The 144,179-nt window shown below is 40.5% G+C and overlaps 1 protein-coding gene and 1 long non-coding RNA gene across 4 annotated transcripts; one reads left to right on the top strand and one right to left on the bottom strand.

The window, feature by feature from the left end:
* Positions 1–25,270: 25,270 nt before the first annotated feature.
* PTCHD4 (patched domain containing 4) lies at positions 25,271–107,186 on the bottom strand. Of its 3 annotated transcripts, XM_066180022.1 has the most exons (4): positions 107,176–107,186; positions 106,194–106,743; positions 81,008–81,488; positions 25,271–26,904 (listed from the first exon to the last, which is right to left on the bottom strand). In XM_066180022.1, exons 2-4 carry the CDS (start codon positions 106,740–106,742, stop codon positions 25,271–25,273), a joined length of 2,664 nt encoding a protein of 887 aa, XP_066036119.1. In that variant the 5' UTR covers position 106,743; positions 107,176–107,186. The 3 variants fall into 3 exon arrangements, with proteins under 3 accessions (XP_066036119.1, XP_066036117.1, XP_066036118.1); XM_066180020.1 differs by lacking the exon at positions 107,176–107,186 and having other exon boundaries at positions 106,194–106,839; XM_066180021.1 differs by lacking the exon at positions 107,176–107,186 and having other exon boundaries at positions 106,368–106,839.
* Positions 42,370–43,762, top strand: LOC136287876 (uncharacterized). Its single transcript, XR_010720406.1, has 3 exons — positions 42,370–42,430; positions 42,749–42,885; positions 43,005–43,762. It is a non-coding gene; the product is annotated as an uncharacterized lncRNA (long non-coding RNA).
* Positions 107,187–144,179: the final 36,993 nt, after the last annotated feature.

The following is a 144,179-nucleotide window of genomic DNA, read 5'->3' as shown; positions in this document are numbered from 1 at the left end:
TTCATCAGATTATCTCTCCCCCCCTCCCACTATGTTCCCAATTACAAAAAATGTATAGTCATCAATTTTTATTTAAAAACCATAGATGTATATTGCAGCCTTTCATGACTTGAAGGGATGGTATTAATATTTGATGATTTATTAATCATTTTCTCTGGCTGAATGCCAGTAGTGGAAACACAGCAGGCTTAGATCTTAACCCATACATGGAATTTTAATGTTCTAAATTCAGCAAAACAACAACCTGCAGGGGAGCACACAGCAAACTCAATGATTGCAACACTGTCTTTTTAAAAAGAAAACTCAGAGCTTTAATCAGCATGAAAACATTGAATTGATTACACAGTAGAGCTTGCAGTTTTATATTACAGACTTGGCACTGGGGTGCTGCTAACGTGGTGCTGGTGTGCTGTGCTGCCTGTGAGATGTGGGCATGCCCATGGATCAGGATGCTCTGGGTGAATTCATATGGGATTGACACACAGAGACTTTGACTAAAGGTGCAGGACCATGACCTGGACATTTTTACAGAACTGCATCAAATGACTACTGAGCTCACCCATGCTCCGACATGCGAGGGCACTTGGAAACAGCCCAAAGTTTGTTTACATGTTTACAAAGCAACTGCTTCCCTGAAAAGAAGGACTCGAGCAGTGGAATGAAATCTCCGATGAAAAATGAATATACAGTATCTACATCGCCTTGTGTTCCTCATTAAAATGACGAACAGTTTATCATTCATATCTAATTAATAGAACAGAGTCTAAAGTCTGGGATTTTGTATCTATTTTGCATAGTCCATTTAATACCCCGTATTTTCTTGCTTGCATGATTAGAGTCTAAGAGAAACAGTTAAATAAATACACAGTCATTTACATAATGTCACAGTTTATTTAAAGCATTTTGAAGCTGAAATGATGAAAAGAGGACTAGGTAAATTACTTGGCAAACTGCACATAATTTATTACTACACTGAGCAAGTATATTGCACTGTCTAAAATAGTCACTGTTAAATTACCAACTTTTAGACACTGTCTAGATAATTTTCCATGATTTTATCCCCCCCCCTCCCCCCAGGCTACAAATATACATACAGTTTCGGAAGCCCTACTGAAAATAATTATTTCTTGTCATCCCAAGGCTGGGATCACCAATGATAGCAATGATGCAGCTCTTCTTGGTAGACACCTCATTGCTGATTCCCCTGTATGTATCCAGACCTCTTCTGAGGTGCATTTGTCAACATGTTTTCAGACTCTTCTCTCAGAGGACTTGTTCTAAAGCCCATTAGTGGTCATAAAACTACTCTTGTTTCTAGGCTTCGGTCAAGTCTCAGGATGTGCCTTATTTGATGTTTGTAGTTTTCCTGTTATTCCCTGGGAATTAGTTTGCTGATATTTGGCTATGCCCATTGTTCCAACTGTTGGCTGCCATCAGAGGAGGTTTACTCCAAAAGCAATTCCTTCAGAATTGCACTCACCTCACCTCCTCTCTGTATCTGTGCATGAACTAGAATATCTGATAATTCATCTGTGCATTAACTGGAGCCCCCAAGCTTCCTTCCTCTCCAGCAGAAAGTAGGTATTTTTAGGGCACAATTCATTTCTCCTGGTTTTTATTTTCACCTTCGTTATGACACAATGGATTGTGCCCAGGAAATGCCTGCTTCTGTCTTCTGGCCAAACATGGACTGTAGAAATGTCCCTTATTTTTGCCAGTAAAATCCCAAACTCTCCTGCTGGAGTCTTGGTTCATGCTTATATGCTTGGCTTGAAGATTTTAAAAGGAGTCATCATTTACCTGTCAACACTGATCAAGGTCAGACAAAGTTTAACTGCAGAAGCCATGAGGTTGCTTATCTCAAGCATAGTGAAAAGTCTGATTTTGAAACTTTGTGGAAAACTGCCACCTTGAAATTGCACAGAGGTTCCTAACCATGTGTTTTGCTGGAGGATGAATTTGTCTTAGTTAAGAAAACACAGTTGGATCAGAGATTCTATCAAAAAATAAAAATAGAAAGGAATTGAGTTTTCTTTTTTATTTTGGCACTAATCACCATCAAAAGAATCATCGTTATGATGTGCAGGTGGTTTGGCTAAACACATGGATGCATTTCAAGCTCTTCCACATGTTTCAAAATGCTGAAGGTTTCATAATTGCAAGCACTGTATACTAGGAAAATTTTACATATTCAAATTTTTGATGTTAATGGGACTGAAGTTTTGACTTCATTGAATTGGTGCCCAATTTCAAACATGAAATTAAGGTCAGAAGGTAACTTTGTGTAGCAAATGCAATATGGTCTTCTTTCCTAATTTCTGTCCTGAAATTCAAAAACAACAAGGAAAGGTGAAAGTGAGACAGCTCGGAAAGCATGACATTACCTCCTCTTTGTCCTGAAAATGTCATTAATAACTGGATGGATCATGGGAAAGATTTGGACTAAAAATAAAAGATTGATGCTACCCTGGCTATTATTTTAGCATCTGTTCTTGTATTACTGCTCAGTCCATCTATCTCTGTATAAAAGGCTGCATTCACTTATGTTCTAGTCAAGTTACACCAACAATTTTGAAAACTGCCTTTTCTTGTCCCCATATAAACAGATGCAAAACCCTGCAGAAGTCAAAAGGAGCATTTCCAACAGTTCCAGGAGGCTGTGGAACAATCCTCAGTGCAAGGAAGTGAAATACATGATGATGCCAAGTGTGAGCCTCTATACAAAAGGACTCAAGTCTCAAAAGCTGCCACATAACAAATCCTCTCATTACATTTTGCAGGACTCAAACGTTTGTTGTTCAACCACTCTAGTGTAGGCTGTGGCACAGCATGCAAAGAGTGTCCACACAGCTCTTCAGCAAACACCGGACACACTGCCCCTAGGAGAGCATAATCTAAATGATTTCACTAAAATGCTGGACAATTTAATGCTCACTGGCAACTAATATTGGGAAATGCTGGAGCACAGACACAGAAAGTGAGGAATTTTCACTTTGAAATGTACACGAGGCATCACCCTTTCAATGCATGTGTTGAGAAAGCAGAACTTTTTGCTGATTCATGCTGTAAATTTTCATCCTCACAAACCATAAAATAAACTATGTGTCATGAACTAGTAAAATTCATCATTTGATTACAAACAGCTTTTAAAATATACATATATATATGTATATATATACATACACATAAATTAATCATTTATTTACATTTGGCAATAAAACATGAGGTTGATCATCCATTATTTATCTCTGCAGTGGAAAAAAAGAATGGGGATGCAAAATTTCACTGAAATTTTCTTGCTTGTACTGTACAATATTTTGTTATGAACTAAAATCCCCAGACCCTCTTCTCCCTTAAATTTTGATGCAGACCAATAAGCAAAACTTCTGCACAGATGGGAAAACACATGGTACTCCTTGCCCAGGCTTTCAAGAAGAGAAGAAACAGCATCTTGCTCCTTTATTTTTGCTATCTTTTTGAGTGTTCTTTGTTGTATTTTTGTTGAGAATAAACTAATTTCACCTGCCACAAGAGAAAACCTGTGATAATTATGAAAGTAAGAAGAAGATGTGAGGGCTGAATCCTTGCTTCTTTTTGGCACAATAAATCCATTGCTCTTAAATCCAAAACTGTTACATTTTACCAATAGCGGAGCAATATCACATAAGTAAGACAGTGCAGGAATTTTCATAAGCAACTATTATCAGGATATTCTCATTGGTTTTTTGACCTAAATCTGTGTGTCTTTTTCCACCTTTCCTCCCAAGAGCTGTAGCTGCCTTGGTGCAATCTTTGAGTATTTTTGTTTCAAGATATCCTAGATATCAGAGCCCTGTGAATTCTTCCCTGTCCTTGTCCTTGGAAAGTGCTGTACTTTGTTTTCTTACAAATGGCATGAAAAGATGGGTTTTACTATTGGTTTTGACTATTTAGTAATTATTATCATTTATTATTAATTTTATTCCTAAATCCTTAAAGAGATAGATTTATAAATTATTCATTTTCATGTGTTTGAAATGGAATCAAGCATTTCAATATTTTCCATGAAAATATTACATTTTGTTTGTTGAACTTAAATTCCCCCAGTCCTTGTCCTTGGGACATAAAACTGTATTTCCCTGCCCCTGCTTCACTGTCTCCTCTAATGCTTTAGAGTTTCAGCATCCTGACTGGCTCAAAGCTGTGCTACATCTCTTTCAATGCCAACACAATTCCCATGGGATTCAATGCTCCCACGGCCCCTTTCTTAGGGAGATTTATAGATCCCCCACCTTGGCAACCCACGGGAGGAGCTATTTGGCTGCAGAACCTGACCAACACATGGTGGAGAGATAGAATTTTGTACATCAGCTCCTCACGGTACTGAAAATCATCAGCAACTGGGGTTTAACGAACTGATGCTGAGGAGTCAGCTTATGGCATGTGATTTGGGAAACCTTACCAGCTCATGGTTAACAGACTCGAGGGGGGCAGAAACTCCACTGCTCCCTTGAGAATTGACAACAGCTCAACCAAGTTTTCTCACCTTCGGCTACTTAGTTGCTTGAAATTTTTTCAAAACTTACATAGAGAAAACTTGATAGGTTTTGTTGCTGAGTGCAGTGGGATCCTAGAATGGCTTGGATTGGAAACGACACGAGCATAGACTTATCATACACAAAAACCTTAACTCTCAGCACCTCTTTACACAAAGAATTGACTTTGACCATGTGCAAATGCACACACAAAACATTTACATGCCCCTCTCAGGACAATAGATGTCCACTCCGCCAGCAGGTAAATAACTGCATCCTTCCATGAAGGAAAAAATTTTCAATGGGTACCACAGCAAACCTGCTTTGTCCAGGAGAAGTTTGTTTCAATTAGGCAGAGTATTCATGTACTTACAGCCATGCAAAAGCTTTCACACAAAGGTAACAGCATGGGCGAGGTGTAGGAGCAGAGGGATGTGCACTCTGAGGGGCACATGAATATCTTTCAGACAAGGTAGTGCCATGTGCTTCAGCACAATGCCTTACAACACCTTCAAGAAGGTGCTCATGCAGATTAACACATTAACAATGTCCTCTTATTCTGTTCTTATCTACTGTATCTCCCTTCACCTCCTCAATACACTCTTCACTGTGTTATCTTGCTTTTCACACTTTATCTCTCTCTCTCTTGAAAAGGAATTATGTTTCTAGGAACGTCAATCTGTCAGCTACTAAGATGACATAAAAAGGAATTTCTGATATGCTGTTATCTAAAGCCTCAGATCTGGCTCCTCACACACTCAAGAAATTTTGAAATCTTTTGTTTCTATTGATCTTAGAGAAATTAATGGTGTCTGGATATAATAATCCAAGTAGAATACACCACATAGCAAGTTTTCTCTCTGCCATTCCTGATGATACCATGGATTTATTTATTGTAGTATTGAGTTTCTCAGATGCATGTGGTCTGCACAGTCTCCTTATTTTTCAAAGGTGTTCATTTCGGATGTTAATTACATCAGAGATGCCAGTAAAAAGATATTCTCGACAGTGGCCCTTGGTGTAAAAACATTTTGTCTCTTCTGCCTGCTTTATCCAATTAAAAAGTTCCATTTTGCTTTGCTCTACCTAAAGTTCATTGAGTTTTGGGTCACAGTGAAAAACTTGCTCCATTTCTTGGCTTACTCAGCTAAAACGTACTCAGTGACTTGACAGTCTTTGTTCTGCTCTTATTTATGTGCTTTTCAGTTCCTGACTAAAAGCGTTCAGGTACAGCTATACCCAAACCTCCAAACAGGAAGCAGAGGTACAAACCATATGAGGGCATGGTTTTATACCAAACACCAAAAGCTATAGTGAGTGAAACCAAATCCCCAGGTCCAGATTGTGCTCACTTGGGAATGACCTAAAATGACAGAATGTGTATGAATAATTTCTCGGTTAAGAAACTCTGTCATTCCAAGGTGTAATCCAAAGATTATGGCTCATGCTGAATGCTCTCAAGTCAGCAGTGGGATCTCTGGAACAATTCCAGATGACCTGAGACACATCAGGACAGTGCTGGGCACATGCAGAACAGAGGGGAGGAGGGCAACGTGCTGCTTCAATATTAAAAACCTCTTGCCTGTAGAGGCTCTCTGCTTCATTTACAACTGTGTATTGTCCCTTGCCTCTCCTACATCCAATTTCCACAGAACTGTCCAGCACTTTTCCCAAAGTGTTTTCTTTTAGAGCACTTAAACTGTGATGTAATCAGGATTTATTTTTTGCTTGAATTTATCTTCCAGAATATAGACTTATTGTTTTTGAGGAGCTGATCATGCAAGTGGGTCAGCTTGGGGAGAGTTCTGTGCAATGTGACTGATTTCACTGAGTCTCTCTCTGGATCTAGGGAACAGAATTGAGCTTTTCCTTCCTGTTGATGAAAGTTGAGGGTTGAGACATCAAAGGGATTCTGTCAGGATTTTAGCAAAAGCTGCTTTAAGTTGACTTTACCTGCATGAATAATGGAACCTATACCTCATATTATTAAAAATGAATGACTTTTTAAAAGATTAATGCATTTTTAACGGGCTTTGGTTCCCATTTCCTTCTGCAATACACTCTTCAAAAGCAGTGAAATTTATTTGTTCTATTTCAGTTTTATTTCTAGGCAATTTCACATTTTTTAGGTTCTTCCATTAACACTAGGATGGCCAGGATATTTGATCACATCTAAGGATTTTTGAGTCCTTGATTAGATATCCCTTACTGGGTACAAAAGTGATGAAAGTACAAGCTCAGAAAAATGGGCTTCCTAAAGTTCTCCGTCTGGGGATCTCCACTAACAAGGCAATCTAAAAGATGCTGTAGAGCCAGAGTGTTCAAAGCCTTTGCAATGATAAAAGTACATTTCTACCAGATTTAAAAAAATTCCTGGGCTCTGAGCCTCAATGGGGGCCAAGCACCAGCTTTAGGAATCTCTTAAAAATTCTACCTTGTTTCCTGACTTTTGTAGACATTGGCCACCTTGGGTCATTAATGCTTTGTGGAGGCTGCTTATAATTTTGGCAGCGTTTCAAGGGGGTTTCTGTTACATTGGAAGTTTTATTTTGGTTCAGCCACATCTATTTTTAGCAAGTCAGTACATGAATCACATTTTTCATGAACCAGCTGTCAAGGGACTTCTTGTTAGATTTTATGAGCAGAAGATCCCTTACAGTTCTGTGGTCTTAAAAGAGCTATTCCTCTGGGAATTCCTCTGAAGAATTAAAAATAGAAAGTTGTCTGATTGGGAACATAAGTGCAAATTTATGCTAAGGTGATATTTATAACAGGACGGCCAAAATTATGTGGTAAAACTATTTCGAGAACTTGCTGTGTAATGTCACAATGAAGTCTTAGGGAAAAACACCATTGAATGTCAGGGATTGAAATAAATGCTTGATAAATAAGAGAATAATTAAATGCTTGAAAATGAGAGAATAATAACACAGAGAAATACACAAAATTTATATGCTACCAAGCTGTCAGTTGCTACCAACTACATTCTCTTTAAACCAAGTTTTTTCCATTACAGGGATGTCAGAAAAAGTGATGATGAGATAACCTGATTTGTATTCGATCCATGCACTAATTGATTTGAGGAAGTTTTAATGTTACAGTGCAGAAATGGATAAATTTCTATTTAGAAAGGTGTCTGTCGTCTCCGTGGCTGAATAGGGATAGAGAATTTGTGCCAGTGTAACTGCATTTTTGTGATCACGGTTATAATCTTAACTTACAGCAAAGGCTGAGACATTGCTCATAGCAGGAAAAGGGATTTCAGCGAATGACTAATTATTTTGCTCCGTGGATGTAGCACAGTACTTGGTTGGAACTGCCTGTAAATATAAAAAACATGAATTTAGCTTCATTTGAGCTCTCAGAGGTCAAACCCTGCTCTCCATTGGTTTAAAAGTCAAGGGCAGTGTGGTTGGGCATGACCATCACTGATAACAGCATTAGAACTGCTGTCTACCATTAGATCTGCTGCTGGTGCTGCCTTTCTTCGCCCCAGTCATATTTCAGAACTGTCATTAGTAAGAAATTCTTGGCTGGGAGGGTGGTGGGGCCCTGGCACAGGTTGCCCAGAGAAGCTGTGGCTGCCTCATCCCTGGAATGTTTAAGGCTGGGTTGGATGGGGCTTGGAGCAACTTGGAATAGTGGAAGGTGTCCCTGCCCAGGGCAGGGGACTGGAAATGAGCAATCTTTAAGGTCTCTTTCAACCCAAACCATTCTGTGACTCTGGGAAAAAGAAGGCTGAGCCAGGTAAATGAAATATGCAGCTCACCCCTGGAGGCAGGACCTTCACATCTCCATCCATCACAAGCCTGTGGCGTTATCCAAAGGTCCATGTGGGAAAGGGTGAGTGACTTGATGAGTTTGAAGTGCTTGAACCTCTGAGTCAAAAGGACAGGTAAGAAAGGTGTAGAAGACACCAGGGAAGTGGAGATATAAAAATGCAGACTACAGCCATAGTGGGAATATTGTTCTGAAAATGCCTGTGGGAGACTTTTGGTTTGAATCTGGAGAGAAGAGGGGACTTTCTTTGAGCCAGAGAAGCTGCTCCCTCCTGCCTGGAGGCTGTGCCTTTCACATGCCTCATTGGTGAGAGAGAGGAGGATGTTGAAGAAATAGCTGAATTCTTTATTGATTTCTCCTGTCAACAGAAATGACTGCAACCTCCAAAATATGGATAATTGCCAGAAAGAAAAAGAAAATTAAAGCTCTAAAAATAGATCTGTTCTTACCTCAATGTCTATTAATCTTTTTTTTTTTTTTTTTTTTTTTTTTTTTTTTTTTTTTTTTTTTTTCCTCAGTTGACTGGTGTTAGACATTACAAATGTAGGAGGGGAGTGAATTTTCCCTTGCCTTTTGCTGCTGCAGATTTACACATACTCCAAGGGCTGTGGACTCCTTCAGAGATGCTCTCTGTTAAGATGTACTCTGAGAAAATCATTAGGACTGCAAACTTCCAGATGCTTGTTAAGAAGAAATATTTGCATGCATCTTTGGAAGAGAATTCTGTATAACTCTGAAATTATTCTGAAAACACTGGAGCCTGGAGAGGTTTTCTAGAATAGGATTCTGTATTGCCACCATTGCACAGTTTACTGGGTAGTCCTAAAATTTTTCAGGGGTGTGTATTTCAAAGCTGTTTCTGCTACCTCTGCTGATATCTTACCTTCCCAAAATCTCATGGTGCTTTGACCAAGTATTAAAGAAAGCAGGTAAAATTTGAGCTGGTCCACACACACTCAATAACTGTCTATTTTGTCAGCTACTTAGAAGAGACTGTGATCTGCACAGCACAACAGAACAGAGAGATATGAGCCATATTTACCTTATCTGGAAACAGAAGAAATAACAGCCATATTTATATGTTCAGTCATAAGTCACAAGCTTCAAATTTGCAGTCATCACGACTCATTAATTATATCTGACATTATTTCTTCAGCAAAATCCCACCATAGATACAAATTTTCAACTCTATTTGAAATTCTGGTAAGACAGGCCACAGCATCACATGGGCTGAAAAAATGGCACTTTAACAAACAGAAACTTTTTGTCTTCTAACAAGAAGCCAAGAAGAAGTAACAGCATGGTTATGCTGTGGCAGCTTCTCTGCACCACCAAATTTAATTTTAGCTTTGAAGTTTCTTCCCCTCAACCAAGAACAAAGTAAATCCAATTTGCAACTGGTATTTATTCCTGCCTTAAGAAGGAATTAAACATCCAGCTACTTAGAGTTCACTAAAGTCTTCCCATCATGTGTGAACAAAATGAACAAAGCTCATAAGCACATGTTCTCTCCTACGGACACCAGTGGGATGGGAGCATGTGCTTGGAAGGTGTGGGTGAAAGGGAATATCTGTGCTTGCAAAGTTATTTCAGGCTGTGGATACCAGGATTAGCTGTAGAGGATCTGAGCAAAGGTACTGGTTTGATTTTGAAAATGGTACAGCTGTGCTGGTATATGTCACTCACAGGACAGCCTTGTTTCAACACAGGAGGGACGAGTTCCAGCAGGGGGCTGAGCTGACACAGCTCTGCATCTGTGCTTGCAAACTGCTCTGTCTCCTCAGCACCACAGCACTACCCAGCGTAGAAAAGCCCTCTGCAAGGCTGTAGGTTGGCACAGATTTGGAATTCAGCAAGTAAATTCCCTTGCACATCATAGGATGAGTCCAAGTAAACTATGCTTACGTCAATCAGTGAAGTTTTTCTACTTTATGCCCTGATTTTGCTATTTACAGCATTTTCAAACTTGCACCAAAAGCCGAGGGACTGCAGCTAGAGTGATAAGCAGCAAACCCATGCCCATGCAGCAAAGAGGCCTTGGACTGTTCAGAGTTACTCCAGGGAAGTGTCAGTTCTGGAAAGCCCCTGAGAACATCTGCAGGAGTCTTCACTTTCACAAAGTGATGGGGAAAAGCTGCTGTAGGCTGTGATACAGCACTGATTGCAGGCAGCAATGACGGTGTGGTGAGACTGAGCTCTTCTTGCTCCTCCAGCTCAAGGGAACCTTGAAAATCTCAAGGGAAGACTTTGCACTCCGCATCAGTGATTTTGCTTTTAAAATGCCATGGATTTGGACACAGGGGAGGAATGATGAGAGGAATATGTTGCCTTGGCTTCTTCCTTCCTGCCCGTCGGTTCTTGCATATCCAGTTCTTCCAAATCACACAGAGCAAGGGCATCTATAGCATGAAAGCAAAAGGATTGTGCCTTGGATGCTGAACCCAGTATTTTTGTATTCCTTTGGAATCATCTGGATGTTAAATGTCTCCAGTTGAAGAGTGGAAGAGATTGCAGTGGTTCTGAATGAAAATGGCCAATGTCAGCACAGTATCACACAGTGGATAACTTCCAGAATAGAGATGACCTCCTTGTCTATCATAGAGCAAGAAGGATTATGGGATTCCAATTTAATGTGCTAAAATGTCATCACAAACATGAAATTTTAAAGCCATCACTCAATAATTATAATTAGCCTATGGCAAACTGCTCTGAATACTAAAGTAACTATAAAAGGTGAAAATTGTCTTAATTAGCAAAGATGCAGAAAATGTGTGAGACTGACTCACGTCAGGGAAGGCTCCAATTAACCTGGCCCAGATTGAGATAATTAAGAGGGCAGCTCAAATTGTGTAAAGGATGAAAAACTTCTGGTGTGGTATGAGGTCTTGTATTTTTCCATCCCTGGGCCTGTTCTTCCGTGATACCTTCAGGCACATCATCTGTTTACATAAAATTGTTTCCTGAGCTGGCTGCTGAAAACCAGACCTACATCCAGCAAGCCCTGAGGACACTCTGCAAACCCTTTTGGTTATTAACTCTTTCAGTGAGTGTTATCTGTTCAGCAGGCTTTCTGCCTGGATGCCACACACACCCAATCAAGCTCTTGTTCAGCACTATTTTGGGGAAGTCTAGACCAGAAGGATTGGTAAAATTACTACCGCAGACTACAAAGCATGAAATAATTTCTTTTTTCCACCTCACGGTGAGTCTCTGCGCATTGCATTGCAGCTGAAAAACTGCTCAGCCTGGACTGATCCTACACTGAAAAACTTCTGTGGCTGCTTCTCATTGAAGAAGTGAATGGTCTTTAAACTGTCAATGCTGGTTAAACCGTCAATTGTCAAGGGAAGATTGTACCAACTCCTTGAGGTCCAGATCACAGGAATTCTGTTCTGACCTGTCCTGCCCTGCTGATCACTGTACAAACCCAGGTGCTGCAATGGGTGCTGGAGGCAAAGGTTGGTTTAGTTTTAAGAGCAATAGAAAAGTTACCACTGATAATGAGGGCAACAGGGGTTTCTGCACAAGCCATTCACTCGGGCACTTACTCGGCTTCTCATAAATATTTTGTTTGTACCCCACACTCTAAAACTCAGAAATGTCTATGTGAGCTCCAGACATATATCTGAGATACATGCTAGAAAAAGCATTAAGTAAAGGGGAAACAGAGAAAAAGCAACCAACACAACTGCATCATTCCCAAGTGAAATGTAAATTGCAGCTAGAAATACAAAAGTGGTCATGAATGAGACGGCAGAGTAAAATATGCTCAAACTTTTCCACTCTCTCATATTTCTACAGGTACCACAATCAGCCAAAATACAGGTCAGTTCTTGGCAGGTGATGAGTTCTTACAGCACCAATAATATCTCTGGAACACTCGATTTGCTATGAGAAGCTGTGCCAATCCTTTGAGCTGAGGAACATATAAATTTCTTTTGTTGCACCATGAGCTCATAGAAACTTCAATGTTCCCCATCCTTTGTCTGTCTGTGTGCTGCCAAGAAGTTGCCACCTGACTTTCACACTATTCATGAATTTCAGAGGTGCACAGGAAAGAACCAGCAGCTCAGAAAAGTTCTAAGATCCATCCATCAAAACACCACCAAAATCCAGTACTGAGAATACGAGGGAGTTGTTTGCACAATAACAGCAATGAACATGGATTTTTTTTGGAAGAACTAAAACTAAAATATCAATCTACATTAAAAAATACTTAATTGAAACTCTTATTAACTGTGATACTCTAGTAGGTCTAAAGTTATGTATTTATGCAGTTTTTTCATATTTAAATCCATGCTACTTATTTTATTTCTCACATTGAATTGATCTACTTTTGCATTTAGTTTAAAAAAAACCCCTGCAAATAAAATTAACTGGAACTAAGCTATTATTGTCTTTTTTTTTTCAACAAGAACTGGCTAAAATTCTGGAATGAGAACTGCAGTTTTCAGTGCAAATTGAGCAGACCAGAAATAAAATGCTACAGAATTCTAGAATACAGGTTAGAACAACCGTCTTTATCACTGGAGGGCAGCATAAGTACCAATATAAGCTAAAATAGCAAAACCCTAGTATTTTCAGCTGTTACTTTATATGCCAGAACAGTAATTGCTGCTTCTTTATAGTGGTCAGCTACAAACAAGAGATGCTGCAGCCAGCAGGTCTGACCTGCCCCTGACAGACAGATTTGTTGCCACTGATTTTACTTTATTGTTGTAATTTCCCAGACCCAACCCACGTTGGAGGGGAAGAGAAACTCACCGTAGTTAGACAACTTCTGGCAGTGAAATTTGTTTGCAAAACTCATATTAAACACTCCCCCCCCCCCCTAATTTTAATAGCAAATATATTTGCCAAAGCCCTCATCAAGTTATGGCTACTACCAAATTTGCAAGCAGTCTCAACCCTTTGGGATCTCTCTCTTCTAGCCCAACATAGATTAGCCTGTTTCTAGGAGCTCAGCAGGTTTAGGGCCTTGCTGGTTGAAATGAGTCTCTGTTTTATTTGCAACAAGCATAGAAAACTTGGTCAAGGTTTTCTATGTCCTTGGCAATAAGGAGGAGAAATTCAGTTCTAGGCTACATTTTCTTATTCATAACAATCTAGGGAGTTTCTAAACTATTCTTTGGAATACAGTGAAAAACCTCTTTTCCTTCTTTAGGGTACTTCTGTAACTTTGAGTCAAATCTACATCCTCCCTCATGAAAATGAAACTAGCACAGAAACAACACAAGCAGAAATGTCAGGACCTCGCTCAGGCCAGGAGAAACAGAATTACAGAATCATGGAATGGTTTGGGTGGGAGAGACCTTAAAAATCACCTAGTTCTACCCTCCCTGCCATGGGCACCTTTCACTAGACCAGGTTGCTTCAAGCCCTATCCAACCTGGCCTTGAACACTTCTGAGGCATCAGTGGCTCTCTGCTTCATTCACCTTGGCAGGTGTCAACACCTTCCCCCAAATAAAGCTGTGTTAGTTGCTATGATGTAATAGAGGAAAAATCTTTTTCCCCTTGAAATAAATCTGTTAGAAGAATAGAGGTTTTCTACTTTTTACCTGCCTAGTTAAATAAAAGAAAAATGGTTCAGTTTGGAATGGACAACTGGTGGGCATCTAGTCCAACGTCCCTCCATCAGGGTCCCTTAGAGCGAATTACTCAGGATCATGTTCAGATTACTCTGGAGTATTTCCAGAGAAGGAGATTCCAAAACCTCTCTTGGCAACCTGTTCCAGTGCCCAATCACCCTTACAGCTAAGAAGTTCTTCCTCACATTCAGGTGAAAATCGCTGTGTTGTGTTTTCTGCCTGTTTTCATTTGAAAGGAAACCCGGCACACAATTTTAGTCCAGTACGTTCCCTCTAGATGGGGTGCCACAGACCAGGACTTCAGGATGCAGACAGGCACTTGAAGGCAGACCCCAAATATTCCCATTTGCACTGCATGGAGGAATGTGAGTGAATGTGTGAATGATTTAATGTGTCCTTAGGAGATGTCTGTAGGCTCCAGGGCCTGAGGGATGCTCATGCTGGTACCTGCACTATCATGGGCAAGAGAAGAGGTAGCACAGAGGCAGGGCCAGATCTCTGAGCCTTGGGGCAGGCCTGGGTGCAGTGTGAGCAGATCTCCTTGGTCTTTCCAGAGATGGCCAAGAAATCCTGGGAAGGATTGCCCCATGCCTTTGCACTGGAAGGGCTTAAAATTCCAACTCTACCACTGTGAGAGCTGAGATCTGCCAGGGTTGTGAGGAGAGGGGAGAAGGCTGGACAAGAAAGCAAGAAGGAACTTGGTGAGAAAGGATCCACTGGCAGGAGTGTTTGGTGAGGAATGGAACTGTTTTGTGTTCTGTGGAGACCATTATGCAGCCAGCTCTGTCTGGGAAATTAAAACATTTGGTAGCATTTCACACAGCTTCAGGGCACCTGTAAATTGCCTATCTGCAGATAATCAGTGAGGGACCATATGCCAGCTCAGGGTTGCCAATTCCCTGGCTCTGATCTGCTCTTCCCAAGTCCTGAAATGCCCTGTACCTCTTGTGAGGACAGAGGTGCCAGTTCCTGGCTGCTGCCCAAGGTCTTAGCTCCACATTTGGTTTTTAAAAAATCCTGTTCATTTCCTCTAAATCTGAATGTAAGGCAACAGGCACCTGACAAACTGGTACTGTAAAACAGATTAATACTGAATATCTTTCTGTTGAAGAAAGGGGAAATTCTAGTATTTATGAGTAATGTATTTTATTGAAGATTTCAGTCTTTAAAAGACATAAGTCTTCGGTATAGAATTTCAAGCTCTGTAAAAGGCTGTTATACAAATATGGCCATGGTTGAACCTTGAAAAATGTTAACAGTTTTCAGACAAGGGAGCTTTACAAGGGAGGAAAATTAATATTGACTTATGCTGTTTATCTGTAGCATAGTGAAGTTTCCTACACCTAAGAAATCCCAGTAATTAAACATCTAATTAAATTCATACCTGTGGGCCTGATATTTCTGGGTCTGAGAAATTTTTCCTTGGGAAAAGTTAGCAGATGCTAGCAGGCTAAAATCTCTCAGACCCAAAAATATCAGGCCCACACATACAAAAAAAAAAATAGAGACAGTTAAGCAAATTCTGCAGCTTAAATGGAGGTAGAAAATCTGACTGTTATGGGAAAAAAAACCCAAACAAAAAACCCCCCAAACAAATAAAAAAAAACCCCAAAACAAAAACAAGCACTGCATTAAAAGAAGGGGCAAATGGAAATAAATAATGGGAAAAAATGACCTGTATTTTCCTTACAGAACCTGCTTAATTCAGCCCCTGTTTTAGTAACTTTGCTGCTCACAGCTGCCTTGTTTGTGCCTCTCCAGTCACTGAGCTGCCCTCATGGAGCCCTAATGGCCCACCCTAACCCCCACCAAACAAAGGGAACAGTCAAACTGGTTACTGCCCATCACCCCAAAGCTACTTCTCAGCATTTTCATTGCAGTTACAATGAACAAAGATATCTCAGAGGCATTAGCCTGACCCCATTTTATGCATGTGCCCTCAAGTTTATGAACTGGTTATCCTAGACTATTCCCCAGGTCAGGCAGCTGCTGCCAGACTTGAGCAAGGGCCCTCATCCTAAAATATCCATCTGACTTCAAGGAATTGCAGTGCATGTTTTTCTCCTTTGACTGTAGCCTGAGAGGAGTTCTAATATCTGATCTAATATCTCATTTTTGCATGTTCCTTTCCATCTGGTCATGTGCTTCCATGAAATATTGTCTACAGGCATCCCAGGGGAAGAGTTACTTTATGTTTTTCAATAGACTCTTAAATGCTTATAGAGCCTGTGTACCTACTGAATTTATGTTATCAGGCAAAGTTTATCAAAAAGTGTTGCTCTTGGAAGAAACAGAGATTAGTTACGTTGAACCTTTCTAAAGGGTTTGAGGAAATGTCTGGTTTAAGAAGTTCTGCTTCCTTTTCAGACTAGAATATCAGTTTATCCCAGTCCTCAGACTTGGAAAGACTTATGTCCATATCTTTATATGCATCCTGATGGCTCCACTGAAGCAAATGGGATTATTCACCATGTTTATGTCTTGGCAGTTGCATTTATTTTTGCACAAGTGTGGACTTGATTTCTCTTCCCAGTGTATATGAGTGTTCCTTACCAGATGCAGCCCCAGGATATGTGATTCTCCACTTCTGTCCTATTTATGTCACCATTCATATTTAATTTAATTAAAAAGCAACAGATGATGCAATGACAAATTTTACACTAGGCACAAAGCCTGCTTTTTAAATTTTTTTTGATGGAGGGTGTTATTATCTTTTTTATTGGCAAAGCTGAATTTAACTTCATTGAACAATTCCTGTCTTATTCATAATAGAGACGTATCCAGCACTTTTCTAGTGTGTCACTTGAAAGAAATTATGAATTACATGAAATGAAAAGTTTCATTTTTTCTTTTAGAAATGAGCTTTAACATCACAAGATACTGTATTCTCATTCTGAGTCAAATATCTTGCTATTTTTTCCCAGAAAAAGTCCTTGGCAAGGCTTTGTTCTTGCCTGAGTGTTGTATGACTGTAACAAATCACTAAAATGTTCCTGAGATGTCTTACATCAGGGAAATTGAAACCCTGAAAAATAGATGTGTTTGGCACGGTTTTTCTACATATTGTGAAATTGCTAGTATAATTGTAGAATCTAGTATGTTATGAGAAAAAAAGTTCTTTTCTTTTAAGGCCTTTCTTTCTGCAAAGCCCCTGTTTAACTTGAAGCACAGAGCTAAGTGCATCCTTATTTAGCTCAGTGTTTAAACACATGCTTAAATTTAAAGATGTCCCAGTCCATGAGACTTTAGAATTTAATTAAACTAAATCATTTACTTGAGTACTTTGCCAGATGAAGATCATCAGATGTAAAATACCACTCTGAACGTAGGCTGCATCGCTGCCTAACGTTATAACTTTGACAATAAATCAAGAAATGTCAGGATTGCTCTGCAGCCCCAAAGGAGAATGATGTGGGCTGATGTGGTCTGTCAGTGTCCATACTATAAAACAGTCCTGTACTCTAAAAATTGGGTGACTGTAACTAAATTGTCTGGTGGGAATTGTCCCTGGGCCATGCCAGCACCCAGACTGTGCCATGGGTTGCTGGGGAGAGAGCTGGTTTTCTGGAACGAAGCTGTGCCAGGGACTGCTCTAGATATTTAATAGCTTTGAAGATTAAATTCCAGTACCTGTGTCATTACAAAACCTGGCATCACCTGGTGTTAAAAAGATGCACCCTAAGTCCTGGACTTCAACTTTATCATACCTAGGATATAAGACTGGCTCCATGATGCTCTTCAGGAGCAGTGTGGCTCTCTGAGGTAGTGAGTAGAGAACAAATTCTTGTTCAGGGCATGATACTGTCCCTGTTTAAGCTTCCACAGCTAGATGAGCCCTCACTGAAATTCTCACACAGGTACAATAATAGCGAGGCTGACTCCTTGGCCACTCTTTGCTTTTCTACCTCATGGTGAATTCAGAATTTTGCAATGACTCCTTCTTTTTCTGTAGAGGCAAAATCACACATCCCACTAATCCTACATATTTAGTATTTGGGTCTGCATGTTGGGAATGAAGGCTTATGCCTGGGGAGGCACATACTAACCACTGCTGTCCAAATCCTGCAAAATCTCCCTTGATATAGAGCTGAAACCAATGAGATTTCCTCCAAGAGAATGTCTGCTTCTGGCAGACAGGATGTTTTTGTAGGTCAGGGATTATCTTCAATGTGATAAATGTGAGAAAATTTCAGTCCTTATTGATGAAAGAAAATAAGATCAGAGAAGTATCAAGTCAGAATTGCAAGACGTTGTAGACTCGGATTCCTCTATTCATGGAGACTTTTGCTCTATTTGATTGACATCTCTATTCAAATTTCCATGTAAAAAATGTCTATCCATGACTAAATCTAAAATATTTCATGTCCTGTTCTCAAGCAGCTTATGGAAAGAAAAGTGATGCCTCTTGTCCTTTTCAGAGGAACTCCGTGCAACATCCAACACACTGATGGGAAACTGAGAGGCAGTCTCAGAGTAGAGAGCTGCCACACTGCCTTACCCTGGGAATTTTCCCTTCTCCAGCAAAAGCTGGGCTAATCTCTTCATGATTTTGCTATGTAAGTAGGGTAGACTCTGATGTGCTGATATTGCCCACATGGTGAAGGAAATGATTATTAATCCATGTAAGGAATATTGCCCAGAGTATCCAGCAGGGTGATGCAGAGGGGTTGGAATTAAGCAGGACACTGTTGAGATACCAACTGTTTTTCTGTAGTTAAGGCTGTATCAGTATTTCCACTAGAATACTTGTTTCCAGAAGTTTGTACAATTAAGTCTAGAAAATGTGCTCTGGAAAGAAATTTGACAAAAAATTGTTCCAAGCAGGGGCAATAATTTCTTTTAGAGGGCATGATGAAATGTCCACTTATTTTTGTTGCTGAGACAGAAAAGCAGAGAAAAAAAAGACATTTCTATGATAAAAGTGTGCTGAAAAACAAATGCCTAAAGTAAAGGAATCAAAATAGAAGTTTATGAGATAAAAACCTCATAAAAATGGAAATTTAGGCTTAATTTTTTTCTGAGTTTTCTTACAGACACTTTTCTGTCTGAAGAAAGTATTTTTGCTGTTTGGGCTTTGTAATAAATTAGTTAGGTCTGTACCACAGGCTGCACTTTGAAGCATAGAAACATCTTCCATTTATTTCAACAGAGTTATGCTCTCAGAATTTTCAAAAATAAATAGGGAAATTTTGAAGAGGTTGAGAGTATATAGAGAAGAATAAAGTACAAAATAAGTTGAGCTGCAAAAAGAAGATAGCCTCAGGGAGCAGGAAAGAGAAACTCTGTTTTAATGAGGAAGCAGGAGAAAAATGAGAATAGTGTTGTGGACACACTGTTATGTCAGAGAGGAAACAAGGAGAGCTAGGAAAGATGAACTGCTTCACATTTATTTGTTTTCAACAGAGTTTTGACTGCCTGTCTGGGCAAGAAATCCAGATCCTTTTGTTTGACCTGGACCTCCATAACCCGCCTCAAATTTGTGATTAATGATGTTTTGCATGGCTATGGGTAGGATGAGCATTCAAGTTTCACATTGGATCCTTTGCTTTTAAATCATGAAGTAGGTAGAAAGAGATGGAGAAATGGCTGAGGGAAAAAAAAAAGAAAAGAAAAAAGAAAAGAAAAGAAAAGAAAAGAAAAGAAAAGAAAAGAAAAGAAAAGAAAAGAAAAGAAAAGAAAAGAAAAGAAAAGAAAAGAAAAGAAAAGAAAAGAAAAGAAAAGAAAAGAAAAGAAAAGAAAAGAAAAGAAAAGAAAAGAAAAGAAAAGAAAAGAAAAGAAAAGAAAAGAAAAGAAAAAAGATTACATTTGGGAAAAGCCCCTAGGATTAAAAGGAAAGCTTCCAGAAAATTGTTTTAGGTGACTGCCATATCAGAAGAATTTCCACCTCTCCAGTGTTGGGCAGGTGAGGTGTTGTGTGGGGCTCTGTAGTGAGAAGTGGGAATCTCTCAAAGAACACCTCTTAAAAAGTCCTTTAAAGTCTTCTTGGTCAGAGGTGTATGAGCTTGTGCCAGCCTGTGAGCTGCTGTGGTTACAAATTCCAAAGTACTCCTGGGGAAATTATGAATTCTTGCACTCAGCATGGGGTTTGTACCAGGGCTATTGCTGCTCATGAGAAGGCAGAGAGAGAACGAGTGGGGCATGAAATATCTGTACTTGCATATTTCATCTCTCACCCACACGCAGCTCTGTCAGGCACGGAAGAAGTTCTGAATCTTCTACCCAAAGGTTTGTGAAAACAAACATGGAATCCCTCTATTTCTGTCCATGGAAAACAGGCCATGGAGAGGCCCATACTGAGGTGGAACAATCTGTACTAACTTGGTTTGTGACATTGTTTATGCAAGACTATAGTGAAAAGAATCATTTTAGGTGATGGATGAGTTGCTTTCTATATCCAGTTTCCTTTCCTGTTCAAATGCCTCTTGCCTGTGTAAGACGTTATGAAAGAAGAATCAAAGCTTTATCTGTCTATAATAATTTTGTTACACGCCAAACAATGTTTCACTTGTTTTCCACTTCACCTTATTTGTCTCAGACATCCTAAGCATGTTTGTTTAAAGCCTTGTTGGAGGTGACGTTGCCTCTTTGTGAAGAACCCCTTTTCCCCAACACTACAACACGTCTCTTGCTCACTAACTGCCTAACTTTGCTTTCTTAAAGTGTTTCCTAGGAGATCAAATGGGAGCCTAAAGTACTCAAAAACCTAGTGCTGCAATGAAAAATAACTTATTAAAGTTTATAATTACCGAAAAATTAATCAGAGACTTAGCATGGTACTTGCATAAAGACAATAAGCCAAGCTCTTGTCATAGTGAAATATGGAATAACTACGTTGAAATAAATCTTAATTATGCTAGAGTTACTACTCAGTGTGACTTAATTAAGAGTAGAGTAGTGAAAGCCTTTGGGGAAAAAAAGAACGCTGATTACACAACCACTTAACTGCAAATTCTTCCTTCCCCCCGGTTCTTTTCCTTCCCATCGGAGAAAACTTCAAAACTAGAGTTGTTCAAAGAACTTGAATAGACATTAACATGTGGCAGGTTACATTCTAAATACGAATTGTTTGAAGTAAAAAGTTGAGAATGATAATCCTGAAGATAATCTGTTTAAATTATGCATGCAAAGTGCCATGCATCCATATCTACCTTGACCTTAAAAAGTGCATTGCTTTGTTAGGCAATAAATTTATGAAAGATAGAATGGTTTAAGTTGGAAGGGACCTTAAAGACCATCTAGTTCCAACCACCTACGATGGGCAGCACACTTTGCACTGGTCCAAGCCCTATCCCACCTGGTCTGGAACACAACCAGGGGTGGGGTAGCTACAGGTTCTCCGGGCAACCTGTGCCAGGGCTTCCATACTCTCACAGTAAACAATTTCTTCCTAAAATCTAATTTAAATGTACATCAAGTACCGGACTACAGAGGTGAAGACTTAACTCTAAAAAACACCAAAAAAAACCCTGAAGATTGGATTAAGGTTAAAATAGCCTACAGTGCAAAGTGTAAAGAAACAGACCTTCACTGCAGCTCCCTGAACGCAGCATGCAACTATGGCTATAGAATGTAGACAGATATATTGTTCAACGAGCACACCAACAATGTAAGAGGCTCATTTGTCATGGTATCACTTTTTATCAATAGAAGACATGCAAAGTCAAACATATCATGGCAATAAATCTGTTGACTTCAACAGAGTTATCTCAACAATGAATTCAAAGCAATATATTTTGAGGGAATGAAACCAAACCAAGCAGGAGATGCACACAGGGCTCTTGGAAGATTATCTAGACCATATATAAAATCAGCCATTAAAGGAAAATGCACGGTATTGCAGAAAATTTATGGTAACTGGGAAAAAGGTGTGTAATGAAGATCCAGTATGCAGCATGTTATCAGAGTGTCAAATTGCTTGGCATGAGCTATGTGCTTTCCTCACAGGTGCTTACGCAGCTCCAGTAAAGCTGAAAACGTGCTGTAGAAAAGGGTGAAATATACTGAAAAGAACTGAAAGAAAAATAAGCTGAAACAAGTAGAAAGAATTTTAAAAAATGGACTCTTCATTTCAAAATTATTCCAGTTTTCCTTGTTCAACAGAGACTCATGTATCTGCAGAAGTAAAGGCTGCACTGGTCTTTTTTGGTAGATGTGGAAATTGGTTGAAAAAAAATAACAAAATTACATCCATGGCAGATGTGGTTTGTTTTCTGCTTCACTTCTGCATCGACAGAGAAATAAAAATCTTCTAGTCCCTGTGTGTGATCTATATATTTGGTGCCTGTTACACAAGTGCTACTGCATATGGACGACACTGAGAGGAGTTGGTTTGACACCTCATCAAATTCGAGTTCATTTGTGTGAGCCCACCTTTAATATTGACATCTTCTGATGTCTTGGCTTACTATTCTCTGCTATGAGAATTCCAGTTTTTTTAGCAATCTGTTGTGCATAAAACTTCATAAGCAAAACATAAAATTTGGGCTGAGTTATTCCTGGGATTTATCCCTAAAATTGAAGCTTGGGAGGCATGCTTATAGTCTTTTCTCTTTCTCCTGATATTTTGTCATTTTAAGTAGGGTTAATCTTCCCAAGCCTGTATGAGACTGCATTGCTGATGTCTGTGTTTTGACCAATTTCTGGTCTTCCTTAATCACCCATGGACAGAAGTCTGCATTTTAAAAATATGATTCATTTTCTTCTAACATACAACTGTAAAATGGACCAGAAGTGTCTCTTGCTCTCTCATGGCCAAAGGAAGTTCAGATAAAAATATCTACATTGCTAATATCTGCTAATACCTGAAGTTAGATGAGACAAATCCTGGCTTTGATGGCTTTGGAAAGTGTTATTTCCCTCAACACAATGCATGACAGATATCCCTGGGATATATCTGGGCAGTAAATGAGAAGACCAGGAATTTTCGAGGTGACACCTCCAGAAGTGATAACCAAGGGTCACAGTGCTGCAACAATCCAGGTTTTGTGTAGGATTTTAGATTTCCAGGGTAGTGGAGGAAATCTAAAAAGAGCCTTGGGAAGCTTGATATTCACAATGGACTGTTCAAAATAGGATGGATATTGCACAATGTCATCACGATGCAAGTCAAGGTCAGTAAAAACTTCCCAACTAGAGACACATCCGAGCCATAACCCAACATTTAAACAACCCCTGCTTCTAAGCCTTAATGAACTGTTTAGATCTCAGTTCTGTGTCCGGCCCTTGAATATTTTGGGTCAGACCAGTAACCCTGATCAAGCTACCCCTGAAGTTTAGATCTAGATTCAAACTTTGGAAGTTTTGCCTGCCTAGAAAGTTTCTTTCTCTCTAAGACATGTTGCACTCAAAAGTTTCCTCAAACAACCAAGAGCTTTGACCACTCCTAAAACACAGAGGTCATTTTTGGCCAATGATAATTGCAAAGTACAGAAAAATATAAAGAGGTGAAATTGCATTCCTTGGAAACAGAAGCAGCTCGTGAATATTAGAACTGGCATTCAAATGGCTTTTTTTTTTTTTTCTGAACTGCAGGTGATTTTTTTTGGCCCTCCCTAACCATGAAAGAGTAGGGAGAGGTGAGACATCACACAGCAAAGAATTAACATCTTGCAGAGAGCTTTTTAGTAAAACATATGTACACACCCACGTCAGCAAACTCTGCAGGTTTGAGACTGAGTTATCAGCCACAAATAGACACGTATACACATTTTGGAAGGCAAACAGCTTCCAGATTATCTTTTAAAGGTACCCACAGGTAATACAAAATAGACATAGACACTTCATATAGTGATATCTTTACATGGTGTCCTCATGGATACTATAGGTTCAGGAAGACGTTGCTCATGGAGGTGATGCTATACCATATTCCAGGAAGTACAAAGCAAGCCCTTTTAAAATACTGAAAGGAGAGATTGACATGGCGAGTTCCAGTGCAGAACTGAGCAAACTGAAATGGCTAGATGTGTTTTCATCCCTTCCCTTGGCCTACTAAGCTGAATAGTTTACAAAGCAGAGAAAGTAATTCATAGTCCTTTACAGTACAATTTCTAGTGCCACATAGTAAAGGAGGATTTACTGCACTCTCCTGTGAAATTTCAACTGCCATAACAAAGCTTTATGTTGCAGATGATCAACACGCAAATATTTAGGAATAATAATAACAGTAAAAAAGACATTTCACCCTCCCCTCCCCTTCCCACAGGGGACCAATCTGTCTTCTTACAACTAGGGGTTGATCTGGCCCCATGCAAACCTTTACAACGTGTTTTTTTTTAGTGTGTGGCAAGTTTTTTGAACAATGCTTTGCTTAAAGAAGGGGAAATTCCCACTTCCTGCAGCATATTGCAGAGACCAGCAAACATATCCCTTGGTCCCTTGGACCAAATATATAATGATAATACTGTGCAGGTGCTCCAGAGCTGACTCAGCTGCTCCACGGTCACATTGTGCCTGTGAAATGCAATCCATCATTACGTTCAAAGCGCCTGCTTGATTAATATTCAGTATTTAATGTCAACACCGATAAATTAGGATTCAGAAGTGTTACACTGCAGGAACTACAAACAGTGCTGCAGTGACAGTGGCCTGGGTTAGTTTTGTGAGATCTGTTAATTCAAGGGGAAATTCATAATTCATAAATATGTGTATGGTATTAACTACCAGCTGTGACCTCCTGGGAAAACAGTGATACGTCACATTTAAAGGAACTAAGTGTTAGTTTTCCAAATGGCTATTATTTCTTCTCTGGTATAAATAGTACCTCTATCCCTTTGCCATCCATATTTGCAATAATGCTCTAATTGTGGTGTTATAGATATACAGGGTATACTGGATTTGGGAAGTACTTTGGCTTACATTGTTTTAAACATTTACTTCCCAAGTGCATAGGTTTCATCCTGACTAACTTGCTCAAGAAAATAAAAAATTACCATGACATTTTCAATCTCTCTTGGTCTTATAACATTTTCTCATTTGAAATATCGTTTAGTTCTCTTCCATAGAAAAATTGTTTCAAACAAATTTACCTTTTTCCCTAGTGTTTACTTAATGGTAACTCTTTTTTTCACCTTAGTTTTAGTTCTACATATGACATATTAAGCAATTCCCATTAGAGCTACAGCTTGAGACTCAGGAACACTTAATGGCCAACAGACTCTTCCCTGGTGGAGAATGAGGATTCAAAGGAAACATTTGAGATTATTTCACTTTCATTATTTTTGTTAAAAAAAAGTTTGCACCTGGAGGTGTCATGAATACCCCTTCTTGATCTTCTTTGCCTTGTCAGACTTGGCCAGCACAAGCAGCTGAGATCTTTGCTCTATTTTCCCTGCATCTCTGTGCAACGCTTTTTTAAAAAGAGAATATACTATTATTTTTTTTAAGCCTTTCAGACTGCTGTAACATGATCAGGATTCTCCTGAATCTCTATGCACTCAATCTCTTCTCGTTCCTTCCTTTTGGCCCGTTTCTTTTTCTTGTGGTGCTTTTTGGAAGGTGGGAAAAAGGTTAGAAAGACGGGCAAAATAACAAAACAGTGCAGAAGTGTGCAACTGCCGGCAAGCAGCAAGCATTTGAACAGTGTGAAGGTCAAGTTTGAAGGCACAAAGAGAAGGGGGACCAACCCAATAAGAAAGGAAGAAACGTTCTGCAAAATGGCTGTCCCATGCTCTTGGAGGGAGTTCTTTATACACTGAGTTCGGGTGTGCTCAGTAGCTAATACAAATGTATAAAGCAGGGGTGCACAGTGATCTATGGCAAAATTCAAAGTGTAGATAAGGCACAGTATAGAAATGCAATCCATGTCTACATTCCATAGGGTCATCAAGCCAAGGACACCCAGCTCTATTGAGGTGACACTGAGAATTAACCAGAAATTTCCCAGTGGGTGGATAACCAGGAAAAAAGTCAGTATTAACACCAGCAGGATGCCAAAACCAGAAATCAGGACAGGCATAGTTACTGATAAACCATAGTGGTCCATGAAAACAAAAGTAGGGTTGAACACAATGAACTTGATGCTCTGTATAAGAGAAAGTGGCCTCAGCTTCTCCAGCAATTCCACCGCTTCCCTCTGTGTGTTTTCACTAGTCCTGGCCACAAGGTACAAACGAGAAGCAATTATGTTGTTCTCATCTCCAGCTTTGGAGAAAATTATGTCATTTTTGAAGTGCTGGAACTCTGGCTTTTTTAAAAAGGAGCTCTGGAGGATGCTGATAAAGTCACTTTTGTTGGTTGCACTGATGTTACCCACTCGAAGGTATTGGTAATACTGTTCAATCCAGGACACGGTGTTGAACCCCTGGCTGAGTGTTTTTAGGTCTTCCTGCACAGTACCATTCCAGTACTCCAGAGGCTCATAGATGTAGAAGCCTATGACAGGGCTGTAGTTGCTGAAATACTTCTGCTGTATGAGGGCATAGGAGACACTTGGGGACTCACTGGCAAGAAGGTTGATGATGTTGGCTCCGTCATTAATCTGTAAGCACCCCATGAAGGAGAAGGAGGCATAGATGAGGTACAGTATCACCACAAATGGCTTGACGTAGATGTTGGTAATCCACTCATTGTAGTGCTCTCGGAGGAAATGCTGGATAAAGTGGTGCTGGTACGGGTTGGTCTCGTGGTGGGAAGTGTGCTTATGGCCATCGTTCATCATGGTCTGGAACCACACGGGTTTCCTGTCCAGGTATTCCGCTGAGGGGATTTTACAGCAGAAGATGCTGTGGTACCGGTTCTGCTCCAGCTGGCCAGCAAAGACCAGGCAGGAGCCAAAGAAAGAGAAGATGTAGAAGTAGTTCAACAGTATGGAGACACACATGTTCTGGCAGAAGACTTTCACAGCTTCGATGTTGGTGAAAGGGCTTGCCCCCATGCCGAAGGCTATGAAGTACAAGGAGCTTGTCATCGTGTAGGAGACCATGACATCTGAGTAGGCGTCTGCTACCCGGTCCTTGAATGGCAGATTCTCCCTGGTCCGGCGCCATCCTGAAAGAAGTTCGAACACTCCTTTGGTTCCATGACCTGGAATGAGGAAACAAAGTTTATATTGTGTGCATATACATAGGGGGTCCAATCATCCCCCAGGTGTGTCATCCTCCAGCAGTAAAAAAAAAAAAAAATTGTCAGCTAAATTTTGTTATGTTTTTTTCACCAGTTAAACAAATGGAAAACGCTGAAATGTCTGTCTAAATCTAAATACCACATTCACCTGCAGGTGCTTAAATTAACAGTCCCGATATTCCAAGACTCTCTATGGTCAGAAAAAAAATGGAGACACTAATTGATTTTAATGGACATTGAATTAGTTCCCAAATGGACTGCAAATACAGGAGAACATGAAGTTTGGTTCAAGTGTGGGGTTCATTCTAAAAATTCCTTTTGTCATCCTATTACATCTTTCAAGTTTTAAGGGATTCAACTTGAAACACTTAAAAATACAAGTAACATTTTCTTCAAAAGACTATAAATTAGAGGGATTATTTGAGAAATAAGTGGTTGTGACCAAGAATGGAACACCTGGGTTCTTCGTACATGATAAAGGAAAAATTATGCTGTAAATACAAATAATCAGAGTAATTTCTATCTTGATTTTCTGCCTACTGAGTGAAATTGGAACTTCTCAATGATAGAACACAAGTTTGCACACTATGAAAATTGACATGCTGGCAGTAATGATGGAAAGCAGAATATTGGCTAAGCCATTGGTCCACATTAATTGTCTAGGAAATGTATGGGTTTATTTTCTATGATTATATCTTTGTCTTTTTCTGCTATTCAGAGCTTCTCTTGGTGACAAGGAGTTCTCTTAGTTCACATGAGAGGACATTCAGAAAAGTCAGATGTGGTCAGTGTTCCGTGACAGGTTCTGACTTTGTATTCCATTCTTAAGTGTTTTAGGGGTATGATATATTAATAAACTAAAATTTAAGAGAGACTTACTTTCATTTTACTTGTCACAGTCACAGTCTAGGAAGTCTACAGCTATTAAATTTTGTGACAGAATGGTAAATTTGAAGCTGATCTTAATGGAAGACAAATAAACAAATAACAAATAAGTTATGTATCATGTATGCATATTCATCTTATGTGCATTTTGAAAAGAATATATACATACGTACACATTCATTTTTTTACCATTAGAGAATTTCAACTTGAGGGAAAATAAAAAAGCTAACATTTAAAAAAAAATTTAAAAAGCAACATTTAAAAAACCAAAGCCATTGGTTTGGCTTTCAAATAATTATTAAAACAATTAAAATCACAAATTTGAATTTGGATTAGAAAGTGTTAAGTTCTCTGCACTTTGGATCTAGCCCTGAGAAAATTCTGGCCAATGTAAGCAGACACACTATTGAGGAGAAAAAAAGTAAGAGTAGATTGCAGATGTTTCTGCCTCTGTTTGTGGGCCTTCACTCTCTGTAGGAGAAGAATTGCATGAGCCAAAGCAGGCACAAAGCAAATTTTCTCAGATCAAACCCAGAAATATGACTACAGGAGATTTGCAAATAATCAAGTGTGTGCAAGGAAAGGTCTGTTGAGTTTGTCTTTAGATTTGTTTGGATTCATACAGCTGCTAATGTTGCCCAAAGCAGACTCCTGACAGCCGTTCTAGACAGGGAAAATTACAGCATAAACTGTCAGGTTCTGTGAATGCTACCTGCTCTACTGCAGATCAGTGTCCCCAGTGAAAGATAAACATGCAGTAGTACAGAAGTCTTGCAGTTAGCAAAAAGACTGTGTGGAAATGCTGCTCTCTTATGAACAAACATCTCTGTTCAGGAGGGACTTTGAATTCCTTGGTAAGTTTAGGGTGAGTTGCTCAAATTCTCATGGCACAGCTGTCTGGCACACTGTCATTTCTGGGCCATCAAGCAGAAAGAATTGTCTCCTTCAGCTGAGTAAATCTGCAGAATCAAGTGACTTGAATGCAATTTTTATATGTTTAGGGCAAGTGTTTAAGTCTCCTGCAGAGTGTGGACCAGGCTGGCTGGTCACCACTTCAAGGGCCCATGTCTTGGCAGGTCTTAATTTATTGGTACAGACATCACAAAAACATTTAGGTTGGCAAAGACCTTTAAGATCATGGAGTCCAACCATTAATCCAGCACTGCCAAGTCCACCACTAAAATGTTGCCCTCAGTGCCACATTTACACTTCTTCTAAATGCCTTCAGGGATGATGACTCCACCACTACCCTGGGCAGTCGGTTCCAATGATTGACAACCTTTTCTATGAAGTAAATTTTCCCAAAATCCAATCTGAACCTTCCCTGGAGCAACCTGAGGCCATTTCCTCTGGTCCTATTGCTTGTTACCTGAGAGAAGAGCCCAACCCCACCTGGCCGTCCCCTCCTGCATCAGGGTGTTGTAGAGAGCGAGAAGGTCCCCCATGAACCTCTAGGCTGAACCCTCCTCATCAGACTTGTGCTCCAGACCCTTCCCCAGATCCATTCCCTTCTCTGGACACACTCCAGCAATGGAATGGGTGAAGCAATTCTCTACCAGCTCTGTCAACAATTAACAGTAATATGGACAATTCTCTCCTTATTCCAAAATCTCACTTGTATGCCCTCCTGTGATTTTATGCTCACAGTTGTACTTTGGCCATGTTTCTATTGTTATTAGTTTATAACTGTTAATATATCACATTCTCAGTGATGAATACCTGGGTACATTTAACCTTGGGTTAGCTACACACTAATTAATAGAGGGGCTTTATTGTCAAACATACGTGTGAAGAACTACACAAGAGAATGCACTAATGTGTGTGCCCAAACTTGTGATAATGTTCAAAATTAAAATACTCTAATTAAACTCAAGGCTTTTTTACAAATGGAACAAATACTCTCCTAAGGAAAATACGGAAATTTGCAGCTTCTTTGAGCATCAAACTTGGCAGTGATTTTCCTATGATTGTTATTATATAAAAGTAAAATTTCCACTTATTCCCCTTTTGCAAGCAACTTCAGTTCTATCACACAAACACAGGTATTGAGGAATACACTGCAGTAATTCCATTGTTGACACAAGAGAAAATCTTTGCCTGACTAGTTTTCCCATGTCATTACTCTGATACCAAGTTTTCCAGTCATCCTCTGTTGCTCTGCCCAGATAAGCAGGTCTATTCCCTTCTCCCAAAAAGGATAATAATCCATTTTTTTCCTGAACATTTTCTGACAGTTCTCAAGATTCAGACAACATAGTCACTCTGTAAAATTCTGTTCCTTCAGCTTCATTCCCCATGCCACAACAGCATTGACAGTGGAGTTAAGTTCACTGAGCAGTTCTAGAAAGGATCAGAAGGTCTTTGGCTCTGGGTCAAAACTGCCAAGTTTCTCTGGTACTAACATGACATGAATGAAGTACAGCAATTTTTTTATTTGCTGGACAGAAAATGGCCTATGACTACTTTAAAGGAAAGGAGACAAGAGATTTTTATTCCATCATTTGTGAGAGTTGGAGAGCAAGTAAGGTAGGCTGCAGTGAAGATGGAAATAAATAATACACTTTCTGCCTCAAATCTAAAAGAAATTAATTATGAGGAGATACTTAAAATAAGTTAGAAGAGGACAGGGGATAGAAACAAAAAGGGTGAGAGATTAAAGACCACTTGATTGAGTTAAATTCAATCAGCCTGGAGAAATGAATCAATTTAAAGTTAAGCCACAGCAATCTCTGAACAATTAGAAATCATCTCAGGGGATAAATGTAGGTGTCATGGTCCAAGAAGAATGGAAAGAAGCAGCAAAGTATCTATCTTCAAAAAGAAGGACTGGAGCACTTTATTGTAATGGGGCATGCTTTCTTCTATTGAATCGTGGAAAGTTTTGGTTCGGAAAGGACCTTTAAAATCACCTAGTTCTAGACCTTTGCTGTGCATGACATTTTAAAAAGTGGAAAAAATAGGCTGAATGCCCTGGAGAACACATCCAGCAAAAAATAGCCTGTTATTGGCACAAGAAAATAAAAGAGAAACTGAGTGAGTTGAATTTTTTCCCCCTCATAGACTGGAATGCCAGTGAGAACTCAACAACATTCAACATAAAAAAGGTATAATAAGGACAACAATCAAGTCTTTCTCATTTCTACTTGGAGAAGGAGAAGAAGCCATTGGTTACATTTAGAAAAATATCCCCAAAACCCATCAGAAAAAACCAAAGCTTTCTTTCTTTCTTTGAACTTCATTAAACTCTGGAACACACAATCTAAGGAGGTGAAAAAGTCTTCTTCATTGCAAGTATAAAGGTTAGATTAATAAACGTTATTGTAGGTGCTGGGTACATTTTGTCAGTGCTGGGAGACAGATTATATTCACATTCCTGTGGTCTCTTACTTTTGTACCATCATACCTTACTCTGTCTTGTGCTTAAGATTTTTTAAAGCATGATAAACAATCTGTCTTCAGTGTTTTCTTAACCAAAGCATACCCATTCAGCATTTAGTTGTTACTTCTGTCACAGTCAGTTGGCTTTGGATAGGAGTTTGATCTGCATTTATCACTCTTCATAATAGCCACTGATACCTGAGTCTGAAGCCATGAGGCTCTGCTGGAAGGAGAGCAGCTGGCTGCTGCCAGCTTTTGTAAACTTTCTAGGAAGGAAGATCAGGATGACTCTGCACTTTTTTTTTGCACGAAGACATAAAGAAGATTATTTGCTGCAATAGGTGATAGCAGTCAATGTGGTGATAACCTTGGTACCTACATTGTATTTCAAACAAAAAGCCTTAGAAGTGCCACAGCACAGATTACTCAGCATTTCTGCACTGAGAAATCCAAGTATTGTACTCAGTTTTCATTAACAGCCAGACATGTAACTTGTAATGTGTACAAAGGATGAGGAAACAGCTTTCTTTCAAATCATAGTGGTGGTCAGGAAGTATATTTTTACATTATAATTCTTTACTATGAGTCTAACGGAAATAAACTTTATTTTAGCTAGGGGAAAACACCTTTTTTTTCTTTTTTTTTTTTTTTTTTCCTCTGGGCAATAGGTAATTAATGTTCTAGAAAAACTTGTCTAGTTTTATCTGATAAATGCCCCATAATAGGATAGGCCATGTTCATTAGGAGCACATTGAAGGACAGAATCATGGAATCATAGAACATCTTGGGTTGAAGGGGACATTGAAGACCATTTAATTCCAACTCTATGCCATGGACAGGGACACCTTCCACTAGACCAGGTTGCTGGCTCTTTGAACTGTCTTATTCAGGTTTATTAATTTGAAAATATACCCCATTTTGGAGAGTTTAGGTTCACATCATAACTTTTTTTTACAGAGAAACAACTTTGCATCTCAACACACTGCAGTGTAGGATGCATTTATTCTTCTGCTAAATCACTATTATTAGTACCATTAATATTGGTATCCCCACTTATATTTAAAAACTGAAGCCCAGAGATTAAGCAAATTAATCACAGTCACCAAGGACTCTCTGCATCTCAGGGAGGGAAGAAGCAATAGAAAAAAATATCAAACCTCTTCTTTATGAAGAGTCAGTAAATCCTTAGGGATTTTGATGCAGAAGGCAAAGAAAATTTGAAGCTTGCTCATACTTTAGGTAGCACTAGGACATGTGTACCTTAATCCAGATCCCATTCCATAAAGGTAAATCTCAGCATAATGCAAGTGGACCCTAACCACAACACTGAGTAAAGTAATTCCCAGCTTGATTAAGCAGAAGGAAAAGATAGGGAACATTTTTTCAAACCTATGTAAAATGTAGGTAGGAAAAAATGGCTTTAATTTTACATCTCTCTAGGCACTTGTAAAGTGATTGTATTTGAATTGTTCACATGGTTGGGTTGTTGACCATTTCTTCTTTACTTAGTTTTGTCTTGGCTGTTGTTCTGCTTTAGCAGTAAATGAGAGGGTCTGATAAAGCAGCTGATGAACTAAACCACTTACTGTGATTACTGGTTTACCCTTTCTCCAGAATCTCAGCACTAGAGGTGAAGTCAGACCTCATCCTGCCAGTGAAATGCCTGGGATGGTTCAGTCTTTGGGGACAGAGGGTCTAACTGTGGCAGTGATGCACTGATGAGTGACATTCTCCAAATAGAGAAGTGTCCTTGAGCCATAGGAATTTTCAGTGGTATGACAATATTTACATCTTCTGAATGTCACAGAACTTACAGCAACTGCAGCAAAAAATGAAGCCCAGTCAAGATCTCCTGCTGAAGATCCTGCAGAAATTTTGTTTTCACTATACCTATACTTCTTTATTTCATTTGGTACATGACATTTGATGATATTTAAAAGCATTTAAACAGAGAAGTTAAATCCTTTCTAGGTCCATTCTCCTGTGAGGTGACCACATGCACAATTTCTTCTCTAACCAGATTCTGTAGAAATGCTGATAGAGGGGTTCACATCCTGCTATGCCTTTCTGTCTTGAAAAGAATTCAGGGTAGAATTCTTCTTTTAAGTAACGGATCTCTATCATAATAAATTTTCTAATTTAAAAAGCTGGGGTTTATAGAAAGAATATTTAACCAAGTGCATTGAAACCTCAGCCAGCTGAGCTGTCATCTTTAGTGACAGGGACCTCAGGGAAATCTCCAATGCTGCACAAGATTTTTCGTTATTGCTGGATTTCAGCACTTCTGATAAACATAGAAAATGCACTTAAATCCATCACAAATACCATAATCAAAGTCTGTTACATACAATAGATATTTTGATTTCCTTAAAAATATTTCTGCTAGACTGTGGCCACTTTGATATAGGCCTGAACATGTCAATATTTCCAGCTTCCAAGTTTTGGTGTATCCCCATTAGAACATGAACCTCATTTAAAATGCAGCAGTGCAGCATGGGGAACTCCTGTTAAATATATAGACTATTTCTTCATGTGTACTCTGAGTAATTGCATTTATTTCTGCGTGCATGGGCACTTCTGAAAGCCTTTTAAATAATTCGGGGAATTTCCAATGAGACCAAAACATAAAAAGCATTGGTCTCCTCACAGGCACTTCAGTGGAGCCTGGCAGGTAGCAACCCCAGACTTTTTGAGGCTGAGGAGCAGTGAGAAGAGAGGCAAACATTTGATTCTGTCTGGAGTTGGCTGTATAACTGCATTTCAGGAAAGCTCAGTATCAGCCTAACACTGCTCCCATGAAATTCTGCCAACTTCTCAACCACAGCTGCAGCTGCACACACCTGTACAAGAAGAAAATGGTGTGAGGATGTAACATTCACAGCTGTAGTTCCTCCCTTGCCTTCCAGTCTCCTAAGAAACACCAGCCTATAAATTAGAATAACACCAATCTGTGGGAAACACAGATTAAAAGTGGTGGTTCATGCTCTTTTAGTCTCCTTTCTGATATGTTCCTTCTTCAGGTAATTTGTTCTGCAGACCTTGACAGCTCCCTCATTCTACCCTTTCCAATCCACTTCAAAATAAATGTTCCAGACTACACACAGAAGCCCCAATATAAGCAAGCAAGTACGGGAACTGAGCTAAATTACACAGAGATCATTTACTTACACATCACATCCCTTTGGCACATCCTTGATCTTTCATCAGTTTCTGTCTCTCATTTTGCAGGCTCCCAAGGCAAACACTGCTATCCTTGTTTACACAGAGACCACCATAGTGGGACCTTGATCTTGATTTAAATTAAAAATAATTAATGCTAACAAGAATTTGGCAACTTTGAATTTGAATCTTATCCAGTTTTGGATCTTTCATATTGAAAAGACCTTTCCAGAGCTTCCCCATAAGCATCTCTGGGTAGAAGCCCAGAATGAGCCCTGGAGATAAGCCAAAGACCTAGCTAGCCCAGACGCAAACATGCTTCTAACTGAACTGTAATGACACCTCTTTGTATTCAAAGTTCACTTGCTACAGTTCATTTTAAGGTCGAATTTTACAATTTTTCATGCCTAGAAACTCTTCTTGTTCGAAGGAACAGAAATATTAAATAGCAACCCCTCTGTATTGAAATAGAGCTGAACATGGAGAATGTTTCAATGGATGTGATTAATAACCAGGCTGCATACCTCATTAAAGGAGATTTACGTTTCAGCTAATGTATATGGCTTGCAAATTGTACATAAAATTGGAATCCTGCTTAGTTTTCTGCTGTGCTTAGCAATGAATTAAAATGCTTTTTGCTGTTTCTCATTTAAGCCTTTTAATGAACAATGTAAGCAAGAACTGTACATATGGAAACTGCTGTTTATTGATGAGAGTTTAAGTGACATATAGAAGAAAAGATCATGAATTTAGATCAAGTCTTAAATGAATTTATTATATACTCATTTATGCTAAAAGCATAGGATGGATTTGTGACATTGATCGGAACACTTTATGACCTGGATTTGATAATCTACTAACATGCGAAAGAATAAAGTTCTAGTGAAACTTAAGGAAGGAAAATGTTTCAATCAAGTGTAGATTCTGGCATACAGCAAAAATAATCTGTATTTGAATCATTATAGAAACAACACATTTGGTCATTTTCAGCTTTCTGGCAAAGATGGAGCAATAATGGATTCTTCAAAGAAAAGCAAAGAATGGTTAAATAGTTAGCGAAATAAATAGGTGGGAAAGAATACATGTCCAAAAAATGACCAGTGCGTCTGTATGTTTGAGGGAATGAAGAGAATGTTTGAAGGGAGCGGAACAAATTTCTGGAGTTTTTGCATGAGACAAGTGTAAAATGTTGTCAGTGGTGGGACCCAATTGTGACAGGAGAAAATTTTTTACCTTTCAGTGACAAGATATATTTTTCTGCATAATCTGAAGTTTCTGAAGTCTAAGATTGCAGACATATCAAGCAATAAGCACAAAAAGTTCATTTGTCACTTTTCCCGGTCAAATTATTCATTGTAGCAACAAACATCCCCTTTCTGGAACAGATGGAAAATCACCTGGGAAAGGCTTTGTGGGGATTAATCTCCCTTTGAAAGGGATATACTCACTCTGGTCATGAATATTTTTCATACACCTCCAAAGTCTAATGGGGCACCATCTTCTCACTGTGACTGCAGAGCTGGTGCTGGGGTTAACTTGGTTTGAAACACCAGAGAGTGAATGCTGCATCCTGGTTGAAGAAGCTCATTTTCAGTCGCTACCCCAGGGACAAATTCCAGCTGAGTAAAGCAGGGCTAGCCTCTACCTTGATAGTTACCAGGTCAAATCCTGTCAAATTCCTACACTGATAATTCCTATTTGGAAATTACTCCTGCTGGTGACACTGTGGTGCAGAGCACAGCACCTCTGTTCTCCCCCTGGGCACTGAGATTTCCACCTAGACTTCTTATCTTGATGTAGCAGCACACCTTTACTGCAATGAGGAGAGAGCTTCAGAGCAAAGGGAATGAACCTATCTGCTGACAGGGTGATATTTTTAACAGTGTTGTTAGTGCAGGATTTGCTGACATTTGTTTACTTCAGAAAAGGGATGGGAAGGCAGGGCAGGAGGCGACATTGGCCTTTTGCTTCTGTTTACTGGGAGTGAAGGAAATACAGGGACTGGCTCAGCAATTTGAAAAATAGGTATTAAATCTCCCTTTCCCTCCCCCAAAAGCCCCATTCCTGCACTGCACAGGAACATAGAGGGAGGCTGCTCCACTTCCCTTGCCAAGCCTGGGACAGCATTCGGATCACTGCAGCACCAGGGCTCTGGCTCAGGCTATCCCACCAGTGGGACTGCTCAGGCTGGGAAACATCCTCACATGCTCACATCCTCACATCCTCACATCTGTCTGCTCCAGATCACAGAGAGCTGCCAAGCAGCAGATGCAGCCCCGTGGTTGCTGCCTTGCTCTGTGAAACACAAACTGAGCTGCACACGCAGCAATGCTCCAGGGGAGCAGCAGCCCTCTCCCATATTTCCCTATACATGTGTTCCTAAAAATTTAGCCAGGCTGCCAATTCAGGATGTGTAAGTTACTTATATACTATTTGTCAGACAGCAGTGACAGAGTGCTGTTGATGCAGGAATTCATTCAGAAAAGTTATAAATGATTATAAAGGTGCTCAGCATGCCTCTTCACAACCAAAAATCTTTCCTTGGACCTAAGGGTTTCCTCTCATTAGACAAGGAGTTAAAAGCAAAATGAATCAAAGAGAGAAGGAATGGCTTGTCTGATGACTGGAATAAAATCATTCTCCTTAAATTTCTTCATGCAGTTTTATTGAGAAATGAAAACTTCAAAACATATTGATGCTCTGCCTACTGCTCCACAGCTTGCAGCTACACTTGTATTAAATTGGTTCAAAACCCTGTAACACTAATATGGGCCATTCAGCAAGCTAAAAGAACTTGCATGCACTCGTGGAGGAAAATTGCATGGAAATGGTCATTAAGGTCAGAGATAACACATTTGGACACACAAGTCAATGAGCCAAGAAGCAACAGGAGCCTGGGGGAAGCCTGGGGGAGTGTTTTGGGAGACACTTGACTTAATGCTTGACCTGTTCAAATCCCCATTTTTAAAGCAGCACTTGCCATTGGTTGCTATCAGAAATAGGATGTTGAGCTAGATAAACCCTTTGGCCTGAGTCAGTCTGAATGCTTTTATGTTCCTCTGTATTCATGGGACTCACTGCATTAAAATTCAAATGCACAAGAAGCATGAATTGAAGTTGTGCAGCTCTTCAGGTCCTTAAATCTGGCTATTAAGTTTCTTTTACTTTACTAATTTTAGTATTGTAGCAATACCATTTAAAAACCTAGCTTTGAATTGATACAAACACTTGCCACTTTCACTGCCTGGTCTCAGGTCCCATTTACCCTTGGCACCTGTGCACAGCAGTGATTAAAAATTGATTATTTTGCCCTGGGATGGTATAGCAGTGCATGCATCGATTCCCTTATGCACTATATATATGAATGAATATCATGACCTTTGTGAGAGTGTTATGGGTATTACACCAGCTTTATGTCAGGGAAATTGAGGCAAAAAAAATATCTAGTTTTAATCTACCTAGCTTTAAATTGTCTAGTTTTGAACTATCAGAAGGATCCACCAGAAAGCCCATGGCATTGACCAGCCTTGCTCTTCTCATGTAGCACAGGATTTTTATTGCTATTTATGTATTCAAAACCTGATATCAATCAATTGATCAATCAACCAATCAATCAGTCTGTCCTGGGTTGAAGTATATTCTAACACCATCTTCATGAACTGTTGAAACCAGGTGAGGCAGTGCTCCCTGCCTCCTCCACTCTGGCTTATCTTCTGTTAATGGGCCCATCAGCACCTTTGCTACACAGCTCACAGATAACCCCCTCCTGGACTACCTCCTGTTAATGGGCCCATCAGGCCTTGTCACATGACTCACCATCCCATTGTGAGATGCTCCGCCCAGAGGGAGGAACCAAGCATTCCAGCCTGGATATAAGCTGAGACTCTGAACACCAGAGGGGCGCTTATCCACTGGATTACCAGAGGACCCGAGCTACCAGACCTTTCTACAGGATCACTACTTCAGGAAGACCACCTCATCTGGACTGCTTCCATCACTCCGCTCAGGTTGTATTCTGACTCTGTCAGTGGTCTTTTGTATTATTGCATCTATTTTATTTTACTTTCTTTCCTTATTTTCTATTAAATTGTATCTCTGACTTGGAGCCTCTCATTTGTTTTGCTTTCAAACCACTACACAGTCAATATATGTATATGTCTTATTTTGGAAATTCATACCTTGGATGTTGGACCAAGACACAGAAGAAGTAAACCATGCAAACTTGTAGACTTTTATTAAAATATGTTGCTTTGACTTCTGCTTTTCCTGCAAGTCTTTGTCTTCCCACATTGTTCTACAGCCTTTCCAAGAGTCAGGGCTGTCACCAATGAAGGACTCCTACTCCACACGGCTCTGATTCACTCCCTAAATCACTGACCAGAGGACTCCATGAAGAGATGGAATTAGACCTAAAAGCTCTTTCTCAGTTTTCTAGGACATGGCCTCACCTTCAAGCTACTTCTCATAAACTCTGCTGAAATGGTTGTAAATAAAGCACAAGAGGAGTTTTCGTTTCATGGCAAAACTCCCACAGCCATCTGATATGCCCAGTGTTGCCATCAAAAACATGAGTGGGTTAGCTTGAGCAGGACTTAAAAAAAAGCCTCTTCCAGTCAGCAGCATTTAGCAGCTCATTAATGTATCTGAAACCTGACCTTTAGCAGTCCATCCCAGGGGAAGAATCATTAAACTTTTCACTTAATTATTATTTTGGCTAAACTCAGCCTGAAAATTTAAGGCTAGAACTATAGTCTTGGAACAATATATGAAACACCGTTTTGTTTTGGGGAGAGTTGTTTTTGCTTGGAATACTAGGAGCAATGAGTCAGCTGGCTGTTCTCCCTTTTCCCATTATTATTTTGAATATCCAAATTTTCAGATGGGAAAAATTTTAAACATGAAAATAGTTTGAACATGTGTTCTCCTAGCACATCAAGGAGTCTGGAGAAGTAGTGCTTTCTCTGATGAATCTTTTGTTGTGCATACATCCCTATGGAGGTCATTGGAGATTCCTAATCTGCATCCATTCTAATGAATTAATTATTTCTAGGGTTAATTTTCTGTCACAGAGGCCAGCTGGTGCAATCTAAGCATGCAAACTATGGTACGCTACTGCTTTAGCCTTTAGAACAGAGTGGCCATGCACAAACCTTAATTTGCACCTGGGAATTATTTGGGAAAGTGCCATGGACAGAATAAAAGCATGCCAGGGAGCACTCAAAAAATTCAATATTGTATAGAAAGTCACAGCCCTGGCTCTGTTCTGTTTTCTAGTAAAGGCTGTGGTCAAAGTGTGACGCTGTTCTGGCACTGCAAGTACAAAAAATCACACTGATGTTGAATTTCTGAGTTTTGTTGAGGTACCATGTTTACATCTATAAACTTGAGGGGTCTATAAACTTAATCCCTTTGTGGGCATGACAGAAAACAGACTGTGCTAATTCAGTTTATCACATTTTTATAGCAATGGCTTCACTGGTTGAAAGCACCTTCAGCTGGTGGGAGGGCCAAGGGTTGCTTTCCTTTATAGGGTAATGGACACAACAATGTGTCCCTATTGCTTTAGGACCAAACCCTTTGCTGTTTTGAGCCCATCACTCCCACTTGCCTTTACTGTGTGCATTCTTTACTTTCTCTGACCATTAAAACCAGCACGGTAACAGGAACTGGGGAGATGATCTCTGCCTCTCTTTCCATCTGATAAAAAAGTCTGATTACCCCTAATAAGAAGCCCAAAACTGTGAAAGAAAAAGGGGGAATGAGGAAACTGCTGGATCAAACTACTTCAAACCCTTAGTTTTTACTGCTTTTGATACACTTTAAAATGTTGCATTGTCAGTTGTTGCAATGGGGGTAAGGCAGAGATAACCCAAACCAAGACCACAGACCCCATTTAATAGCTTGGTACATGTAACTGAGAGATGTAAAAAATCTCTAAAGAAGCAGCCTCCTAAGTTTGTTACCAAAAGAAGGTTTTGCTTGTGAAACTCAGAAGAAAGAAAATTGTAATCTATGACAGGAGCAAGGTGCCGACTCTTCCCAATGAATCACTGATCTTATGGAATGCTTAGTTTTATTACTTTTATGTCAACAGAGCTTTGTGAGAAGCACTTCACAATGTGCTCTCAGTACCCTGAATTTACTCAGAAGGTAAATGACAATAAATATAAATGAACTATATTTGTAAATCACTGCAATTTAAGTGTGGGACAGAATGCAAAGTTATGCTTTGTTTTAGAAAGAGATTTTAAGATTGCTTGCCTCCTACAGGAACCTGTATATCAATTTATTTTAGTTGATTACTTCTGAGAATGCTGCTCATTCATCCCAGCGATGACATAGCAAATTGCTCTTTCCCTTCAGTTTTAGAGAACTAAAAACGATTTTAGATATTGTCATGAGTTATCATTATAAGACTGAGCCAGAAATTTGTACTGTTTCAGTCTATATCTCTCAAGCTGATAAATGGTTGTATAATGGTGTTTTCATTCATAAGGCTCCAACTGCACAGTACAAGCTTAAAAGATTGCTAAATACAAACCAGAACACTGGCAAAATATAAAAATGTTTCAGCAAGGAATATTAAAATTCCTTTTCTTACAACAGTTTTATCTGTGGTCTGTAAAATATCCCCTGTGTGGAAAGTGGAAGGTGCCCCTGCCCATGGCAGGGGGTTGGAACTAGCTGATCTTTAAAGTCTCTCCAAACCCTTCTGTGTTTCTATGATTTTGAAATGTATTTTTTCAAGAAAAGCAGTAATGAAATCAGAAAATATTCCCATAAAATGTTCCCACAAAAAATTGCTACATAATCTGCATGTTTGTAACCTCATTTTAGATTTAACATTGTTATTTCACATGAAATGCTAATGATAAGTATCTTTTCATTTTAAATGTGAAGATGAAAGCTTCACATAGCCATGGACATGGAATTCTGCTGCTCTAGCAGCACTGCAGTCCTGTGCTGTTTTCTCAGGCAGAAATATTGCTGAGTACCTCAGCCTTCTCCAGGCCTGGTGTTACCAGTTTGCCAGTATTTTTTATCAGGGATTATGCCTTCCTTGACTGTCCTTTTCTGGCCAACATGTTTGTAGAAGCCCTTCCTGTTAGTCTTTATGTCTCTAGCCAAGTTCAGCTCAGGTGTCCCTTGGTCTTCACTCACCCCACCCTCATACAACTGAGTGTGTCCTATTATCTTTCCAGGACACCTGTCCCTGCTTCCACTGCCTGTACATTTTCTTTGTGCCTTTTAGTTTGACCCTACTCAGCCATGCTGGTTTCCTGCCTTCCTTTCCTGATTTCTTGCTCCTGGGGATTGCCAGGGCTTGTGCTCTGTGGAAGATATCTTTAAAGAGCCCCTAGCTCTGTTCTGCTTTCTAAGGACAGTTTCCTGTGGGGTTGTATGGACTAGCTCCTCAAAGAGCTGGAAGTTTATTTTCCCAAACTTCAGTGGCTTATCTTGACTCTTCACCTGACCCACATCCCCTCCATCTCTGTTTCCTCCCCTGTCTCGTCTGAGCAGCCTTTAGCCGTTGATAGCTATGCTCTGGTCATGAGATTCCCCCCACCAAGTTTCAGGAGTGGCTTCTAGGTCACAGCTTTCTGACAGCATGGTGGCTTCCAATTTCTCCATTTTATTACTTATGCTGGGTGTAGAGGCACTCATGTAGAGGCACTTCAGCACTTCATTTCCTGTAAGTGGTCTCTGGTGTACTCAGCTTACCTCAGAGCAACAAGCTGCGGGTCCTGGGTAGCACTGAATCCCTCTAACCCTGGTGTGCCATCCCACAGCTTGCCATGTGTAGGGCAGATATTATACTCCTTGCCCTTCAAACCTCTTATCTTTCTGGAAATCTACAGGTGTCTGTCTCCTTCCATTGACCCAGAGGAAGCTCAAGGAGACAGAGCTTCAGATGTCAACAACTCAGTTATGCCAGGTGGGATCAATCCAGTTGCATGTGAATAAAGACCACAATTATCTCTGAGGAATTAGCTCCTTTTGTGAGGTAGGGATCTGTACAAGATCCAAGGAGGTGGCTGGCAAAGCTGAATTTCCACATCATGAGGTGATCAAGCAGATGCTCACATTTTGGCTCGGTGTGTTGGGGTTGTCTCCATGGAGTATTCTGAGACAATATGTGCCCATATAGATGGAAAGCTGTTGTGGAATTATTACTGTTACGAGGTCTGCCTTCTGCATGCCAACAACAGCTACAAGAGATGCCCTTGCACAGTAAAGGGAGCAATATCTGATTAGCAGGGAATAAAACTGTGGCATCAGCAGATCATACAAATGTTATGGTAGCAAACTGCCAAGAAGCCTGCTGTCAATTTTCTCAGAAACAATTCTGCAGAACATTCTTCTTTGCCTTTGTCACTAACAGAACGATGATGATGGCAGATTTCATTACTTCTGGAACAGCAGACTGGGAGGTGGTGTGTCCAGGCAGACTTGTCAGCAGCCCATATAAGGCAGGATGGGTTCATATATCTCCTCTTTGTCTGTTTTCTGAGCTCTCAGGTATGAACTAAATAGAACAAGACCCAAAATGCTCATTCTCCTATACTGACCTTTTTTTTTCTCCTTTTTTTTCTTTTAGCATTGGTGTTTGACAGACTTGTCTTGGTTTTGCTTTGCAGATTTTTTTGTTCAGGTGCAATTTTCTTCTTCTTCAGGGTCCAGTCCCTAGCTGAAGGGCGCCCCCTGGCACTTGATGACTTCCCCTGATTCTTGCAGCTTGGAAGAAAACCCAATCCAGCCTTGCTGTGAATGATCTCACATCTTCTGTGACCCCTATTTTTCTCCAAGAGCAAAATAATTATTGCTGGTCAATTAGCCCAGAGCTTGCCTTAAACAGAAGGCAAACGTCTGATGGAAATCACAAGTTTTCATCCAAAGAAAGCAGGGACTTTAAGCTCTTTGACCACAGGAATGAAGAATCTAAACTAAAAAAATGAGGGTATAGAAGATACTTGAGGGTCCTGTTTAGCTTATTCTCTCAGGTTTCCTAGCCAGAGTACTTGTTCACACTTTCACACCACAAACACTATCCCTTGAAAAAGGACTTAGGAGGGACTCTAACCTGCAGAGGCACAATTTGACTTGAATACTGACTTGAAGAAGCAGGTAATCAAAATGATGCAACTGCAAATTTTTTATTGTGGTTGTATGCATCAATTTCTATCATTGTTCTTCATATCGCCTTCCCACCTACCTCTCTTTTTATATTAAAGTGAAAGAATTTCTCTAGCTTTGTTGGTAAGTATTCAGCATGGAAAGAGTGTCTTAGTCTTATTTGAGAGTAGATAACAGAACAATGAGGAATCTTGGTGGGACTTTCTTTTATCTTTGTTTCAGGACTGAATTGTTGCCATTACATCTCACTCTAGAATAACAGAATGGTTAAGGGAAAGACTTCTCAGATGGTCCAACCATTACATCAGCACTGCGATGTCTACCACTAAACTGCCTCTAACATTGCATCTACACACTTTTGTATGCTTTTGGGGATTGTGAACCCCATAATTTCCTTTGACAGCCTGTTCCAATGCCTGACAATCCTTTCAGTGAAGAAATTTTTCCTATTATCCAATCCAAACTTTCCCTGGTGAAACTTTAAGCTGTTTTCCCTTACCTTATTTCTGACCCCCACCTGGCTGCACCCTCCTGTCAGGGAGTTGTGCAGAGCCAGAAGGTTCCCCCTGAGCCTCTTTTTCCCCAGGCTGAGGCCCCTCAGCTCCCTCAGCTGTTCCTCCTCAGACTTGTGCTCTAGACCCTTCCCCAGCTCCATTCCCTTCTCTGGACACGCTCCAGGCCCTCAGTGTTCTTCTTGTCATGAGGAGTCCAAAACTGAACACAGGATTTGAGGTGTGGCCTTACCAGTGCCCAGCACAGGGCACAGTCACCGTCCTGGTCATGCTGGCCTTGCAATTGCTGTTACAAGTTGCCGTCTTGCACCATAAAGTTTGGTTTTGGTTTGCAATAAATTTACAGAGTCCAAATGCGCCAGGTAATTTTTTTTTTTTGTTTTGAAGGAACACATAATTCTTTCCTTTCCTGTTCTTAGGAGTTGGCTTTAAATGTCTAAATCAAGTGAGATGAGACAAAGCGAGAGAGCAGAGAATGTCTTATTTGAGGATTATGTCACTCCTCTGGGACTAAATCCAGTGACATCTCAAATCAATCACTGATTTAAGGAATATTGCCAGGATAGAATAACAGTGCCTGGATAGGCACTGCCTCCCCCAGAATGCTTCTGCTGCATGGTGATGAAGAGACTGTGCTGGACTGTGAACCAAGTGGGCACTAATTCTCCCAGGTAGACAGCAAATTAACCCTGGAACTGGATCTAAGCAAGTGTAGGTCCTCTTTCCATTGATCTACTGACAGGAAGGAGATAGTTTTCATCATTTGTTAATGTAGGGCTTTTTTTCATTTCCTTCTCTGCTTTTTTTCCCAAGACTCTAAAAAGGGGATTCGGGCCAAATGGAACATTTTAAGTCAGAGCCATTCTCTTTTTTTCTTCTCTTTTTCTGGCAATAAAAAAGAATGGAGGGTTCAATGCAGGTTTTTCAAACTTGAGGTGCTCCAAACTGAGCCTGAAATTTACAAATGGATGAAGAACTTCTATAGAAAATCCCTAGATGATTACATGCAAGTTGGTAGACTTCAAAAACTGAAAACAACTCCAAAGAAACATTTAGAGAACTGTGAGAAGAACCTAGACATTTTTCTGTAAGAGAATACCCTCAGTAAACTCTTCCAAATGAATTCTAGGTACTTTAGTACACACACTTCTACTCCAGCGTCTGACATGCTCAGCTTGTTTACGCCCATTTTTCAGTCCATAATGAAGTAAAAGAGGAAGGAACCAGCTCGATGGTCCCTCAGTTCCTACCACCAGCTGATTTCTCTGCAAGGCTGAACATGGAATTCTGATATTTGTTGTTTAGTCTTCTAAGGCACTGAGACAAGGACAGGCACCTGAGCTTCTTCTTTATACAAAGAAATGATTAATTGGATCTTAAAAGAGGTGTTGAGATTGTTCTCTGGGGACTTCCATTTCACATCACTAACTGTTGAGGGAGTCTAGAAGTTTAATTTTCAGGCTGATAACTCTAGGTTAGATGACATTTTAGTCACTCTTAACATTAAAGAGGTAATTAAAAATGTATGCAGACGTCTAAACTGACTGATAGACATCTAAGTAATTTCTCCTTCTACCTCAAAGACAATTTTGAAAATTCCACTATGTATGTATGTGTAGACATATTTGACAGTTTTTCCTTAGAAACTTTTGAAAATTTATTATGCTCAATTTCACAAATGTCACCTTAACAATTTTCTTGAGAATTTCTTTAAATTAAATCTGCTGAAGAAGCACTGACAGGCTATATGCAGAGAAAGATGAGTGCACCAAGCTAATTTAGTACTGAAGCATCTTTTTATCTGCTTAAAAATTTACTGCAAGCCATCCTATAATTTGCTGCAGGTTTCATGTAATGGAACGTGATTAGAAGCCCATACTGAAAAGTCCACCATGATAATTCTGAGGTGGGAAAATACATTGAACATTGTAGACATTTGTCTTATAATACCTTTAACAGAAAAGCACTAAGAGTGAGGTTTTGGGTTTCACGAATCCTAGTCAATAACTTTCATATTAAATCCTCAGGATTTTGGTTCTTTATGAGTCATTTTACTGAACAGTTCTTTTTGCTCTACATGAGGCTTTTGAATGTTGTGGGGTTTTTCTGTAAATCAAGAAATTTTGTGGTTTTTCTCTACCTCTTTGACATCAGTGTAGTTTAATCATTACAGCATTCTGAATAGCAGTGTAGATGTTGGGGAAATCAGGCTGATAACATCAGTGATTGACTGCAGCAGTTTATTATTACTTGGGAAATATTACCCATGATAGACACAGGTGTAGAACTGTGATTCAAGAAGCAGGAATGTCTCAAGGACATGAGCAATTTCTCATGATGGAAATACTTCCATCACAAGTTCTGATATGACTGTTTAGTTTTGTTCTTGCCAAGGTATGGCAATTACTGCAGAGTGTCAATTAAAAATATGACATTTTCCTGGGAAATGTGCCACACATTAAACAGAGCCATATGAACATGCAAGACATAAGAAGCACATGAAGATGGACTAATGATCTGGCATCCATTATTTATGGGAAAATGAAAATATAGGAATCACTAAAATAAATCTCCTTGTATGTCTTTACAGTCAATTTTGTGTTTCTTCATCAGGGAAGGATATCAAATTTATCTGGTGTGACCTGTTCTTGACAAATTCATGTTAACTCTTTCTTATCACTTCATTATCCTGCCGGTGTTTGCAAACTGATTGTTCAACAACCTTCCTCTCTGTCTTTGTGGCTTTCACAGCTAGGGTGGCCAGTCTATATGTTTCTGTACCCTTCTGCTTATGCTGCTATTTAAAGCTAGGTATTATGTTTCCTTAGTCCCATCCTCTGCGGCTTGCCTCCAAAAGTTCTAAGGGAATAATTGCTAAAGTTTACAAGATCATTTGAGGTAGTCTCTGAAACCCTTGGAAATAATTTTCAGCAGTCTCTGCTGGGTTGGAGACATTTTCTTACTTGGCAATGTATGGTTACACAAAATCAGGAGGGATTCCATTCAGACGCCCAATCATAGGTGTGCAGGATGGGAGTATTCAAGGTAGCCAACCATGACTCCTAGATTCTTACTCTTAGAAAATTCACACTCTTGGAAAATTGCACTGGGTTCTGAAAGTGGAATGCATTTGTGGAAAAGTGGAATACATTTGATCAGCTGAAAAGCTGTGTTTGACTGTGTTTGTTTACTAGTGATGAAATCCATTGGTGAAAATGCAGATGTTCACAAATATTTTAGATACTTTGATACATGTTTCTTCATGTCCTTTTCTTTAGGCAGCTGGAGGCTAGACAGAATATATCCCAGGGCTTCTTAAGCTGCACAAGATACCTGCAATAAGCAGCTGAATTCCAGCTTTGACCTCTGTTGATACAAGGGGAACCAAAAAAGTCTTATCTTGAATCAAGTTTAAGCAGCTGAATCAAATTCTGTCACACAAGACATACACACACCTACAGTTCCAGAGTAAAACCAATTTTCCTTTTTTTTTTTCATTTTCAAGTGTAATTTCTACTCTAATGCTACTCCTTTATAAAAAAGCTCATATTTTGCAATAATCCTACTGTATGATTAAAAATCATGGTGATGTTAGGGAAAGACAGGTGGCAACAATGCAGGTCTTGTCCATTGTTCTCCAATCTGGATTTTAATCTCCTTGGCACTCTCCTTGAAAGTCTATTTCTCCAGATTGACCAAGATATTTAGTTGTTGTTATGATTGGTGACATTCTTATTCCACTTATTCCCAGCAAGACTGGGTCTGAGTTATCAGGACACACCCCTTGCTAGACTGGACCCTTCACTGCTCAACTACCCATGTAAAATACTGTAGAACTCCAGATTTATCTTCTTCTTCACTTAAAAAATAAACTATAAATGCAGGTCCATGTTGTGATTGATTCATGTCTTATATAAAGAGATGAGAAATAAATCATATAGTCATTTTCTGTTCTTCCAGCCTGCTCTGATTTCAGTTTTTTGACAGTGATCACTTTAATGCCCATAGATAGATTGTATCTCCTATATTCATATATACTCAGGTTATCCAGCAATATTCCCCTTTATCAGCACCAGCTGTCAGTCATTCTCCCTCCCTATATTATCACCTTCCTTTGTAGCTTCCAACTATCTTCTTATATTTTATTGAAAATGGAGACAAGATAACTCAGAGATGAATCCAACATGCACCAAAGTATTTTTTTGCCTCTGTCTCTACTGAAATGTGCTGCAGGTTATTGTGGCCCAGGGTCTCAAAGCTGTGCTATGCAGTCATTTTCAGTGGGTTCCTCTCTATCATTACATTAAAAAATGCCCTGGAATGGACGCCCCAAAACTATTTGTCATTTTTCTGATTGGCAGAGAGGTTTCATCTGGGCCAAGTACCATTCTCTTAAATTGTTCCCAGGCACAGCTGATGATGTATTATAGGCCAGAAACTGTTCCCAATAGGAAATTTGGATATGGCCACACTCTTTTGAAGGCTAGGAGAATTGAAACATATGGATGTTGTCAGATAATGCCAGCTGGCTTCCAGGATAAAGAATAAACAGTGGCACAGTCTTGATAAGTGCTATGGATACAGCCATTGCTTCCAGAGATGGAAGATAAATAAAACTAAGAGAATCCAAGCTACAAATTGTTGGGTGGGTTTGGTTTTTTTTTTTGCTTCCTTGCTACATATAGATTCTACTTAGGATTTAATGGACTCTATTTTCTTCCCTGGAATTTCATGCATTTACAAAACATGTGGAGTGAGGTCATCTGAACACAGGTAACTGTGAGATGTTTAGACATTTTTTATCCATAAAAGAGAAATGCTTTCATTTCAGTCTTGTAAGGTTTCTAAATCAGGACAGATGAATTATGAGCCTACAGTGCATATTTCATCCCATTGACTACAAAGAGAACCTGCAATGACCTGCTAAGGGAACCATCTCAGACTGCTGCACTGTGTATAGCTCATCCTTTTTTTCTTCAGGCTTCTGTAAATTTCAGATTTTCAATTTTGCCTACTAAATTTTTTTTAAAGCTTTTGCTTCTCAGCAAGAGTTAGTTGACATCATAATACTGAAACCAAGACACTAAAACAGAATAAAAAAAGCTCAGGATAAGTCTGCTGTCTTTCAGGTTTTCTGTGATAATAAATTATTTATGTTGTGTAATATTTTTTTAGTCTTCATTAAAAAATTCATTTACCCAGTTGCCTTATTTCTTTCCTGTTTTTTTTCCTAGTTTGCACTTTGTATAGGAATTATGATCAATGTACATCTTATCTATTCGCCTTCAGAAGCTTCCCATTAACTTTTTACTATCTTAATGTTTTTATGTTTCAGAGCCTGCCTAACAATTTTAAGGCCTTCCCAAATTATTCTTTCCTGTAGATGAGAACCAAAGAACTATAATATAACCTTCTCCTTGGAGTAGTAAATTCAATCATGTATTAATAAACACTCACTCTCAATTCACTCCTTGCCTTTAAACTCTGGAATATTTCTCCCCTATTAGTCATCAGAGACACCCAAGCTATCTCAACTCAATTGCTTGTTCAGACTGTCAGAATAAATAATTAAGGCAGTTCAGTAATCCTGTGCTTTTTTCTCCCTGCAACTGATTGGCAGAGGTGCATTATGAATAAAAAAACCCTCTGTTTTTTCCCAAACCTTCTAAGGTGCAGAGAGACTTAACCCCCACCTATCAGTGGGCTAAGATATTCAAATACATTTGAGGTTTTGTGTTTTTCTTATATCCAATTACCTTTCCTGGGCTGGGAGTCATTTCCTCTCTGACTTGAAGGTTTAGAGAAGATGTTTGTTTTATTAATGGGGTTTGATTTCATGTTGCTGGATGGGCAAACCACAAATATCTTTGCTGATACACTACCCCTTGGCAGAATAAAAGAAAAAAAAAAAAGAAAAAGAAAAATGAACCCTTTTTCTGGGAGGCTTCAATATCCTGCAATGGATGGAGTTGTGTGTTATCCTTTAAAATAGAGGGGAAAGATGCAATTCCCATTTAATACCACACTTTCTTTCTCTAGTTCATTAATCCAATTTTCTCACCTTTTGCTCCTCCCTTGTTGGTCATGATTCTTTCTCACTGCTTGCAAATGGACTCTGTCAATTGTTTCATACAGATATCATGGTCTGGCAATGATGTCCTGTGTAACACTTACATGGGAAGCCAGACAATCCCACAGGCCCTCTCCAGTTCTCCAGCATCAGGTACTCTTCTGGAGCAGAAGCCCCATATGAAGTTTTCTCCCCATTAGGTGAAATTTCCAATTTACACTCATCAGCTTGGCGTTGAGAGTCCTGGAAAGTTTTCATTCCCAGACCTGGCACCAGGCTGAATAGTTTCAAATTGTTGAACTTTTTGGATTGTTCAACCATTGGAAACCATTCCCAGAAATAAAAGATTTCTTCCTGGAAGAGCCTACCTGGAGTTTGAGCTTCCTTGTCAGGGCTACCATGGCAGATTTGACATAGAACAGGGACTTAAGTGCTCTCCATGTGTAGATTTACTACTTAGGAAGAGGAAAATACACAAGATGAATGTGTGACAATGACTAGGGAAAGTTCCAGGAGCAGAAGCAGATAAAGTAGATAAGAAATTAATATTGACAGCAGGAGCTGTTAAATAGGAAATATAAGTAAGTGTGATTGGGTTTTTCATGTTGTCATGTTCTCTTTTATGCCACATTAAAAAGTTGTGGAGGCAAGAACTGGATCTTCTGTTCTCAAAGACTGGAATGATCCAAAGGCTCACAGGTTTGCAGAACTACCTGAACATGCTTGGAAGTCACTCTTAGCAGCATGAGAAGGCACTAGGTTCCATAAGAGGTGTCTCTTCAGTCTATGCGCTCAAGGGTGATGTTCCCCTCTGCTGCCTGCTTCTGTCCACAACTGCAGTTCAGAGAAAATTAATACATTCAGCCTTTTACACAAAAGGCAAGAAAGTTCTCCACCTCCTTCCTCCTGCATCTTGCACATCACATTCCCTAATTTATTTTCTTCCTGCAACACATTCTTAGGAAAAAAAAGCTGTCACTGCAATAGAAAGTTCTTGGTTCAAGATGGCAGTGCCCCAAGGGGAATTTTTTTCTAAAGTAGTGTATGCGTTATAATAAAAGCCGCATCTGTCTTAACTAAAATGTCTGGAAGTCAAGTTTTCAACCAGTATTCAGCAAAGCATTTCTGTCAGGTCAGCAAACATTGGCAGAGTCTTGTATATATTAGGAAGAATAAAAAAAGTAAATATAAATTGAAAAGTTTAATTCAGAAAACTCAGACTTTGCTTGATTTGTAGCCATGGAAAAGAAGAGATCAAATAATGTTTTTTTTTCTTTTTCTTTCAATCTTTCCAAAGATGAGGCGGAGATGTGAAGGAACATATTTTTTCATATTTTCTGCAAGTGTTCTTTGATCTAAACCTGAAATTTCATCTTGGAGAGGAATTTACAGCCTCTTAGAGTGGTTGTGGGCTTAAATGAGTTCAAATCAGAAAAGGTCATACATTTACTAGAGGAGCTGGTATCTGAGAGAAGCAGAGGTGACAATGGACTTCCTGCCAATACCAAGGTACAAATCCTGTATGCCTGGTGTCACATGAGGCAAGGAAACCTTTGTGGCCTCTCCTGTGCTTTTCTCTTTTCCCACTCTATTGGATCAGATTGCCAATTTTTGTTTTTAAAAGAGGAGACAGAGAAACCCTGAAGCTTTTCTCTTTCACAAATAATGCCAGTAAAACATATTGCTAGTTTTAATAAAAATGGTTTTGGAAAACACACAGATTTAATCAACTTTTTGTTTTACTGTGGGTTTCACCTACAAAACAGATCAAGCTGTATTGGGCAAGAAGGTGGAAAATGGAAACTAAAGCAGGATACCACTCATAGCAATTCATTTTTCATTCTTATGAGGTTATAGTCTTGCATGGTGAAGTGTCCTAAATTCAGAAAGAACTCAAATTACCATGAAATACCATTTTTAACAATGGACCATTACCTTTGAAAAGCCATTTGGCAGTAAATATATTTTACTAAAATATTGTCCAAAGACATATGTCAGGATTAGAGATCCATTAACATCGGTTTTTTGCAGCTTGAAGACTAAAATGTATGTTTTCTGAAGAGATTCAGATGCAGGAGAAGGAAGAAATTCTCTTCTCTGATGTTAAGCTAAACAAAAATCTAATTTGCAAAAATAGCCAGGAGTATTCAGCTGCAGTGTTGTGGTAGTGGCACCAGCAGTGCCATCAGTTCAGAAATCTGAGGGTGTAGAAGAGCCTGAAGCATGAAGAAATATCATCCCACTTTCTTTTCTTATGCAACTTATCTCTAAACTCGTGTAGGTGAACACAGTAGACATGTTTCCACAAAATCATCTGCACGCCCACAGCAAATCTCATTCAGAATAAAACTGCACAGTATTTCAAGATGCTGTGCTTAAAAATAACAGCTCAGACTATCAGAGTCAGTGAGAAAAAACAAGTTATTTTCCATCAGAAAATTCATATTTTGGTTTAAGTTTTTCAAGGGAAGCCTTATCTCTCTTGTGGTTTCCAGTTTCAGGGAGCTGTAACTTTTAACTAATATTGGATTGGTTAAAATTTCAGATGTCTAGCAACCAAAATGGGGGTTTTGTTTGTTTGTTTGCCTAAAAACAAGTGTTTGCTGAAAACAGAATCAATTATTTTCTTTAGTTTTTGTCAAAGAAGCATTACCCTTGGGGAAAAGCATGTGCTCTCATGTAGAAATTCTTTAGCTGAGAATGCTTTGAACAAATTGTTTTCTGATCAGTGATGCTTTTGAAAGAAAAAAAGTGAGGAAACGTTCGTGCAAATCCCCCAGACTGCCTTGAATAAATGCTATAATGAAGCCTGACTTCATGTCACACATTCTCAACTTGTGGTCTCAGGGCATCTGAATTTCCTGGAAATGGAGATACCTCTACTGCAGTAATGGATAAGTCTATGGCAAAGATAACATCAGGGGTGGTTGGGAATCATCTTCCCTATCTTCACTCAAGGAAAGAGGAATGTAGTTCCAAATTATCACCTCTGCTCTCTCTTTGGGCACTGGAGACGAAGGGACACCCTCCAAATTGCTGATATAAGGATATCTTTTTATTGAGAGGTGTTAGGAAATGATTTTATAATTATTATGGATTAGTTACTTCAAATAATACCCAAAGCCTTAATCATGCTAGACAATACACAGTGTATAGATTATTTTTCCACATTGTCTTCCCCGTAATGGGTGATCTTCTTAAAAAGATTACTCTTTTAAAAGAATTTTTGTGGAGACTGATATGTAGGCAAGATCTGAAATTTAATAGTATCAAAAATCTTGTGGTTCAGAATCTGAGAAAAAATAAATTGACATAGTGTCTGTTTCAAGAAAGAGCTTTGTAAATGCTTGGATGTGGGACAAAAGTGGCTCATCTCAATAGAGAACACTTTGGACTTGAAAAGGTATTCCAACAGAGCTTTGAAATTCCATGTACATTGTTTGCCATGCAGCATCATTTGGGTTGGACAGAACCTTTAAGGGGTGTCTAATCCACCCCCCTGCCATGAGTAGGGACATCTTCAACTCCATCAAGTTTTTCAGAGCCCTATCCAACCTGACCTTGAATGATGAATGGAATGGAATGGAATGGAATGGAATGGAATGGAATGGAATGGAATGGAATGGAATGGAGCATCCACCACATCTCTGTGCAACCAGTTCTAGTGTTTTACCACTCTCACTGTAAAAAAACTTCTTTGTTATATCTAATCTAAATCTGCCCTCTTCTGGCTCAAAGCCATTACTCCTTTTCCAATCATAAAGCATCTGTACCCATCTTTTTTATAGGCCCTGATTTCCTCACCATCTTTCATGGTGCTTTCCAGACCTATTGACTTAAGAGATCAAAACACAGTGGCGAAGTAACTGAAGCTGTCTGAGAGGAAACAAGGAATTTGAATTATATCTTTAGTAGAAAAGTTGAAATTGTCTTAATCACAGACACACAAGCCAAGTCTGCATAATAAACAGGAACGTTGTTCTAAAATATCACTAACCAGCTTAAGTTTCCCATTATGAATGCCTGTGAAGTGTGACATTACTTAAATATACTGCACATCATAAACCATGAATGTTGCTTCAGAGTCTAGGATGTGATTCAAGAAAGAATCCTATAGGGAAATATTTAGACATGTATTTAGGTGATTGGATTTTAATGCATGTTTAAAGCTAAGCATGAACAGCGATGGAGTTATGTCTGTGCTTAAATACTTTTCTGAATTGTCATTTCAATTATACTGTCTTAAACCCAAGTACATCTGCTACAATTTCTTAAATTGCTTTGGATTCGCTCCTGTGCAAAAGGCCTCCATTGGTTCAGCTTCATTTTATTCAAAGTTGTTCTCTAGTCATATAAGAAGTTGCACCAAGGATGAGACTGTCCTGATGGAAATTAAGAAAGAGGTGATTTTCTTCTGTCACATCCCCTAGGCAATATAAATACACTGTCATTTTTAGTAATTCTGTACAGAATTCTTCAAGCATGTCTTTGGTGGAAACCAGAGGTAAAAAAATTGATGAAAAACAACATAGAGAGAAATAAGATTTTCAAGCACATTTAAAATGGTTGGGATTTGTTTCGTTTTCAAAACCCCTGAGAATAAAAGCATTTGTATAGGTTGGTTACTGGAAAAAGTCCTCCTTTGTTTTTAAATGTATTGAATTTGGCTTCCTTATGAAATGTTTGTCATGTTCTCAGTTCCTTTTTTGAGCCCGTAGGGATTTTTCAACCTCGTTAAAATGTACCATCTGCCAGAGACATCCGTTATAAAATTACAACAGCATAAATTTGTGTGCCTGCTTCATTCTTAGGAGAAACACCAACACCTTGAAGTTAAAAGAAAGTAGCAGGTTTTTACAGACCAGCTTTCTTAAATTAGGTTTCCTCAATTAGCACCATACAATCAAATAAGGCAAGTTCTCACTAGCACTAAATAGAGGGAAGATAATTTCCCTTGTGGGGCCAGCTAAGGTTATGTGATTACTCCCATCAGAATTTTCAGCTCAAAAAAAGTAAAATTTTTTCTTAACCCCTTGAAGTATGGCATAAATTAAAAAAATAAAAAAGAAAAAAAAAATGGATATAAATATTACCAAATACATAAAGGATTGTGCCTTTGCTAATATTGTTATTTGACTATATGGCAGTCAAAAAACTTGTGTTGTTTTGCAAGACCACAGATGTCCTGTGGTTTTTTTTAGTCCACTGTATTTACACATTCTTCCAGGGGAGATAAATAGCACCAGATCCCCCACAGGGTGTTAGAGAACTGAACCCTACAGTGTTAACTAGAAGTATTCCTATTTAAGCTAGTCAAATAGATAATCCAGATTTTTTTTTTCCCTTTTGACAAAAACTGTCAACAAAAAAATAGATTAAAGTGATAAATTGTGGAATATTCTCTGATTGTGGTAAATGATGCTGAGTGTATTTACCAAAGAATTCTATAGAAAAGCTTAGATAAAACTTCTCTCCCATATTTTAATCTCCCAGGTTCCAGCTACATTGCTCAGAGTTGCACACAATCCAGTAATTCAAAAGTAGAGGAAAAAACATTTTAGAGAAACCAAAGAATAAGAGATCACCTTCAGTTTGCCAGGAGTGGTAGGGGCTCTGTCTCATTGTGAAAAAGATCATCTCTTTTCTGCCTGTGTTCTCCTAGCCCGAGCTGACTGTCTCTCAAAAATGCCACCAGCAAAACTCAACAGAATTATTTTCATGGACACAAGAAGCCACAGTGGAAATCATTGTGAAAACAGCAATCCAATAGCAAAAAGGAATAAAAGATCCAGATACTTGTGTGATCAGAGATGGAGTAACTAGTGATGATTAAGAAATCAGATCTAGCAGGTGACTGTTGTATTTCACAGTTTCAAAGAAAGGCTTATGCAGTTTAGGTCAGCACCAGCCCAGAGATGGGGAAGGAGGAATATCTATATAAATTCTGCATGGAGTGTGACATTCAGTTTACATGCTGCTTCCTGGCTTCGCCCCACACAATTTTAGGCAAATAAGAGGCACCTATATTAGTATTTTTTGCGCTGGTCTTCCTTGTAATCAGCGGGAAGAGTGGTTAATGAGATCAGAAACACCTGCTGGGGATCCCACTTAGTCTTTGGCTGTAGAGAACCTTGGGCAAGCAGGAATTTCAGACGAGTGTCTGAAGGTAGGAGAGAGCAGGTGGAGCCTCAGGGTGCACCAGAGAAAGGTGGTGAACACATGATACATTTCTCCCTCATGGAAACCAGCCATGAGCTGAAAAAAGGGTCTGACTCGGAGGCTGTTCCTGATGACTTTCTGTCTTCAACACCCAGTGAAGGAGGAAGTTTCTTTTTCATGCTCTGAGAAAAATAAAAAATGAGGCAAAGGGAATGCAATATCAAAAATCAGAAGAGTACGTGCCTAAGGGAAGGAGCATTATTTGGTCACACCAAATTTATCCTCTTTTTTTTTCCCTGTGCAAGGATGGAGTACTTAAGAGTTGCCTTTCTGTTTGAGTAAGGACTGTATAATCATTAGAGGAATGGGGTGTAATTCTGTGCAAGTAGGAATGAATGAGAAATTAACTCAGAGCAGAAGGAAGAAATGCATTTCCCAGCAATGACAGGGATGTCCTGCAGCCTCAGCTACCCTCTGCAGCCCAAGGTCTGCAGGGGAATTGTTGTACCAACAGGTGCTGGAAGTGGGGAAGCATGCAAGCAGTGGTGACTACTGTGGGATTTTGGTTTTCAGCATGTGTCTGTTGACTGTCAGTGTTACAGGCTCCACTGCGGTGAGAAGCCTGGAATGTGTTTTCCTCGTCATCACCTCCACCTCTATCTGTTTAAGCATCATAGCCTGTTCTTAAATAAACTCACTCTTCCTTTCCATTTGGCTTAGTCCTTCTCTTCTTTATGCAAGTTCCTTCTCTATTTTTTTTCCCCCTCTTTCAAGACCCAAGTTTCCTTTGGAGTGTCATCTCTGACAAACTCACAGGAACCCTACCTGCTGCCAGGGCTTCTCCTTGCTCTCATCCCCTCCTCATGAATGTGTTTGTTCCTCATGGTCACACTCTTTCCTAGCTACTATCTGCCTGTTTACCATTTTCCTTCTCTTGGACCCAATGCAGTGTCCTTGGGGCATAATAAGATTGCAGTCTACATTTTCAGATGTTTTTACTTATTTTTGGGTACCATCTTGAAAAAAATCTTCGTCTGCGTTTTTGGAAAGGGTTGTGAATTGAGGGCTCACACTAAATTCAATGGTGTTAAGGTAAGGAATGGCACAATGAGGATGAGAAAATGCTTTCTTTCATTCTTTTCCTGCTTTATTCACTTGGTTCCAGAAATGCAAGAATTTCTATTGACAGTCCTTGTAGGGAGCTCACAACAGAAAAACACAATGGTGCTTTTGGTATTTTGCTCTACAGTTTTGCTTGAAAACTGCCAGTGTCATCTGCTTTTCCTCATGGAGGAAGGGTCTCTCAGCACACAACAATGCAATGTGGCATTAAAAACCTTCGTAAAACAACCAGCCCCCAGAAAACCTGAAATAATACTCTTCCACCTCTTGGGAGTGGAACAGGCACCATTACTGCATCAGGAGACCTTCTGCCTCACTCTGCCAATGCTGTGAAATTTGCTGGGTTTAATCAGCCCAGAGAGCAGGTTCCTACTATGTCAAAGCTCAGATTCAGCTGCAGGAAAAAAAAAAAAAAGAATGAAACAAATGAAACAAAACTCTTTAATTCTATCCTCAGAAATATAAACATGTATTTAGATAGTTAGTTCTATTTTAAGATAGTTTTTCCATCTCATTGGATAAAGTAACTAAATGCCAGTCTGATTAGGGAATTCAAAATTGTGACATCTAGTTCCACTAAAGCTGCTGTCCATGGCAATTAGATATGAATCTCATTATTTTGCTCTTGAGCAGAGCTTAAACTGTGGACTGTCTGGGATGTTATTCCTGGAGGTGATTTTTACAGTGATTTCTAAGACAACAGAGAAAGATGTCTGGAGAAAAAAAAGGAGAGGAGAGGAGAGGAGAGGAGAGGAGAGGAGAGGAGAGGAGAGGAGAGGAGAGGAGAGGAGAGGAGAGGAGAGGAGAGGAGAGGAGAGGAGAGGAGAGGAGAGGAGAGGAGAGGAGAGGAGAGGAGAGGAGAGGAGAGGAGAGGAGAGGAGAGGAGAGGAGAGGAGAGGAGAGGAGAGGAGAGGAGAGGAGAGGAGAGGAGAGGAGAGGAGAGGAGAGGAGAGGAGAGGAGAGGAGAGGAGAGGAGAGGAGAGGAGAGGAGAGGAGAGGAGAGGAGAGAAGAGGAGAGGAGAGGAGAGGAGAGGAGAGGAGAGGAGAGGAGAGGAGAGGAGAGGAGAGGAGAGGAGAGGAGAGGAGAGGAGAGGTTTTAAGGGATTCTTTTCTGTTCATATATATCTGTTTCCTGAAAGTAAGTTTCTTAAATCACCAGCTGATTCCTTATTAAATCCTAGAACATATAATTTTTCCATGACCTGTTCTTTCAGTGTAATTTTCCAGCATTTTGTTTAGAAAACTGAGCCCACCATACTTGGTAGTGATGTTATCCTGGTACATATGTGGACACAGTGCTGATACGTGTGATTAGACCCATGAGCCTGTGCTTTTTGAGGCAATGGGCTCCATCAGATCATCACCCAGGGCTGAAAATAATGTTCAGGGGAAAATACTTGGGTAAAACAGCAGAGATGAATTAATGTTAAGCTTCATCAAACCAAGAGTGATTGATGCAAACTCCCCCACATATTTGTGTGCTACTTTGAGCTGGAAATTCCAGCCTAATAGAACTGGAAATTTTTGTGTTGCTCCTCAAGAGCATCAGAATTTAAAATACGAAGGGCAATAGGGAAGCATTGCTGCAGAATTTTATGTCTTTATGTTGCGTTATTCATTCTATGTTATTATAATAGTAGTTAAGCTGACAGTGAAATCCTTTGGATTACATTTTTCTTTTTGTCATGATCTAGCCCTGCTTCATTGTCTGCCAACCAGGAAATTTGGATGAAAATATCAAAAGTGCCCATTGGACTAAGCTCAGGAAGGCATTTAGGAAATAGAGAAAGTTTGCAATTACTCTTAGATTTGAGTTGAGACTTTCATCATCTTGTTTTCTTTATTTGTTATCAGCTGGCATTTGTCCTTGCAAATTGCAAGGGAGACCAAAGCTGCCAGGACATTTTTCAATGCAGCCAAGATCTATTTAAAGCCTGCATTTGGAAGTATCTTTATCTCTTAAAGAGTTTACATGGCACAGCATGAGAGGATTGTATCCTGAGCATGAAAGCTACACAGATCTCACATTATCCCAAAGAAGTTTCAGAAGAACGATCTGGTACAAACCAGGTTATTCAGGCCACACACTGCTGGAGGTAAAACCCAGAAAAGATGCTCAGGTAAAAATATTGAGGGAGAATCTCTCCATCCAAACAGGAAAGTGAGGCCAGATATTTACGATAGGGATGTTAGCACAAACACTTGCTGCTGGAGGTGGCACTCTGTGCCCTCAGGTACGTCTGGGTGAGATGTCCAAGCTGAGGACAGTTTTCTCCTTTGCAGCAAAGGTGCAGCAGATGCTCTGTATCCTCTTGAGATCATGAGAGGGATGTCTGACCTTTGTAGCTGTGTCCTTCTTCCCACTGACTGTAAAAGCAAGTCTGCCTGGGAGCAGCTCAAGCATATCCTTGGTCTGTTATATGAGCTTTTCAAGAAAATGATAATTTCACTGTTCTCCTGTCCTCTGGTGTTGTCCAAAACACCTTAATTTAGCACAACCATTAAACGTGTGCTGAGCCCATTCTTCTTGAGGAGACTTTTCTCATATTTAAAATGAGTATTAAAGATTTTATTAAGGGAGGCATTTCACTGAACTATGGATGTCCTGATGTAAATATTAATTGAAGTTAATAGGTTTTCCGCTTGCTTCCACTGGTATTAAACAACATCATTTGCAAGCTTTTCCAGGCAGGTGTTATCTTTAAATGACATTCATGTTTAATGTCAACAAGTTAGAAATGTCAATGTCTTGACAACCTGTGATTTCATAGCTCCTCCTCTACAATATTTCAAACAAATCATGCCTTCCCTTCCCCACCCCACTCCAGCTTTGAAGGAAATACTTTAGAATATTGGGGTGAAAGTATATCCTTTGCCTACTTTAAACACAATGCAGTTTTAAATTTAGGAGCATGTGGAAATTTATCTACTGCATCAGTCTAGGTGGGATTAATTTCACTGATTTTAGAGATCTGTAAGTTGTGCATCTGGTCTAGATCTGTTGTCAGAGTCTAGCCACGGTCAGTTGCTAGAGACAGGCATCTCACCATAGCACTAGGCAGGTAAAATATGTGGAATTTATCATTTTCTAGAGCAACTGCTTGTGACTGGCAATTATAAAAAGAGATAAGAAAATTTGTCTATAAAACTAAGTTTTGATTAGCTAAGACGAACTTTTATGAAGGCATTTACCACTCTCCACTGGATCTAAAATCTTTCTGCCCTGGATAATAAGGAGCTCAAATTTCTCTTTGAGCTTCAATACTCATGTTAGTTGTTAAAATTCACCTTAGACACAAGGTAAAAAAAATATTTAAAAATACTACAGGAGTATTTGAAAAATGGTGGATTAAAATCTAGCAAAATTGCTTTGATTAGATCTAAAACCAATGTGTTTTTATTTATCTTATTCCCAATGATGGCTTTAAAACCAGAAAACACAGACTTCACCAATCTTTTTTAATAGTAAAAACTTCTTTTTACTCAGCAGTCTTGGTGACTCAGCATTCAAATTACCATATTTCAATATATGACCCTCTGTAATTAGGACAATATTTTTTTTTAGCTGGATGTAACTTTTATGCTGTAGCTGAGTCTCCAGAACTAGCAATTTATTTCATAGAGCATGTGACAGTATTTCAGAAACCCTGTGGATGAAATTAATCTCTCTCAACTTTAGCCATGCAGAGTTTAGTTTATACACAAAACTTCTCATCCTTAACTCCCTCTCTTGTCCAAAACAGAGAGATTGGAATACCAGTGGGGACTCAAAACTATTTCCAACTCTCACCTGGATCTGGGAAGAAGCACTCCCTGGGAGTACTGCTCTGCCTGGCCATGGCAAGCTCAGCCTGGTTTAGACAACCAGCTGGTTTAGAACCAAATGTTTTGGTCTTAATAGTTAATGTCAGAGAAGATGCTTCCTTGTACAAATCTGCTTTACATGGCAAATCAGACCCTCTGCTGCATAGGGCATGCGAAGGCCTCAGGGAAAATAGTGTAAGTCTCTTTTTCCTTGAGGCAGCAGCAGCAGCTCCTGACAGACACATGGAATGCAGCAACAGCAAGCTCACGATCATGGGGGGACAGAGAAGTTGAAAAAGAATAGGGACAAACAAAGAGTGGGAAGAAACAACCCAGAGCATGAAGGTGGCATGTAAAAAGAGTGCAAAACCAGCAGTAGACCTGCCACTTTCTACCTTGATTTAAGTGATTCTGACTGGCAGTTTCCAGGGTCCTGTCCTGCCTCAGAGCAATGGGGCAGAGGAGCAGGCAGGGAAGAAGGTGAGATACAGGAATCTACAAGCTACAATATCCCCCTCACTCAAGGCCGTGGGACTAGAGTGTGGGACATCAAACAGGTTCCTGAGTCACAGATCCAGTGCAGTAACAGCATCTTTGCAGTGGAGGAGGGAAGGTCTTGCCTTCCTCAGCTCACAAGCTCATTTGATCCGTACCTTGATCACAAATTCTCAGTCCAGCAGAAGGAAAACATCCAGTGATTTGATCTACAGTGTCAGCCCAGGCAACTTCATTAGCTTATTAAAAATGGATTGATGCAAAACCTCTCCCCAGTGCTCATCCCAGCATATATGTGGATACAAAATATCATGCAAATTAGGTAATTAACTGAGTTTTGCTTCATTATTAGATAAATCAGAGCAATAAGAGTCTTCCTAAATACTAGCTGTGCATTTTTCCAAAAATAGGACATCTAATGCAATTATTTATATTAGATCTTTTGTATGTGATCACAGAGCATAAAAAGAAATTAGAGTTCCATGTTTATTGTTATTAAAGGATCCCCCTAGCCTCTTTATTTTATTTGGCTTAAAATAGACAGCAATGTTTCTATTGTAATTTATTAATTATCAGACTCACATTTTAAATCGTAAGTCAAAGATTCCTACTTTCAGCTTGTTTGTTTTTATACTGGAGTTAAGGGTATGTTGGAAAGACAGAAAGCTAAAGCTGAAATTATAATAAACCCTCAGATGAGCAAAGCAGCAAGATGCCAAATACTAATCTGTATTTTTGAATATTGTGTTTAGAATTAATAAGAATGAGTGAACTGAAGCTTTTGGGCACAGGCCCTTCCATGGAGCTGAAATACCATCTGAAGGAAGACCCACTAATGCTTGAGACATCTGGCTTTGCTTTCCCACTGGATCTGCCAGTATATGTGACCACTTCATAACCATATATGATCACCTCAAAAGTTTCCAAATATACATTCATGGTTGTACACCTCATTATATAAAACTGCTTGTAGAGAGTAATAGTATTTCAGTTATATTGTAATTTTTGAGCTGTTTCCATACACCTGCATTTTTAACTAAAATGGTTTTGTTACTTCTATGCCACAAACTGGGCTTATTAAGAAATAAATAATAAAAAATGTGATAACTCCATCATGTAGGTAAACTGCCAGTTATGTGAAAAATGGGCACGAAAGTTGTCTCAAAGTTAACTGCAATCTTATTATCTCATCATAACCACAGTGTCATCATAGTAGCTGCTCCTGAGAATATGTCACTTTTTCCTTTTCTTCTGTCAGAGTAGGAATTTATTTTTTATAGAAAGATACTTAAAATATTATAGCTAACACAAAGAAGAAATTTAAAACAGTAAAACATCATCAGAATAAATAAAAATTTCAAGTTGTCTCTTTTGGGGTGGTTTGTTTTCCCTTTTTTTTTTTTTTTTTTTTTTCCTATCCTGAGCTTCATTCAAGGACACAGTTTCCACTAAACTTTTTCTCACCACATGTTCTCCCTATTAGGCAGATGCTTCATTTTCATACAAGGAGGTGTTACTGGCAGAGGAACATAAAGGGCCTTATAATTTCTTGCTCTGTGTCTCAGGCTCAGTTCTCAGATCAAAAGCTCAGAAGTTTTAACCACCTTATCTACTTAAAAAAAAACATGCTTAAAGGAGAAAATCTGGATTTAATCCATATTTAAGTGGTAACTTTGGAGGTTTTTTTTTTACTTAAATACATTGCAATGCTGGAGGGTGAAACAGGATAAAGCCTTATCAATAGTCTTGCAATGACGGCTGCTGTTTGCCTGTCCCAGATGAGCTGGCAGCCACTATGCCAAAAAAGGAGAGTCTCTTCATAAAATCACTCCATGAGGCAGGAACAGCTGTGCTAAACTTCCTGCTGGTGTTTCCTGGGGGAGCAGTCCCTCGCCTGGTGTGAAAGCACATGGCAGTGGAATTGTGTATTTTAAGGTAAAATACAACAAATCCGTGGTACCTGGATAGACATGGTTCCATAGCATGCTACTCCCTTGGGAACCTCATCCCGCTGGTGACTCAGGATGCATTTTGCACCTATCCCTGAGATGAAAAATAGAGTTCTCTTACAAAGCCTCAGCCCTTATATCTCACCTCTAGCATACTCCATTCCTATAAATGCTCGTTTATCTGTGAGATGCCATATGCCAACTTTCTAGTAAGAATTTGATGTGATTTTCCTACCCACATATGTGACAGTAAATATTCTTTCAGTGCAAGTCTCTTCAGGACATTGCTGATCTTATAAGCCAGCCAAGGTTAATTATTCTGTGACTTCAGTTAGAGACTTGAACAGAAGGATGCTGATATTACCTAGGGATTATTAAACTATTTGCCATTGCTGTTGATACTTTTCTGGTGAAGCTGATCCCTTTAGCTGGCACCAGGGCTGATCTCTTGCTCATTTATCTTTTCATTGAGCAAAAGAATTTTCCTCTACTGCCCTTTATCAGCCAGTGTTAGCGTGTCTGAGGTATTTCCAGCAAGACTCTGAACTTCCCAATATCATCATGGCTCTCCAAAGTGGATATGGTTATTCTTTCTTGCTTGTAGCTCTTTGGGTGATTGTGTCTGGATGTAGACCAGCAGATGAGCCAGCTGCTACCCTTCGTTATCCTCTTTAAATGCTAATCTGCCCTTGAATGGAGGCCCCAGAGTGCACAGTATAGACATATATAGCATTAGAGCAGCTGTCTCAGTCCTCCTGACAGAGTTTTGGTGGTGGCTTGCAGCCAGACATGAAGGCAACAGCTCCACCTCAGTGGTGCAATGCACCTCCACCTCTGCAGCAACACCCTCCTCAGCCAAGTAACCCATGGCCTCATTACAGCCCAATTCAGCTGCATCTATCTCAAACAAATGCTTTGTAGTGAGAGAGAATATTTCAAACACAAGTAAATAAAATTAGAATGTAGATTTAGTGGCTTCTCCTCTCATATTATGCAGTGGTGGCAGGCCCTGGGCACATTCCCAAGCAGACATCTGGCCTCCTCCCTGGTTAATCCCACCTGGGTTCTGTAACACTTGGGTGGCATGGTCCCAAACCAGACCATGCAAGGGAGCCACAAGGGACACAATAAATTTCTAAAGCCTGGTCTCCTCTGTGGCATTGATGAAATCTTTCCATTTTCATTTCTCTCAGAATGATTTTGTGTTGCAGGGTCCTCAGAGCCTGGAAAGAATCTCACACAACAGGGCCGTGCTATGAGCACAGCAATTATAAAGGCAGAAGCCAACAGCACATCTGCTGCAAGATATCCCAGAAAAATTAATTTCTGAGGCAATTCCATTGACTTTGAGTGATGTATCCTGTGAATTCAACCATAACAATGAGAAGCCAGGGTGAAAAGGGCATGATTTTTGCCATTTCCACACTCATTTATTGAGAAGAGTTTAGGGAAGGTGGAAGATTGATGAAGGGTGAAGTAGAAAAGCCCCTTTTCTGGTACACGACATACATATTTTGCCTGACTACAAAGCCAGCAATATATTTTTTTTTTCTTTTCTAACACAAAAAATACATTTTAACTAAGTATTTTAAAGTCTCTTTTTCAAGGAGCTCTCCTATTTAATGATGCTCCCATTCCTCTGCTTTTACCAGGACCAAACTAGCAAGTCCTTCCTGACACAGGCATCATGGGGCTCTTCAGAGCTCAGTCCCTCAACAGGGTACCTTCCTGTACACACTTGTTAACCTGTGATCAGATGAGATGGGGGTCTGAGAGACCCTACGAGCTGGACTTTGCCTGAAGGAGCAGGAACAGACTCCACTTGGGCAATCAGGAGCACAACTACTGCAGCCCACGGCAGGTATTCACCCCTCAAGACCCAAAACCTAAAGTGTAGGCTCATTTTACCAATTAGAACATCTGAAGAGCAAAGAGGAAATTTCAAAAGATGTAGGGAATCGAGTCAGGATGTTTTCAGAGCCAAGTACCTTCTAGCCAGTCAGGTCCTTTAGTGCTCCTCACAAAATCGTGTTTTCCTGGATCCTGAGAACTGGTGTGGGCAGACACCACACACCAGCCCCTGGGTGAGCAAGCAGCACATATCCCAGGATTGCTGGGATGGGGCTGGAAGCAAATTCTTATTCTAGCCTTACTGACTGCTAAGATCCTCTGCTGCTCCACACAGATAAGATGAGGCCTTAGTTGTCACTTGGAAGATTATTGTGTTTGACTATTAAAAGAACAGTGTTAGCAAATAGGAAGAGGCAACAAGGAGACTGTGGATTATGGTTTGACAATGTCACCTCGTGTGGGGATTACCAGTGCAGGCAGCAGGCATCTGGCACAGAGGGATTTACAAGGATGCTGCCTGTAAGAAGAAGTGGGGAAACACTGTTATCCTGAATTCGTTAGGAACCAAAGGAGAGATTTGCAGAGCGGTTTGAGGAGGCCCATGGTCACATGCCATAAACTTGATGCAAATAATAATTAAATGCTGTAACTGAAAACAGAGAAAAAATAAAGACCAGTTTCATTCTGAAGAGCCAAGGGCATATAAGGTTGTGGGAAGAAAGGATAAAGGAAGAATATTTGATGAACTACATCAACCAGGTGAAGCCTGGAGTACAGAAGGCAAAAACAAAATGTGGAAAAAAGGTATGACTAGAGGAATCTGTGGAAGGAGGAAAATAATGTGACCATATCTCTAGGAGGTTATCAACAGCCAGTAAAATTGCCATAACAGGGATAAAAAGTAAAAAAAGGGAATATAACTGCTTTATTTCCACTTCCCTTTAAAATTGCTCCCTGCTGGTAGTAGTTCTAAAGATAGACTGCCCTAAGAAGCAGTTTCTGATTTCCAGAAAGTACTGGGTTCCCAAATGGTTTGGATATTGACTTAATCTGTTATACTGTAAATCCAGTACCCAGCATTGATCTGAGGAATGCAAGCTACCAAAAGAAAGCCATATAAAGGGAGAGCTGTGATGAGAGAAAACTTTCAGCAGCATATTCCTGCCCTGTGTTAAAATCTGAGTCTCTGTATATGGGCTCTAATCTGTTGTGAAATCCTGGTTGTGATGATCACAGAACCACCAAGTGTGTTGAGAAGCAAGTGCTACAATTGTGATGAAGAAGAGTTTGAATTTGAACTCTTACTGAGATTTATTCCTTCACTGTGTTTCCTAAATCCAAAATACTCAGCTTTCTTATGTACCATACCAGTGTGAAGGGAATATTGTGACCAGCTTCACTGAATCCCTGCCAGTTTGTACCGGAAAGACACAAAAAGGGTGTCAAAGATTTAAAGATGTGAAGAACTAATGCTGCTGCTGACCCTAAGAGGTAGAGTGCAGCAATTACTAACCACAAAAACCAGCTTTCAGGTCCAGGAAAAAGCAAATATCAGTATTAAAGGGCAATACCATTAACAAGGTACCAGTTAAGGGAAGTAGCTGAAATTAATCTCTGTGTTGAGAGGTAACACATGGTTTATTAGACACATGAGCATTCACCAGCTCTCTGTTGGGACAGCCACAAAGTAGAAACACTGGAAGGGTTTATGGGGGAGCAAAGTTTTTAAGATCAATGTGTAGCAGGAAGTGATACGAAAACAGAAACCAATAGAAGAGATGCAGTATGCCTTCATCAGAGAAAATCCTTGTGATGCAACCTCTCATGGAGTCCTGCTGTTGTATGAGTTCAGGCAAAATGTGATCAAAAGCCAGTGAGCCATACAAACAATAACAGCTTTCCAGTGTTTTCTGCACATGTTGAATTTATATGGTCAAAAAGCAAGTAGGCCTGGAAGAGTTTGCTGTGTGAGTTCCAGCTGCTCTGAAGAGCCTAAAAGCTAGAAATTTTTGCGAACAAATGAAGCAAAACACCAAAACATCTTTGTATATCAAGTGCTCAGATGACCTTATGCACTTACCAAAATTTTCTGAGAGGTTTTGGAAGTTAATTTCAATTTTGGTAGTAACATGACAGTCTTAATACCATTAAACAGCTGTGTAGTTTTAAATATCAGTCTTGCAAAATAATGGATATGCAACAGAGACATGAGCATAAGATTATTCTGAAAGAATATTTGTAGGAGTCTGGTGAGTGAAGACAATTATCCAAAGTTCCCTGAAGGCGGGCATAAAATGGGAATAGTGTGATAAAGCTGAGAAGCTGAAAATTTATGTTGAGCATAAGCAAATCTGATTTGTTACACAGACAGAAGACAAAATTTATGTTCTTCTGTAACAGAAACTTCATGGGTTTTAAGACTAGGGAAAAAAACCCTATTTCCAACATATGCCAAATCACTGCAACTATTAGTTTCACTGCATCAAAACCACAGTTCTGGGGTCTAACCTGTAACCTACAAAATGAAGCCTTAGTCTTAATTTTTTTAATCACAGTGTCCGTCAAGCCCTGAAGAACTGGCCCAGAGATGAATTACTTTCTGTGTAAAAGAATTGTGTCCTTATTCTCATATCAAGTGATTTTCCTGCAGATTCCAGACATGGGGGTCCTGTCATGCCACCTCCAGCTGCCTTGCAACAGCTGTTGAATGTGACATGAACATCCCATTCCTCCCAGTGGACTCCAGTTTTCCAGTCTGTTTGGAAATGTACTCTAGGAACAGCTCAGCAGTGCCACAGACATCTGCATTTTATTGGGTGAGTCCACCCAACATGCCACCCAACATCTTCCTAAAGCCATTCTGCTAACTGGTGTCAACATCCCATTCTTTTCCTAACAGACTTTTCCCATTTCTTCCTCCTGTGTTAACAGCAGCAGCACACTGGGAATTCATATTCATTGTGTTATCTACTGTGATCTCATTGTTTTTTGTTCTGGGGATGCAATTGCTCCTCTTGCAAATGTGAATACATTCTTTGTTTCTAGATGCATAAACCTGCACTTAACTGTGATGGAGCACACGTTGACAAAATGAGCTGCTTAACGATGTGCTTGGGCTGTGCTTCCATTATTTTTTATCTGCCAAACCTTGCATTATCCAAGTTTACTACTATTGATTTCTTTTTCATTCCAGAACATGGGGAAAGATGTTGAATACCACAGAAGATTTTTTTTTCAGGTTATTTATGTCTTTCCAGCAGGAAGAGTGTGCATTTACAATTTAATATTTCATTACTATATTTAATATACGCTACAATGATTTAATGTAGTAGAAATACGTGCATGTATCAAAATGTTGTGCAAGAGCGAATCAAATTGCCATTATTTAAATTGACTATACCAGCATGGTTTCTTTTCTCCTGTAAGCATGGAGATTAATTTTTAAGAATCAGGTTTATCTAATAAGACATATTTTCCATAATATCATGCACATTTAAAAATCATTTTTATGGCATAAAATGTGCTGATTTTTTGAGATAGATGCTTGATTTATGGTGTTAAAACTTCTGTTGCCATCATATTTTAAATTAAGTTTTTTGAAAATAAAGTTGTTGGAACTTTTGTTCTTAAATCTTTTATTTAACAAAATGTATTTTTTCCTTTGTGTTTATAATTTAAAAAGTGAAAGTAACTACTGAGTATTTCCCTTTCCTCACACTCTGACTTTTTTTCTTGTCCTTTTTCCTCTGTTTCTTTTTTTTCCCCCCAGAGAAAAAGTAAAATGAGGTTTTAGATTGGAAAGTAAATAATTAGAAAATGATGAAAACTAGAAAGTTATCCCTTTTTTTTCCCTCAGGAAAAAAAATGTTTCTTACTCGTGAACTACTGACATAATTCATGACCATTTCTTTTCAATGGAATTTGTGAGAAATAACTGCCTAATTTTGCTGGAACTTGGTGATATTTGAATTGAAAACTTAAGGGTACATGAATAAATTCATAGGAGATGGTGGGAAAATGCTCGTGGAAGCCACCTCTTTTGAGGAGCACCTGGGGGCTGAGAGGTTTCCAATATGAGCAGTGTACTCCATTTGCCTATTTAATCTAATGGGGGTTCAGTTCACAGTTCCACACACTGTCGAGGGAAAAGTGAAAGAATCTGATCTGCAAGGTAAAATCAGTCTCTATTTTTCAACAACTTCCATGATGCTTTCACTTTTCCTTACTCATGTCAGGTAAAACAATCGCTTCTGGTAATTAAAAACCTTGCTATTTGCTCCAGGAAAAGACACTGAAAGTGATATTTGTGTCACTGATTGAAGAAATTAAAAGTATGTTCTTCTTTTCAAATAAACCTTGAAGTCCATGGAGAGTTTCTCAATAGCTAAAACATAAGATTTCCTGAGGAATGCATTATTTGCTGAGCATTGGCAATATAGTGGCAGGTCCTAGAGAAGTGAAATGCAAACACGACAGGGTCAGGTAAAGGAGGTCACAAAAGACAAGAAAAGGTCTCCTGGAGCATAGACAATGTTCTAGAAATTTAAGAGCTGACAAGTGTCTTTGTCAGCTTGTGAACAAAAATCCCAAGTGTTTATCAATTTCTTTGCTATGAAACTGAACAAAATATACAGTTTTTTATTTAAAAAAAAAAGTCGACATTTTTTACTTGTTTTGCCCAGTTTATGCATTTTGTCTTGTTTGTCCGTCCTTGACCACCAATTACTTTAACACCTCCTGACCAATTTTAAAATCATCATAAATTTCTACACTTTTTTTTAATAGTCCATAAAGGGATTCTATTACTTTCCCTTCAGGGAAAGAATCAGTATATTAGAGGTCAAAATCCACGTAAGAGAGCGCTTTTGAAACTTGCTTCATTAACTGCATTGTCTGACTCCAAATAACCTAAGAAAATGTTAGAACATCTCCATCTATGATTAGTAAAGCCTTCCCTGCTTCAATATCCTATCAAGGTTATTCATTTAAAAGCAGGCTAACTGCACGATAAAGTTCTTACTTTATTTAAAGTTTCTCAGTTCCTATGGAAGAGACATTGAAAGTTCACATAAAGGAATACTAAAGGCACTGAGATGCTCAGAGAGGGACTTTGACAAGGGCATGCATTGTCCTTTGACAGGACAAAGGGGAATGGCTTTAAACTGAAAGAAGGTGGAGTTGGATTACATGGTAGAAAGAAATTCTTCCTTGTGAGGGTGGTAAGGCCCTGGCACAAGTTGTCCAGCGAAACTGTGGATGTCCTATCCCTGGAAGTGTTAAGGCTGCATTGGACAGGGCTTGAAACAGCCAGGTCTAGTGGAAGATGTCCCTGGCCATAGCAGAGGAACTTGAACTGGATAACTCTTCCTTCCCATCCAAACCATTCTGTGATTCTATGATTCTACTTTTGCAGTAGAAGATGAGGTGAGCCCAGCAGTTCCCACACCATAAAATGGTGTCTTGAAGTCGACTAGGAGAGTGATGGGAGGGATATTTGCACTGGTGGGGTGTTTTCCAAAATACTCAGCTTTTGTACAGCTCCAACATGGCACTTTCTGGTAACACTTTCAAGAGAGCAGCCAGCATATCTCCTTTGGAGCCTTCTCTTTCAGCTGCTCCTGTAAGAAGATTGTGCTTTAGATGGGTTTGGGTTTTACTTTTTGCACAGTTTCCTTTTCCTGTGATATCTACTCTAAGCACAAACAGGCTTTTTGTTTCCAAGTCTCCCAGTCTAGTTTTAGAAGGTTTAAATTGCATTAGCAGAGAGCTTTGTGTTAAACAGGTTCCGGTTATGGTAGAAGGACAGAAGGTTTCATTGCTCTGCACTCAGTATGCAGAGCATCTCCTCACCTTCAGCTTCTCGCAACTCTATGTCTTCTGTGCAGGATAATAATTTCTCAAGAGCAACAGCAAAGATATCAGCTGGAAACTTAAAGAAATACAGAAATTTTCACCCTCTAGGGCATCACCAGGTGCACTATTCTACCGTTAGGTCCCTCATTATAAAACAAGGCAAGCGCTCCCTCTAGTAGGTTGTACCTACAGATTCTGAGTTTCTGCAAAGTTTGCAAAATTCTATAGTACTGTCTGGTTTCGTGGAAATGTAAGCACAATAATTTTCTTTAAAAGCAGGATATCAACAGCAATGGAGTTCATAACACCAGGAAAAGCTGTGGTATTTAACATTTCTAGGGCAAATTCGCATTTGAATATAGATTGGGCTTTGTGGGTAGGGCAGGTCTAAGTGTCATATCACGCTGTAAAGGAATGCTTTTCCTCATTGTGGACTTTAGGAATATGGAGTATGAGCAAAAAATTCCCTAGTGCTGAAATGCCAGGAATGAGTGCAGGAAAATGCAAGGACAACAGGCAGAGGCACATCTACAGGTTCTCAGGGGATTCAGAATTATTTTAGAGACTGCTGAGCCACATAATGTGGTCATTGCATCCACCAGTGAAATTCAGCCACGACTGGGTGAAAACCAGCATCTGCTTCCCAGAGCAGCACCTGCACAGTGCTTGGAGTCAGGCAGTGCTCACCAGCACTGCATCTGACCTGCACAGCAGGGGGAATTGGAGGAAGAGGCAAATGCAATTATCCTCACTGAAAACCAGCCAACACAGTGAGGACAGTGTGCTCACTCCTGCAGAACAAAAACTAAAGGGCGTTTTTAGTGATCCACAGTTGCAGAGGCCTGAGGTTTTCACCCCGTTCAGCCCTGTGCCTGCATCTTCAGCTGCTGCAGCTGTCTCTGCCACTTTGGGCATCCAAAATAGCATCTCCTTCCTCATCTCACCATCAGATGAGTGTGGATGAAACATGACCTGTTTGTACACATCCAGCAGGACTAACACATGGAAAGTCAGCTGTCACACGTGGGAACACAGCACCATGAAGGTGACATGAATAACATGGGCTGCTGCTGCTCATGGAGCAATGAGCCCTGAGCCGGTTTGGGTCCTGTATGCTGGATGTTGCTGCAGGCAGTTATCCCACCAGAGAGGAGAAGTCACTTCACAGAAAGGAAATGGAGTGAAAAAGGATCAGGAATGGGAAGATAAAACTGAATTATTTAAATCTCAACTAGCTAGTGGCCGCACAAAGTACATATAAATGATACAATACTGAGTAAAGTCTTTTTAGTTCTTTTGGTATTTGCAATAGACTCCTAAGCTTTGATTATATGCAAAGTTTTTAACATTGCAGATGAATATAGCAGATAAATATTGATTTAGAACGTTTGGCAAATGGTCTATTGAGTTCTGTATCCTTTTTCAAACTCTTCAGGGGAAAATTATCAGACTAAAAGTAGGCAGCTATGGGAAAATTTCTTCACAAGTGAAATTTTTTTGTACCAATTTTTGAAACAGGTTTTTAGCATGGTCATTAATTTTTATGCTTCTTCCTTATGGTTATGGTTTAGTGTTGGAATATTATTCAAAATAATGAAGATGTTTTAGCTAGCTGTGTAAAAAGCCAACCTTTTCTTCACTGCGCTGAATTTTGAGCCACAACCTTATCTCACAACAGTGAAGTTCAGGGATGACTTGCACACAAAATGTATTCCAGGAGAAAAACAAATACGTTTGCTAGCTTTAATTTTTGCCCAAAATCCAGAGGCACAATTTTGGATTTCCCTGCAGAAGATCACAGTATCCAAGGCAAGCAGACAGCCTGATTGATGGAGCATAGAACATTCAGTCTGTGCTTCCTTGAGTAACAAAACCTACCTTTCCTTCCCAGCTCAAAAGAAACAGTGGGGCAAGGCTGAATTTCCACAACACACCAAAGAACACAGAACACATCCTCAGCCTACCCCACACCTGCTCTTTCCTACAGATCCACCGTGCTCCTGCAGAGACCACAAGCTACCATCAGTCTTCCTGTGTGTATGGAGCTCACAGGAAAGTGTGAACTAGCAGTAAAATATCTGTAAGAAAAAGATCTGGCAGGAAATTATATCCAAACTGAAATAAGCACAGTCCCGTATATAAAATATCATAAAAGTATTTGCATATACATAGGTATTGTGAAAAATTGCACTCCACAGTTGAGCCAGACAATCCCCGGAGTTTTTAGGTGCAAATTGGAGCAGTGGAAATGTGAAGAAATACCTTTATAGATGTATGGCTTTTTAAGCCCTGGAACAAGCTGTCAAGTGAGGTTGTGGAATTGCTATGGGTGCTATTTGAGGCTGGATTAGTCAGTGCTCTATTAGGGATGATATACCTGGAGCTAAATAATTTTTGCCATGAGGCAGCTCCTTTCCAGCCCAAATTAGCCAAAGGTGAATGTGACGTGCATTGATACATACTAAGCACAAGGAATAAACTCCTGCTTTAATGAGATCAACACACAGAAAAGGTGCGTCCAATAAAGAACCTTAAATAACCCAGTTTCAGGAATGAGCATTGCCATGAAAAGGTAGAAAAATGAAAGCAAGAGGTGTTCAGACAAATGTGTGAAGCATCTGAAGAGGAAATATGCTTTTCTATCAGGACTGAATTGGTGTATTGATTGAGAAGTAATCATACATCTGAAGTTCAAAAGCAAATCATTCTTTTCAGCCTTTGAATTTTTAGCTTAAATCGTGGTCTCTTATAAATCCACTTTTTCCAGGGGATTTTAGAAATGCTTGCAGCAAATTAGAAGCAGTTCAAATGACAGCTAGCAGCCTGTTAGCTGCAGGTGGAGAGCTGAGGAAGATGTTTTAATAATACTAACAACAATAATAGACAACACTACTTGGAGACTTCTCTTGTGACAAATGGGTTAATTTAGTTCCAACTAGAGATACAAGTAGCTAGACTTCTCCTGCCTTTTCTCAAACAACAAACACAGAGAATGTATTTTGTATTTGTTCTGTCATTACAGATCTGGCAGCGATGGTCAGTGCTTGGGCAGTGGTCCACGGGTGAATGCTTCCACCTGTGCTGAGCCTCAGGGCCACTGACCTGCAGCTCTGCAGCCCCACAGTCCCTGGAGGATGACATTTGGGTTGATAAGAGGCCTTCTGAAGAGTCTTTACAGGAAAAGAAGGGCTGGAATTCCATCTCTAAGCGATTCAAGGCAGTCTGTGCGTATCTGCTGTATGTGCCTCCATGTGTCTATGTCTTAGAACTTCTGTATATAACAGAACCACAGAATCACAGAGTCAGAGAGTCAATTAGGTTGGAAAAGATGATTATTGAGAGACTGAGTCCAGCCTGTGACTCAATACCACTATGTCATGTAGACCTGAGTGCCTCATCCATTTATTCCTTAAATGCCTCCAGGACGGTGACCCTATCACCTCCTTGTACAACCTGTTCCAGGGTTTAATCACCCCTTCTGTGAAGAAATTCTTTCCCATGTCCAAACTAAACATTCAAAGTAAATGAGACCAACAAGCAGAAAAAGTGCATGCAATAAAGAACCTTGAATAACCCAGTCTAGGAATGAGCCTATTTTAACACCCAAAAACCAAACACTTCAGGTGTTGAAATCTAAGAAGTCACCCTTTTTCAGAGATGGATAAAACTTTCCAGAGATTAACACATCTTATCCCAAACATCTATTAAGCAATTTTCCAGATAGCTCCAGACTTTCCTATTTGTATCTATTGCCTACAAAGGAAATTAAGATTGTGCCACCCAGTTAAGTGGGGGAACATTTTGGACACCTGGATTGGGTGCTACAAACCCTGCTGCTGCTGTGACTGAGGCTGGCTGGGCTGCTTCATGCATCCCTTTCTGCTGGGTGTGAGAAGACCCAAAAGACTTCAGAGATAATCTTCCCTCAGCTGTGTTTCCCCAGTCCAGCTGCCTCTCCCTAACTGTCACCACTTGAGGACATGGTTGCAGGACCAGGCTGCATGGTGAAAGTACAGCAGATTGTCCCAGAAAGGCTTTAGTCTTCTATTCAAATTCCAGGAAAGATTGTTCTTGGGTGAATTTTTTCTCCTATTGAAATGAAAAAATTCCACCTACTGCAACAGGAAATAGACTTGTCAGGAAATACACCCATGTTATGGGGAAATCAACTTTACAAATATGGCAAATTTTTAACCCATTCATATGAATTATTTGTGTTAGATGCCCATCCAAATAAGTAATCTTAAACATTTTTATGTTTGTATGCTTAAGATTTTTAAATCTTCCAATTGTTTTAGGGGTTTTCGTGTGTTTGTTTTTTGTTTTTTTTTTGGGGGGGGGTTTTGTTGTTTTGTTTTGTTTTTGTTGGAGGGGGGAGGTGCATTTAGGTATTCCCATTTTTGTCTGTAAAAGTCAATAACAGATATTTTATAATTAAGGACAAGGTATTTCCAAGTCTTTAAAGATCTGCTGAATGAGTGGAGACATGAACTGCTGTTACATCTAAACAACGGATTCACTACCTTTCTAAGGCATGGAGGTGTGGGGATTAATATCAGGAGGTTTCTTTTCTCTAAAGGGTGGCTCTCTTGCTCCTCATACAGAGAGGATGTGATGGTGCAACATGAGATTCATATGGGATTTGCTTTACTGCTGTATCAAAAGGAAAAACCCAAAGTCTGAGTCACTCGTGAAATGTTTCTGTCACATTTGTAATCAGAAAGTCCATTGCTTGAAGCAAAGGTTAGAGTACTGTGATACTTCAGGTAAACTAGTGACAGCCTGTACTTTGGCTCTCACATTTGTCTTCTGAGGTTTGAAAAAAATAATTTCTCAACTGAACTAGGACTTTTTTCCTACAATTTTCCATGACTCTGCTGCTAATCTAATACTGGGACATCTCAAATTTACTGAAAGGTGATCACCAGTCATTATTTCAACAACTGCCATCTGAAAGAGGTTAGATGGCTTCTATCTGAAATGCTAATAACCGCCTGGAGTCTTGTCTGCTTTTGCCTTGATTCCTCCTTCCATCTGAACAACTCCAGGGAATGAATAATGGGAAATTTTAACAGAAAAGTCTGCACTGAAAGTACAATCTCTGCCATCCATCCTGAGCTTCTACATCAGGCATGGGGCTACTGCTGGATACAGGCAGCCTATTGGTTCTTAAAGTTTTTGTATCTCTTTACTCCATCTCTGCTGGCAGTGTGGTTACTGGCAGGAGTTGCAGCAATGCAGCAATGTGTGGTGGGGCACTCAGTGAGATTAATATTCTCTAAAGAGTCAGTTACAAAGTGCTGTCCCCACAAATACCTTATGGACTTCATGGTCTGGCCTTATAAATGATAGGAAATATTTCTCACATCCACTGTGAATCCAGCATTCTAAGAAACAAGTACCCTTTATAGAACAAAAACCATAATTACACTGTAATTACATTGTAGGTGTTTTTTTATCATAAGCTTTCCACTAATCTGTATAATGAAGTATTTCATGGACTGGCCAAAAATAATTGCAATGTAAAATGATGCAATTGGTACACCTGCATTTAAAAATACACAGTTGGGACCTCAGATGAGTTAAATCATTATCTCCCTGATGATATCAGTCTGGTTCCTGTGCATTAAAAAGCAGATCATGGGAGCAATAATATCTCAATTATGTAGTTAACCTTCTGGTTATATTAATTAGTGATGATTAGGCATGGGAAACCATAATTATGTCACGTACATAACACCCCTTTGAAATTGCATATGAATCTAAACGCAAAAGGCAGATGTGAACATCTAACCAGGGCTAGAACAAATCTAAAACCTAATTATATGACCCTCTCTACTCTGTCTGAAACATGGCCAGTCATGACAGTTCTCCTGATGTAAAATTTGTAGAAGAAATTGCAAGTTTTATTTGTCCCAGAAGAGAAATGCGAGGTAGAACAGTCTCATGTTCTGATTTCACATACAGGTTAATAAATTCTGACTAAAAAATAAACAAACAAAACATTTAGGCTGAGTTAATAAACAGGGAAGCTCTGGAACTAAAGAAACACCTTTGTGTTACCTCACAACACTTATCCATTTGTCTGGGGTATGAACAGCTAAAAATCAGCCTCCCTTACTCCTGTTTGCAGGAGATCCTGGCAGCCAGAGAATTATTTGCAGGGGACCTTCCTGAAGAATTTCTCCTGAGTGGCTGCAAAAATGAGGTGGTAGACACTGTACTGAGAAAATGTTTTCCAAGGCAGCTGTCTGAGGAAACTGTGGTTGGGAAGAGGGAGTCACAGCAAGCAGGATTTCCCACCACTGTCTTCAAGCCAAACTTAAGACTGAAATTTTTCACTTTCAAGGATAAAGAAAAGCCAATCTGAGCTAACACTCTTCCCTGGTACAGCAGAGGTGTGCTTTATCCCAGCAGACCATTCCCTCACAGCAGGACTAGAGTAAATAATTATGGTGGAGGTCACTCAGTCTAAATTTAGTAAAATAGTAAACATTCCTCTTTTCTATACGCTTCTGTCACCTACTGAAACTCACAGAAGCTCTGCACTTCAAGAGGAATTGGGGATCTAAACATCCAGGGTTATTCCTGTCATTCAGATGACAGCATCCTGCTACCCTTGCAGGGAAAAGGACAAGCCCAGAATATCACAAAACTTCCATTAAAATTAAACCTTTGAAAAGTGACTGCTAGAAGAAACTGCATATTTTTTACCAAACAAATATACTTTAAATGGATGGTTTGCAAATGTCAAGTTGAAGTGCTCCAAAGTTGGGAGCTGCCAGAATTAATGCTGCCTGTGTGCTCTGCATTGTATTTGCAGGGTCTTTGTCACTCTTTTTGCCTGGTTTCCTTTTTTTTTTTTTTTTTTTTTTTTAATCAAAGTAACTTGACTTTGAAAGTTTCACTTGCAAATCTGGCATTTGCAGTTCAGGGAAACTCCACTTTGCACACTTCTTTACTATGTTCACTCAATTATTATTTGATGTGCTGCTTGCTTTCTGCTGTGCCAGCAGCAAGGGACACTGGTGCAATGTGGCCAGGGTTATTTAATCACCTACAGAATCAACAGTCCTGGGGTCTTCACTGTTGTTTCTGCTCTGGGCTGTCTGATCAGTCCGTGACAGCCAGGTCCAGCAGAAAACCCTGCCCAGTAAGGGCCCAGCTGAGTGAAGCTCTGGGTGTACCCTTGGCAGAGCAAGGTCTCATTAGGTGGCAGTGTCCCTTAAGGGACTAAAGGCACACGGTGCTTGGCAGAACGTAACCCAGTTAGACTTTGGTAAGACATTCTGCCTGTCTTTTCCTCCACCAAAGTGTTAAAGTGTTTCCTAATGTTTATAAGCAGCAGTTCCCAAGCATTGCAAGCTGCTCTCTAATGATACTTTCAATTCAGTCTGACACTACTGAATGAAATTTCCGAAGAAGTTACATAAACGATTTCTTTTTCAACCTGAATTGCATACAATATAATATCATAGAAACAATCCTTGCAAACATCTCACTTCAAGAGAGGTCGTTTTTTCCTTTCTTTTTGCTCTTGGCAGTGGCTGTGACAAGAATGACAGAGCAAAACACAACAAAGATATAAATGTTACTTTTCCTAAGACAGCAAACAAAGCCATGATATACTGAGGTGGGAAACTGAGGCATTCTGCTTTCAGAAACTCTGACCTTTGTCTCACCCTGGGGCTGCAGAGAAGGTGTAAATTGAGGAGCTCCTTGGGAGTGACAAGTCTGGGACCTGTCTGGGACCTGGTAGAGATTCTGCTACCCATCTCTCCAACTGTCTCAAAAGAGGCACCAACAGAGGAATGCACAGTTTAGGGAAGGTGCTTTTCATCACTTCAGGGTTTCTTCTCCTTTGCTTCAACTTGCTTCACAAACAAGGCAGTGCCTTTTGGTTCCTCCTTTGATATGCACCTCTTGGCACGAAAGGAAAGGGTTGCTGAAATCTGATAACAAGCATGACCCTCTCTTCTCTTCATCCCTTTTCTCCATTCTTTGTCTCCTAAACTCACACCCCTCGCACAGGTCAGGATCCCCCATCACAACCTGGAATGTTCTCTGATGGCTTTCTTCCCTTTCTCCATCTCAGCACTTTCTTTCCATCAACTCCTCTGGCACCACAGAGCCATGCACAACATCTGAAGAGCAGGCACAGGGAACTCCATGTCAGGGGCCGTTGCCATAATTTAACAGTGCAGATGACTGAATTAGAGGCTTTGGCACACCCTTGTTTATCACTATTAATGAGGCTGAACCAAGTACGCAATTCCTTGGGGTCTTTTGCCTCACTCCTCTTTCACTTCTGGAATCTTGATCAGTGCCTCCATTCCACTCCTTCCCACCTCCAGTAGCTGCTCCAGAGATTCTGAGAGCAGAACTGATGAGACCACAGTTCAGCCCTTTTGTTTAGTCACAGAGATGCATATTAGGGGCTAGATTAAATAGATGGGATTGGGGATGCATACACCCACAGGAGTTTTCTTAGGGGAAGATAAGAAAATATGGTCTTTTGAGAGATTGAGGTTTCAAGGAAAGCATAAGACTTCTTTAAATCTTGACTCTGGCTTGCGACTTTGCATATTTAGTTGACTCTTACCAAAACACAGTACTTGGTCTTGAGGACTAGAAACATGAATGGCACTTAAGAAATTAGCTGTAAAAATGCAGAGTTCTGGCCGCAGGTAAGATTCTCTGCTGCCAGAAATGGAATATGAAAATGCTTAGTTCTGGGCTGCCACCACTGAGTTTTTGCACAGAGTCGTCACTGGGGTTCAGATTCCTGGTATGACAAAACTCTGACACGCTTGGATGTGAGGGCACCAAACAATGCTGCCTCCGTAACTGAGCTGGGCAACTTTCCCTCTGCCTCTCCAATGCAACTTCCCAGCAAACTCATCAACCACAAGGATGTACTGGAAGTGCTTGGAACCAAACAGTAACAGAAGAATTGAAAGCAATCCTTCTGCCTAAAGAGCTGGGTTTTTCATTTGTTCTTCTTCCACACCTTCCCCTGTCTGGGTGCAATGCAAAGGAAATCTGTGCGGCTGATCTGGGATTTCACAAACCAAGGGATTATGCACCACAGATCCTGACAGGCCCCTGTGCTCACAGCCTGGCAAACACCACAACAGTAATCTCCTCTCTGAGATAAAGTCCATCAATCTTACTCTTACACCAACCTGTCCCACTCTGCACTTCAGGCAGAGCTCAAAGAAAAGCCCTTCTTGGGAAGGATGTTAAAGTCTCCCCTTCCTCGGTACCCTCCTGTTTAGCTTACACTTTTGGCTGGCCTCCCATCAAAGTTGGGTCAACATATATGCATTTTGTCTGCTGAGCTGACTAGTTTTCAAAAACAATTTCTCCTTCATTCTGTAACAGAGATCAATAAAACTGCCCCTCTCTCATGTTGGCTGAGATTCCAGGAATGTCATTTGCTTTTTATTGTTGCTACTGCTTTGTTTTGTTTCCATTTTTTTTCCATTTCTTTCTCTCTCTCTCTCTTTTTTTTTTTTTTCCTTTTTTTTTTTTTTTTCCTTTTTTTTTGGCAAGGCACAGATCAATTTAGAAAGATGAAAATGCCTTAGTCTTTCACTCAAAGTAAAATCTGCACTTTATAACCCAGGATGTAATTTACAATTCTGTCATTAAACTCTGTTAATCCTATTATTATGAAGATAAATAATTACCCATAGCGAAGAAAGGGATTCCCAACAGAGTAGAATTATATTTTCCATCAGTAATGAAAAATATCCCTGCCGCAGTGACACTGGAAATACAGATAGTGAGTACTCCCAGGAGTCCCAGGAAAGGTTTGCTTCGCAGGCAGTCCTTCATGGAGCTCGAGAGGGTAGCAGTCAGGAGAATCAGCATCAGGCTCACCAAAATCTTGCCCCTGGCCAAGAGACTGGTCTGGTGGAAGTCCTTCCAGAGGCTAAAGGATGCTAGTGAGTAGAGCTGCAGATCCTGGTGATCCAGCTGCATCTTGTGCATCAGTTTACAGAATTCGCTCTCCCACTTCTCCCCAATGAGGTCCTGGGTGACAGAGCCATATGTTTGGAGGTAGTAAGTGATTTGGATGGCTCTGGCTGATTTGACTCTCTGGTCCTTGCTGTTTGGCACTTCCATGACCCCTCCGAGCTGGTGGCCGATGAAACTGCTCCTTCCATCCTGGGAGAGAAAGCAGAAAAGATGAGCATGTGGTTATCGTGCTTATGACATGATAGACTCTGTCTCCTCTCACAGACATGCCAAGAGCTCTGTCAGACACCACTGCACTCAACAGGAGCCTTGCCACTCACCTCGCTGGGCTTTGGGATCTGTCCCTGCTCCCTGCCACAACTCTGTCTTAATCATTATAGGCTCATTTGCATTTCTGTGCTGCAGTTCAGGTACTGCTCAGATACTCATTGCAGTCTCTGGGATTCCCAGATATCCAGGACCAAAATGCTGAATGCAAGCTCTTAACCCCATGGGGGTGGATGGCCTTCCACATTTAACTGATGGACAATGATAAATCTCCAATTACTACAAAAAAGTTTGAGATGAAGATGAATTTCTGGAAGATTTGTGATTTCTTGGCACTTTGGAAATGATTTTAGAAGTTGGAAATGTATGGAAAATGAAGCCTGATTCCTCAGGATACAGACAGATCCAAAAAGTTTAATAGCTACTCTGTCTCCAGAAAAATACAATTAAAATCAGACTTTTTGAGTTGTTAATTTGAGATTTCATGGATTTATATCAGTGTCACAGAGAAAAGAACCTACCTTACACCTAAATTTAACCAGGATTTGTTTTTTCATACATTTCAGAAATACAAACTTTACTCTGGTCTCACTTATTTCAGTAATTTCTAGGGTGTATCAAACTCCATGACAATCAGTAAAGGACACAAGTCTACTCAGCCTCTGTCTGTTAACAAGACCAGGCTTTTTTTTCTGTAAAGTTTTCTGGCCCCATTTAAATATTTTTTGTTGTTTTTTTTTTTTTTCTTTTATTGTTAGCAGGATTTAATAAGAAAGGTCCTGTAAGAAAGGTTCTTGCTCTTCAGCCACTGATTGTAGGATAATTGTATGTGCCCCTTCCAAGACAGGGGATGTCTGTGTGGGTTTAGAAAATCAAATCCAGTTGAAAACTGAGGAATAAGACTCAGTGGTAAAATTGTCCCAGCACAAGTAATCTCTTTGATCAAAAAACTCTAAATCCAGGGATTGCCTTTTGAACACCAAATAACATTTTGCTTTCTCCCCAACATAAATTGGATTATAAGTTTTCAGATTTATTCCTCTTAAAATGATCCTCCTCTATAAAATTATCAAGGCAGTTGATGTCTAAACTAACTTGCAGCAGTGAGTTCATAAGAGATAACATTTTTTTGCCTAGGCACACTACTGGAATGAGCTTACAACTGGAATTTGGGAGACGCTCTGCCCTCCACACATATGTGTGGAGTCAGTCATCTGCAAAGGCCAGAACCATTTGGGGTAGACACTTTAACAGGCACTGCATCCACCATTACCCTTTTCTAGAAGCACCTGTGCTGCATGCAGGTCATTATCTGAAATTGCCAGACCTACTCATAGCAATGATTCCGATCCTAAGGAAAAATCAGTGAAATGAGGCTTTATAAAACATAGATGTCTTCCAGCATGTTGACTCATAGAGTAAATAAATATCAGAAATAGGGAGACAGTGTTGAAAATGTTTTATGTACTCACCTTGCCTTCCATCAGGTATGTAAAGGAGGTAATCCTCCCACTGAGAAATTTCTGCCTATGCCTAATTTTATGGCAGGAGCTCACACTGCTCCCAGCATTTGCCTGCCACAACCCTGAGAACGTGACAAAGTGCTTTTCAGAAGTTCATTTTTTTCCCTATTCCCAGTTGTCATTTCCCACCAAAATAGCGGCTTCTGGCAAGGGTATCCTGGCACAAGCTGACACAAAAGGTGAACTGCAGTCTACTGCCAGCTTCCCAAATCACCTGGAGCCTCATTGCAAATGTCAAAGAGGCAGAGACAGCTAACACAGAGGGGCAGCTGCTGCAGTTCAGGCCAAAAAATCCTCGTCCCCAGGATTTCATGCTTGAATCCTATTTGGATTTTTTATTACTGCTCTTTCTAACGAGAGGTCACACCTAACGCTCAAACACCCACAAAAAGTGTATTTCCAAGCACGTAAATAAGGCTTGAGCTATGCAGTCTTGGCTCACATTGCATGCAACTTTGCAGCATAAAAATCCCCACTTGGCACTGCTTTGGAATTTTGGAGAGAAATTTTACATTTCCTCAGTGTCTGGGCAGTGCTGACATTCAGAGGCTTGCAGGTGTTGCAGGATTCTGTAGCAGCACAGCTCCCAGCCCAGGCAGAGCACTGTAATTCAGGTTTCATTGATTCACTGTGCAGCAGGCACGGCAAGGTTATGGGAAACTTTGTGATGACCATCTGCCTTCCCCTGCGAAGGGTGCAGCGAGCGACGGCAACATTTCAAAGGAGGCAGCAGAGCAGGCAGGAATAAATCATGTTCTGCTGTATCTCCCATGAAACAGCAGATAACAGCTATTTTTTTACACTGATGTACAATAGGGCACCCAGCTCATATGTCAGCAAAATAGAGAGTAAGCTTTCAGATGGAATCGGGGAAATCACAGACACTGGATTGCTGTGAGGATATTTTGTCTGTTCCCCTCTTTCTGGGGATAAACTCTTTCCTATCTAAGCAGGGGTTTTGTCTTTGCTGCAGTTATAGTGTATAGACCTGCAAACATTCATTTTTGCAGGTCTATACACTATAACACCACAGCACTTGGGAAAATTGGGCTTTTCTCTGATAGGGCTCTAGGAGAATAATAGAATCATAGAACAGCTTGGATTGGAAGGGATCTTAAAGATCATCTCATTCCAAGCCTCTTGCCATGGGCAGGGTCACCTTCCACTAGTCCAGATTGGTACAGACCTGTCCAGCCTGGTCTTGAACATGTCCAGGGTGGGGCAGGCACAGTTTTCCTGCAGTGGTTACAATCTTAACAAGGAAAAGAGAAGAAATATGGGAAAAAGAGTCTTTCATTCATCCCATTTTATGGATGACAACTGATGTGTAGGAAAAAGGAGACCCAGTGCTCCCAACATGATTTCAGCACCTCCCAGAGTCCAAGACAGGGACCTACCTATTCTTGGAGTCTCATGGGAGCTTCAGGGGAGTTATTCACTGCCTCAAGTTCTCTGTTGTCCTCCAGGACCAACTTAGTGAAAGAAAAAGGCATGATGGGCTAAAGTCCTGAACAGAGCCTAAGGTCTAGGAAACGAATATTGTCCACAATGACTTGTATAAGTGATGCCTGAAGAGCCAGGGAGGTTTTGAATAAGATTCCACATAGTTCTTCATGAAAAAAAAGGTGCTTTCTGCTAATAATTACTGCGTCCTTCCTGGTATATGCCTACACATTGCTATTTTTAATTTCATAACATAGTTTGATGTTTCAGGCTACAACCCTTACACTTTTTACCCGCATCTGCTGCTACTCTCTGATACTATATCAGAATACTATATATTACTAATATATACTATTTTAAATAAGTATCAGTAGTAGTTATTGGTTGTACATGATTTTATACCCATGTATCTCAGAGGATCTACAACGGAAGATGCTAATTGACTTTTACAAGGTCACTTGCATGGTTGGAATCTTGTCTTGGATTCTGAGGCTGTATCTATGTGCCTTTTTTTTTTTTTTTTCTAATTTTTTTAAATGTCTGATGAAATCTTAACAGTGTCTATTCTTCCAGATTCTGATGGCAGGTAATTCTCTTCAGATCTGAGCATCTTTAAAGATGCAATGAAATATAGATCACCTTCTGGGACATGTGATATTTCATCTAAAACAGGGGGCAAGCAAAATTCTTTGCTTCAATGGACATTATTAAATTGCTTTTTGTGTTCTCCCTTTTCTTTTTCTAGTTGCCCCAAAGCCATTTGATATATTTAGACTCTGAAATGGAGGAGAATGAGAACTAAGATGACAGGCATGAACAGCTTCACCTTCCTTTTCCCCCAGCCTGATGAACTTTGCTACCTGTGTCTATGCAGACCTGATTTTACTTGTGGTTTAAAATCCACACTTCTTGTCTGTTCAGCAGTAAGATTCACTAATTGTGAATTGACGGATACAGAATAAACCCCTACCACATTTCAGGCTGGATGATTGTCTGTAAAGGATGGTTGGACCCCTAGTCTCCTAAGAAGATATGTAAGTGGCATGGGAAGTTTGACTCGCTCCAGAGCTGTGGGCCTCTTAGGTTAAAGGAAACCAGCTGCTCCTACTGAGCTAAATTATCTTTTGCTAGTGATAATAGTAGTAGGAACAGATCCTCTCAGCATGCAGCCCAGAGGGACACTAGAAATACTCCCTCACCACTAAAATTACCTGTGGCCTTTTTTTTGTTGGTTTGTTTTTGTTTCCTTAATATTTTCGGTGCGGCTGCTGCAGGCCCAGCTCCCACATGGGGGTTCTGTGTGGTCACTGCAGCCCTCAGCAGGGCCTTACCATCTGCTGGGATATCTTCTTTGTTCCATATCACATTAAGTTAGAAAGAAAGCAGGACTGTAGTCAGTGCAGCAAACGGCAGGGAGGGCCAGAAGTGGGGATTGGGCCATTAGTGAGGGACAAGATTTACTGGTCAGCCTGGCAGTGGTAAGTCAATGGTTGGACTCAGTGATTTTAAAGGTCTTTTTCAACATAGGTTATTCTATCATCAATCTCTGCTCTGAATGGCATCAGGCTCCACTGGCTTTCCTCTCACAGGAGAAAGGGAAGGTTTGAAGTATTTTTGAGAGGGCACGACTCCTGCCTTCTTAGCACCCGACTCAGCAGGGTTTTGGCTGGCCAGGGTTTTAAAACTCTTTTCAGATCCCTTGTTGAGGAAAGGAGCCCTTGCTCCCTATTGCTTGATCACTCTCATTCAAGTACACCTACAGGACCTTAGCCAACAAATTTATTTCTATTTTTATTTTTCTTTAACTGCTATTTCCCATCATCTGGAGTGATAGATCATTATCAACCTACATTATAGAAACATTAGGATAAAGCATGCCACCCTGCTTGCATGTTATTTTATCTTAAAAGCTTAAACTGTTCAACAGAGGGCAACGAGGAATGTCTGCTGAAATACATTGTGTGATAAACATCCTAATGAAATCAATGCAGTTGTTTCTCTCTCTGATAAGGGCATTTCTACTCCACTGTAGGTCACAGAAAGTATTATGCTAAAAACCACAGAAGTGAGGATGAAGCAAGTTGCTTTTCAGCCAGCTGTCAGTTTTCAAGCTAAAAATGAGATTTAAAAATTTAAATCCCCTTTCATTTCAGGTTTAACACATTGGGTTGCTCATGTTCCCTTCAGCCTCACTGTAAAACTTTGGAGGAAGGTTTTTTCTCCTCAACCAAACTGATTTTTCTGTCCCCGTCCCCAGTGCAGTTATGCATGGAGACCTTGTACCAGTTGATCCCTGTAACACAGCCACCCATTACCAAAAATTCTTGCAGCATTCCTTTCCAGAGCAAAGCACGTAATGCTGATTCATGTCAGCATTTTTCCAAACATTTTTATGTAGCAGTTTTCCTGCCCTTGCAGCTGTGTAGGTGCTCCTGAACTGTTTTCTGTGCAGCTGTTATGTATGGGTGAAGGATGGAAGGAGCATGCACAGCAGGTGAACACTGAGGGCAGCACATTTGAGGTAGAGCTGCACCTTGGCTGGCTGGGAACAGGGACAGAGTGATGGTCAAGGTGTCTGTTCACACAGCAAAAATGAATTGTATGAAAGTGGCCATGAGAAATTATCCAGGAAGTAATTGTCTCTCTGCTGCAATAAAGAAGAATTCAGTGATTTCTGGCTACCCAGCAATGATGAGGCTCAGTTCACCAGCTGGCTGAGCAAATTTGGTTTATAGTCACTGTGAAGAGTCAGACACATCCAAAGGATGATCTGCTCCATCCTGAGGTACAGGTCAAAAGCAGATTTGTTCTCTGCAGTTGCCTATGTCTCTCCACTTAAAGCAGAGGCATGACATTACTTAAGACTTGACCCCAAATTTTATCATGCTAAAAACTGCTTGACCTGCCTTGTCATTCCTGGCACACGCTGGCCCCTTCACAGACACAACCTGCTGGTTAACAAACCCACAGCCCTTAAGCCCCTTCCCAGGGATGTCATGGACTTCTAGGGTGATTTTTAAGTGGAAGAGAGAAGTACACAGAGCACCCAAAAGGGAACCAGAACCATCTGACACTTCTTTCTGATGACTCTGGGCCTGTGCCCCTACCCTTAACAGGTTTGGGTTTCCAGTTTTTAATAAAAGAAACAAGAACAGATGAAAAGTGTTTCAAGAGACTTATATATTGTAGTATTAATATCAGAGAATAAGAGAAATGTCCCTAGAAGTAAATCAAATTAAGGAAGAATTCACAAGGGTGCAATAGCAAAGTGAGACTGCCGTTAGAGAGCTCTTCTCTTTGGAGGAGCTTCTGGCAGTGCACAGGCTGTTTCTGAGTGGTGCTCCTCACTTTGTTCCTTCAGTACCACCCTGTCAGGTTTTCTGAGAATTATAGTGTGGTCAGCGTTGGAAGGGACCTTTGAAGGTCACTTAGTCCAGCCTCCTGCAATGAACAGGAACATCTTCAGATAGATCAGGTTGCTCAGCCACATCCAACCTGGACATGAATGTTTCCAGGGATGGGTCATCCACCATCTCTTTGGACAAGTGGTCCCTGTGTCCCACCACCTGCAATGGGCATCTCTGACAAGGCAAGGGAAGGAGAGAAGGGAAGGCAAAAAGGCTCTGACTTCATCTTCTTCTTCCCTTGCACATCCCTCTGGAAGTAAATATAAGATAAGCCCTCTCCCTCCTACACCAGCTTCACTTCTCTCCTAGACTGTATTTCATCTTTACATCCTTTGCAACCCTCCTTCATTCTTTGTCCTATCTTCAACCTCTTCATTGCTCAATTGATCCCTTCACTCACAAAGTCAGATACCCATTCAGTCCATCTCAGATCCCGTCCCACTTCCTTTTGGAAAAGAAGAATAGATTAACTGCAGAGCTTTGTCCTCAGATATCCTGAGCAGCACCCGTGCACCCAAGGAGACAGTGGTGTCCTTGAAGTTGATGAGCAATACCCACGTGGGCTGTGATCACTCATCTCCCTAGGTGGGAAGGGTGCTGGAAGATGGGAGGGTCACAGAGAGCACAAAGAGAACTGCAAGCACTGGGAGACAATTTTGGGGTACAGCTGGTCTCTCTGCCTTTTTCTTCTCTGCTCTCCATCAGAAGCAGGACACAGGCACAGCAGAGAAACAGCTTTGGTACGGACTGTTCAGGCAGGTGAGCTGGTGTCTGCACCCCAGCCCCACGAGGTGGATGCAGGGGTGAAGGGCACAGCTTCTTTTGGATGCCCAGCAGCCTGGAGATGCTGGGATGGCTCGCTCAGGAGGAAAGTGGGTGGCTAGCCCAGGTTGTTGTAGGTGACACAAGTTCACCTTCCACAGGAGATCTGTGTCAGCAGGACCTCTGAAGTCGTAGGCTACCCTGGGTGCGTAAATCTCCCAGGACAGGTATTAAAACATGACTGTCCTCTTATTTTCAGCAGGCACAGAGCCCCTGCTCCCTCCTCACAATTCACTGTCCTTGGAGATTGTGCTCTGCCCTGCCCAGGATCACAAGTCCTCGAGGCAGCACCTTGGGACCAGCCTCTGCTTTTCACAGCCTGTCCCTGCCAGTGGAGGAATCACAGAGGAAAAGGTATGGCTGCATCTGGCCCCTAAATCCTCCAGGATGAAGTATGATGGTAAAAGTAGCCAGTGCAGAGCAGAACTTTTGCAAGGAGATGCCAAGTAGGGGGAAATCCAAGCTCCTGTATTGCATGGTAGAGCTGTGACTCTCCACCTATGCAAACTGGGAAAATATTAAACCTCTGTCAGTTGCTAAGTCATGAAAATGGCCTAGGTACAATTAAAAAAAGAAAAAAAGTTTTGGTCTCTGTGGTCTTGCCCACAGCTACTCTTCATCCCAAAGGATTTTGTTTGTGCCAGGGAGAAACACATGAATGAATCACTGACAGCAATGCCTTGAGGGAATTGCATAAAACACCAATATTTGGTTAGATACAGTTAAACACTCTCACTGACATATGCAGGAATGTGTTTGAAGAATGCAATTACCATCTCTCATGTTTGGCAGTCTCTATGAATCTACATCATGAGTACTTATAATCAATGAATACTCTGTATTAATTCTGATTTCCTCCACAGCTTAAGCACAATATTAAAAATGTTCAGAGGAAAGGAAGAAAATTGCAATGAGTATTTCAAAAATAAGAAATGTTTTTTCAGTGCAGACCAGTGGTCCATCTAGCCCAGTTGTCAGTCTCTGTCCATTTCTAAACTATGATGCACCAAGACAGTGTCTTCTACAACACAGATGGAAGATGCCTTTAGGAGTCTCAGAGTATTGTTGATTTTCCAGCTCTTCAACCAAAAAAGACATTAAATAAGCTGATTGGAAGGAGGAGAAAGAACAGAACTGTTCAGTTTTTTGAATAAATAAATCCTTCTCCTAAATGCAGTTATTTGAATTATATTAGCAACAAAAAGTAAGTGAATTCATGAATTAAAGCTACTTTGTACTCCAGTGAAATTCAACAGTTTTGTTATCTCAAGAGGGTTATGGATTTCTCCAAAAGCAGTAAACAGGACAACATTCAACCAAAATTCCTTCTATCTCTGGAGAATTTTTAATCTTAAGATTTCTTGAGGTCCATGGAGATATAGATTAAACAAGATCATAATTACTAAATTTAAAAAGACAGCAGAATACACCAAAAACATAGAAAGCCTTCTTTCTTGTCTTCTTTCCATATCAGCAAATGCAAAAGACATAAAATTGCTTGAAAAACTTATACTCCATGAGCCCAACCTAAAGAGTTTTTTTGTGGATGAGAGTGGGATCCAGTGACTGTCCCTAACAGGAGATTTTAAAGGGAAGACACAGGTTTTCACTGGCATATTTGTGGGCCCTCTTGCTTTGTGAGCATCCCACTGTGTGCCTTTTCTAGTTGCTTTCCCTGCACCACTTGAAGTCCAATACACAGAAGAAACAGGAAGGAAAACTGCCAGAAAGTGAAAGGGATTGGATTTGCCTGGTTTTATTACTTCATTTAAAGTAAATGTTAAGAAACAAACAGCAGAGAATAAAAAGTGAGCAGTAAAGCTGATCCACAGGAATCATTTAAGCTCTTGCAATCTGAAGTTTCAATAATGACACAGAAAAGGGTGCTTTTTTCTTTTTAAATTATGTTTTAAGTTGGCAAATATCTCTTTAATTTTATCTGTGTGCTCATCCTGTTTTCTCCAGGGACTGGTAACCAAAGTACTGAAACACTGCAAAAATGTTCTATCAAAGGCAGGAAGAAAAGAAGTAACTGAGAATCAGACAGAGCCAAGTGTGTTGTGACAAGATTTTGAGGCTAGAATGGTTTTGAGGTTAATTTACAGGTAACTGGATTAGCTAAGCCCAGCCTTTGAATACAAGATGCTGCTGTGCTCTTATTCAAGTCCTAGCAGGGACTTCTACTCTCACAATGCTCAGTAAGATATAACAAGGCACTGCACAAAGCAGATACAGTTGAGGACACTTAAAACTCATAGTTGAAAACTCCTCTTTTCTAAGAGATAATTAATCAGTTTTCCCTTTTTTTTTTTTATTATTCTCAAATTTGGCATTGTGAAGCAATTTCTCTACCGTGAAGCATCCCTCCCTTCTCTCCAGCACACACTGGTTTTTAATGAGTTTGGCCATTTGTTAGCTGGAGACAGCCAAAAAAATGTCTAGTTTCAGACATTTTCCTTTTTTATTATTTTTTTTTTCATGGTGCTGGATGAGGATCTGGGAAGGGGAAGTGGGAATGAGGCATTTAAGTAGGCCTGTGTTTATGCATTAAAATCTAACTAAAGCTGGGGTTCTGCTGTCTCCCACCCAGGGGACCTTTGAATTCAGTACATTCATAGAGATTTTTGATGCCCACGTTTGAACATCAGCAGGTAGCTTTTATATTTGTAAATTCTGTCTCGAGGTCACCTTGTAATGAGCTCCCTTCATGGTAAAATCTTGTGTTCTTAGTAGCCAATAGAGATGAAGGTATTGTCCCGTGAGGTTCTCTAACAAGTCTTTAATTCATATCCCACTTAAAAAAGTAAAGCCCATATCATCATGTGGAATTGTTCAAAAGCATGTAGGTGTGGTGTCTGGGAACATGGTTTAGTCGTGGACTTGGCAGTGTTGGGTTAATTGTTGGACTTGATGTTCTTTCCAACATGAATGATTCTATCATTCTCCACTTTGGGCTTCCCATTGCCTCTCATCACTGCAGAGCTCTTACACTGGAAGTTTACTGACACTACGAGGGTTGGGTTTCTGTATTTTCTCACTCATACTCTGTGGGAGAGGGTGTCTTGCACTGTCTCAGCACTGGGCACATTGCAATGATAAACAAGTGTTACACAACAGGGTGAGACAACCAGGAAATTTTACATCCCAAATCCTTCACCTAGAGATTGCAAGGGGTGCCACTGAACAAGGTCTGCATTGCCTGAAAAATTATCTCAATGCAGCCTCTGTGCTGTGGAGGACTGGCAGGACACAAACAAAGTCCAGCAGATGCTGAGGTCTCAGTTCAGACCATAATCACTGGTCACCAGCGAGGTTCTGGCAGGGCCCAGAACCCTGCTGTGGGAGGTGCTGTGCAAACACAGAGCTGGAGAAGCTGCTCATGCTCCACAAATCTTCCCATTCTGGTTCTGGACTTTCTTTAGTCACTGTATTTCTCAGTGTGAACTGGTGATACTGCCAAAGGAGAAATCCCTTTCCTCTCTGTCGTAAACTTGCATCTCCTCCCTGCCAAGCTGGGAAGTAGCTGCTCCTGGGGTGTGTGGTGAAATGGATTGGAGAAACAATCCAGGTTTTTGCAAACTGAGCAGGAGGGGAAAAATAAAAAAATAAAAAAATTAAAAAAAAAAAAAGGAAAAACAAAGATTTAATCCCTCATCTCCTCCTTGCTGCCATATGGCAGGTTTCTTTAATTTTCTCTGCTCAGACTCCCAGCCTGATGGCGATGTCAGCTGTGCCACACCTGAACAGCTCCATCCTAAAGGTGGCTGTATTTCACAGCTGAGTATTTGTCCTTACTCTGGGTACACAATCCCGATTATCTTCAAGGAGAGTTTCTGATTTGGATGTGCCTCTTCAGTCAGAACAAAACTCAAAACATGAGAAGCCACAATTGAAGCTCTGAGGTCCTGAGTCAGGCAGCCTAACCAAGGTGTCATGTTGGAAATGTCAGGACTACTGTGAAAATGTCAGGACTACTTCACTGCCTTCTATAGGAAAAGAGGAAAGCAGGGCACCTCTGGAGGGCAATTTTTATCTTAAATGGACTGAATCTCATTCTTAGGGATTTTAGTCCTCCTAAAGCCTACAATACCCCAAAGCCTAGTTTATGTACCTTCATAAAATGCTTAAAGTTGGGTTATAAGTGTTCCGAGAAGTATACATTAATGTAGTGCTGCTGTTAAGAATGAGCTCAAGATATAAAGTAAGATAAATATTTAATTACTGTGTATATGCACTTCTGGAGAAATGCAGAATTTCTCTGTAAATAATATTAGTAATAAAAGCCATCTTTTCAACTTATTTCAGATGTTTCCTTGCAATACATCAAAGCTTTTCTCCCCAAATATATATATTACAATTACTGTAATGCAATGGGTGTTAAAAAACAAAAAGAGTTTTTCAAAATCACCTGCTGTGTAAAGTGATTTTTCAATTTTATATTAGTATAGTCAATTTGGAAGGGTTTTGGTTCTGGCAGAATAGGAAGGATTGGACTTTTAATTCTAAAACAAAAATGTTGCAGATGGTGAGACCTTGTGGTATTGAGCCACCCATGGATTTCAAGCAAATATTTAGGGAAAAATTCTGATAGAGTAAGCCAAAGAGCAATCAGATGGTAAAGCACTTCCAGATGATGGAATTTCAGCATTTGTCTTCTGAGCACTCTGCAAAATCTCTGTCTCCCTGCTGCAATAAACTGCCAATATCTGGCAATCTATTTTGGACGAGGATGGCATTTAATTCCAGTTCCTTCAGTGGGAGCTAATTCCTTATTCAGATTAATGTGTTTTAGTTCTTTTGCTACTGTCTAATAATAATTTCCAAAAAGAGTTTTTCAAAGCCCTGTCAGAGATTTGGAGTGAGAAAAAGTTGCAATGGACTTGAGAAGGAGCCTGGATTTTCCCTGTGAAATTATTCTGGGAGGTTTTTCTCATGTCAGTGCAAACACAGATTATTCCCTAGGATTTTTGGAAAAGCTCCACCTGACATGAGCCTTTTCTGTAAAGATTTCTAGATTTAGCATATCCTCATGCTTACAGAAATTTCATGGAACTTTTTTTTTGGGTGATTTGAAATAAAAGTATAATGGCATTCATCTCACCTATTTTTAACCATCTGAATGGTTAATGCATAACATGAAACTGTTTCTCTGGTCCATGATGTCTCTGAATGGCGAGTTTCTCCTGTCCTAATGTAGATGTTTAGAAACACTGAAATTAATTACTCCTGGATGTTCACCCTTCTATCCTCTGGTTGCACATCAGGCTCACTTTAGAATAGATGCTGAATAGAAAAGGGCTCATAATTAGAGGAAACAGATGTGCTGCTATTATGACTCTCTGCATGAGCACCTAGAAATTTCTCCAACACAGACCGTCATTGGGAGGATCACATCCTGAAGACCAGATCAGGTCCCATCCACTGCAGCAAAGGCCCTGATGTTGTGGACAAAACGAGAAGAAATGGCTTGACTCCACTATTGTTTTCACAAACATCACCAGCCATTTCCTAGACAATCGGTCTGCAATCATATTCAAGTTGGACAAGAAATAGTACGACATGATCCAGCTGAATATTTCATAACTGTCCTTTTCAACTAAGTTTTAGGACCCTCTGCTACCATAATTTTTCCCTGGCACAACCAGAATACAATTAAGAAATGACAAAATTCAACAGGGACCAAATGGAGCCAATTTGTGATATTAGAGGTATGAGGATTTTTAAATTTGAAATGCTGGGCAACAATCGAACAATGCACAACATGGCAAAAGGACTTTCATAAATCCTCCAAATCCAAACCAAATCTCTCATCAAAAATCCACAATCAGAACAAAACTCTGAAAGAGGACTTCTTTCATTCTAGAAAGATAACAAAAGGAAAAAAGAATGGCAACATTCCATCAAGGCTTCCCTGACAATTTAGCATATGCTCTGCAGCCTCCAAAGCACTGTTCAAGCTCTACACAGGGAACTCTGTGCATCCTGCTGAGCTTGATCAGCAGGAAGGTGAAGGAGGAAGGAGAACATCGAGTACCGAAATCGAGTACTATGCAAGTACACACTTGCAAAGTAGTGTCAGAGTCAGAGGTAAAAGTAAGTGCCCTTTCTCTGGGGGCTGCAAAACTCCAACTTCAACATCATCTTTTTTTCTTTGACCTTGGTCATGTCATCTAAGCACTGCACCTTCACTTTGAGACTGGCAGTACTCAGCTAACAGGAATCAGTTCCTAGGACCCTACATTGCTCTTTGGGCACCAGAATGCAAACAAAGCTCTCCAGAAAACGGCATGGTTTTCTGCTCAGCTCTCTAACTGCTCTGGATTTGTCTGTGTAAATTCTGTGACTCAGCTGCTGCTGACATGTCCTCCTTGCTTAATATTGTGAACTTCACTCCTGTGCAATTCAATTCTGTTTCCTGATAATTAATAGAGATGTTAGATGAGACCAGACCTAACACAAATTCTCCAGATACCCTGCAAGATACTTTCCATAAACTTGTTACATTATCATTTATCATGATTCCTCGTTTACAATCTTTCAGCCAGTTTCCAACTCACATGACAGATTTCCCATCCAAGCCAATCTGAATTAATTTCTCCATTAGTGTTTCCTCATAATCCCGCACAGGCCAGGGAATGGGTTAGAATGACCTTTTAAACCTTTTACGAGTCTGACCTCTTGATGTTACATGGAAAAGGCTCATAAAACTCCAACAGCTCTTTGAATTTCTCCCACAGCACCTCAGCCCTCCTTTATGATGGGAGAAATCAATATGAAGAAGTCACAGCAGAATATGAATTCTTTAATGCATAGCCCTGCACCAAATCCAGCATTCCACATCCCAAACTGCTCATTTTACCAAACAACATCTGGAATGTTGTCCTTTGTGTCCACTATATCCTCAGTGAGGAGGTTGTGCGAAAAGCCAATTCAAACGGTTTAGGCGTGAACCTGAGTTTTTTGAGCTTCATGCCGAGCTATTCCCTATCCTGGTTATCTTTTTTTTAGCTGCTCTGAAAGAACTGAAAACACATCCCATTCTGCCTTATTTTTCTTTGTTATTTCTACTACTTTAAAATGTAATTGGGTTTTCCACAGTGAAAGTATCAGAATAGTTCCTAAAGGAGCTTTGTTCAGATCTGTTAAGCAGTGACAAATGATCTGATTTAACTTGCCTTTTGAGGTGAATGTTGTGATGAAAAGACCATGAATCTAAGGCAATTACAGCATTTGGCATTTTTATAAGACAAATTTCCCTTCAAGGATGTCCTCTTTCTCCCACTTCTAAAATTTTGAAGTAAGAAGATGGTAAAAGTTGTAAGCATACAAGCTGTATTCATTTAGGAATTAAAAAAAACCCCACTTTGTTCTTTAAAATTGAATTCCCAAAACCAAAAATGAAATGCTTTATGATAGCAGGGGACCTCTTAAGCTTGTCAAGCTTGTGAAATTTATTTTTGGGTATATACCTAAAGCCTAATGCTTGTGCTAATCTTGAAGCCTGGGGAAAGAAAAGAGTGGAGAGACATTTGTAAATCTTCAGAAATGTTCACATTTCTCTGCTGGTGTCCCAAATTTCAATGCCATTTACATTACAATGACAAATCTGTTGTGCACCAACTGGGTGACCAGTGTTTTCTACATGCAGTTGGGAAATCAGTTATGGACAGGAAAATTAACGTTAGTTAACAAAGAACCACCACTATTAGAATACTTATTACCACATATTCCAGTCCCTCCTGAAGAAAAATAGGTTTGTCACCTGAATGCAAAAGTCTACATGGTGAAAACTCCTTTGGAGGATATTTTGTGCTTATCTGTGGATAAAACCTCACTCAAAGAGTCAAGAACTTGAACAAAATGAACTGTGAATTTTAGGGGAAAAATGCACATGAATATTTCCATGTTGCATGAACTCTTCCCTGAATTTGTTAATATATTTGTTTAATGTATTAAAATCCGCACCAAGAAATCATTCTGGAAAATTATTAGGAAAAAGGTGATTTATATTTTAGTCATAGATTCTGTCAAAAAGATGGAATTGCATAGTGAAATACTGCTAACAACATCTTTCTTCTTAATGAACTGCACAATTTTTTACAAACTAAACTGGCTTGGAAAACTGGAAGCCAGGATCATTTGTCCCTTTAATACAGTGCCTTGGTCTTCAGTGTAAAACTGCATTAATTAGAGCCAGAGCACTCTCCTGGTGGGTAAATTTGTGTGCAGGGGCAGTGGGCTGTCCTCAGTCAGCTGGGTGAGTTTATTTTGCTGCGATTTTCCTTCCTTAAAGTTTGAACATGGGAAAAAAATTTCTCTCAAAGTGACTTTGGGTTTTTCCCCCTCCCTTATTTTTTAATCTAAAGTATAACATGATAGAAAAATATTTTTTGAATCATTTTGAAAGACTATCTAGAATGAACCATTTTAATACAGAAAAAAAAGGGGAACATTTTGTTAGGGGCATGTCAAAATGAAACTACGAGAACCTGACCTTATCCTTCCATCCTCTAAAATGAAATTCGGGGCAGGGTGGACATTATTTCAGAAATTCTTTTAGTTTCAAGAGTACTGTAACTTCAGATAGAAAAAGATGCAGCTAAAGAATTTTTGGGCCAGCCAGGTCATGCATGATTTATTTCAGGTAATTCAGCATTTAGAACAGAAGCAGCAAAACCCTCCACGGCCACCCCTGAATTGTAGCACTCTTTAGGAAGCTGTTGACACGTGTGCAAAAATGCACCACACGTGATAAGAATAACCCCTCTCCGTCAGGCTGACAACACCCCTGTAACACTGGTGGAAACAATTACACGAAGTGTAAGAGAAGCAAGACCTTGTCTTACACAGGGGCAGCTTTTCTGTCTTGTTTCAGTGCCAGACTTGGGCACCAGGGTTAAGTGTCCCAGAACTGGCCCTGTAGGTGGTGTTTATCCTTAAATATTGTGAGAGGATACATGTCAGATGCTTGGGCTTCCCTGTGGAAGTATTTAATGGGGCCTCCCAGGTCTCCCACCATTAGCACAAGGAAATAACTGTGGCAGACTGGAGATGGATCTTTAATCCTCCTTGCATACCCTTGCTTACACTGCATTGCACTAGGACCCTCAGTGGTGGGTGTTGCCTTAAAAGGCGTGGGGCAGGAAGGCAAGACTGCTCTTTACCTTCTCAGATGCCCTCAGCACATACAAGCAGGCTTTAGGGCTTGTGTAATTTTTAAAGAAGAATTGTTCTGCAAGACACCAAAATATTTGCCGTCATATGTACTCAGGAAACGTTACACACATGTAGTGCCAACTAAGCTTTTAGCTCTAGACCATTATCAGACCAAAACATTCTGCAGATTAGCCAGCTAGTGACATGCCAGTCTCACAACCCATGATCACCCAGCAGTCCCCTGGCTGTGATGCCAGTTTGCTGGCAAGGGTGGTCTGGAGGAGGGTGTGTTTGGTGGCAAAACATAAAACTGGGAAGAAAAGCTGATCTGGCCAACTCACAGCTGTGAAGGCTGTCTGGTGTCTTGCAGAGCTGCTGCTGGGCATGCAGGAATGCTGTTGTGTCAGAATTGCGTACCAATGTATGAGTGGTGCCAAGGAGGAAAAAAAAAATTCAGCAAAATTTCATACCAAAGCTGCCACCAGAAAAATAATTGCCAGTTTTCCCTTGAGCTGATTCCACAGTAAATCTTTTCAGATGGAAATCTTCCTGCTGCCACCAGCTCACACTTGCTAGTGTCATCAAAGATCTCCAGCACTTCACCTTAAGCTCCTGCTCTCTCAAGTGGCCTGACCAGTGAAAAAGTGAGGCCAATTCACACCCAGTGAGTCCAGGGCTAGGGCAATGACACGTGCCACTGCATGTGATCATCTCTGCAATGCTCAGGAGCTCAGTCACTGCTCTCTCCCTTTGTAGGATGCTTCACAGCCTCACTTCCAAGAGTTTCCTTTACTGCCTATTCCCAACATTAACACCTTGCCTCTTGGTAGGTAGGAAAAGAGAGAATAGGACAAATCCAGTGAGAAAAAGAGATATGAAAGACTTCATAGCTTGTTCCTCCGGCCTCTCATTGTCTTGTCCTCTCCTTTCCATCACATGTAGTGTCTGCTTTCCCACATTGTTGAAGGCATTCATTTGTATTTAAAACTGTTCTACAGCTCAAGTCCCAGCCACATCTCATTGTTTGCATTATGAAGTGGCAGTGGATGTGGGGCCTGCATAAATTAAAATCTTTCAATACTAATATGAGATCACAGTTTCCCCAACTCAATTCACTTCTCTTGGAAAACCAGTCAGTAGGTTTTTTACTCTGACCTCTGTAATAACCACTGCATAGAAGTTTTCGCTTAGTGTCTGAAGAGGTTTAATACAGGTTTTGTTCTTAGATTACTGTTTTGCAAACACCTACCACAGCCTTACCTACATCCTTTGCCAAATAAGATATGCATGCAAATGCATACCCACATATGCATAAAGGATGTTAAATAATTTAAAAACTTCTTTTTGGCTGTATTTATCAATCTAAGTTTGTCCTTACAAGGTTTCTCTCACTTCTACCATAGAATAGATATAAGGATCTCTCCTCTCCTCTCCTCTCCTCTCCTCTCCTCTCCTCTCCTCTCCTCTCCTCTCCTCTCCTCTCCTCTCCTCTCCTCTCCTCTCCTCTCCTCTCCTCTCCTCTCCTCTCCTCTCCTCTCCTCTCCTCTCCTCTCCTCTCCTCTCCTCTCCTCTCCTCTCCTCTCCTCTCCTCTCCTCTCCTCTCCTCTCCTCTCCTCTCCTCTCCTCTCCTCTCCTCTCCTCTCCTCTCCTCTCCTCTCCTCTCCTCTCCTCTCCTCTCCTCTCCTCTCCTCTCCTCTCCTCTCCTCTCCTCTCCTCTCCTCTCCTCTCCTCTCCTCTCCTCTCCTCTCCTCTCCTCTCCTCTCCTCTCCTCTCCTCTCCTCTCCTCTCCTCTCCTCTCCTCTCCTCTCCCTTTCTCTGGGAATATGTCATGTCTTATTCACTACTGCTAATCAATTTTATTCCCCTGCCTTGCTAGCTGGTACCTGAATTTGTTTTAACTCTTGTTACAGGTATCAAGAATACCAATCTGTTGTAAATCTGAAGACAGAAGTTCAGAACCCTCCAAAAGCTCATGTAGCCAACACAATAAGGGGCTACAAAGACTTTTTGGGAAAACATAGGGATGACTGTTATAAGAAGATATCCTGTCATTGTAGAAACATTGGCAAGCATTAACCAAATATTTAGTAAAGGAACTAAATGGTTTTTTATGTCCACAGAGGACTATTGTTCTAAGGAAAATGGCAAAGTTCTGCTGGGCTTTCTCCCTTTGGCAAGCAGATGACATCTATCCCAGATCCACAGGGATAAGCCATTATTACTAGCAGAAGGGGTTTGTAATTGCATCTTGCTCTTCTCTCCTCCTAAACAACCTTCCAGTTTCTTCTTTATTATTATTCACATCAAGGCCTGGCACTGCACAAAAGGCCATGTCCCCCTGCAAGTGCTGACAAAACTAAAAAGTGGAATAGCTGGGAGGGAAAGGCACAAAGCAGACAACAAAGGTCATCCAAAAGGTCAATGGAGAATATTTTCTTTGCAGTCTTCTATATGGCCAGAGCTCTCAGCTGCTGGATGGGAAGGAATGAGCCCCACCCCCAAGAACTTACTCTCTAGACCCCTGGTCAGCTGTAGGTGAAATGTCCCTCAGAGATTGAGAAGGAGTGTCAAGTTCTGAACAGAAGAATGGCAATTCAAAAAGAACACCCAAACCCTTGTTCTTGCTTTGCTAGGTCTCTGCTGCCTTTCTGCTGTTTGTTTACATTGGAATGGCTTATCCTGGTACGTGTTAACCCAGCTTCATATTCCCGATGCAGTCAGTGCTCATAGTCTGGCCTTGCTTTTACAGAAGAGAGTTATCTTAATGCCTGGTCTATCAAGTCCAAGGAAGAGACCTTTCCTAATGAACTAAGCAAAGGAAGGAGTGGAGAATTCTCCTAAAAATTCATGGTAACACCTAATTTCTTGCCCAAACTGAGCAGACAGGCTGTCTGATCACATCCCCAAAAACTGATATCTGCAGACACATCTCCCAGCAAAGGCACAGCTCCACCAGTCCACCCAGGTGAGGAAGGTCAAGAGCCCTCCCTGGTGCTGCTGGACAGTATGGAAACACTGTTGGAAGAGTAAAGGTGTAATTTTTCCCCAAATTAGTTTTCCAATCTATGAGCCAGGAGATGCTCCTAGGCTTCAAACATTTGCCACTTTCTTTCATGCTTCTGAGCAGCTATTCTGAGCTCAGCCTGCCCAATCCTGTCTTCATCTGCGAGTCTGAGATGAAAACTATCTGCAGCCTCCAGCCTCCCTTTTCTGATCTTCTCCCTGCACGTTTTATTATTTTGCTTTGACTTAGTAGCTTTTTTCCAGCCATAGAGAACTTCACAAAATCCTGAGTCACATGTTTGGATTGGGAGAGGTGGTATCACAAATGGGTGCAGAGCCACACTGCCTCTAAGCAAGCATCTTCTCACTGGAGTTAGGGCAATCTTACACTCTAACTGGTTTTACTGAAGGGTTAATCAGTTTGTGGATATTATTGGTGCATAGATGCCTACTCTGATGTAGGTGAGCTCTGCTTTCTTATCTTCTCCGTCCCATAGAGTGGTCCCCCTCAGGGACGTCTAAGGACAGACTAATCTTAGAGCAGTCAGAAAGACTCCACAAATGCAAATGGAGCAAGACTCATTTAAAGTACAGCTGCTAATGTGAGAAAAATTGAAAATCTGGCCAGTAGCAAAACTGCAATTAGAGGTTTCACGATGTTAAATGAATGCAAGGAACACTTCAGCTTAAGCAAGAGCAGATTCAATATCTAGCTGATGTGTTTGTCACAAATGTGGTAATAGAGATTTCTGGTTTATTGGCTGCTATTTCACCTAGTGTTCATAAATGTCTGATACTTAATTAATTGAAGGCAGTATTACAGGAATCAATCTGCTGACAAAGGTTTCTTTAAATTAGCAATTGTCATATTTATTTTGTTCTCAGACGGGCAAGTTCTCACTTATTATCTTTTCTGAGACAAACTAGCAAATAAACATGAAAAGAAACAAAGAAACAGTAAAGATGAAATACCTGAAAAAAGTTTTTATGCTTTTTCCTCCCCTTCCATATAAAGACTGTGTTCAGAAATAACTTTCATTATTTTTGTTTGGGTTTTTTGTTTGTTTGGTTGGTTTTTTATTTCCTTTTTGTTTTGTTTTGCTTTTTGGTTTTTTGTTTGTTTGTTTTTTTCCTGGAATAGGACAGCAAATTTTCTGTGGTTATAGGCGAATCAGGGTCAAAAAGCAATATCTTCCCTCATATTTCATGGTACACAAGAAGTAATCCTCATGGAATCAATAATTCTGTTTATACAACAAATAAACTGTGCCTCAGACCACATTCTGGCCCTGGAGGCAGGGGCACAATGTGCTTATTTCTAAGAACACCACACACCATCATCAGCAGGATGGAGCGGATTTACCTACCCGGAGTGGACTCTTTCCCATGCTGTCTCCCAAGTCATGCCCAGACACTGTTCTGGAAGCCTCAACTGACAAAAACAATGCTGGCATTTGCCAAAACTTGAGATTTAACAATTTGATGACTGGTAGTGAGTGCTCAGTGTAGATTTGCCCAATCTGTGCAAGTTAGGGCACAGTCCGGACCCCAAGCACAGGAATATCATTTTTATGTCCTACACTGAGGAAAGCATGAGCAATGTTTCTCCAAGAAGCATCTCAAAAGTTTTAATCAAGACTTCACATATCCAGCTTTGTTTTCCTGCTCTGCCACAGTCTATCTGCGTGACCTTGGGCAAGTCACTCTCTGGCTGGGCTGCAGACTGCAGTGAACAGGCTACTGTGTCCCCAGAGCAACGGGAGCTGGCATTTTCCTACAGCCTGGTTCACCTGCATTTGCCTACAATGCCCCTGAGTAGCCAGAGTGGATTTTAAACCCTTCTCAGGCATTTGAAAGCATCCTGCAGTCTGTGCTCTGAATGTGAGTGCTGTGTCTTTGCTCCTTCTCTGGTGAGTGGAGAGACCAAGTTCCTGATTTAAGGAGGGATAGTGAAAGTAGAAGTATTTAGGGCTATAAGTTCTTCCAACACTACAGCAAGTAATGGTTAAACAGTTATCCTTCACATCCAGATTTCCTCAGGAAAAGCCAAGCAGTTTCATCAGATTTTGCAGCCCGATAACAGCTGCTTCAAAACTGGAGCAGTTTGCTGAAACCTGCTTGAGTGGTTCCCACAAAGTTCCTGTGGGAAACCTGCCAAGAACTCACCCCTTGCCAGCCTTCAACCAGCCTCACCTGAGAGGTTTGAACTGATTTGGCCTCCATCAGGACATGAGAAGAAACACAAAATGAAACCTTCTCACAAGGCTTGAGGGAAATAAAAAACTACAAGATTTTTTTGCAGCTCCCAGATGGGGCAGGAGTGGAACAGCCCAAAGCTGTCATTGTGGTTCCCAGATCAGCACAGTTTGACACTTGACCCATGTCAGCTGTAAACTAAACACATATGGGGCACCTTCATCGTAAGTAGATCCCCTTGTTGCTTTTGGAAGATTTTTTTTTTCAATTTGAGGGCATTACTAAAGGAACAAAACAGAGCAAAACCTACCAGTACTAACTGAGCAACATGACCTTTGGGAAAATGAGGCAACCTAGAAGATCTTAACCTAGAAGATCCTGGTGGATCCTAATAGTGCAGGAAAGTTCAGCTGAGGAGAATCCCAAGGGCATGGACCAGTGAATGTGATGAACACTGGCCCACACTGAATAAGAGCAGGCAGATTTGGCCCTCTTGTTTGCAGTCCCATGAGGTTTAACCGCAACTTTTTCTTAATGTCACAACTCAAGTATGAAGAAATATGAAACCTCACAGATACAGCCATAGGAATTGTTTCCTTTTGCTGAATATCCAGAAACTCATCTACCCAAGTGGGTGCAGCATCCGAGATGTTTCTGGTTAAACACAATGAGACATCTCAAAACGAGAAATACAGGCCTGAGTTTCCACAGCCTTTGCTCAGAGGTGCAAAGAGAGGGTGGTCAGTAAACAGCTTGAGAGCCTGCATTAAACCAAGATTTTGCCCATGCTTTGAAGGAGATCACGAGACGTTTCCCACAACTTCCTAACCCTTGGTAGATGGGACAACAGAGATGACATAGATAAACTAGTGAATTATTTTATACAAAACAGTAGCTTAATCCCAGCAGCTGGAGCCAAAGACATCAGAGAAGGTGAGTCTCTGCAGGCACACCATTGCTGAAGACCAGCCCAGGCTGACCGCAGCTCCTAAATAGAGTCCTTACCATATAAGAAGAAGGAAAATTGTGGCAAAGTGTGTTTCTCAGTAAAGGCAGGAACTCTCCCTACCCACAGAAATGTGTTGTAATTGCTGGCTTTTCTCTGAAGTGCAGTCACAGGCTTTGGCGGCTTTACTTTCTTTCACTGGGAAGAGGGCAGAAAGCTCTGTCCAGCTTTAAACTGAGTTATTTAAGGACATTTATTCCCTCACTCAGAAGATTAAACGCAACTCCTTGGGGGATTGAAGGTGGTGGGATGGTGTTTGGCAGTGCTCAGAGTTAGACTTCTACGTTTTAGGAAAATCTTTCTCTCTGTGTGAATTATCTGGCAATCCAATAAGTAGCTAATCCAGACCAAATTATCTTTTCCTTTGGTTTTATCTTTAAAAAAAGGAGGAGCTGTAGGCAATCTTCTAATGGAAAAAACCACATTGTAAGTGTCTGCATCCTAGTTTTGATAAGATCAGTTTGGGTTTGTCTAGAGAAGAAAATTAACTTGGACTGAGAGAGTAGGGTCACTATTTCTATATAAAGCTGGTTTATAACAGTGTTAGTCTAGAATATCAGTGTTCTCCATTGAATAACCTTAATTTTAATGCTAAAAATAAGCGAAATGTAAAGGATACACTTTAATTCTGCAATAGCGGGATTATTCTTGCAGTACACTAGAACATAAAATTTGTTCAGGGATATTTAGTCCAGAATGACTTGTTTTGCTGAGCCCTCTTTGCACTCAGGACTTTCCAGAAGTAGAAAGGACACCTTTTCATTTCCACACATTCAACTCAGGCAGCCACAACTCTGTACAAAGCAATTACTGTAACATCTACAGCCACGGGACCAAATCCAAGCTGTTCCACCTGGCACTTTTACTGAAGAAAAAAGACAATCAAATAAAATCAATCTGTGTCTCTGCTTCAGATTTTTTCAACAGGGACTGACTTTATGGGATCTTTTTCTGGTAAATGTGCAGTAAGAAACAAATTATAACTTCAGGATCTTAGTGCTCGTACTTGGAGGAGCATTCCTTACCCCCAAAGAACTCTTTGAAAAAGGGGGAGAGGAACCCCAGAGATCTCTGGTTTACAAGAAGGAGCATATCCTCTCCCCTGTGACCTGAGGCATGAGTAAATAGTGTCCTAGGGAGTTTGTTACACTCTGTTAAATAATTGCTGCCTCTGGTTCAATGCCCAGGGGAGCATGCAGGTATACTGTAATCCACAAAAACTTCTTTCATGAGCTACCTGCAAACTTTGTACCTTATTTACTCACAGCAGGTTAGTCCTGCTGAGTGGAATTGCTCCAGATGGGAGGGAAAGCAGATGGGTGCTTGCGTGCCAGGGAAATAGTCCTGAGTTAATTTATGCCAAATTTTTTATTCTTTTAATTGGGAGGATTGAAACTTCTTTCACCTTTTACCTTGTTTCAACTTTGCTGGAAGCCTCCAGCTGGTGGGATCCATCCCAAAACTCCAGCCCATCCATCAGCGACAGAGTTAATAATTTTACACTAAAAAAAAACCAACAAAAAAACCCCACAAAAAACCCCAAAACCAACCCACTTCCCTTCACCTTCTTAGGATGGAGCCAAAGAAGGCAGGACATCTGAAATTGCTTCTGGCCCTAACCTCCTGCTGCTCCTACAGCACTGGCAGGGGCAGGGTGACACAAGATTTCACTGTGCCTTTGAGGAAAGCTTTTTCTGGCCACATTAAAGACAAATTATCCCACCACAGCAGTGAGGCTGTTAAAGGTGATAGTGCAAACCAGCTTTCAACCCCCCACCGACCTCCTGTCCCTTTCCCCCCATGTATTGAACCTTCGGCATTGCAAGGTCTCCCGGTGCTCAGGCTCTTCACCGCTCCCTTCTTCTCCTGCTCCGGCAGCTTCCAGTCCCCCGCCCTCCCTCCTCACCCAGAACAAAAGCAAGGCACCGGATTCAGCTGCTTCACGAGGAAAGCCCAGATCACACACATTTCGATAGAGAGAGATAGATATGATTATATTTCTCTTTGCTGTTTAGGACAAGAAATGAAGTGCTGCCTCTTTAATTGGCAAAAGCATGCAGTAAGAGCATACCTTTAATTTAGTGTTGGGATAGCTCACTTGCACCCTGGCTGTTGTCTTATTGGAGAGGGCAGCCTGCCTCAGATCCTCTAGCACTGAAATAATATCATCCAGCACGCATTTCTTATCCTGATTTCTCAACACACACAGATGGGAAAAAGTATAATTATAGCCTTTGTAGTTCACCTTCATTTCCAGCACGGCTCGGTGGATCTGCAGGATCACATCAGCCTGATGCAAAATATTGCCTCCGGGTTTGGAGAGGAGAATCACCCTGCCATACCTCCCTGGGGTGTGCAAGTCCGAATACAGCTGGCTTTTGGATTGATCGAGGGAGAAAAGGCTGCTGGCTAAGCTCCTCTCGATCTTGGCCAGGCTGTGGCTGGGGGCTACCAGGCTCTCCAGGTCAGTGTCAGGCTGGAAGCGGTTGAGCAGGCTGAAGCCGAAGATGATGGTCAGGACTGCGGGCACAGTGAGGAAAAACACCGGATGCCTGCTCACGAATAAGCCCAGCTTGTAGAAAAACGACTGGAGCCCTCTGTGTATCACCTGCCGCAGCATCCTCCACCAGATCCAGCCTGCAGATGCTCCTGGCCGTCTTAGAAAGCACATGTGACATGTGTAGCTCCTTACCCCTTCCTGCCAGTTTCCCTTTCTCTCTCCCTCTCTCTCTACTACTCCTTTAAAAGACTGCAGCAAGTTGCAGCAAGACAGCCAAATATTGATCAATGGGGTGTGTGTGTGCGTGCGGGTGTGTGTGTGTGCCGGAGATGGAAGGGACCGGGCAGAGGAGGGGGGTGGGGGGGGGGGTGGGGGGGGTGTTCTTGCCTTTTTTTTTCCCTCATTCTCTCCTTTTTTTCTCCCCCCCGCTCTCCTCCCTCCCCCCAAGCCAGGCAGCATCGCCGCTCCCCTTCCCCTCCCTCCCCTCCCTCCCCTCCTGCCCGGTGCCCCCCTTTCCACCGGCGAGGCTCGGGCGTTGCACCGGGAGCGCTGCCGGCTCCGCAGTGCCCGCTCCGCTCCGCTCCGCGCCCCGCGCAGCCCCGCGCCCGGCCCCGCTGCTCCGGGAGGTGCTGCCGCTTTCCCCCCTCCGCCCCTTCACACACACACACACACACGGAATTCGCCGGGGCCGGAGGATGATGCTGCATTTTAACGTCCCCCGACCCCTCCGTGCCCCTCCCTCGCTCCCCCTCCCCATCCCCGCCGGTTGCCGGAGGAGGGAGAGCTCGGCCCGGAGACTTGGCGATCCGCTTTCCCACAGCAGCAGCAGCAGCAGCCGCCGCGCTCCACTCTCGTCCCACGGCTGCAGCATCCCGACGCCGCACTCCTCTCTCCATCCCCCGGTCCCGCGGCTGCTGCATCTCCTGGCCTCGCTCCGCTCTCATCCCGCTGTCCCACCGCATTCCCCCGCGGCGCTCCGCTCTCGGCCCCCTGTCCCACCGCATCCCCCCCGCACTCGGCTCTGTCCCATCCTCGCTGTGGCACTCGGGGGGCGGGGGACACGCTATACACGGTACACTCAGCTCCAGGTAAAGCTTCCATCCCAAATTTCCCCTTTCCCCTGTTTGCTGCCTGGGATCGCCCAGACGGAGCTGCCCCTTGCTCCTGAGAGGAGGGTGACCCTGGGAAATGCTGGGCACAAGGGGAGGAAAGGGAGAGGAGCTGCTCCTTTCTGCTGCCCCACACCCTGGCACATCTGTCTCGGCCAGCTGCTCTCTCAGTAGCAACCCAAGAGAGGTAGGACACAGCTCCTGACACCCTCCAGCTGAAAAAGAGGATTTCCAAGCAAAGACACCAGCAGACCATTACATAAGAGAAGGAAAATTCTGCAGCTCCTTCGGACCAAAGCAGAGCAGCAGAGAAATGCATTTGCAGCAGGCAAATTGCCCACCAACTCTCCAGACGGCGGCAAGCTCCGTTCCTCTGGGAGCCTAAGCCAGGGCTGCCTGGGACAGCAGGTCCAGCCCCAGCAGAGCTGACAGCCCTTGCAGGAAAGGCAGGAGGAAAGGCAGGCTGGCTTTGCAGGAGCTTTCTACTTAACTTGTAAGTCTAAATCACAGAAATGTAATTAAAAAGCAAAACCCAAAAAATGCAGGTCTCAGCTTGGTGTCTCCCCTTTAACCAATTTTCATTATGTTTTAGTGAGTTTTGTCAAGCAGAAATTATTTATTTTGAGGTGGGACCAAGAACACCGCAAAGTCTGAGAGAACAAGGCTCTTCCATAATAAACCCCTACAGAAACAAGAGGGTGAGTGGAAACTGGGGAGCTCAAAAATGTCAGTTGGCAGCCTCTGTCTGATTCAGTACAAGACAAACAGCAGGCTGCACTCAGCTTGAAGAATTTATCAGTGTTTTGGAGAAGAAACAGCATATTCAGCAATCCCGTTCATGTTGACACCTCTTCTACACATGCTTCCACTGCTACTAGTAGTAGAAGACTTGCAGACTTGATGACCTTTAAGGTCTTTTCCAGCTTAATCATCCTATGTCTCTATGCCTCTGTGTGGATGAACAGGGCTGGTTGAGAAGGAGCCAAACTGAGATGGCTTTGGAGGGCCTGTGTTAGGTTGCAGAGGCACTGATTCAGATTGGGAGCCTGAAACCTTTCAGAAGTGTGGAAACAACTGCATTGGTAAAGCTGGCTTAATGTTTAGGTATTTGATTGGGTGCTGCAAGCACATCATGACTTTCAAATTTAGGCTGTTTTTATTTAGTGGCCTAGATATAGTTGATCTGCAAATGTGGATTGGAGCTCTTACAGGCAACAAGGAGAATTCTAAGGTGGGAAGTTCTGCAGAAAAGACCCAGTCAGTCATCTATCTGCACATCTTAAGGTGCTGCCTTCCTCAATAACCCGAGGAAATGCTAAGCTCCATTGGTACATATTACAGCTTTGTCTATTTTATGATGTACTTATGCCAGTGGTTGAGTGCTCCCAGAGAATAAAGTCTAAATGCAAAGGCTTTATCCAGCCTTTGTACTTACACACAGAAGTGAGACCTTGAGTGGGAAGTCAGAGCCTGATTCCTAATTTCTACATGAGCAGGCTTTAACAGCCCTTGACAAAGAATTGTGACCATGTCTAAGCTGTGGGTGGCAGAGATACCTGGGTGCTGTGGGCCTGGAGCCTTTGAATCCTTGGCTCTTATTGCTCCTGTGACTGAGATGGTGCTGGGAGCTGGTCTGGCAGGGAGAAGAAACCTGGAATCACTTCTCTTTGTTGCTGTGGCCTTGCCCAGTGGGTCCTTCACAGAGCTGAGGAGCTCAGGAGCTTGGCCAGATCATAAAATGACAGAACAGTTTGAGTTCTAAAGGACCTTAAAGAACACCCAATTCCAACCCCTTGCCATGGGCAGGGACACCTTCCTCTAGACCAGGTTGCACAAAGTCCCATCCAACCTGGCCTTGAACATTTCCAGGGATGAGAATACACAACGTCTCTGAACAACTTGATCCAGTGACTCATCACCCTCACAGTAAATTCCTTCCTAATATCTAATCTAAATCTACACTTTTTTACCCTTAAAACTATTCCCCATTGACCTGTTAGGTTGCAGACAGTAATTGAGATGATTCATTACAGCCAGTGACCACAAGAACAGTTCAGGAACACAGCACAAATTGACTGGACCACCCTGGAACAGGCATGTCCCTCTAGTGCCTGAACAGGATATGGCAAAGGATGAATTTTTTTCTGCTGCTTCTTGAGGTCTTGGATGGCACCAGGACAACACCAGGACAACTGCCAGGATGGTGCAGTGGAGCATTCTGACGTGGCATGGCTGAAACACAGACCAAAGAGGGGGCAAAGAAATCTGTGCGGTGAAAGGTGTGACTGAGTAGGTGCTGCTTCCTTCCTGAGCAGGAAGGTAAAGAATAGTGCCAAAGGGCACTGACAGCTGGTGTTGCCTGTCCCTGGGAATACACAGTAACAACGTGTAATCCGGCATTAGTGCCGGTAAAACTGGCTTAATTTTCAGATCCTTGAATGGGTGCTGCAAGCATATTGTGCCTTTCAAATTCAGGCTGTTTTTGTGTAGTGGCCCAGATACTGCTGATCTAAAGGTGCCTGCAAGTGTTACCCCGCAGGTAACGTGGATGATAAAGTGAGCAGTGCATTATATTGGTCATCCCAAATGGCAAAATCCATGGAGGATCTAAAAAGTCAGCTTGAAGTACGTCTCAGAAACAAGCAGGGCATCAGCACCTTTTCTGAGAACAGTGCTGGGATATGCTGATATTTATATCCTCCCTGGTGTCATCCAATGAATCCTCTTTAAAGTGGAATAACAGGCATGTCAGGGATGTTAGCTGGGGGAGCTGAGTGATGGTTCACAGAGTCTGGAGCTCAGAGAAATAGCAAACCACAGAGAAAAACTAAAAACACTCCAAAATATTTGAGATGATTCGGCTTAGAAAAGTGCAGATCTGTCTAAGGAAAATAATTGAAGTTGCCTATTCCTAGAAAGGAGACAACTTTGGAAACAAATGATTCAGCACAAAGAAAATAACGGGATTACAGCACAGGGCAAAGTAGACATGGTTTTGAAAAAGGCTTTGGAAAAGAGCAGAAAGTCAAAGCAACCCAATTTTGCTTGCAGAGTAACTTATAGTAAGGAGGACTGGAACAGTCCCTCTGATTCTCTGATGAGGCTGCACTGGTGGACTGTGTTCAGCTCAAAGGGCTACTGAGACACAACAGCTTAAATAGGAATTATTGACAGGCTTGAGGCGTTGGCATAGGTGTACTGATTAGGTACTGAAAAAGGTGTATTGGGTGCCCAGGAGACAGATTGCCATATGGAGATTCAAAAACAAGTAAAGGCACAAACTGTCCTATTGACATGGTAATTTTAAGCTGTTCCGGTTTAATAGCTGGACGGATATACTAAAAACTAATGGTATAAAAAGACATTAAATAGTGAAAAAATAATGCAGAGGGATAACTCAGAATAGCAACAGAGGCTGTGTACATTACAGCAAGCAAAACAAGGTTCAGACCAACTAGCAGTTCATGTTCATATACTTCTATGATTTTCTACTTGCAACTGGGAAAGAAAAACTCTAATGTGCTATAGTTTTAGAAATGTGGATCATAAGAAAAAATCCCTTAGGAATCCTTGTTCCAGTTCTAAACTTCATGGAACAGCAGGGCCAGCACTCCACAGGGAGAGCAGGGATGGGAAGGGGGAGACAGAGGAGGTTTATTTATCCTCCTGGGGGTTGAGAGCAGTGGAGAAAGGATGTAAGAACTGGGGTGAACCTTCCAGGAAAAAAATACAAACCAAAACCTGTGGTTACTGTGGTTGAATTGGTTGTTTTGTTTCTATGCTAAGTGGTGGTCTTGAAAATATCTGAGAAAACCCTTCCACTTGAAGAAGGGGAGAGAATGAAACACCGAGATGCCTTTTAGAGAGAACGTCAGGCCCTGCAGGACCAGAAACCTGAACCCATTGGCATTGGAGATTTTATACAGAAAAGCCTGACACTGCTGAGAAGTCTGGACAGCTGGGCTGTCAGAAGAGGCACAGGAGGCTGTAATGGTAATAGGAAAAGAGCAAAAGCTAAAGAGCCTTTGAATCTCTGGTAAGGGAGGGAACAAGTATTGCATTATATATTGATAGATTTTCAAGTATTCTGCTTTCTTTTAAAAGTTTTATTCCCCAGTTTGGTTTTATTTCCTTAAGTAGCTGTAGAACAGTTGGGGAAGTTGCTAAAATACTGCTCACGCAAGTATAGAGTGCCAAGCCAGAGTTTTCAAATGGTTAATATTTGTTGAATAAACTCGGCCAATTCTTTCACATATGAAAAGCAGATTTTGAAAAATGTTGGGTGTAAATGCAGTGCTTTATTCTACATTGAGAGGATTGCTTTGTCTCTCCAACAACAAGTTTAGTTTTGAAACTAAAAACTTGTCAATCCAGCTTTTGGGAGCATGTTTCAAGGAATTTTTCCCCCTGATTAATTCTGAAAATCTTACTAAGTTTGACATTTAAAAAAAAAAATTAGAAGCTTTCTTGGAAATTTATTAGGAAGATATAGACAGTTTTTCCTCCTGTTATGTTTTGTTGTTGTTGTTGTTGTTGTTTTTTGTTTGTTTTTTTTGTTTGTTTTTTTTGGGGGGGGTTGTTTGTTGTTTTTTTTAAATTTTGGTTGCAAATCCATCCTTGCCACTTTCTAAGCTAATTTACACTGTAACCTGATAAAAGCCCCCGGTGTTGGAATAGAACTGCAAGATCTGTAACAAGTAAGAGCATCATAAAATGCATAATGTTAATGTTATTATAGTTCTTGAGAGGACTGAAAAATTAAAATGCTGCAAGAACACAGCTTGCGAAGATAGCTGGGAGCAGCAGGCAGTTAAGTAATATGTTCTGTGTGGGTGGGGAGGTTAAGTTGTGGTTTTGTTTTCTTTTGTTAGAGAGAAAATATTGATTCATCTGGAGAAAATGGAAATGACTGAGGAAGCTTCCTCATATGAGTGAAAAAATCAAAGAAACATGTTCCCACCTGTATTCCTTATCACTTTTGCAACAATTAAACCCCATCTTTTCAGCTCTTGCTGCTGTGCTTCCTACTATCATAAAAGGCAAACAATGAATATTCATTTCTTCTGTCATCACATGACTTGATTCTCATGTCTCTGCCTATTTGGAAACGTACTTTGAAAACAAAGGTGTCTGCTACAACCCATCCCTAGATGGAGATCTGTGGCACTGTCAATTATACCTGCTCCCCACGTCCTCCGTGAGGGCTTTACACAGACACCAAATCTGTGCTGTGAGTTTTCAAACCAGCTGGGGAAAGTACTGCAATGTATTTTTAATGTCGCAGTTCCAGAGGAAGGCAGAAATCCTCTTCTAAGCACAGGAACCCCAGTAAGAAAATAGATGGTATTTATTATTGGTCTGACAACATCTTGGATGCTTGCCTTGTGCAATTTCACCTCCTTCTGGAGGATGGAGGGCAGTGTTGTCCTTTAGCCCAGATCAGAGGGTGGTGCCCTGATCACAGCAGTGTTATTTTCAGTTTACAATGGTGGATTCAGGATTGAAAGGCAATACTACAGATTTTGTAGAAGAGATCACCTTCATAAAACATCCTCCTAAGAGGCTTCTTGCCTCTCCTTTATTGCAGCTGCCTCTGCTAATTCAGTCCCCCTTAGTCTGCTTCTTTTGGAGGTGGCCTGAGATGGCCTTTGCTGTGGATCCTGTGAGGGCAGAGATGAGTGTGGTGAGAGAAGCTGTTGCAGAAACTGATGAGGAAGAGCAAAGAGAACCCAGACCCACGAATTTACTCCTTTAGACTGACACAAGGTCAAGAGATATGCAGTAACTCTCTTAGTGATATTGTTGGCTGTTAAACGTCATGAGGGCATGGTGGTTTCAATAAGAAGTAAAAAGGAATATGAAAACTAATTAATTTATTACCTAGGAAAAGATGCTGAAGATAAACTACTTTATTACTTCTAAAAGGTGCATTGCTTTAAGATATTTATTACAGGAAGCTAGAGAACTTGTTTCGTGAATAACAAACCTACGTGGTCATGAGTGCATGCAAAATGTATCAGCACAGCTTCTCTCTTTCTGTCCTTTACAGAGTAATGCAACATTTGAAAAAAGCCCGGATAAACAAACCCAGACCAAAACCAAAAACACAAAACCAAACCAAAACTAACAAAAAAAAAACAGATAAATAATCCTAAAGCAACAATAACAGCAACCAAAATCTTGGGAACACAGAGAGGGAAAAAAATTATCAAAAAACTGAACCAAATCCAGTGTGACTGTGGTTGCAGAAGCGTGAAGCATTTGAAAGTTGCCTGCAGGGAATATGGTCTTGTTCCTGCCTTTGCCACATGGTTCCCGCCTTTGCCACATTGTTCCCATGGAGTGGTACTGAAAAGGCTGTGATCCATCAGGGCTGTAAGTGTTCCGTCAGCTTGGGACATCAGGACTCGTTTTTGTGAACCACTGAATGTTCCCAGTCACAGTTGTGATGGGTCTCGAGCTGTGGGTATGACTGTCCTGGTAAACCAAGTAGTGCCAGGGTCCAGTTTCTAGCTCTGGGTCCAACTGGCACAGCCTGCCAGTGTCTATAGCCATGAAATATCCCTGTCTCTGGAATTAGGTAGCTGCATCCAAACCAACCATTGGGAATGGGCCCTGTTTGGTGCTGTATCCTGAGCCACTCTCAGGAATGCTTTGGGAAAGTGCTGGCTGTTTCAGGCCAGAATAATTCCAGGCACCATTCTAAAACTGAAGAATATAGATGATTGCATTCCAGTGCTTGGGAATGTTCCCTGGCAGTGTTTAATCTACTACCAAAGGTAATTATAGGATGGGATTTGCCTAATCAAATGTAGATGCCAGCATCTGGGACAGTTGTCTGGGTCTGCCCCAGACAATGTATAGTCGATGACAAGAAACACTTGGCCATAATTTGTCTCATCATGTGAGATCTACTTGTTACTGAGTGGATGTCTAACCACAGTCACGAGGATTGCTTCATAAAAGCTGTATTAGATTACACTGACTGCAAGGGGAGCCCAGAAAGACCAGGTCACTACATTATGAACAACACAAATGAGTACAGACAACACTGTGTAATAATATTCCAAAAGCAGGTATTGAGGACAGTGCTAGGAGCGAAATGGAGCAAAAATCTGTGACAGAACAGTGATTCAGTCTTGAACTCATAAACAAACCCTGAACAACCTTTTCCTATATTTTATTAAACTTCTATCCTCTTATGCTTCCCCAGCTTGTATCTTCTGGCTGCTTTCACAAGATGTGACTAAGCCTGTGTATATCTGAATATATGGGGACCTGGTTCTGTTTGCAGATCCCTTGGCAGCAATGTAAGAGCAATCATAACAATTCGCATTTATACACTTCCTTTCACCTGATAGCCTCAAAGTGCTTTACAAATACTGATTGGTTATATTTCACATTACTCCTGTGGGATGGCTATAAAATAGAAAAATAGAAGAGCGGATTATGAATGACTGGAACTAAGACATAGGCAAAGAGAAAAGAAAAACTGAGTGTTAGAAAAAGGCTAGACTGTTATTTCTTCATAAAACCAGGAACTCAGTGATTTTGTCTCCACTTACACCAGCTGGAAATTCAGTTTTCATGCCCTGAATTCCTGGCAAAGCAAGAATTTAATTCAGGTCATATTTTGTCCTTAATGACAAAAAACTCTGGATGCTCTTAACTCTTGACAGAGCACATGCACTGCAGAGAGTAAAGGTGATCAGGTTTTTGTCGCACTGGACTAATTAAATGAATTTAAAAGGAGAAAAGGCTGAGTGAACAATACAGATTTCCCTATCAGTTGAGACTGTAGATTTATATAGGCCAAGTGCTCCAAGGGGATGTGATCCAGTTTCTCTGACTCAGTGTCAAGTTCCTCCCAAAAGAAGAGCTGAAATTCCCAACATGGTCAGTGGAGATAGACAGGGTGCTCTGGAGGCCTCCAAGGAGATATCTTGCTTGCCTAAATTCAATCACCTAAATAAGATAAGGTGGATCTTTACAAGGGTTTCAAGTCACCTGTCATCACTACTCGCCTGGGAACTTGGGTGCTTACTATAGGTCTGCTCTGATGGCAGCCAAAAATACAGCTGTTTGTTAGAGAGACAACCCAGGAAAGCTGGATCCCTCCCAAGGAAAAAATATATATGAACAATCAGAGAGTCATGGAGATTGGAAAAAAACACTAAGATCATTGAGTCCAACCAATGGCAATTGCAACCAGCCTTCCAGAAACATGGACCAGACCTAGCAACAGTCCATGCAGAACCCATCTAAAAGCACCTTCTCTCCATCAGTTTCCCATTTTGACAAACACTCTTGCAGGTTTGTGCGTTACCCTCTTCTTAATCTCCTATCATTTGCCTTATTAATATGACGTGGAGCCAATTTTTTAATCAAAATGTTATGCAGCAAAAAGTCAAACACCAGACTGAACTCTAAATAGATTATAGCTTTGTTATTACCTTAATTAGCCATCCTTGGAAAATCATCAAAAATTTAAATTACATTTGTTTTATGAGATGTTTTCTGTAAAATTTTGGTGACTAGTATTAATTAATTACATTCCCTCTTACTTATTTAGTCTTCATTAATTTTGCCTTTGAGCCCCTCCCCCCCCCCCCCCCATTGGTTCAGTTATTGATGCTGCTGTGGTTTTCCCAGGAGATATCATTTGTTGTTTATTATTGACACATATTATTGACAAGGCTTCCCACCCTTTGGAACATCCCCTGGATTCTGTTTTATTGGAAAACATTCCTCTAGAAACTCGCGGGCATTCAGAATACTTTGGCATCTATGTAAATTTTCCTGTGTTTTACAGAGCCTCTTTTTTTGTGATTGTGTTCAGTAACTGTGCCAGGGGTGTCATTTCAGACAACTTTGATGGGAGGAATGGGAGGAATACAGAGGAAAGGAGAGAGGTAGCAGCTGCAGAATAAGAAAGCCCCAGTCCCAAATGAACCTGTTAATTTTGAAATGTCAGAATTAGTACAGAATAGGGAGATCAACAGGTAATTCTGGCTTGACACAAACCCCACCTATTCATTGAAAGTTTGACATTGTCACTACAGCCTCCCTCACTGCACAAAAGCACCCCCCTCTGCTTTCCCCCCTCCTTCTCCATCTGCATTTAGTGGTTCTCTAAAACTGTCTCCTTTAAGCAATTTCTTCTTCCTTTGATGGATCCTAATCCCCACCAAAGACGTCAAGTGTGTGATGGTTTAGATCATTCCATGAGGGAATGGACACTGTGGTACATCACATCAATTAACATTTTCTTAGACTGGATCCTCTTGAATCTTCATCAAGGTATTATAAATATTTGATAACATTTTTGCTTCTATTTTCAACAAGCGGGTGAGGTGTGATCAAATCAGATGGCTAAAAAAGTGATGCCAGAAATGGAGGAATACAAATTAAAGCAGAACAAAAGTAGAAGAGGTTCTGAAAACTCTTTGATGAGTTTAAATTGGATTCTCAGATAACAAATCGAAAATATCTTGGAATTTCTGTCTGATGTCCGTGAACTCCTAGACATCAGGTAAGGTCCCATAAGATAGGATAAAGCAAATAAAATGGAGGTTTTTAAAAAGAAAGAGGAAGAATAGTAAGCCAAAGGGTACCGACTGGTCAACCAGAGGTAATGAAACAACAACTATCCAAAAGCTCAGAGAAGGAAATGAGCAGAAATCTGGTTTTGTAAAGAAAAAAAAGTGCTAGTTGCTTCAACAGCAGGCTTCAGGATAGCCAAAACAGTTGCTAAATATTAGACTGTAGGATGTCTGCTAATATTGTTTAATGTTATTTTATCACAAATAAGAAAATGAAGAAAGATGGCCATGCTAATTCTAAAGTAAGATGGGTGGACAACTGGTTAAAAAAGGACTGCCTGAAAGTAATTATCATGCTTGGGTTCATTTTCCAAAAGGATGTACTGTGGTAGATTTGTCAAGACTCTTTCTTTGGTCTACTATTGCCAAGTAGCTTGAATTATGATGATGATGATGATCAAACAGGGAGAATGAGTTTTCACTTCATCACAACCTGAGCAGGTTTCAAAATAAAATACGGTATTTTCCAAAAATAGTCCAACATCACATGGAATATGTCTCTATGTCATGTCAATTAATCCAGCTGCTCACACCTTAAGGCCTGATGTGGTTTAACATCAGTGTTGCTGAAAGTTATGAAGAGATGAGCCAGAAATAGACTTGATTTGGGCAAGTGCAGTCTAAAGTTGAAATTTTAATTCTGAGTGAACAGCTCAAGGATAAGTTGCTGCTTGAAAGATCCTGTCTCAATGCTCGGTTATAGTGTACTGTAAACTTTGATTTCCACTTTTTGGACAAAAAAGGTCACCTCTGCTTCATTTGTTGAAGGACAATTTCCATTGCTTATACATGAGAAACCATAAGGAGACAAGATAAGTCAGGGTTGATATAATGTGACTGTCATCTTCTGCTCCCATCCCAAAGGTGGCATAAATCATGACAGCCTCTGCACTTTCCCCAAGCTGTAGAGAACTCTGTCATTGCAGTCCTCTTTTTATCTCCTTGCAAATTCATACCTGCATGAGAGCAAGTTTCAGGAATCTGTGCCCACTTCTCTCATGCCATTTATCCAAGAAACAGCCTCAAAATGCATCAGACAGACTTCACAACAAGCAGGTTTTGCTGCATGGCATGAGACGTCATACTTCAACAAAACATGAACATATGCCTCAGTAAATAATTTTCCTCTGATGTTCTTTGCTGAGTTTAATTATTGGGTTTGACTTCAATATTCTTTTATCATCAGCATGAAAACGACTGCCCGAGCAACTTGCTGCAGCAGAAACCTCAGAAATCTTTTCCTATGAATGGTTTTTAATTAAATTGCAATAAAAGATAAACAAAACTTTTCAAAAGCAAATTTACCTCTGTTTAAATATTTCTGTTTCTATCTTCCATGAAGTCAAGTTGCCCTGCTGAATTGGTTATGAAACCCATGAAGAACCTCTTTCATCTTTGCTGAGCTGATTTCAGTGACACACTCTCCCATGGGGAGGGATTATGAAGTAGAATTTCAGTAAACTAATTGCACAGAGCTCTGCTATAAGTCAACCTGATTGCCCTGTCTTTTTTGTGAATGGCTCTGTCTTGCCAAAAGGAAATGAACTAATTTGACTGAGGAATGCCATGCCAAGATCATGAAGCACTTTGCATATTAGGATCAACTTATTGAATATGATGTGATACTCTGAGAATCACAGAATCATCACAGAACCAAAGAATGGTTTGGGTTGGAAGTGACTTTAAAGATTCCAGATTCACCTTCCTGCCATAGGCAGGGACACCTTCCATTATCCCGGGTTGCTTCAAGCCCTGCTCAGCCTGGCTTTGATGAGGCAACTCCAGCTTCTCTGGGTAACCTGTGCCAGTGTCTCACCACCAATATCCCACTCCTTCCCCTTCCCAAGTGTTTATGAGATTTGTCCCTAATCTAAAACCACCTCCCCTCTGCAAACTTCTCAGCTCTTCATGCTTTACCTATTTTCCATCCTCTTGGGACAGCACTGGTCCCTCTGAGGATATTCCTTGCAGAATGTGTATGCAAAGGCAAGGAACCAAGGGGACACAATGATCTTTTTCAAACATATAGAAAGCAGATATAAAAGAAGAAAGAATTAGTGTGTTTTGCATGACCTTGATGACTGGGATAACATGAAATAAACTTTGGCAAGCAGGTTCTTGAATATTGCAACGAGACCTTCTAACACAGAGAACAGGCAAGTGCTGGCACCAACTGCCTGTAGAAGAGGCCCTGCCTGCGTCATCAGAAGGTTTTAGGAGTCTGTTATGACTTTCCTAATATTCCTCGTCTTGAATTGTGGATGCAAAGCTCCTCAGCCTTCAAATAGATCATATTTCTCCAACCTTACCCTCCTCAAGGATGAAAAACAAGGTGAAAATATGGATAGTGGTTTTTTTTCCCTAAAACACAAAGAGAAAGGAAAAAAATGCTTTTAACATATATATGTATATGTATATATTCTTATGTTCACCTTCAGTGGTCAGCAGAATCTGGGACACACTTTTGCAACTATTGGATATTTTTTATCTGTATGCATTTACATAACAAAATATACAGAATAACACAGAACACCCTTATTTGGCTTCACTATTTTTTTGTGTCTATTTTGCTGGAAAAGTGTGAATGACAAATTTCTTATTTTCTAAAGATGTAATTAACTTCCCCTCCCCCTGCATAGTAGGTGCCAAATGACTTTCACATGGATCCAGGAATTTAATTAAAGTACAGAAACCAAGGGTTTTAAAAATCATTTTTATTAGTTAAATAAAATTATCTTAAATGTCCTAGATGCATAAACAGGGTTGGAGAGCTTTTAATGACATGATTTGCATCTCCAATGAAGCTAAACTATAATATGTACAAATAAATTGAACAGATAGTTTCAGAACTCTGTAAGATTTTATCACAGCATTACTATAGCAAGTGTCATCCTTCTAGACAGAAGTAAAGAATTTTCCCACCTTTTTGATTCCTAAATTCCAACTTCCTGCTACTTGCTCAGTGCTTTTCACAGTTTAAATGATTTCACATTTTTATAACTTTGGTAAGAAGCCTAAACTTCTTGAAATTAGTTTAAATTATTTATATAAATGGAAGTAATATCTCAGTCCCAGCTTATTCTAAGTAGGTGTCAGAATTTAAAATTAAATATTAATGACAGTTAATATTGAAATAAAAACATAATTGAAAATGCTATCATTTCATCTGATATAATTAACTTTCATTATTTTATCACCTATCCATTTCTCCTCTGATTTTGGTTTGCAGAGCGTATTTTGTATTGCAATATTGAAATAATATGCAATAGGAAGTAATGAAATTCATTTATGGGATGGGCTACAGCTCACATAACTTTGGCTGTTGAAAATATGTCCCTAGTCTTATCAGTTTAGGTAGGTCCTTTATTAATCATCAAAAGAACATCTTCCCCAGGGGGTTCATCTTAGACTTCTAACTCTTTTTAGATGGGGATGAAACAGCCTTTGGACATGACAGTCTGCTTCCATGTATCGCTGACGGCTCCTTGATGGCTTGTTTGGACTAGACCCCTGAGCTTCAGATCAGGGAATCACAGAATGGTTTGGGTTTAAAAGGACCTTAGAGTTCATCTCATTCCACCCCCTGCCATGGGCAGAGACACCTTCCTCTATCCCAGGTTGCTCCGAGCCCGATCCAACCTGGCCTTGGACACTTCCAGGGATGGGGCAGCCACAGCTTCTCTGGACAACCTGTGCCAGGGCCTTACCATCCTCTACAGTAAAAGGTGTTTTCTAAAATCTAATCTAAATCTGCCCTCTTAGCTTAAAACTGTTCCCTCTCGTCCTGTCACTGCCTGCCCATATAAAAGTGGTTGAATCAGGTGAGATGACCTCACTCTTAGAGAGTGTAAGTGTCACTTGTGCTGTCAGGTGCCATCATTCATCCAGGTTGTTTACCAAAGACATCACTCCCTGCAACTGGGAAGAAAAACTCAGTCAGAAAGGGCATGGAAGGATCCCTGTGGGCAGAAATTGTGGAATGTTTCAGTAAATCTGTCCCCTTTCTGTATCAATGTTAACCAACAAGGCTCTGTGGACAGATGCAATTAAGAGTCACAGCAAGCACAAAGAACTGCATCCATCTACCATGAGATAATCCTGAAACAGCCTTATCATGACACTCTGGACTTTCCCTTGGAGCCCAGATCCATCTTCCCCCTGGAACTGCTGCTTTCAAATGTTGATCCTCAGATGTTCAGTCATTCCTAGGCAATACATGTGTTGAAGTCCAGACTGCTGTCCATGGAATATAAGGGCTCATGTCCAAATCACTCCTCTGTGGAGGGGTTTTGCCTTGGATGTTTTTCTTTCAGCCATAAAGAAAGAAGGAGAGTAAAAAAATCACAATGCAGTGCCATTGCCCCAAGAGAAGGTGGAGCAATCTCAGGGAAGCCAGTGAAGGAAGAGAAAGGGACCAGAGTGAAGTCTGAAGGTTAATATTGTGCCCTTGGCATTCTCTGCACAGGAAAGCTGCCAACGGTTCCTTTAGTCATGCTGCTTTTTTTCTGGTGGCCTTTTGACTTTACTTAGATGGTGGATGGAAAGCTGCACACAAAATAAATAATGTTTGTGTGATCAAATGTCACCACAGCATTCTTCTCACATGACGGATTTTTACTTCAGTGTATTTTCCATTGGAAACACCCTTTTCACCCCATTTCAGATACTCCTGCTTGCTTTCCTTTATATCCACTCTCCAGACCCACATTGGCATGGCCTGTTCATGACATCCTGCCCACTGCAGCAGCTCAGAGTTTTGTCATATGCAGCAGCAAATAGAAGAAAAACCAACTCCTCTTCTACTTCCTTTTTTTGCTCAGCAACAGACTGTGCCATCTTTTCGGGCACAGATTGTTTTTGCAAATACCATACTTATTATTTAATACTAATAAAAATTAATAATAATGTAGTGATTATTTAATAGTTAAACACCAATAAAAATGAATACGTAGATAATTAAAAATTAATAAATACCATCACCACCAATAAAGACAACAACAACAAAAAAGGAGTAAAGAGGGAAAAAATGCTCATCTGAGGGAACATTAGTCAAAAAAAGTTCTTTATTATGAGTGTGGTGAAGCACTGGCACAGGTTGCCCAGAATTGTGGATGCCTCATCCTTGGGAGCGTTCGAGGTTGAATGGTGCTTGGAGCAACCTGGGTTAGTGGAATGTGTCCCTTGCCCACGACAGGGGATTTGGAACTTTAAGATCTCTTCCAGCTCAAACCATTCTGTGATTTCTGTGATTCTGTGATAAAAGATGACTTTGGATTAACTCAACTCACATGTATTTGCAATATGGACATAAATGGAGATACCCTTTATCCATTTTTAGAAACTGAGGGTGATCATACCCGTATAAACATGTCCTGCTTGACTCTGCCCACAATCCTCTTCTACTCCCTCTAAAGACCATTTAATGCTCATCTTTGCCAAGATGATTCAGTGGCCAGCAGTGTGACGCAGGGACAAACATTTCCTCCTTGTTTGCCCTCCATGTGCCCCCCCTCACTGGAATGAAAATCCACAGGACTGAAAGTTTTAACAGCAGCAAGAACTACAAGACTGGAACACAAACACCTCCTGGAACAGGTGGAGGGATTTCTGTCTGACTGCAACTCATGTGCCAGTGAACCAGAGCAAGGCAGCTTCTCAAAAAAAAGTGTGTTGAAAAAAACTAATTCCTTACTGGAGCCTCCAGGCTGAACAAGCTTGTGATTGGCCTGCAGGGCACCTCATTCCTTATTTTTCTTTATTCATTTTCCATAATGGAAATAAAGAAATCGAAACAGGAGGGTCTGACAGGATAATAGGCTTGTGATGTTCTGAAAATAAACATCTACCTCCGTTTGACATTTATTATCCATAAACTGCTTGGCTTCTTTTTGGCAGTTTTATTGTGCCATGAGACCATTATCCTGTCACAGCACTGTGTTGCACTGACATTATCCCTTAGGCAAATTTTGGTACTGAATTTACAGTTCTGTGGGTATTCCCAACCTCACACCACTGAAAGCTCCAAGCAAAGTAGGGCAGGTCTTAGAACAAACGGGTTGGGGCTGCATCAAGGTTCATGGATGGATCAGACTGGGTAAAGAGCTGGGAAAAGTCCTGGCAGCTGGATAGACAGGGGATCTATTTCCTTCTTTGTTTTGCAGCAGAGCTTCCTACATGCATGAAGGACATGGAGCAAGATGTCACTGAGGAATTACAGCCTCTCCATGGATGCTAATAATTCATCTGCTGTGCCTGGGAACAAATGAGAGAGCAACCTGGTAGTATCAGGTATCTTACGGGGAATTATCACCCTAACCACATGCCCAGTAATGAAATTTTTAAATTGAATGTAAACAAAACAAGTTGTTAATTTGCATCAATTTACTTCTGTATGAAGATACAAGATTCTGAGGCTGGACAGATACAGTTCCTGACAAAACCAACCCAGTGCAACAGGAAAATTATGCTCATTCTTGCCATAATGTTTTTTAGAGTTTCCAATACAGAAAAAACCCCCAACAAAACAAAAACAAAAAAATAAACAAACAAAAAACAACCAAAAACCCAACAAAAAACACACACAAAAAAACCCAAAACAAAAAAAAAAACCAAACAAAAAACTCTCCAAAAACCAAACAAAAAACCCCACAAAACCAAAGCAAAGCAAAACACAACAAAATCCAAAAAAAACCAAACAAACAACAACAAACCCCCTCCCCCCCAAAAAAAACCCCACCAAACTCTTTAGCAAGCATTTATTATATTGTGGGTCTAGTGAAAAGTCACTGTCTCTAGTTTTCTAATGTTTCAAGAAATATGTTCTTCCTAGAAGAAACTACAGAGACATTTTCCAGAATCTCAGGGGTGTGTTGTTTTACAAGAATTGATAATTTCTCTATCCAGAGACCCCTGAAGACCATCCCTCTTGTTAGCCTGACTGATGATTTCTCATGTGGTAATAAACAGGATTCCAGGAAAACAGAGACGATTGCCTCTTGTAACCAATTAATAAAACTCACAGACTCAGTTCCCAGGATATAAAATTGATAAATTTTCCAGTGCTGAGAGTCTATAGCAGCATTTTGTCCATCTAGTTCACTTTCATTTATAAAGTGCACAGTAGTGCCTATACAGAAATTCCTGCCTCCTTCATCATCTGATACCAACCTTTGCAAAGCTGCTCCTTCCCCAGTTTGACCACTTTCATTTTGTTTTGCCTTCAGCCTAAGTTTCCTTCTTCTGTTATCCCTCATAGAGGCTTCCTGTGAGCCTTCACCCAGAGAACATAAGCTCTACCATTAGGATTTTGATGTTCATTAGAAGCGGAGGCAATATTTTTAGTTTTAACAAGAGGACTTCACTTCCCACTGAGGGACTGAATTTCTAGTGTAAGATGTGCAGCCCTGGTAAGGAGCTTGTGTATATTAATTTGGCAGATTTACAGTCTCTTCTCTTTCACGCTCCTTCCTGCTTGCAGGGATGCCTATCTTGCCATGTTACCTCCATAATTTCTACTTTCCAGTACCTCAGGGTATTTGACAACTTCCAAATTGCTTAACTGTACCTTCAGAAGGGGAAAATTTGGCACTAAGGGCATTGTGATCCTGCCTGACTCCGGCAAGTGTGCACAGCTTCTGATGGATATCAGACAACACTTATGTAGAGCCACCAAAAGAGATATAAACATCTGCCTTGTTTTCCAATGGCAAGGCAAGCATTATCTAATTTACATTTTGTCCTTATCTCCAGTTCTAAATGCATAGTTTTTCTACACTACATCCCTGTAATTTTCTAGTTTGTGAATGCTAGACTCCTGGAACTGCCTTTCTCACAATAGCCTCTGCTTATAAAAACATGTTTTTTTCAAGCTGTAGTGTCCTATTTTTAATAGCTTTCCTATTTTTAAAACAGCATTGACTCTATTTTCAGCCACCTTCCCTTCTGAAGCACACTAAGGATTCATGCCTAAGTAGGAGTCAGATGTCAAAAAAAAGTCTCATACCGAGAGGGGTAAATGCTCTAAGACGTATTTTTTATACAGAAGGTATAATGTTACATGGTGATGGTGCTGCTCAAGGCTGGTATAAACATTCCTGTGTATTTCCTTCACAGAAACTTCAAGCACCTTATTGATCCCAAAGTTTCATTGCCAGTAGTTTTCTGATTTTTTTTTTCCCCTTGGCAGAAATTTTTCCCTGGGCCATTATCCCATCACCATCCTCTGGCTGCCAAGAGATACTGGAGTCAAGTAGATGTCTGCAATGATTAGGGATCAATTTGATTGACACGCCAGCCTGCCACAAACATCTGCAAAAGTCCTCCTGCTACAAGATCCTTTCATTTGAAAGATAATTCAGTGGTGTAAACTCTTTTTTTTTTTTTTTTTTTTCATTTTCTGGGCACCCTCTGTGGCCAGTGAGAAACCAAATGGCCTATAGGGGAGGACAGTCCATCCTGTCTGAAAATCAGTGGGATATATTTCCCTCCAGAGGAGCAGCTCTCTTCCCTGAGTGGCTGGAAACAGCATCATGACACTGAGTGCAACATGAGTCAAATTGCAGCTTGCTTGGCCAGCTTCCCTCTCATCCTAACAGAAATTGAAACATTTTCAGAGATCCACCTAGATGTGGGTGCCAGCATGGAGATTTCTGGGGCTGGAGCTGAATCCCAGCCTTGACAAGCTCAGAGAAGAGGCCTGGGTTAAAAGAAAAAATGTTGGGTGAGTCTAATTTTGTTCTTTGCAGTAAGCCCTGCCTGACTTGATATTTGGTATCTTTCAGGATAAGACTTTTTTTCTTCAGTGGGCTGCTGAACATTGTGACATCTCTTATCATTTAATTGATTGTTCCTTGTCCAAATTAGTTCATCTGCAATTACATCCGTCAGCAAAAATCTTCCAAGATCAGAGAGTTTACAACAAATACCTTTGTCTCATTGAAACAGTTGGAGTTTTGCCAGGGATTTCAATGAAGTCAGGATATCACTCCTAAAATTTATAGTTTTTTAATATGCTAAGGCAATTCAAATTTTTTTTTTTTTCTGGTAAAGATGTCTCTTTAAAGGAGGTTTCTAAAAACTTCGCTGCTTTTTTTTTCACTCAGACTTGCCAAAGAAGGTTTGGCAGGAATCCAACATTGAAACACACTCCCCTTTCTTCCTCTCTAACTTTTCAGTAACATTAAAGAGTATGTGCATTTAAAAAAAAAAAAAAAAGCCTCATACATAATACAAGATATATCTGGTGGAGGAGAGTATGGAAGAAAGAAATTTAGTTTTCAGTGACCAGTCTTTGTTCTCTTTTAAGTTTTTTGGCAAGATTGCATTAACACCAAATTTCACACATCAGTACATGTCAAAGAACATCAGATGTAAAATTTTGTGGGTATTTTAGCCAAAAATGTGAACATCATATGTTCTCATCACTTGGTCCTGAGCATAACTGTGACAAATCCCTTGAGTTTGTCTTGTGACAGCAGGTGAAAAGCAGAAAGATGTAAGACAGAAAGAAAACTGAGGAAAGGGAATACACCTGCTTAAGTGTTGGAGAATGGCTCAAAGAGTGTAAAATGTAATTTTTCTTTACATCTTCTAAAAAATTAGCTTATTAAGCTACCACTAAAATAAAAGGGAACTAAAGCAAGAAGAAAATAGTTGTCAGTTTTTTTGGGAGGGGAGGGGTTTGCTTGTTTGGGTTATTTTAATAACTCAGCATCAACATGTGTTGATATTCTTGAAGACTACAGCTACTCTTCCTAGATTCAGTGTGATTGGGTGGTAGGAAGAATGAACAATTGGACCTTAAAACTATACAGAAATCAGAAAGAAAGATAGATTTCCTTCGGAAATGTGGCTTTGTTAAAAATGACACATGATCAAATGGAATTAGTCTTAATGCAGACTGTACCAGGAATCCATTTCTGTGAAGAAAAGAATTCTTTATTGAAACTAGCAGGGCTTCAACATTTCTGAGGAAAACAGAAGTTTCCTCTACAGGAGGAAACTTCATCCAAAGATTATCAGCTTTATAGAGTCTACACTCATCACTACAGAAGAAAGAAAGAACTTATGGAGCCTGTAAATTCTGCAGCAGAAATTGATGACAGAGATGGCTGAGCATAAACCCTCTGCACTCCTCTCAGATTAAAGCTGGTATGAGTTTCTCAGGTAAATTAATTTGGAGTTTCAATCTCATGGAAAAATCTCTCTGAAATGACAAGAAAACCATAGTTATGCATATTTATTCTTCACGATTAGGATGCTACCAGAAAACTGCATTCCAAGGTTTGATTTTAATGATCAGAATTAATACAATTACTGGCTCACAAAGCAGGCTCATGGGAGAAACCCTCCTCAGGGTTACAGAGAACATGGATCATGGCCACAGGTTATTGCAGGAAGAAGCAAGAAATGGTGGGAAACTGGAGATCTGTTACAGGCATTCACTGAGTGTGTTGGAAGACCTTGAGCCAAGTGAGAATATTTTCTCTTTTCTCCAATAGAAGACATAGTCTTTGCCAGAATTTGTACATAATATTTGTGGAGTCTGCAGCACAATATCAAACTTGAGCTCCAGCCCTGAGGGAAACACTGAGATTTGCACAATTGGAAACAATTTTCCAAAATGTTTCCATTCTAAACCAGAATGAAAAATTTAAGAAATGTGTTAAATAACTCACAACTTTTTCAATTTAGAATTGTCATTTCATAGAGAAATGTTAAACCTAAATTAATTTTATCTTCTTTTTCTTTCTTTTTTAAATTTAAGTTTTCTGAGTTGTACATTTCATTTCCTTTTTCATGGCAATGAACCATGTACACCTCTGTCTTCACATTTTTTTAAAATTTTATTTTAATGTTATTAAAAATACTTTCTTTTGGCAGGCATGAGGGAAAGCTTGAATCCTGTGTCAGTGTATTATGCAGGCAAATTTCACCCAGCAGAGATTCAGCTCCCATATATAGCAATCTTAATATGTTTTCATGATGAAATATTAAGGAATAATGGTAATATATGTATGCTAATGCATTCAAATAAAGTTCATATTAAATCTTGTTCTAATGAGGGATAAGCAAGGGCACAGTTTCTGAGCATCTTGAGTCCATCTAATGTGCTAATCCTGATGTGCTGTGCCTGCATAACAAACTCCAACAGCAGAGGTTTTGTCCTTCTAACAGGGCCAAGGATCTGATCTATTTACAAACTCATGGAATTTTCTGAGTTGGAAGGAACACACAAGGATCATTGTGTCCAACTCTTAAGTAAATGGCCCATATGGGGATTAAAGCCAGAACTTTGGTGTTTTCAGCACCAGGCTGTGACCAGCTGAGCCCATCTCAGGCTCTGTGTGCACACCTGAGCTCCTCCTGTGCCCACACTCCCACATAAAGAGTTGCAGAGTCACAGTCTGGTGAAAAGCCAGCCCTGATGCTGCACAGGGAAAAGGGATTTCAGAATTCAAAGTCAGTGTCATGCTGCCATTATTAATAGCTTCTAGCCACTGCAGATTGTGGGTTGAGTGAACCCATACCAGGCTGCAAAAGGCCATGAAATCAGCAGATTTAAAGCAGATTAATCGGGTGTATCTCCAATCCAATGTATTTAAAGTAAAGCTCCTAACAACTCTGGTGATATTTGGATTAATCCCTAAAGAGTGTATCACTTTTCTAACAATGGTTACCGATAATATTTCAGATGCAACTTAGAACCTAATATTTGGAATATCATGGACTATTTAAGGTAGATGAGCCCTGACATATTAAGATGTGAGTTCTGCTCTGATACAAAAAGTCTTGATAAGCCTGACAAATCCAGACATCATCATTTAATTGTCCTCTGCCTGCTTTCCCCTGAAGCTCAGTTCCCTTTGGGGCTGGTGATTTGAACAGTGCTTTGTGCTTCAGAAACGTTCCTGAAACCCAAACTTTGCAGTCAGAACTTAATCCAAAGGCAAACAAAGTCATCAGGAAAGTTTGGATTGTGTCCTCTATACTGAGCAAAGGAGCCAGATAATATGTTGCTTTAATTTTTTTGAGTTTTCTTTTTTTTCAGCTCATTTAGAGAGTAATTAAGCTTTGTGGAAGAAATTTTACTTGGAAGAAAAAAAAAACAAGAAGAAAGCAGAAAATATTTCCAATTGCAAATTTACAAACCTGGAAGCATAAAAATTCATTTAAGAAATTCTTCTAGAAGACAGTGTGGAGGATCCATCTCACTGGACTGCATGTACCTAAGGGGTATAACAAGACCATGCTGTGAAACAGTGGCATAACTCCGGTCCAAGATTAAAAAGTCTGGAGTCAGGATCAGTTTTGCAATGACAAAGCTGTACCAAGAAGCCATTTACTTATTAAGAGTGATCAGTATCATGTATCATACAGGTAAAAATCCCCAAAGCACTGTTGTCCTAACACTGATTTGTTTGATCAGAAAACTCAAATGAGAGGACACCGACTAATAAACAATCACTTTCTGTGAAATGATGAAACAGCTTTTGAGATCAAGGTTGTGTTTGAGAAGCAGCCGTCCTGAGAAGAAACACAAACTTTGTGAATGTCAACATTTGAAAAAAACCAAAAATGAGTAAGACTTGAGTACTATGATCCAGAAATACACAGAATATTTCCTGAAGCTCCCAGGAGATGTGAGCTCGCCAAACTTGCTCTATTTATTATTCCCCATGAGAAGAGAGAAACCACCTCCTTTTACCAAAAGCCCTCCAAACACCATTAAATGGCCTCATCCCATGTTTACCCCACTAGGCACCTTGAAATCTCCTCTCAGGTCCTTTAACTTGCTCCAAGTCTTTGGAACCTCATAAAGTCCTCTAAAGTTCTCAAAGTCCTCAACATCAGACCTCACAAACCCTTACTGGCCACTTCTAGCCCACCCTGCTGGCCCTGGGACCACCCCACCATTGCCAAGATCAGAGTTAGCCAGGCATCAGTTCGAATTGTTCTCCAAAAAGACTTGTAACTGTCTCATCCATCCACACTTTGGCTTTTGGGGGTTTTTTTCATGTGTGGTTTGTTGTTGTTGTTTTTCTTTTTTTGTATACCCTGAAACTGGGCTCATTTGCCCTCAAAGAACGGAACAAAGATTGTCACTGCTGTGTGAGGACTGGAGGGTGCTGCTGGACTGAGGCGCAGAGTAAGGTAGACAAGAAAAGGACAGAGAGGATGTCTGGGGAGAAGATTTGTGCAGTAACCTTAAAGAAAAGTCAGGAATATTAGAGAGAATATACAAAAAATATGAACCTACTTACAGGGAATTAATTATTGAAAAATGCAAAGCAATAACTGTATGAATGAATTCTCCAGTGAAATTAATTATACAATGAGGCAGTTATTACAGCAAAAATATCAGCGATCAAGAAAGGTTAGGAGTCTCAGCAAAGAGAGCTGCAAACAAAGTATCCTCAGGACATGATGGACTTCGAGGCCTTGACATGAAAGTGTTTTGGGGTTTTTCCCCCTTTCATTACCTTCAGATCATTTCATAAGGAGTTGTTCAGCCTGGAGAGGAGAAGGTTCTAGAGAAATTTTATCATAGCCTTTTTGACTTTCAGGGGGCCTAAAAGAAAGATTTTATCAGGGTCTGTTGCAATAGAACAAGGGGTAGTGGTTTTAAACTTCAAGATATTTGGTTTAGATAAGGCATAAAATGGAGTTTTTAGAGAATGAGGGTGGTAAAACATTGGAACAGGTGCCCAGAGAGGTGATGGATGCCCCATCCCTGGAAACATTCAAGGGGATCTGAGCACTGTCCAAACTGGTCCAGTTGAAGATTATCCTGCTCATTGCAGGGGGGTTGAGCTGGATGACCTTTAAGGATCCCTTCCAACACAGACTATTCTGTAATCCTGTGATAAGACCAGGTGATGTGGGACTTTTTTTTTTTTTTTTTTTTTTTTTTAAATCGGGGAGGAAGTGAATATTTTCATTTGAAAAGAAACAGTTTCAAGTAAATGTCAATATTTGTAGTCAGAAGCTGTTCTCCAAACAGTACGCTAACTTTCAAACTGCTCTGGAGCCTTTGTGGAATGAATTTACAGATCACTGAAAAATTACACGCAGTTCTTCTACAGTGCAAATGTGTGATGCTGAGAAGGCAATGAATCCTTGGTGAAAGGGGTAAGGAACAATTAAGGTCAGGTTGGACAAGGTGTTGAGCAGCCCAGTGTAGCTGAAGATGTCCCTGGTCATGACTAGAGGACCTGTCAATATCCCTTCCACCCAAACCTCTGTGTGATTCAGCAAATGGGGAAATGGTGCACAGAGGGCTTCTGGCTGCACAGTGCGGTCACAGCTACAGCCCCAAAACCATTGTTGTGAAAGATGCAGCTGAAAATCTTTTCTGGTCGCTGAAATACCTTGCCACGTCACTTTTTCAAAGCAGAAGAGGGAAGAAGACATATTCAGCGCCAGTGATCCAACTCCCTTGCGCTGAGCATCTCTCTCAGTGGTCAGATTCAGCTGTTTCAGTGCTCCAAGGTTCCCTCTGGATCCCACCCAACAACATCTCCTGTCAAACAACCTACCCATCACCTGGAAGTACCTACTGCCTTGAACGTGTGTGAACTTAAATCTGTTCTGCAGTATCTATGCAATCCCTAATGACATCAGTAGAATAGAATTTGCATCAGGAAACTGGGGTAATTGGAAATGTGTGAAAGAATAATGGAAAAAATCAAAACACCGCTGAGTTTGTCTTCACCGCAGGGTAGTTTTTCAAATTTTATTTGGGATTTATTCTTCTGACTTATGGAAAGAAAAAATACCCAGTGGAAGGATGCATCTGGCACATGGATATGGGCTGAGAAACTGCAACTGCTTCCCTGAAAAAGATCACTAGACCAATGAAGGAAAGCATCAATATTTAATCCCTTGCCTTCCACCTGATACATAGCTTTAATTGGGAAGCAACATTCAAGCTTTTGAATGTGACCTTGTATGTTGATTAGGTTACTTCCCCAGCAGTTGAGTCTCATCACTTATCCCAGCCCTTTACGGAGAACACTCTGCATAATGTGGAACATCCAGGTGTTTAAGGGAATGCAGCTGCCTGAGGGATCACTGGGAAAAATATAGATATTGCAATCCTGCTCCTTGTGGATTAGGAGTCAGAGAATCTCAAAAAGGATATTTCCTGTGTTATCCAGAGAGAAAATCATAACCAAAATGCAATCCCCGGGGAAGGGAACTGCTGCACACTGCAGTGCAGGCCACATACCTTGTGAAGATTACACCCACACGGTTGTCCCTCCAGGAGCAGAGCACACAGGAAGTGTGTAGGTAAGTTGATAAAAAAGCTGGTGAAGGCATTATTTGCATTTCATTAGATACACAGCAAGACCTGATTTAGTACTTACCTATGCAAGAAAGAGCATAAGGTATGATTTTTATTTATATGCTCATAGCTTGTACTCTTTCTTGCACAGACAAAATCATACGTGTAATACAGCTATATTATACATCTATAATTATATATTATAGTGCATTAATTGATATGTAATGTTAAATTTATATAATTATAACTGCTTTACAGCTATAATTATATATATAATCTGGGCACTGAGGAGAGGAGGGCCTGCCACCTTGATTGCTGGTGTTTGTGTGGATCCCCTTCACTCCATGGAGGAGGAGTTTTGGTAGGATTTATATGCAGCACAGTGGCCATGATAAGCGCTAGGGAGTGTTACTCCTGATTTAAACTCAGGGGTGTGATAAACTGTGTAATGAAATCTGAGCTCTGCATGTTGAATGTGATCCCTCAGCTAAAATAACTTGGAACAGATCACTCTGAATGCAAGGGAAATTAAAAAGAGTCTGTTGATGGGTCAGTCCTTTTTAGCATCTCCTCTTTTCTTTAAGAATTGTGGCCAACCTAGATCCTGCCACAGGCACATTCCATGTGTGAACTCAAGTTAGAGCTCAAAAAACTTCCAGTCATGATGATTTTGTCCATAGGTAAGAAGTGATACTGTGAAGTCTATTTATATAAGGGAATCATCTGCTAAAACCTCAAAAGTCAAAATCTTAGGATGATTTAAGCTCTGAATGGATGCAAACATCCTCTCAGTGGCCAGCTGAGAGCAGCTCAGCATCCAGTGTGGCACAGACTTGCATCCAGGGTGGCTCCAGTTCAGGCAGCCACAGGGAACTGCTCTCAGGCATCAGTCAAAACAACCTGCTCAGATAAGGCTGGTTTAAAACAGCGCTTCTGTTCTCCTAACTACCTGAGTTAATATTAGCTTGGGGTAGGGTAGAACTTGGGCCAAGCTCCAATAAAACATCTGCTCCATGGCTGACAACCCATGAGAATCATTCCAGTGTTTGACAAGTCAGAAATAAATTAGCAAAAAGTACTGAAAATTATTATGTAAGTTCTCCCCACTCCCATGGTTCTTACTTCTATCAATGCTACTAATTAAGCCAATTTAAATCTGAGCAATAAGGCTGGATGCAGATGTAGGAGTGTTGCACAGGATGTTGGAAATGTGAAAGATAACAAAAAAAAAAGGACTTTCTTCCTATCATGAGGCTGGAATCCTACACCATGCTAGCTTGTGCACTTTGGAAATATGTCAAAGGAAGTCTTATTCCTGTGAATCTGTCCATATTTCTATGAACCGTGTCCTGAAAGCACTCTGGGGTCTGGGGGATGTCCCACCTCTCTTACACTGGCTACAAAGCAGCAACAGGGAAACTGAAAATAGGGAAACAAAAAGCTGTGGATAGTTGGCTATCCTTAGTAAGAACATTTTCCCCTGGAGTGAGTTTAACTGCCTTCCTGGAGCTCGGGTTTGGTTCAGCTGCCAATTCCTGTCACCTCTTGTTGGGCTCATCCTGGTATTGTGCTCATCCTCAAATTCTGCACATGTAGATTCAGAAATAAACTATTTAAGATTCATTTTTCACCTTTTCAGTCTGTCAGGACTGGGTTGTGAGGTGATCCTGATTTCTTTTCAACCTCAGTCCCACTTGTGTGGGACTCTCTGCAAGTACATGGTAACAATAAGAGCTAAATACAGGAATATTAAGTTGGGGTTTGGTACATGCAGGGATGTTTCTAAAACACAACCTCAGACTATTCAGATTGATCTGTACGAACCCTTAGGAGCTGTTTCTGCAGCTCCTGTGACAGGGTCATGTGCTTTCAGTGCTGATGAACCATCCCCTTCAATGCATTTTCTATATCAGCAGACAGATTTACATTGAGTAAAAATCCTGAGCTCCATTTCCTTGTTATTTCCTTCTTTTTCATTTTGGGACAGGAACCATTTCCACAAACTTTATAAGTCTGACTGTTATGACATTTCTTTAGCCTGGCCAATTGGATGAAATTATCTTCAAGGCATATTCAGGGATCATTTAATTCTCTGTGTCTTAAGCTGAGCTGACTTTCAGGGAATATCCCTCTCCCGTCTGTCTGTCTGTCAGTCAGTCAGTGCCTGCTAACACGGACATCTTAAATGGTATTTCAGTCTCGATTCACAGCTGTTGCAGGTATCTACAGGAAGGTTTATATGTGACCCAGGGACTCATCACAACTCCCACATCAGACTTTAATCCTTTAGAGATGCACCAGAACATCTGAAACACCCACCTGGCTCTGGCAGAGGTGACAGGGATCCTGAGGGACACCTGAGCCTTCCTGCACCTCCCTCCAGGAGGTCTCCAAAAGTCCCCCTCAGTTGTACCTGTCTGAACGGAGCTGGCAGAGGATTGCAGTAACTCAGCCCTAAAGAGCAGTGAGTCTGCAGCTGGTTTACACTGAGAGAGCTCTGTTTTGCTGACAGCTGAATCACAGCTAATACAGCTGGCCACTAGGTTGCAGCTGAAGCTAAAATCACAGAAAAAATTGTGTTTGCTGGAGCAACCTGTGCAGATTCTCATTGGTAGCAAGCCAAGGCCTTTAAACTGTGCACTTGCAATTCAGTAAGTAATGATAAATATTGCACTGACAGACACCATTACTTTACTTATTAATTTATGTAAAATTCATGTAAACATGTCTAAGTAGCACAGTATTCTGTGCCAACCATTATTAGAAGGCATTATCTTCTTTTTGTAGAGTAACCAAGCTGGAATAAAGTAAATTATCAATTCAGTCAAGATGAGAGGTAAACACTGATCCTGTTTAAATGTGTGCCTTGGAGTCTTATAGAGAAGGATAGCTCTGAATGTTTTCAGATTTACCTTTATTTCAGGTCATTATTTTCAATAAAGATGGGGATGACTCTTACAAGATTACTCAGATATTTGGCTAGAATTGAGGTAGCTGTTTAGTGTATTTTTCTAAAGCCATTCACTTTTAGAAATGATTTCAATAATTGCATTTAAAGGTAATAGCCATCTTTTTTTTTTTTTTAATCTTCTTGAAATTTTTACAGTTACTCTACATATATAAAAGAAAAAGTAATCCTTCAAAACTCTTTAAGTAGGTAATTTCTAATAGATAAGTAAAAAAGGCAGTTGCAAAGAGATAGAGGATGTTACAGGGAGCAAATTGCAGAATCCACCTTATCTGAATGTTTCAAGTTTTTATAAACATTGCAAAAGAGATGAGAAAAGGAAATGGGAAAAACTGTATTTATTGAGGCTTGAGACATCAGGTGGTAAAATCCTAGATACAATTTAACTCCTTACATGGATTAGAATTCTTGCAGCTTTTTGTCAGGAAGTGTCAGTGAGATTTAGAAACAGCTTGATGCAGTGAAGAGAAATTCATCCATGTAAATATCATGCCCAAATGATAAGCTTGATTGATGAGTATGATTGTGTTATTTTTCAGAATGACTGAAACAGAGAGAAGAATGCAAGTTCAGGGAAGGGGTGGAGATTAGGAATGTCGTTTCAGAAATGTCAAGTTTGAACAGAGACATAAGTCAGGCAAGAGATGTATTGACTTCTTAATTGGGCATGGGAGATGGACTATGGCTCATTTATAGAGGAGTGTTTCATTTCTCTTTGCTTTGCATGAATGGAATCCCTTTCTCCTAAATGTCACAAACTTCCAAAGTAGTCTCTGATTTTCAGACTTGCAAAAAAAACCCCAACACATCACAAGAAAAGGAAGACACACGACTCAACTGTGGATTATCAAGAATGGCTCTAAGGGGATTTTCCTTCTTGTTTGGAAATTCATTACTCTGAAAATTAGGCCCCTCAAAACTATCACCTTCCTTTAGAGATGTAGACCATGATCTTCTTCCCATGTGATAGATTTTTGTAGAGCTAGTAATAGATACTACCTAATAGATGGGTATTCTTCACTCATAGGTTGGTTTTCTTGTGGCAGCTTTCATGTGAAAGATCTCCACAACCTGCTGGAAAGCAGGAGACAAATACATGCACTAAAGGCTAAACTTCTGGAGAGAAAAATCTGCAATTCTGGGACTTGATTTAGGTTTATCGATCACAGAACTTCTTCACTTCCACACACATGAACAGAGCAAAAGAGCAAACAATCCTTAGTGTTGATTTTAGGAGATTTTAGGGGTCAACACCAGCCATCTGTTGTGCTCCTTTTATTTAAATGCCTGATTTTAGGGAGTGCAAGAAAAATCCTCCTGCCAGCCCTCTCAGAAAACTGCCATCTGCTGCAAGACCTGGAATCACTGCCATAAGTTCCAGCATCCACTAAAAAAATTATGAAGATCAGGAAAAAAAATAAAAATGTGCTTCTGGCTAAGGTTGTTATATAAAAGGAAAGAATATGAAGAGATCTCAATAGTCAGCAAAGGAAGAAACAAGGTAAACACTAACTTAGAATATTTTATTCATTTACCCCTATCACTTGCTGCAAATTCTGACAAAATACAGTGACCATCTTTCCTCTCTATCTAATCAGAGAAGAGACACTCTATTTTTCATGTAATGTAATAGAACACAGTGTAACCAGCAGACAATAAAAGAAGATACTGTAATGGTTACACTTTTAAGAACACATTTTTTGTCGTTGTCAGACACCCCTCGTATGGGAACAAATTAAATAGAGCTGAAGATAATACATAATTCTGAAGAATCACCCAGCAGGCAGCACATAAAGGACACCAGCTTTGGGAAATGCTGGAAAATTTGGGCTGTATGAGCCCTACAGCACCAATCCACTCTAATTCAACACAAAGGTTTAATCAATATATTTCTTTAGATTAATCTTCAGACTTTTTCTTCCTAAATGTGGTATTAAATAGTGAAATAAGTTTGCCATTTCCAAATAATTTATATATCAGCATTACCAGTATAAGCAATTCAACAGCTAGCACATATGAAATGTGGCCAACTCCTCCATGGAAATGGTGGATATAGGGATAAAAGCATAGGAAACATGGACTGCAAGGACTATCCTGATATTGCATTTCACGCACAGGAAGTAGAATTGCATTTCACGCACAGGAAGTAGGATTTTCTCCATCAGACAAAATGTGCCTGATTTTCAGAATAGTTGATCACTCAGAAATCTAACTGAAGGTGCTGACCTCTACAAGTGGCCATCACTTAGCAGTCAACCACCTACTTCAAATCAGAAAGGATTTTCTGGAAATGTAGGGACAAATCTGGAAATTGCTCCTGATGGATGAATGAATCTCTAAGGAAAAACATAAAAGGAATGAAAAAATGAATGAATTATTGTACAAAATAAGTGATTTTCTAATCAACTTGTTCTTAGAATGGACAGGGTTAAAGAAACCAGAGTCTTGTCCACAAATACAATTTGCTGAGCTATATAGAAACAAATGACATGTTCTTTTCAGTTAGGACCAAGTAATCAAGAAATGATCAACGGTAATATTTTGCTCTCAGGGACTGTGTCTATGCCGTCCAAGGGGCCAGCACAGAAGTCTTCATTTCCTGTCCTACTCCCACACCTTCAGGTCAGCCCAGAGCCTTTCCTTGCAAGGATAGACATGGAGGGGTTCATCTGACCAAATATGAAGGTGAGATTCAGCTTGAGCTGAAGACAAATACATCCATCAGTTTATATGTAGCGGCTCAGTGTGCTGGGAGATCAGCTCATTTCTCAGTACAGAAGTGCTTGGTGGTATATGAGATGCAATAGAACATGTAAAACACTGTCACGGGGCTGAGATACATTTTAGGGTATTTTTTTCCACTCAGGAGACTTTCCTAACTTCATCACATGCCTCTTCCCGCTGATATGTGAAATACCAACTTGCAGAGCACTCAGCACAGCAGATAAGGGAGGGAGGATGGATCCTGCACTTAATGGTTCATCTTTCTGGATAGCCATGTCAGCATTTTGTGGAAGTGAGGCTTCAATTTTTGCTTAAAATATGGATCCAGTAACACTGCCAACACACATTTATCTCTGTCATTGAGCTTGTTGGCCACAACAGGAGAGGACACAATTCAACAGCTACTTCTCTTCACTGGCGTTCAAACCACAGATCCCTTTATTTTAACACAGGATTGCTGTTTGTTCCAGCAAATGGCAACAGTCAGACTCAGTGATTGGACTCAATGATCTTATGGATCTTTTTTAACCCCCATGGCTTTATGCTGAAAGCCATAATAGCAAAATTTGAGGAGAAACATTTCATGGAGTGAAATTGTTCTATGAATTGCCTGATGTCCAGTTTCCTACCCGTTAAATATTAGTATCCATTTAGAGGGATTTCTTATTAATGGCCCCGCAGAAAGGCTCTGTAAAGGACTTATATCTAATATTGTCATGGCTGTGCATCACCAAGGAAAAGAAATTACTATGGTCTACATGGAAGATCAGAGGAAAAAGGTTTGGCTGTTAAGAGACGAGTAAATGATCTTGGTCTACACAGTGTAATAAAACAAACTGCAGAAAGAGAGAGAGAGAATCCACTAGTCAAAAAATAAACCTGGGGAGCAAGAAGAGCTAATAAACATGAAGGCCCTGATAAAGACAAAACAATGTTTTAAAATCAGCTGTGGAAAATGTACATGAGGTGCACGAGGGGGTTTTCTCTTAGTCAGTGTAGGTCCAGACATAAACTGTGTTTAGTTTCCAAGATCACACAAAAGTGAACTGCTGCCCCTGAGAGCAGAGACCAAAATCCATGGTGTACTTTGCATGGGTGTGGTCTGGTGCAAAACACAGAGCCTTGCTCAGCAAGGATGAGAGGGACTAACTGGGGCAAGGGAAAACGGGATGGAAGCAAGACATGGAGCCTAAGAATTTTATTTGTATTTGGGATGCAGTTTGTACTGCTGTAAGAGAAACTGGTCTTTGCACTCAGTGAAGAGAAATAGGCATTTAAGGTTTGATTCACCTGAAACAGTTTTAAGCACTAATATTGGGATAAGAAACTAAAAACTGGAGAACTACACAATGTCAGTGAAATCTTCCTTGGGAAGTTTGGAAGGAAATTAGGTACAACATGTTTATTCCTGGGACAGGGAGTGGGAGGTTGGAAGATTTTACTTTATTAATGTTAGGCACATGTACATAGATATGAAAGCCTAGCTGAGATTAAGGGAAGATTATATATATCTAATGAAGCAAGCAGTTTTTAAGAACATTTCATGAAGGCATGAGGTAGCTAGTAAATTCTGCTTTCACTGAGAAACAGTTAGGGATTTTTATATAAATATGGGCTGGTTTCAAGGTTGGTGAGTACAAGTAATTATATTTTATGGAGATAACAGATTAAACTTGCAACACCCATATCCAGTCAGCTGCAATGGAAGAGCTAATAATAAATGTCCTTGGGAAGATTCAAAGTAGCATCCAGAAAAATCAAAAAAGGCCAGCACTGACATTCCTGAAATAGCCAAGAAAAAATAATTGCCATGAATAAACAAACAGAAAGAAAGAATATGTTTGTACTCCAGAAAGAGACGAAGTGTAAGTCCAATTAAAAAAAAAATCCTTTGTAGGTCACCTTAGAAAGGAAAAACTCACAGACACCAAAAACAAAATAAGAAGTGCAGTAAAAAGGAAAAAAGTTTGGGAGGAAACAACTTTGAAAGGAAAATACTGTGAACCACAAATAAAAACTGCCAAGTTAGTAAAAGAGCAATAATTGCTTTGCATGAGCTACCAGGCTTTAATATCCAAAAGAGGGAAATAATGATGGCAGAAATTGATAGGAAAAGACAGATTGCTTGAATATGTTTGAAAATGAAAATCTGAAGTGATAGAGAAGTTTCTGGCACAGGAATTAGACAATGAAATAAATGACATTGACAATACACTGCTGAGGATGGCAGTTAGAGGTGAAGATCTTGGCAAGAAAGCATAGGATGTATTTGACTGATTACTTCTCACTTTTTCATAAATAAACATTCTTAAATGAGATCAGAAACTACTACTAGCTGGTGTCTGTGACAGGTCAGGCACCTAGCATGCTCAAATTCATGGATTTTTCTTCTTGGGATAAGTTGCAAAACTTTATTCAGCATCACAGATCAAGGGGACTCTCTCACTTGAAGAAAAGCTGTCGTAGACTCATGGAATGGTTTGAATTAGAGGAGTCTCATAGATCATCTCATTCCAACCCCTGCCATGGGCAGGGACACCTTCCACTGGACCAGGTCACTCAGAGCCTCATCCAACCTGGCCTTGGACACTTCCAGGGATGGGGCAACCACAGCTTCTCTGGACAACCTGTGCCAGGGCTTCACCACACTCTGAGCAAATAATTTCTTTCTAATTCCTAATCTAAATCATTCCACTTTTAGTTTAATGCCATTCCCCCTTGTCCTGTCACTATCTACCTGTGTAGAAAATTTCTGTTGCTCTTTTTCACATGGTCCCTTTGAGAACTGGAAGGCAGTGAGGTGTCCCCAGAGCCTTCTCCTCTGGCTGAACAAACCAAAGCTCAGCCTGTCTTTGTAGGAGAGATGCTCCATTCCCCTGATCATCTCTGGACTTTAAAGAAATTAATCACGTAACAACTGTCTTAGCATAAAATGCATTTCAGCTTAGAAGCATTTCATCCTTTCTCCATTATTATAAAGGGAACCTGGACAGCTCTGCCACATATTAAAATCATCAACTGTCAGCTATATTTGTCTTAATATCCCACAAGAGGCCCGACCACAAGATTGTACAGATTATCTGGTCTGAGTTCAAGAAACTGCATGTTCTCCCTCTCATGCACAAAGGCAAATTAAAAAATACCATTTCCTTAGTATCCTGAGACCCCAAAGCTTCCAGTAAGGAATGCAGAGAAATGTTTTTCTGTTGCCTCCTATGTTACACCTGGGGCAAGCACATCAAGGACAGCTTCCTAGCTCTGAGGTGCCTGTAAATTTAGGCAGAATTGCTGTTTGCATCCAGCATCACCTCAGGGTGGGAGATTAGCACATCACTCCATGCTAACACCTTGTCTGCTCTTTGTGTTAGTACTTAGACATGTTTCAAGGCTCTAACACGATGGTCTACCAGTAATTAAGATTAAGGCACATTCTTTGTTGACAATTCACTGATGAATTAACTTGTCTCTGCATTCAGCCCCAGATTCAGAGTTTGCTTCATTCCTTGGTTGGGACAGAATCCTTGTTATGATTTATTGCAATCCTTATTATGATTAATAGAGATCTGCATTGTTCATCTCCTGAGCAATGAAAGCAGGATGCATATGCAGGCCAGGGAGGACCACGTGGTCTCCCATCAACCAGCCTCAAGGCAGGCCTCTACATAAAGTATTTTTGAAACCCTGTTTCTCACTGACAGAGAAGAGCTGACTAGTTTTGTGCTTTAGCTCTCTGTTTTTTAAATGCGCTTAACTACATGCTACATGTAAATTTTGTGATACATCTGCAGTGTATCAAGCCTATCATTTAAACATTTTCATTTAGTATGCTTCAGTATTTCAGCTGCATAACATCTAATAAAACAGTGTGAAAACTGCTTGATAAAATGTCAAGGAAGAGATGCTACTAATTAGGAAATAAGGAGCATGAGAAAATATGGGGAGTAAGAATATTAAAAAATAAGTAAAGTGTTGGGTCCTTTCCCACATTGATTCGAAAGTGAGCTTGAATGAGATGTGCTTGTTTAAACTGTTTAGAAAACCAGTGCCTGCAGTTTATCTGAATTTAAATAATTTAATGCAAAACTTACCTGACATGTGTACAAAGAGTCAGAAGATTGTGTACTAGGTGATACACTAATAACAGAAGGTTTCCATGCTGAGTTGCCATTCCCTGGTACTGAGCTTGTGATTAGGCTGAGGCTCTTATTCCCAGGTATCCTGAAAGCTCCCAAAATTAGTCTCTGAACACAGTTACACTAACTAAGATTTCTTCCCAGTACATTAACTGCCTGCTCAGGTAAATATGGAATTGTGAATGTAAATTGTCTAAAACTAATTATCCTCATAAATACTGATTAAAAAATGCCATATGACAAATAATGAATGCCTACTAATACTGTAATGTATCCTATTTAAACACTGGTAATGCCCATTTATATTTCTAACTAACAGCATTTCCTGAATTCCTTCATTTCTAGCTCATATCTGGGAGTCCCTGTGCAGAGCCTAAAAAGCTGCACTAATCTTATTGAAGCTGCAGTAAATATCAATAATTAATATTTGCCTATGCAAAAGCTAACTGTCATGAAACTGCCCTGTAAGGGGCAGCTGACAGCAGTAATTTCAATTCCTGAGGTAGATCTCTCAGATGGCTCAATGTGAGCAGTAAATGAGGTGACTGTCATCACTCACCCCCTTCAGCCTCTGGTGCTATTTCCTACCCTGCGCTGAAAAATGGTTCTTAATTGACTTGAGTGAGACACAGATTGAAAAGACAGAGAGGTTTTCTTTATGAAACCTGTTTCACTTTGCACTGGCATGAATTTAGGACTGCTTTAATGATCACTTATCGTTTCTCAGCTAGAATAGGTAGCAGAGAGCTTGAGGTTCAGTGACCTCTTTAACTATTCTTAGATCCACAAAAGAATGACAGATTTCCCACCAAAATCTGACTTTCAGAGTGGGTATCAGTGCACAGATGTGACCTGAGGACCCTGCAGTAGGGCCTCAGAATAACCATGGTGCTGTGGTGGGAGGGGCTCTGGACCTGTGCTTCCAGTGCCATCAGTGGTTCTTTCAACAGTTACTCAGTGAGTCTGCAAAGAGGGAAAAAAAACCTAATTACAGAGCAGTCCTTTGAACGGGTTTGTGGTTCATATTTCTTGATGTGATTCCTTTTTATCTGCATTGATGGCACCATTAGAATGCAATATCTAAGTTTAAAAGGGTCTGGTTTAAGGAGTATTGTGTTCCTGTTTATTTTCTTCCTTCATCACATCATCTTTTCATGTTCTTTTTATAGTTTTGGTAAATAGTGCTGCTATCCTAATATCATATCCAAAAATGAATGCCAAAGTGTAATGAAAAGGAGTTTTATTTTAAGACTTTGTGGAAGCAGAAGGGACCTGAAAAAGACAGAGGAGCACCATAGGATCAGCTTTTTTTTGTCCCTTGAGAGACAGAATCAAATACTTCAAGCATCACAGAGACCTCAAGAAATGGAAGGAACAGAGGAAAAACCAAGGGAAAGTAATAAAGGTCAACATAGACTAAATGAATAATGAAAAAACCTCTCTCTCAAACTCTCTAAGATATTTGGATGTCTAGAATATCTTGAAACTAATCATGTCTCCTGGATTTCTCTGGACATTTAGGTACCTACTGACACTTAATAGGTCAGACACTTACTGTGATTGTCCAGGCATTACTATCCCAGGAATGGTGGGGTGAACAACAGCCACCTCCCTCACAGATGGAATGGAAATCTTCAATGTCAAACAAGAACATTCATAAACTAGCCTGGCAATGGGAGCATGGCTCCAGGGAATCCTCTGTGGGAATTGTGACAGACACAGTTATTGAGAACCA

This window comes from Chamaea fasciata, unplaced genomic scaffold (assembly GCF_029207755.1).
Source record: "Chamaea fasciata isolate MVZ Bird 193981 ecotype frontalis unplaced genomic scaffold, bChaFas1.0.hap1 SCAF_3, whole genome shotgun sequence".
Classification (NCBI taxonomy): Eukaryota; Metazoa; Chordata; class Aves; order Passeriformes; family Sylviidae; genus Chamaea; species Chamaea fasciata.
This window is presented reverse-complemented; position numbering and strand designations above follow the sequence as displayed.

What these genes read in the sequence shown, in the direction of transcription:
- PTCHD4 (XM_066180020.1), bottom strand. Translation starts at nt 106,793, where the DNA reads ATGTGCTTTCTAAGACGGCCAGGAGCATCTGCAGGCTGGATCTGGTGG. An exon ending in ATCCCAACACTAAATTAAAG is followed by an intron (nt 81,489 to 106,193) that starts GTATGCTCTTAC and finishes TTTCTCTCCCAG; the next exon opens with GATGGAAGGAGCAGTTTCAT. An exon ending in AATCCCTTTCTTCGCTATGG is followed by an intron (nt 26,905 to 81,007) that starts GTAATTATTTAT and finishes TCCTCATTCCAG; the next exon opens with GTCATGGAACCAAAGGAGTG.